Source organism: Perognathus longimembris, chromosome 6 (assembly GCF_023159225.1).
Source record: "Perognathus longimembris pacificus isolate PPM17 chromosome 6, ASM2315922v1, whole genome shotgun sequence".
Taxonomy (NCBI): domain Eukaryota; kingdom Metazoa; phylum Chordata; class Mammalia; order Rodentia; family Heteromyidae; genus Perognathus; species Perognathus longimembris.
The window spans coordinates 44,768,265-44,876,148 of record NC_063166.1 but is presented as its reverse complement, the minus strand read 5'-3'; the positions used below and the strand labels follow the sequence as shown (position 1 = coordinate 44,876,148).

General features: G+C 40.2%; 1 protein-coding gene and 1 long non-coding RNA gene across 3 annotated transcripts; one reads left to right on the top strand and one right to left on the bottom strand.

The window, feature by feature from the left end:
* Positions 1–46,307: 46,307 nt before the first annotated feature.
* Positions 46,308–68,137, top strand: LOC125353159. The gene is made up of 3 exons (XR_007211282.1): positions 46,308–46,318; positions 46,626–46,630; positions 67,537–68,137. It is a non-coding gene; the product is annotated as an uncharacterized LOC125353159 (long non-coding RNA).
* LOC125353158 (programmed cell death 6 interacting protein) lies at positions 50,515–107,638 on the bottom strand. 2 transcript variants are annotated; one of them, XM_048348648.1, is made up of 18 exons: positions 107,283–107,638; positions 94,845–94,899; positions 92,926–92,995; positions 86,664–86,791; positions 83,557–83,710; positions 81,704–81,804; positions 79,266–79,382; positions 77,076–77,298; positions 75,758–75,881; positions 73,909–74,086; positions 66,739–66,850; positions 65,471–65,640; positions 61,752–62,000; positions 59,868–60,002; positions 58,571–58,665; positions 55,651–55,774; positions 54,502–54,689; positions 50,515–53,849 (listed from the first exon to the last, which is right to left on the bottom strand). In XM_048348648.1, exons 1-18 carry the CDS (start codon positions 107,489–107,491, stop codon positions 53,678–53,680), a joined length of 2,604 nt encoding a protein of 867 aa, XP_048204605.1. In that variant the 5' UTR covers positions 107,492–107,638; the 3' UTR covers positions 50,515–53,677. The 2 variants fall into 2 exon arrangements, with proteins under 2 accessions (XP_048204605.1, XP_048204604.1); XM_048348647.1 differs by having other exon boundaries at positions 79,266–79,397; positions 107,283–107,633.
* Between the last annotated feature and the right edge of the window lie 246 nt (positions 107,639–107,884).

The window sequence follows — 107,884 nt, the reverse complement described above, 5'->3', positions numbered from 1 at the left end:
TTAAAGAAATAATTGTGGTGAGACTGGGAGACTTGGTAAATAGTATTCGCCTGAGGAAGAAGCAAGTTTCCTGAGTCCAGCTGAGAAATACAATTAAGATGTAATATTTTGTCAGGCTTTTTCCTCCTCCTTACTGTTTATCAGTGTTAAGAGACAATTTATACTTTGCAGTTATCTGCAATGGTGAGTGTACCTCACAGCAGGCAGGTAAGATTAAACTGCCTGTCACAAGATGCTGGCCCGCTTGTTGCTACCCATACATAGCCAGGGAGATGAGAGTCTCACAACTTGGGGTGGGGAATACTGACAGATACCAAATTGTGATATTGCCTCCTCTTCCCTAACTATTGCCGACAAGCTAGAATTGGGACTACTAGGAAGATTCCGGATTCCTCTTCTACAGAGAAGAGGAGATTCAAGGATGCCCCAATGGCAGTGAGATCCATTAGAAACTTCCCTCCATGCAAGAAACCCTATGACTAAGCTGCAGACCCCAAGATGAGTTCACAGAAACCAAGATGACTTCATAGAACCTTACATGATAAACACATTTAAATGAGGTAAGGCATCTCAGAAGGCTCAAAATTATCCTGTCCTATAATCAGATCTACCTTAGATTTCCCTCCTGATCTAAACAATTTCATCAAATCAAATAACTGGAAATATGTTGAGCCTTGCCTTGTTATATCCAATTCACTTTAAAAAGAGTATACACCCACAAAGACTTATATATAAATATAAAATGCTGTTTTATTCACAATAACCCAAACTAGAAACAACCAAAATGTCCACTAACAGAAGGGATGGACAAAACATAGCACATTTGCATAGGGGAAAATATTCATGGGTAGCACAAGACATGTGCAAAACAAAGATGATTCTCACATAAAGAAGGCCCAGAACAAACTGTCTGATGCCAGTTGAAGAACAAGACCAGGCAAAAACTAGTTTGTGGTGACAAGTCTGAATGGTGCTTATCTCCAAGAGGCCATTGACTAGACATATACTTTCTGTAATCCTATTTAAAGGACCTTTAAACCTAGAAAGATAAACACAAAGCCCACAAATTTAGAGAAGATCTTCACGAGCTATACAACAGACCAGGGGCCTCATATCAAAAATACACCTATAGCTCAAAAAATTAACCCCCCCAATAACAAACCCTCAAAGAAACACCCACCCCATTAATAAATGGGCTAAAGAACTAAAAAGAGACTTCTCTGAAGAGGAAATAAGAAGAGCCAATAGACATATAAAGAAATGTTCAACATTTCTAACCACAAGAGAAATGTAAATCAAAACTACATTGAGATTGCACCTCATCCGGTTAGGATGGCCATTATCAAGAAAGCAAATAATAACAGGTGCTGGCAGGGATGTGGCCAAAAGCAAACACTACTACACTGTTGGTGTGAGTGCAAACTTGTTCAACCACTCTGGAAAGCAGTATGGAGGATCCTCAAAGACTAAACATAGAGCTCCCCTATGATCCTGCAATCCTACTTTTGGACATTTAACCAAATGACCACAAGGCCATACTAAAGCTACCAGCACAACTATGTTCACTGCAGCATTATTTATCATCTCTATGATATGGAACAAACCCAAATGCCCCTCAGTAGATTAATGGATCAAGAAAATATGTTATAACTGGAGAAACAAGAAATGATCGAATCTAAAGTGACTAGGAGAGAGATCACAAAGATTAAAGAAGAGATAAATCTGATTGAAAATAGAAAGACCATTCAACAAATAAATAAGACTAAAAGCTGGGTCTTTGAGAAAATAAATAAAATTGACAGACCCCTTGCAAGAGTTACAAAAAAAAGAAGAGAAGAGACTCATATACGTAAAATCAGGGACTCCACTGGAAAAATTACAAGTACCCACGATATTGAAACAATCATAAAGAGCTATTTCCAGAACCTCTACTCACTAAAAAACAATAATTTTACAGAAATGGATCAATTCTTAGAGAAGTATAAACTGCCCAAACTGAACCAAGAAGAAATAAATCAACTAAATAAACCAATAGCTTACAGTGAGATACAGGGGGTAATCAAGAACCTCCCAACAAAGAAAAGCCCAGGCCCAGATGGATTCACCAACAAATTCTATAAAACCTTTAGTAAGGAGCTAATACCAATACTCCTCAAACTCTTCCGCAAAATAGAAACAGAGGGAGAAATCCCAAACTCATTCTATGAAGCTAATATCATACTCATTCCCAAACCAGGCAAAGACCCAACAAAAAAAGAGAACTACAGACCAATATCACTAATGAACACAGATGCAAAGCTCCTCAATAAAATATTAGCTAACAGGATCCAGAAACTGATCAAGACATTTATACATCATGACCAAGTAGGCTTCATCCCACAGTCACAAGGATGGTTCAACATCCGTAAATCAATCAATGTAATTCACCACATAAACAGAACTAAAATCAAGAATCACATTGTTATCTCAGTCGATGCCCAAAAAGCCTTTGACAAAATACAACATCCATACTTATTAAAAGCTCTGGCAAGAACAGGAATAGATGGAACATTCCTCAAAACAATAAAAGCCATGTACAACAGACCAACTGCTAATATCATATTAAATGGAGAGAAACTTAAATCATTACTCCTAAACTCAGGAACAAGACAAGGATGCCCACTCTCCCCACTTCTTTTCAACATAGTGCTGGAATCCCTAGCCATAGCAATAAGGCAAGAGGAGGACATCAAAGGGATCCACATTGGCAAGGAAGAAATCAAGTTATCCCTATTCGCAGATGACATGATCTTATATCTGAAGGACCCAAAAAACTCAATACCCAAACTTCTACACCTAATAAACCTTTTAGGCAAAGTAGCAGGATACAAAATCAATCCACAAAAGACAGCAGCTTTTCTGTACACCAGCAATGTACAAACAGAAAAGGAAATTATGGAAACAACTCCATTTACAGTAGCCAAAAAAAGAACAAAGTACCTAGGGATCAACTTAACCGAGGACGTGACGGACCTATTTAATGAGAACTATAAAAATCTAATAAGGGAAATCAAAGAAGACACAAGGAGATGGAAAGACCTCCCATGCGCATGGGTAGGCAGAATCAATATAGTGAAAATGGCCATATTGCCCAAATTGTTATACAAATTCAATGCAATCCCTATCAAAATCCCAGTCACATTCTTCACTGAAATAGAGAAAGCAATCCATAAATTCATGTGGAACAGCAAAAGACCTAGAATAGCCAAAGCAATTCTAGGCAAAAAAGCAGTGCAGGAGGTATCCCAATACCAGACTTCAAGCTCTACTACAGGGCCATCATAACAAAAACAGCCTGGTATTGGTATAAAAACAGATCGGAAGACCAATGGATTAGAATTGAAGACCCAGAAATAAAACCACACTAATACAGTCAGCTGATATTTGACAACGAAGCTAAAGACATACAATGGAATAAACATAGCCTCTTCAACTACTGGTGCTGGGAGAACTGGGCAGCCATATGCAGAAAACTCAAAGTAGACCCAAGCCTATCACCATGCACCAAGATCAACTCAAAATGGATCAAGGACCTCAACATCAGACCTGAATCCTTGAAACTACTGAAGGACAAAGTAGGAAAGATGCTAGAATTCATAGGCAGAGGAAGGAACTTCCTGAATATAGTCCCAGGGGCACAACAAATAGGGGAGAGACTAGACAAATGGGACTACTACAAATTAAAAAGTTTCTGCACAGCTAAGGACATAGCCACCAAAATAGAAAGACAGCCAACCATATGGGAAAGGATCTTTACCAGCACAGCAACAGACAAAGGCCTAATATCTTTCATCTACAGAGAACTCAAAAAACTAAGCCCCTCCAAGCCCAATAAACCAATTAGGAAATTGGCAAAGGAGCTAAAGAGAGACTTCACAAGAGAAGAAATAAAAATGGCAAAGAAACATATAAGGAAATGTTCAACATCCCTGGTAGTAAAGGAAATGCAAATAAAAACAACCCTGAGATACCACCTCACTCCAGTTAGAATGGTCTATACTCTGAACTCAGCCAACAACAAATGCTGGAGGGGGTGCGGGGAAAGAGGAACCCTTCTCCATTGTTGGTGGGAGTGCAAATTAGTACAACCACTTTGGAGAACAGTATGGAGGTTCCTCAAAAAGCTCAACATAGACCTACCCTATGACCCAGCCATACCACTCCTAGGCATCTATCCTGAACAGCAGGTCCCAAGATATCAAAAAGACATTTGTACTTCCATGTTTATCGCGGCACAATTCACAAGAGCCAAAATATGGAAACAACCCAGGTGCCCCTCCACAGATGAATGGATTCAAAAATTATGGTACCTATACACAATGGAATACTACATAGCGATTAGAAATGGTGAAATATGGGGCTGGGGATATGGCCTAGTGGCAAGAGTGCCTGCTTCATATACATGAGGCCTAGAACACAGAAAACAAAGGGGCATGATCTCCCTGATATATGACTGTTACGATGGGGTGACGGGGAGACAGTAGAGACCAGGTCTGTGAAACCAAAAACTGCTTGTCAAATGGTATTTCCCACAGGATTGGGGCAGTGACCAACAGTATTTAACTAAAACCAAACAACTACTCAACATATAAAGGTCAAAAATTGACCTCTCAGTGGAATACAATAGCCCAAAAGCTGTGTATGTACGTTCATATAAGACTACTGTCGACATATTGTCTAAAACCAACATTACATTTAAAGTCCTGGCCGAATTTTCTTGGGCTTGGCCACGTGGATACTGTATATGTTCTTGGTACATTGTGTATTGTATATATGTCTACCTGACCTAGGGAAGGGAAAGAAAAACAGGGTGTAAGATATCACAAGAAATGTACACACTTCCCTACTATGTAACTGTACCCTTTTTGCACACACCTTGTCAAAAAATTTGTGTTCAATTAATAAATAAATTAAATAAAAAAGAAGAAAATATGTTATATATACACAATGGAATTCTGTGCTTCCATCAGAAAGAATGTCATCACCAAATTCATAAGGAATTGAAAGACTTAAAAAAAAACCTTATTAAGTGAAGTAAGCCAGACCCAAAGTAACATAGGCTCCATGGATTCCCTCATTTGTAATAATTAGTATGTTGCTAGGATAGCCCTAGCAGAGGATCACAATAGCTCACTAGTTATGCACATATGACCATATGAAATGATGCTAATCAAAATGAACTCCAAAATATGGAAACAAGAGGGGTCTTGTTTTGTTTTTTAATGTACTTTGTGAAGTTATTTATTTTTTCTTTCATTTTCCCCACTTTGGTTTATCCCCTGTTGTCACTGTTTTTTATTTTGGTACCCTGTGTCTTGTATGTCTATCAGATTTGGGGAAGGGAAAGGGAACAACAAAATGGTGAGAAAAAGGACAAAAGGGTGAACCAATACAACAGCGATACTCACAAGGCAGTATGTTGGAAATGAACTTTACAACTTGAAGAGAGGGAAGTTGGGGGGAGATAAAGTGGGAGAACATGAGGGAGGGGGTAACACTGACAAGAAATGTACTCCTTACGTATGTAACTATAACCCCCTCTATACATAACTTTTACAATAAAATTAAATTAAATTTTAAAAAAAGAAGAAAGATATCTCCTGAACTGGTGAAATGGTTCTATACCTGGATCTGGCTGCTGCTCACACAATTGTATATGCTCGTAGAAAGAAACTAAGAGAGTAAGGTAGACAAATAACGAGAGAAAGGGGATAATGCAGTCGTAACATTCAATGCATATCCTATGAAACTAAGAAAATGGAAGGGAGGGACTGATTTGAGAGTGATAAGAGAGAATTACCAAAGAAGTCATATCATCAATTAAAATGCATTATACTTATAAAGTGATTTACTGAATGGAAACTCTTTTCTACAACCACTTAAAGATACAAGTATATAATAATAAAGGAATCAAGATATACACTTAAGATTGGTTCATGTTATTTATTGTATGGAAATTAAACTTCTGTAGATAATTCCTAAAACAGACTTAAGATATCATTTAGCTTGAATTGTATCCTCCTCCCCAATCTACCAGACTCTAGCAATGTGCTGCTTTCAATACTCTGAAGCTATTGGCTTCATCAGATGGTGAACTCCCACTTCATCGTGGGGTACTCAGAGGGCTACTGGATTGATGGATGGATGGATAATGGATGGATGGGTGGACTGATGGAGCCCTTCAAAAGAGAGACCTACAATGCTAAATTTGTTTCCTAGTCATTTTCCTAGGTGCCAACAACACACAGTTGGGAGATGTCAGCCAGGGTTAGGCTATACAGTCAGATGACAGTTCTGCATGCACTATGTGCTAAACCCATACATTAGAACTGTAACAGGGTACCATTCATCTGAGCTACTAAGAAATCATGTCTATCAACAGTAATAAAGGAAAGCACTAACTTGGCTAATCCAAAATTACACAAAATTGACTTGTATTAAGTGTCTTGACAATTGTTACTGGATCCTAGTTGTTTAGATCAAGACTCTCTTACTCACTGAATGACCACAATGAGCAGGAAGAAAACAAAATTAGCCAAGAGGATGGTAAACTGGGGAGAAACCTTTTATAGGCAATTAAAGTCTGAGAATCTGTTTCCAGTCCAAATAAAGTTAATCTTTGGTTCTCTTTTAATTGAGTATAAAGCTTAGACTAGAAACGTGTCTATGTTAGGATCCGTTTTTCTGTCCTTTAACTCACTAGATGCATGGGGCTTTTCCTTTGGGCATGACAGACTGAGAGACAAAGAGACAGAGAGAGACAGTCCGAGGGAGACAGGCAGAGAGAGACTTAGAGAGGTGTCCTCAGACCCCAAGGGAAATCACAAAAGGGGAATAGCAACACTGCCTTGCTTGAAGTGATAGGGTGGGTGGATGCAAACATTTTCACAGCAGCAAAGATTATAGGTGTGAAAATGTGAAAATATTCATAGTCAAATGTGGAAAGTTCTGAAGTGATATAGAGCATTGATTTTTTTTTAAGATAAAAACTGGACCAGATTCATCACTTAAGTCTATGTACTGAATGTGTGATATTTGAGAAACAGCTGGTTGGAGCTTTCAAAATTGAAGATAACATTGTTTTTCTTAAACCAACCAAGCATATAGCCATAATATATTACACAGTCTCCAGAATTATGACCTTGGGCCTTACCTATATTATACAAAACCACTGTATGTAGGTACTGTCCTCAAACAAGCCAAGAGCCTATCACCCACAGGTGCCAAGCAACTGATTCTAGTTAAAGGAACTGCAGGGTGCTCCTAGCTGCCTACATCCTGCCTGCACCTCATCCGCAGAGCCTTTGTCTGGGGACTCCGCGGCTCTAGAGCACAGGAAGTCCTCGTGCACTTGTCCAGGGCAGGCGCTCAGGGACTCACTCTCGCATACATTGAAACGTTACAACAAAACAGGCTTACTTAACTGGTTCACCTAGCAACCTATAATTCTGTGCTTATGTTATAAAATCAGAAATACTTTTTATCTGCAGACACAGTGAACAATCAAGTGATCTAAACAGATAGAAAACATGAGATAGACAAGAGGAAAAAGTCTAGGGGCATTTGCTACAAAACTGAATTCAGGTTTATGCAAAAGCGTGAAGATATTGCTGAGCCTTGGAACAAGACCGCCTCCATCCCACCACAAAAAAAATGATATGTTTGATAGACTCAGAATCTCTCGTTCACATCTCAAAATTCCTTCTCAATAGGGAGTATTTTTCCATTTGCTTGCCCCTATGAATAATGATTTCATTTTCAAAGGGAAGAGAGCACTAGCTACTACAGCACAATACAATAAAACACCTCCGCTTTTAAGAGTTGAAACATCCTAAGCTTTAGTCATCCAGAAAAAGCCCATGAATGCCCAAGATAAATCCAGTGTTAACATCAAGGTAGGAAAGTCTCCTTCAAACTCTCTATGCTCTAACTTCTCACAGAACTTCAGCTGCCTTAGCGATGTGCCTTTCCAGACTAGGTAACAGGAAATGAGCCTGAAGAGGGTCCTGCAAAAGGTGAGGGTGTGAGAGGTGCTGTGTGCAGAGAAGGGTGATGTGGACTGCATGAGAATGTTCAGAAGGAAGACCTTGGGCAGCATACACATGGGATAGAGGGGAGTGGGGAATGTGGATAAAACAGGGTTGAACATGAATTGTGAAGGCTTATTGTTAGTTCATGGAGATTATATAGGATTCTCTTAACTTTGAGTGTACCTCCAATTTTCCACAAAAGATAATTGAGGAATATGTTGATTTTATAGTGTGCTGCTTTAAAAGACAGAAATCACATTGTCCATTTGAATATTATTTCTTTCAAAAACAATCCAGGAGTTGGAGGCATGGCTCAGGCCATAGAGCTCCAGCCAAAGAGCAAAAGCAAGCACCAGATACTGAGTTTTAGTCCTCATTTAAAAGAATCCAACTGAGATATGAAGATATCTTAGAAGATATACTACAAAATATATAAATTTATAAGTTCTTGGGGCTGGGGATCTGGCTCAGAGGAAGAGTGCCTGCCTGGCGAGCACAAGGCCCCAAATTCGGCCCCCAGCTCTGGAAAAAAAAAAAACCTATAAATTTATAAGTTCTTGTCAATTATTTCCTTATGTGGGAGAAAGGGAAGCTCTCAGTCTCTCTCTCTCTCTCTCTCTCTCTCTCTCTCTCTCTCTCTCTCTCTCTCTCTCTCCCTCTCTCTCTCTCCTTTCCACATTAATAACTTCATTAATAACTTCCCTCTCCACATAGACTGACCATCCCTGAACCATGAAATTCAAAGTACTTCCATGACTAAACCTCCTACCAGATGCCGCATGATTGGAAAGACCTTTCTGCCTCCCTAGCTCCTTCAGGTGTCTGGGACGAGAATTGCTTTCTGCTACTGGATGTCTAGGTAGGTGGATGAAGGCCAAACTAGATTCAAATGCTGAGATTCTGAATTAGCATTCATGCATCTCCACCATCCTGCCCCTGCAGCCTGTGAGCTGCATCCCCCCTTCCCATATTGGTCATTAGGGAAGAGTGATGTTTTAGAGCACTGCACTCTTAGACCAAAAACAAGCTGACTGCTGGGGGAGGGGGAAAAGCAAGCAATCAAGTCTGTGTGCAATCCAATCATTCATTCCCAAGCAGAATAATTTACTGTTCACTTATTCACATCAATGATGTCTCAATGGTTTGGGCTCAACAGCTCAAGCTGGGGAAGGAGCCAGACTTGGCATTCTGGAGGTATCCTTTGGAGACAGCTGATTGTTAACACTCAGAGCTTCCAGCCTTCTCTGTATGTTCCTGTCATGGATTATTTGAGAGGGACCTCAGTGATTAATCTTGAGGAAATATCCATCAAGGTGGCTAATATTTATGGACAGTCTCTAACAGCCATAGTGCATGGCACTATTTCATTTGTAACAGTACCCAATTCACAAAATGGCACCAGTCATCCATCTCATTACCCAAACAGAAGCTGGGCACTAGCCCAGAAACTACCCTCTCCCACACCACTACATCCAAGGCAGCCAGTTTAATTCCTAAATATCTCTCAAACACTTTCGTCTACTTTAATTTCCATGAGCTCTGTGAGAAAGTGCAGATGAGGCCTATGAAGGGATGAAACCCCTCTATACTGGAGGAAAGTAGGTGGCACCTGTAGTACCTCTGTGTCACGGCATCTGCTTCAAATCGTCATTCAAATATGGAGGCAGTCAAGCCATCTCAAGGTGGGTGCATGAAATAAAAAATGCATCCCGGGGAGAATGAAAAGGGAGTTAAAGAACTCAGGTAATAAGTTGACATAAGATCTTACGAGTAAAAAGTTGGCTGTTGTATCAACCAACATGTCAACGTGTATCTTCATGTAAAATTAACTTTTTTTTTTTGGTACTCGGGCTTGAACTCAGGGCCTGGGTGTTGCCTCAGAGCTTTTTTGCTAATGTCTAGCACTTGATCACTTGAGCTATAGTTCCACTTCCAGCTTTCTGCTGGCTAGACTATTCTGCCTGGGCTGGCTTCAAACTGTGATCCTCGGATCTCAGCCTTCTGAGTAGCTAGGACTATAGGCCCAAGTCACCAGTGCCTGGCTTTATTCAAACTCATGAGGGACTTAAAGAAATAGCTTGTCAGCATAAGGGGAGGCACAGAAATGGAGGGACAAAGGGTGAACAAATGCAGCAGTGGTGCTCACTGGACACTAAGTTGAAAGTGGAGGTGGGAGGGAAAACTGGGAGAGAGCAAGGGAAAAGATGACATTGTCCAAAAAGGAATGTACTCTTCACCTAACTCCTTTGTATATCAACTTTGTAATAATAGTTGCAGTGTTTAAATTAATAATTTTTAAGTCTTTAGACAATTTTAAAAAGCAAAGAAGAGAGATAGCCTATCAACCTGGCCAAGAGCATTGCCCCCCAGTATGTTTCTACACTGCTCTTAGAAGCCTTTGTCTGGACCATGCCAGCTCCATTGCTCTATAATACCACCATACATGACAACATGACATATATTCCTGCTATCATCTGAACCTTCAAAATGCCCCACCTTTGACCCGTATCTTGAGCATTAGTAGCAACCTAAAGCCTCTAGAAGCCTGTTATGTACTATATGACACTTGGCTTCCTGGCTCAGGGGGTCTGCTGAGAAATCAGAAGGTAAAGCCTGACCCAGAACTTCATGCCACACACAAACAATGAGACAAACCAAATGTCCACCAGGAACTCTTTGAGAAATTTCTCTGAGATTGGCCCATCTATTGGCATATGAAAGCTAGCCTTAGATGCCCCTACAGAAGTTGTCAAGTTGACCACTGCAGTCTCCTCTACAGATCCCACTGCTACCAGTGTCCTTTTGCCAAGGGCAGAATATTTCTGGTTGAAAGCGCAGATAGAAGCTTCATGCTACAGTTGCTCTTTCTCCTTCTGTTTCTTCCAGTGGGCATTCCACTGTCTCTAGACCTCAATCACTGATACAAGAACTTACCCGTCTACCACTGAGAATCCAAAATCCAGAAAGTGAACAATGGGAAGCAGCTACCTGATACCCAGGGTTTGGGTTACTTTGTCTTCTCCAGCTCTGCTTTGTTACAAGCTGTCTCTCTCATGGAACAATACAGGATTTTCATGTCTTTGACATTCAAATCCCAAAGAAGTTGGCCAGGTCAAGCACTGGCTTGCCCTTTTAGGAACCCTGCACCTTTTATTGCTCCCTGAATTCCTCGGTTACTTTGAACATTTGTCCATTGCTATCACATACTTAAAGCTCAAGAATCCTTATGGTACAAGGATCAAGGCCATGTCTCCAGCTCATTTCTTAGCTTTCTTAGCTCATCCTGACCTCCTGAAAAGTCTTGATACATGCCAACATCCTTGCTTCTCACAGACTTTGTGTTTGCTCAGATTATTTGTCTGTTCCTGCCCTCCAGCAACCCAAACATGGGCTGGCTTATGTAATAAGAAACTCTGCAAGTTTGGGAGGGAAAGAAAGGTTCACACAACATCTAACCTGGAACTGGCATGTGATTATAGCTGCCACGTTTCACTAACCATAGTCAGACACAAGACAAACCTAGATCTTAGGGATAGAGAAATAGCATGCCGACCCTGATGGGAAAAGCTTCAATGTCATAAAACAAACAAGTGTGGGAACAAGAAAGGAGAGGAACTAGGACCATTTGTCCATCTACCGTATTGACATAGGATTGATATAAGGAGGCCATAAGAATCTCTCAGGGATGGAATCTGCTGTATTTTCTTTGCATGTCTTCATTTTTAATTAATTTATTTATTTATTGTCAAAGTAATGTACAGAGGGGTTACAGTTTCATATGTAAGGCAGTGAGTACATTCCATATCAAACATGTTACCTCCTCCCTTGTTTTTCTCACACCTTCCCACTCCCCAACTCCCTCCCCACCTCAGTTCCCTCTCCCTCACCCAGAATTGTAGATTTATTTTACAGAATATTGTCTTGTAAGTATTGTTGTTGCATTGGCTCACTATTTACCCTTTGTCTCTCCATTTTGAAGTTCCCCTTCCCTAATTCTAATAAATGTGTATACAATTCCTAGGGTACCCAAATAAGTTACAGTAACATCAGGAGTAAAACCCTGGGGAAGAAATACAAAGAAAATAGCATAATTTCACATGGTATGTTGAAAATAACAACAACAATGATAAGCCATTTATTTCCATACCTTGGGCTCATATCGCTTAGCATCATCTTATGTGTTCATATGGACATAGCTATTAAGCTATTGTAATCTTCTGCTAGGACTATCCTAGACATGTACTAATTATTCCCTATGAGAGAAGCCATAGAGTCTATGTTTCTTTGGGTCTGTTTCACTTCACTTAGTATGATTTTCTTCCCAAATCTTTCCATTTCCTTACGAATGGGGTAATTTCATTCTTTCTGATAGAGGCATAGAATTCCACTGTGTATATGTACCACATTTTCTTGATCCATTGAAGGGAATCTGGGTTGATTCCATAATTTAGTGATGGTAAATTGTGCTGCAATGAACATAGTTGTGCTGGTAGCTTCAGTGTGGTCTTGCTTGTAATCCTTTGGGTAGATGCCCAAAAGCAAGGCTGCTGGATCATAGGGGCTCTCTATGTTTAGCCTTTTGAGAAACCTTCATAAGTTTTCCAGAGTGGTTGATCAAGTTTACGCTTTCACCAGCAATTCAGTAAGGTTCCCCCCTACATCCCCCGCCCCCAGCATCTGCTGTTACTAGTTTTCTTGATAATGGACATTCTTACTGGGGTGGGCATTTCTTTTATGACCAGTGATGTTGACCACTTCTTCACGTGCCTCTTGGCCATTCTCATTTCCTCATCAGAGAAGTCTCTTTTTAGGCCTTTAGCCCTCTTGTTGAGGGGGCTGTTGGTTCTTTGCGGTTTTGTTTTGGAGGAATTTAATTTTTTTAGTTCTATATATATTTTAGATATGAGGCCCTTGTCTGTTGTATGGCTGATGAAGATCTTCTCCCAATCTGTGGGCTTTCTATTTATCTTGAAAGCTATGTCCTTTACCGAGCAGAAGCTCTCTTTGCATGCCTTCTTATTCTTTTGAATTTCAAAGCCATTAGACAATAAGTAAATAAACAACTTAATGTTTAACCCTTTTGTAGAATTATTTTAGTGTCTAGTAAGGGAAAAGATGAAAAGTTTTAGCTAAAGAAATATGGGGTCAAGTACACGCACTACCTGATATATGAAACTGTAACTCCTCGGTACATCACTGACAATAAGGAAATTATTTTTTTAAAAAACAGAAATATGGGGTCAAATACAGCTATATGCAAGTGTACACGAATGTATTCATCAAAGTATGGTACTTGCAGGAACCAATTAAAACAGTGTAATTCCTTAGAAGAACAATCTAATGAAGTAAATACCAAGAAATTGGCACTTGAAAGATGCAGGGGGAGAAGGCCAAGGAGAGGAAGTGTAGATGAATCAAGAGAAGAAGGGGGAAAAAATAGAATCATAATAGTCAATGCATAGCCTATGGAATTTTTTAAATCCAGGGAAGGAGATGGGCTGGGGGTGATGGGGTGGAATGATGAAAGGGGCAATATCAATCAAGATGCACTGTACTTATAAACTGATTTAATGAATGGTAACTCCTTTGTACAACTACTTAAACATAATTAGAAAACAAGTATTTAAAGAACAGAATGGTTTAAGAAAAAGAAATATGGGGCAAAAGGATTTTTAAAGAAAATAAAATTTGAGGCAGCAGTGCATAATGGTTCATGAATGTAACCCCAGGATTTGAAAGGCTGAGGCAAGAGGATCATGAGTTCGAGGCCCATCCAAGGAAGGAAGGAAGGAGGAAGGGAGGGAAGGAGGGAGGGAAGGCAGGAAGGAGGAAGGGAGAGAGAGAAAGAAAAGAGAACAGAAGAGAGAAGAAGAAAAAGAAAGGAGGAAACGGAAGAAGGAAGGAAAGAAGGAAGAATATATGGGTCTTCATAACCCCTGTGCATATTAAGATACACTGTAGTCACATGGAAGCTAGATCCATATGCATCTAACAGTTGTTAGGAAAAGGAATCGTTAGCTTCTTTGTGTTTTAGTTCGTTGTAAAAATTCTCTCTGTCCTTAAAATATGAAGTAACGGAAATGACACCCCAGAGTGTTACTACATACAAGAAGTCCTCAGTCACACCTGTGTTTGAATCCTAGTTATGCCATTCCTCTCTGTAATCTAAGCAACTCATTTTCTCCTATTTAAGTTACAGTTTCTTCTTCTGAAAAAGGCACATAACATTTATCCTGTACAATGTAGATAAGAATTCGAGAAAACATATATACAGAATAAGCATCATGTAGAAAATACAACAAATTTCCTATTTACAAAGTAGAAGCTTTCATTTTCTTTCCACAAATAATTTCCTCTATTACTTTAAAACTAAATCCTTTCAGATCAGATAACTGACCTGTGATCCCACAGGAAGCCCTACTAGTCAACCCTTGAAAAGTCACTAAAACCTCCTTATTGCTTATGATATTCAAAGCCCAGATCCACTTATGGTAAACAATACTAATGCTAACCACTGCCCTTAGAAAGTAAATGAATCTCCTGACCCCTTCAATTCCCCATCAGAAGATACTGGGCATTTCTTACACATATAAGCAAGTTAGGCCTCCAAAAACCCAGAAGCTAGAACCAGCCCCAAAAGAAGTAAGCTTTTTCCAAATAAAGTATGGAATTTAGAGAAATTTAAACTCTAATTCTGAACTTAGATAGCTAATAAGAAAGCCATACGATGCTTTCTGCTCCAGGAGGTGCTTCTATGCACCCAGAAGAAATGAGACAAATCTAGAAGATGCCTTCGGGATTTGGACAGATAACTGGGATGGATCAAGTGGATTATCAAGGCTTTAGTGAGGCTGATTGCATCCTTTCCAGCTTAATCAAAAAGGCACTTCACGGCCAGGGTAGGGTTCCACCCTGACTCCGTGCTTAGAGACAGAAATCTTACAGCTACGGAAACTGGTGGGGGTCCATGCAGTACAGCATCTGCAATGTGGGGCAGCTTCTTGAGGGACTGCTGGGTGCCTTAAGACCAAAGACAAAATCCAGCTCACACTGGCTCATAGATACAGATTTCTTACATAAACACTGTCTGAGAAGCAGAATTTTATGTCTGACAGTGTCAGAGCATTTTGGACTAAGGATTTACAATGACCAAGAAACAATAGAGAATCACAATCCCTTGTATGAGAGCACTGCAGAATCTGAGAGATGATTATTGTTGCAGGAACCAGAAGCTATGTACCACTGTGGAAGGTCCGGCCCTGACATCATGGGAAGAAGGCTAAAGTGCTCTTATAAGCTGGGTGCTGGTGGCTCACACCTAGAATCCTAGCTACTTAGAAAGCTGAGATCGTAGGACTGAAGTTCAAAGCCAGCCTGGGCAGGAAAGTTCATGATACTCTTTTTTTTTTTTTTTTTTGCCGGTCCTGGGCCTTGGACTCAGGGCCTGAGCACCATCCCTGGCTTCTTTTTGCTCAAGGCTAGCACTCTGCCACTTGAGCCACAGCGCCACTTCTGGCCATTTTCTGTATACATGGTGCTGGGGAATCGAACCTAGGGCTTCATGTATGGGAGGCAAGCTCTCTTGCCACTAGGCCATACCCCCAGCCCCCATGATACTCTTATCTCCAATAACCCACCAGAAAATCAGAAGTGGCACCGTGGCTCAAAGTGGTAGAGCGCTAGCTTTGAGTGAAAAAGCTCAGGGACAGCGCCCAGGCCCTGAGTTCAAGCCCCACACCTGATCAAAAAAAAGAAAGAAAAGAAAAGAAAAAAATACTCTTGTAGACTTCTGGTTGTCCTCTCCTCCTAGCTCGAGGCCCTTGACTCTCCCCAGACCTCTCCCTTTCCTCCATCTTGTGTCCCATAGCATCAAAAGCTGATGCTGAGAAATGATCTCATGGATCCTGGGCCAGATAATGAATGTGATAGGCTTCATAGGCCAAATATGATGTACTTAGCTACTTCCACTAAGGTCATAGACAGCATGTGGGTTGATGAGCATAGCTGTGTTTCAATAGAACTTTATTTTTGAACACAGAATTCAAATTTTATAGTTTTCAGATGTCCTCAAATCTTTTTGTTCATGTGTTGTTTAGTTTTGATGCCAGTAGTGGGGCTTGAACTTGAAGCTTTGCACTCTGGCTTGGCTTTTTCACTCAAGGCTGGCACTCTGTTACTTTAGCCACTTTTTGTTGGTTAATTGGAGGTAAGAATCTTGCAGACTTTTCTGCCCAGACTGGCTTCAAACCACCATTCTCATGTCTTAGCCTCCTGACTAGCTAGGATTACAAGTGTGAGCCACTGGTGCCTCACAAACCTTCTGGGTTTTTCTTTTTTCTTTTCCCCTTCAATTATTTTTTTAAAGTGCCACCCATTCTTAGCTTACAAACAGTATAAAACTTAGTTGGCAGGCATAATTTGGGCCTGGAACTATAATTTGCCAAATCCTCACCTCCTCAATGTGCTCCTTGTGAGGAGGAAATGACCAGCTCAGAGTTGAAACAGTTACTTTTCATAGGGTAACTGGCATGTGAAAGCATCTGCAGAGCAGCTTCGTAGCAAACAGCAATGCACTGGGCACTGCGATTTACCAGAAATCCTGAAGTTGATGGCTCAGCTGACAAGTCCTCTGACTGAATGACTGAATGACATGAAGATGTCTGAGCAGGAGGAAGTGGCTACCTTAGAAGGACACAGAGGCTCCCCAGATCAAGGAGCCCCCAGTGGGTCTCTGACAAGCCCTACGGCGAAGCCAGCCACCACACAGCCCTGCCACTGCAGGCACGGTCTTCTGGCTCCAGAATTCCCTGCAGAAGTCCCAACTGGTTTGTTGCTGTAATGCTGCTAGATCACAGGCTTTAACTGCATACTGTGGAAAGAAGGGAGCTTTTTGTTTTGTGCAGCGAGTGCAATGCAGGGGCCCGGGCACTAGCCAAGGGAAATAAGAGAATGCTACTAAAGCTCAAATCACAGAGTTGTGATGGGTTAACATCTGTTCCCAGGCAAATTTTACCGATCATAATTCAGAACTTTACATTTTCTGGGCAACAAGAACTCATTTACATGGAGCATTTGAAAATTCTGTTGTTCTGTCTCCCCAGCCTGTGAAGGGCGCAGAACACAATCTGCACTTGCTTATTTTGTATCTAAGCAACTGTCAGATTCCATATCTACTAATAAGAAAGGGTATAATTATACCCTGATACTTTAATTAGTAGCAGATGCCTGTGTTTGTGAATAAAATGTAAGATTTTTAGAGGCCGGTGAGCTCAATTATATGCAAACTTCAGGTGCCTGATGTTCAGGCCCTGAATTCTTCTTGTTGGTCAGTGTAGACAGAGAGGTCTGGGATACAGCCTTGACCCCAGTGAGGAGGGCTAGAGGCCAATTTGCATGGGATTTTTCACGTCCTTGCATAGCACTAGATCTCATTCATGCACGCATTCTCTAGCAATGTTCTGTTATAGAAGGTTAACGTGCTTCTTTTTAATTCACCATTTCTTTCTGCTCACAAAAACTACTCAAGCAATATACCCTACCAGAGAAGGGAGAAATTGGAGAATGAGAGCGGCCCACCATAAATTGTGGTTGGGTTACAGTTAGGACAGCATCTTCCTAGGGGTGATTTTTGAGTTTATCTATGACAGAAAGTGTATTTCCTCAGGCAAAAAAAAATAATAATAAAAAGGACTGGCTTAGTTTATTTTCTCCTTCCAGAAAACAAGGAAAGTTCCTATAAATAAAAAAAACATAAATAAAATTTCTTCCTCAGGTCTGAAAGCACTGCGTCTTGAATTGAGGCCTTTAGGGAAGGACAAAATGATCAAATATGTCCTTGGAATTCCTAATACTGCTGCCTGCTTACTCATTCTCACCTGGTAAATGCAAGAGCCCCTGAGGCTTAAAATATCTTCAGAATTCAAAAAAAAAAGTGAGATGAAGGAAGGAGAGGGAAGAAGAGAGAAGGGAGGGAGGAAACCTTCTATCATTCTTTCATATCTATATCCACCACTCACAAGTAAGCTGCGGGTCTAGCCCATAAATTAGATGGCTAAGCTAATAATGGATCCATATATGAGAGAAGCTGTCTACGACTCCTCCTATGGCCTTAATCTTCTAATACAGTGCTTGGCCCAGAGTAGCACTCTTGAAAGTTTTCTGAAATAAACCAAATGCACCTCTTAGACTTTCAACCAAAGAAGGACTGGACATGCTCAAAACCCATTGTATAATTTGACAGTCCTATTACTAACAGGATTACAGACTTCTGCTGAGGTTTGCTGTCCAGCCAAGCTTAAATGTTGGCTACTGATTGAGAATAACCTGAAAAAGACCAGACTCTAAACACTGAAATCTCTAAAACAATGAAACCACACCCACCTATCATGATTCTGATTAGTTTAAGATTAACATTCCTGCCAAATAGTAAGGCACTAGTACTGTCTCTTGAATGGCTTTCTGGAAGAAAAATTAATTCTCCAACTTTGGCTCCACTGACCAAATGAAAGATCCTGTTGGGACTAACCACTATAGCAAAAGAGGCCTAGCCCTAGGAAGTGACCTCACAATCTAGGGAATTGCATGAAACCTTCCTTTGGCTTATCTTAGAAGTTGAGTCTCTCCAATGTGGATGCGCGAGGGTTCCACCCCACAAGCCAGTCCTAGAGAGCATAGGAGGATGAAGATGAGGGAGGCATAGGGGCCAAAATAAGCCAGCTGGACACAGGAGGACTGTCAACTGGACACTTGTCCTCTAAGTCTTTCAGAGGTGAAATGGCTACCAGCATGTAATGATGCATCCTGTGAGCCTAATGCATGGTGGGAAAGGATGCTCTCATTCCTGCACACTGCTTTGACTCACCCGTGCTACAGACTGGCTGCTGCCTCCCCAAGCCATGGGGAGCAGAACAAAGTGGACTAGGAACTTTTCCCCCACACACACTTAATTCCCTCTAGCTTCACCATTTCCAGCTGCTGACATTCCTCTCCTGTGGGGAGATTGTGTGTGTTTAACATAGCTAGAGGCAAAAAAAAAAAAAATGAGAGAGAGAGAGAAAGAGAAGCAATTATAACTGCCCAAATCTCTCATTTCACAAAACAGCCTTCCTAGACTTGCTGGTGCAGCCTCAGTGTCTTTACTATCATCCCCACAATCTCCTTTCACACCCCCGCTGTGTTCAGCCATCCCTGCCCCATGCCTCTGCCCCACAACAGGGCCAGAACCTCATGTGCCTTCTGCCAATGCCTGTCCATCCATTGCCATCTAGCGTCTGCAGGGTGTCACATCTGCCTGGCTCTTGGGGAGTTTCCCAGAGCATTTCTTCAAGCGCTGTTTTATTCATTGCTCTGGAAATCAGTACTAGGAGTAGGCTTGGCATTGCCCATCCTTGGGGAAAGTGAGGGGGGTCTGTTTGTGAGGGCACACTGGCACAGGTGGTGCTGATTGCTGTTATGTCAGCCCCAGACCTCTCTCTAAAAGAAGCTCCCTGCTCAGCTAGCTTTCTCGAACTTTTCCTCCAGGAAAAGCCCTCTAGAACAGGACTTCTCAAACATTTCTGTGTGTTCAAATCACAATGAAGTCTTGTTAAAATACAGATTTAGGTGCCCACAGTCTGAGGTACTCAGAGTCTGTGTTTCTACCCATTTCAGATCACAGTGAACAAACAGACCATGTGTCCATTAGCAGCTCGGAATTCAGAAGGCTCAGCTCTGGCCAACACAGGAGCCCCTTTGCCCTGTCCACCAGAAATGCCCATGGCCACTCGCTGGTGGGGTGCATGACAAGCCTACTCTGGCCTGCCTATGTCCTCAAGCTTGGAGTTTAAAAGCTGACTCTGAAATGTACGGTATGACCTTGAAAAAAGACATTGAACCCCTCTCTTCCTCAGTTTCTCTTCTATAAAATGGGGACAACAATGCAACACACTGAGATAAAACAATCAGACATTTGTTAGTCACTGAGTGGCTCATTCTCTAATAGGAAAACACCAAATCCTGGTCACTCTTTGGCTGCTACTTTATAGTCTAAGAGACCACGAATCTTAGGGACAGACTGGGCTTCCAGGAGCCTAAAGAGCAATCTCTTTTGAGAAGAGCAGGAATGTGCAGAGGAGGGGCCCAAGGTCCTACACCTGGGGCCTGTGCTTGTTACACAGATTTTCTGCATCTGAAGGGGATTCTGGAAATCTTTTTCTTTTTTCCTTAAAAGATAGTAAAATGTTGATGCACTAAGTACATTTTATAAACTATCTCCAGAAGAGCTTTGGAGGAAGGATGGCTTTGGGATTTCAGAGGGAAACTGAGAGCTGTCTATGAAAGAGCGGTTGTCAGAACTCCCAGCTGAGGAGTCAGGGGAGGTGGGCCTCACCTCAACGGGTGAGGGGGGCAATCTCCTGAGAGGAGATTTCTTCCCTTCAAAATCCATGGGTTCATTCCTTTGGTTTCCATAGTCCTCACTCGAAAGTCTCCTACACGACACCTTCCCTGACCACCCCACAATGCTTCACAAGCACTTTCCTCTCCTAGTTTTCCTTCTTAACACTTCCTACTTACAAACCATATGTTATTGGTTTGCTTTGATTATTATATCTCTCTTTCCTACTTGAAATAAAAGCCCACAAGGGTAAAGACTATTGAAACTTAACTGCCTGTTATAGTACCCAGTAAATAGTAGAGGCACAATAAATTTGTATGGCTTGAGTGAATGAATAAGTGACCCCAGGTTCATGATTAGGCTTAAACCCTTGTGTCAAATCAGGTTGCCATGAAGAGCTTTCTCTGGACTGTTGGGCTTATGAGAAATTTAAAGAGTGAATATGAATTTCCTAGTTCCAGAATGCACACAGATTTGGAAAACAAATCCCAAATGTGAAGAAAGCTAAATATGATCCAGTATTCTTTGATTTTTCCCCCCAGTCATGGGACTTGAACTCCGGGCCTGGGCACTGTCCCTGAGCTCTTTTACTCAAGGCTAGCACTCTACCATTTTGAGCATAGAATCATTTCTGGTTTTCTGGTGGTTAATTAGATCTTCATATTTCAGCCTCCTGAGTAGCTAGCTAGGACTGCAGACATGAGCAACCAGCACCCCAGCATCCTTTGGTATTTCTAAGACAACATCCTCTAGTCCAATAGACTTCCTGTTTAATAATACAAGTTCCTATTCCCTGGAGAGAGCCCTGCTCTCAGGAAATGGCAGACACTCCCTAATGAGTACCTGAGGGGCTAGTCTCATAGGTGAAACAGGATCACTCATTGGCCCTGGGATCAGAACAAAGAAGAACCCAAGAGTTCTGGAGGATGAGCTCAAGAAGAGTGTTAGAGCATCACAAAGAAAGACATCTAAAGTTAGCACGTAGCACCTAGAGACTTTTATTACCAAGAGAATGAATCAAAGGCCCTTGACCCCAGAGGTCACTCAGGGTCACTTAGTGCAGGACAGTTCATAGAGGAGGCCTGTTTGAGCAGAGACTTTACCTACCCAGCCGAGTGAATACTGCCTAAGGAGATGCTGACGCTCTCTATGGAGATACAATGGAATTTCCAAGACAGGGAAGCCCGACTGCAGCTCACTAAGAATGTCACTAAACTCTCAGACACCTTGCGTTGATCATTCCTCCCTAATGGGTTCTCCTGGCTCCAGAGTGTCTCAATGAAACATCTCAAGAATTTCAACCCATTGGGACAACCAAGTTCTTCTAGGAAGAGGCTCCCCTTTGTCCTTAGCTTTGCTAGTAGAGCAGGCTTGATGCTCCATCCACAGCCTTCCATGCACAAGTGGCACATAAGTAACTCTCTTCTGGCCAAGTTGCTCTGTTGGCCCTGTTGGAAGGCTCCAGATGTGAGCAGATGCATGCTCACCAGAGAGGGGAGGACAGCTGTCTATGCAAATACACAGCCACCAAAATAACTAAGAGGTGAGTCACTGACAAATGCCAACCTTGAGGATGGTGACAATGACATCATTGAAATACTTTCAAATTCGTCTTCTCCTTAAAAATAAAAAACAGAGCTGGAAGGAAAAAAAATGAGGATACAGTATGAGATTGGACCCAGCAGTGAATCTCACTCAGTGCATGTGAGCCCACCTCCTCACTTCCTGGACAAGGGGTCTTTGCAGCCCTGGGGGAGATTCCTGACATTTTCTGAGCCTTTCAAGGAGCCAGCCTTAATGTTAGAATGGATGGAAGAAGCATCCGACAACCATGCTATCACTCTGATTTTGTAGGGGGCTCTCATCTGGTTCTAACATCCCTACCCTCCACCTCATCTCTAGATCATGTTTATTTTAAACCTGTCTGAGAACTCTGGCATCTGAAAAGCAATCTTGCTAAATAACTCAATGTGTGAAGAACAGTGGCTTCATCAGCCCCCAGCCCAGGCTGTTCTATCCTGCATAGAACAATGCAGCTCTAAGAGAAGAATATTCATTGAAAATCTAATAGCTGGGCACCAGCCACTCACATCTGTAATCCTAGCTACTCAGGAGATTGAAATTCGAAAGTTCTAAGCTCAAAGCCAACTGGAGAAGAATAGTCCATGGGACATACCCCTCCCCTCCAAAATAATCAGGAAAACAAAGTAGTACTGGAAGTGTGGTTCATGTGGTAGAGTACCAGACAAGCAAAAAATCTGAACAAGCACTAAGTTCAAACCCCAGGACCAGAAAAAAAAAAATGTTAATGAAATAAAACCTAACAACAGAAATGCTGTGCACCCTACAGCCTACAGCTGCCACCTCTACACAGCCGTCCGGCTTTAGAGATGGGGCCAGCCAGCAAATTAGTGGTGAGTCTAGAGGCCTGGCAGAGCCAAAGGGTCTCTTCTCAAAAATATACAGGTCACAGGGCCACTTGCAGCTACCCTTAACATCCTGCTGATTTTCATTATCTGAAGAGTCAAATAAATGTCAGGCACATCTTTACCCTATATTCCTACAAGAATAGTGCTTTGGGATTTTTTGTTGTTGTTTTGATTTTGTTTTTTATGTCAGTCATGGGGCTTGAACTCAGGGCCAAGGGTCTGTCCTTGAGCTTTTGTGCTCAAGGCTAGTGCTCTACCACTTTGAGCCACCGTTCCATTTCCAGTTTCCTGGCAGTTAACAGGAGATAAAAGTCTCAGATTTTCCTGCCCCAGCTGGCTTTGAATCATGGTCTGCAGATCTCAGCCTCCTAAGTAGCTAGGATTACAGGCTTGAACACCCAGCTGGTGTTTTTAACTTTTGGAAAAATAGATTTGACCATTACAACAGCACCAACATGATGTGGGGTTCCAGCCTGGGTCTGAATTCTTTGATTCAAAGGTTCTGGAGTGTTTGGGGGTGAGGGTAAGTCAATGTATAGCCAAGATGTCTAGGAGGGGCTTTGCGGGAGATGTTCCTTGGTTGTAACAGTAGGAGTCACTCTGCACACCTTACCTTTTACACCTTCCTTACCTTTCCATTACCACACTCCTGCTATGTACAGGCCATTTTTTATTCCTTCTTACCCTGCAAACATCTTGATTCATCCTCTTTCACAAAGGAAACATCATGAAGGTCTTGCCCTCTTTTTACTGAGGAGAGAAAAAAATAATAATATTGTTTCCTGCTTGGAGATCTATCAGGAAAGCCCAGGAGACGGTGTTAAATCTGATAGCAATCAAAATTTTGAACAAAGAAAGGAGCCAGATGGCAGAGCTCAACCCCCTCCTCCTGCCTTTGCCCCCCTAAAATCCCTACCGGCCCTGGGGGAGAAGAAATGGGTGGAATAAGACTCCAAGGCTAAGGCACTCTCGCTGTTCCCAGCCTTCAGAAGGAGTACCAGAGTGGCCTTTCCCATTCCAGAGAGTCCTCTGACCATGCCACTCGTCTTAACCTGCTGACTCCTGGCACCTGGGATGTTCTTCTGGCTCTGCCTCCACAGTGATGTTAGTGATGACAGTGAAGGAACTAAGAACGTGCCTATTCTAAATACACTGCAGATGAGGCTCACAATTGCCAAAGAAGAGCAATTAGCAAGCTAAGGGGGTACATCCTTCCTCTGTCATTTTCCTTAACACAGTAAGGAATAAGTTGAGTTGATCTGGGATTTTCTTTTTTCATTTTAAATCACAAGTAGCTGAAGCCTAAAATGTCACAAACACGAAAATAACATCTCTTTACACTTGCTGGCTGAAAATCACTCTCAGGGGAGAGCTATATGTTCTGTTTCTCTACATTTTTACTTGGCTTGTGTCATTCTTTTCCCTTCCCTGTCCTATTGATTCTATCACTGGTTTCTATCTTTCCTCTCTGTTTTGTCCAGCCGTCTGGTCTTCTGCAGAATGTTTCCCCTCTTGGCTTCCCCATTGCCTCTTCCACAGGATCAGTGTCCCCAGAAGACCCAACTTGGGCTCAGTCTCTGGCCCAGGACTGCCTGTCATGTTATTATTACCCAGGACCAGTCTTCCCAGACTATGGGTCTTCTTTTCTGCTTTCAGACCTGCCTCTGCATTCTCTATACTGATGTTCTTTATGATGCTTGGAGCTAAATAAAGCTCAGGAGGCTGAAAACCCAGGCCCCACCCCAATGCCTCAGTTGTCAAGTAGATGACTGAAGGGGAACATTTGCTGCTTACCCAGGCATTGGAGGAGATGAGGCGGGAGGACAAAGGCTGCTGTGGGACCCCATCAGGTGGCTGGCAGGAAGCACAGCTAAGAGGCCAGAAAGCACTGAACACATGCTCATCTCTTCCTCCTCGTGTCTGGCCATCACTCCCTCTCAGAAAGTTCCTATAAGGCTTTACCAAGTTAGCCCAACATGTCAGTGGGCCCCAGAGTAAGAATGAGGGTCCTGGCCAAGCTGGAAGGCCTGAGCCCTGACCTCTTTGCAATTATGTGACCTTAACCCAATGTTGAGGCTCCCAGAGACTCAATATTCTCCTTCATGGAGTTAGCAAGAAGAAAAATGAACATTTTGAGTAGCAGTGAATTTTATAGACATAAAAGACTTTATTTCTTCTTTGTCCTTGGCTCTGTTCAAAACTTTTTCTCATTACCTCCTGCTCTTCCTCCCAAGGAAATGAAACTCTCAGATAATTTCTCTTAAAGAGTCTCATTGATGCCAGACACTGGTGGCTCACACCTGTAATCCTAGCTACCCAAGAGGCTGAGATCTGAGGATTGTGGTTCGAAGCCAGCCCAGGCAGGAAAGTGCATGAGACTCTTCTCTCCAATTAATCAGAGAAAAAGCTGGAAGTAGTGCTATGGCTCAAGTGGTAGAGTGCTAACCTTGAACAAAAATTGCTTGGGGATAGCATCCAGGCTCAGAATCCAAAGCCCAGGACTGGCCAAAGAAAAGAAATTTTAATTAAAAAAAAAAGGCTCACTGAGACAGTCAGTCCACTCATTAACAAAATATCTCATTATCTTTTTCATGTCAAGACCCTCTACAAGGTACCAGGCATCAAAATCAAGTGGGACAGTGCCTGCTGTCAAGGTCACACGTTATCAAGACAGAAAAACACCAAGTGAAAGGAACTGCAGTGAGTGTTCAGAAACACAGAAGGATGGCTGTCTCCTACAGGCCAGCGACCCTGAGCCCACTTCCTTGACTGACAGAGGCATTGGAGGGTACAAGTCATTTATCCACTCTGGGCCTCACAGGGCCCTACACATGTCCTGTTTCCCAAAATCCTGTTACCCAAAAATAAAGAATAAATAAAACATAAAGAGATCTACACTTGAGGGAGTCTAAATGCCCAGTTGAACTGAAATACCACACACGGAAATTTCCTTTCTCTTCCTCTTTTCTCAGATGGTCATGTGCACGCACACACACACACCACACACACACACACACACACACACACACACACACACACACACACACGAAGCCCCACACCACTCACCCTAAGGGAACCTGGCACATCATTCATAACCAGGCAGCCTTTCATCTAGCCCTGTCTGCCACTCTTTTGGTCATGGATAAAAGATACTCAGGGGTCTTCTGGATACAGCCAGAATCAATTCAACTCATATCCAAGCCTGGCTCAAAGCTGCTGGAGGCAATATGGAGAATATCACCGCTTCGGGAAGCAGTTCAGGACTTTGAGCTATTTATAGACTGTTCAATATGCAGAGCTGTTGCCTTACAATTTCCATTAACCCCTCAGAGATTTGAACCATCAGATTAATTTCCCAGTTATTTGAGGAATGCTGACCTTTATTAACCCCATTAGGCCATTTTCTTTGGAGGTTCAATTCTCTGTATATGAAAAACATTTTCATAGGCCTATTCAATTTACCTTGTACTTCTTAAACTAGAATTTTTTTAAATTCCAAATCATAAGAATCATAAACATTTTAAAGCAAATAAAATTCCCTGTAGGGTAAGAATTGCAATTAGGAGGAATTATCCATGATTCATTTTCGAGAATGCTTTCTTATATGAAATGGTAATATACATAGCCTTGTAAGAATTTCCTCCTCTCTGTGCCTCTCTTCTGCCCTGCGGAAGGGTACCTATCCTCTTCTTGACCCAGGGCTTCATCCTAGCATCACAAGTAGTCCTTGTGCCTCCTCTAAACCAGGGGGTCTTAACCTGTGGTTCTTAGAATCTTGGTGAGAAACTTCCATGACCTGAATTCAAAGAAAGCTTTGTCTGTATTTTCATTACCCCCTTACTGAAATTTAGCTGTTCCTCTATTATGAATACAAGTAACAAACTATAGCAAGACCCATGCCTTTGACCCAAATAAAAATCCCCAAAGATCTCAGAATACACATTTGCCATTTTCTACTACTTTGTGAATACAGTAAATATAGGACTTCTATTTGATAGTGTTATTTAATGAACTAAGAAAGAATTCCATCCATTTGTGCAATCTGCCAGAGTCCCAAGCCCTACTCTGGTCACTGCAGTTCTATGCAATTTGACCCTGGCTTCCTCTCCATTCTCATTTCTGCTACCTGCTCACTCCTTGTCAGCAGTCCAGCCCCAAGGCCTTCTTTCAGCTCCTTGGCACTACCAAGGTTTTCCTGCATCCGATATGACAAATGCACATATGACCCTCTTCTCCATCAGGACTTTAGCTCTGCATCTTTAGGTCAATTTCCTCTTTGGAGGAAATCTTCATTGATGTACCTGGACTACCTCAATGAGGCTGTCAGATCACAGGGTCTTAGGATATGCCATTTTTTTCTTGGTAGTGCTTGGAACAGAACTAAGTTATGATTTGAATGTTAGTTTAATGTCTAGATTGTAGATTTCATGGACTTTGAATTAGTGAACTCATTAACTAATTTATTTAACAAATGTTTACTGAATGCCAGTTATGTGTTGGACATTGTGCTAACATGTTGGGAATATGACAGTGATAAAAATAGATCTAGTTTCTACCCTCAGGGAATTTATAATCATGATGAAGTCCAACATTATGACATGATTATCAGAACTTGTTAGGTTGCAGCAGAGGTAAGATCTGGGGTATCCTCTAATGGGGTAACTTGAAACAGGATCAGTGAAGGCTGCTGAGAGCTGAGATATACAGAATGAATATTATCAGACAAAGGCTGAGAGTGACAGCTATGTGTGGTAAGGTAGTGGTGGGAGGGAGAATATGGGGCACAAAGAGCTGAATGAGGAAGCTGGAGGGAAACATGAGAAGATGCTGGTGTAGCATGCCAATGGAGAGGTGAGCAGTACTGGCGAATATGAGACTGTCTCTGCCAGACGGAAAAGGTTTCAGAGGAGTTAGCAGGAATTGGGCTTTGCATATGATGATTTTGAGATAACTTCAATATTCAAAAGGTACTCTGAGAAGTAGTATGTTCAAGTTGGGAGCTCAGAAAGAAGTCTAAACTGGAGATGCAAGAGGAACTGATAGTCATATGTATGATTCCCTAAAAGGTGGTTCGACCTTCCTTCCTTCCAGCCCCAATGTAGCTCCTGGGTAATGAAATTGCAGCTTTTCCTACTGAAACATAGGATCCACTTTTCCATCCTTTGAATGTAAGTTGACTTTGTCTCTTCTTTAGGCCGAATGATGCAAAGAAAGCTTTACTTTCTCTTGTCCAGGCAAAATCCTGGCACAAGAGAAACCATGTAGAGCAAAGCCCAGTCACCCAAGCTAAGCCCCTCCTCCTCCAGCCAGTTTACATGGGATCCATCAGCTGACCTCAGATTCGCAAGCAAGTCCAGCCAATCCAATGAGTCCTGACCAAGTGCCAATCATAAGCCACAAATGCTTATTGGAGGGCTAGGGGTATGGCTCAGTGGTAAAGTGCCTGCCTGGAAAGTTTGAATTCCTGAGTTCAAAACAGAGTATTGCCAAAATGAAAACAATAAATACTTAGTCACTTAGGCCCTTAAGAAGAGTTTGGGACAGTGGAAAAGCTAACTAATACCATATGTATTTCTTTGAAAACACTCAGTTCAACTCATTTCCTTATTTATTATTTGCTTGTTCTTTTGGAATTTAATCTTTAAGTTCTTAGTATATTCTGGATAGTAATATCTTCCTTTATCTAAAGAATAATTTGTCTCCCATTCTGAAAGTTGTCTCTCATTCTATGAAAAAGAACACTAGAATTTGGATGGAAATTGCATTGAATCTGTAGATTGCTTTCAATTACTATAAGTAATTTCACAATATAAATTCTACTGATCCATAAATATGCCCCCTTCCATTTCTTTCCTCAAAATTTTATAATTTTCTCTTCCATCTCCTGTCCTGGGTATCACATGGTTTTAAGGCTATTGTGTTCCCAAGGGTAGCAAGCATCCAAGACTATTAGTCATTCCTGAATGTGGTGGAGATTAGGGGAGCACACAGAAGGTCTGAAGTGACAGGAGAAGAGGTGAAGGGCCTAGTGGAGTGCCCAGGTCTCAGGGTTTCCCTTTCCATGTGTGGAAGGAGGCTGTAGAAGTCCTGTGATTCTAAGAGTCTGAACTCACGGCCCTCTCAGCACTGTCTGCCAGCAAACACATGCTGCAGTGTGCTTCCCAGAGGTGGGTCACATTGCTCTCATACCCTAACCAGCCAGTAAAAGCTGTGCAAAATCATGGGCCCTCCAAACCTACCTGGCAGCAAATCCACAGCAGGATGCAGTTCCCAGAGTGGATCTCAGTATTTTCACACTCAATCCAGCTGTTTGCCCCATGGTGTGGGGAAAGAGGCTTTGGAAATCACAGGATTCAGGGAACCTGGGCTTGGGATTCATGGTCCTACCTGGCCGCTGACACACAGAGCTAGGAAGCAGGACCTGGAAGCTGATTCCAAGGCCTGCCATGCACTCAGTGTTCCATTTCTACTGTGACCCTCTGGCAATGGCACCTACTCCTCCTCGGGGGCCAGGGCCTCTTCCAGCCACCACACCATTCTCTACCCACACCCCACTGGTTAATTTCTCTGCAGCTCATGTCATTCCATCTCATGGTAGCCTCCTAAGACTGATTGAACTGGGATTGTCTCCTCAAGCCCTTACAGTTTCTAATCCTTTTTTGGTTTTATTTTCCTGGGCTTTTTCACGCAAGGCTAGTACTCTACCACCTTAAGCCACAGAACCACTTCCAGTTTTCAGGTGGTTAATTGAAGATGAGAGTCTCACATACTTTCCTGCCCTGACTTGCTTTGAACCATGATCCTCAGATGTCAGTTTTTGGAGTAGCTAGGATTACAGGTGTAAGCCACCAGCACCTGGCTTAGTATCTAATTAGTAATAGGACCTTCTCTCAAGATGACACCTTGCTGTACCCCTCTGAGACAAAGTGAGACCAACTTCCTTTCTTTGCCCAAGCTAGCCTCCCACACCACAGCTTCCACTATCTCACCAAATCCCCACACTGAGTTTAATGCCTGTGGAAGGTGTGGGATGATCCTGCAGCTCAGATTGCCAGTCTGTTACCAAGGTCATCTGGCTTACCGGTGATTGTCTCTGACTTTCTTCCCTCTTCCCAGGGAGCCAGGACTAAAGCTTGGAGCTGTTTGCTGCTTTTCTCTGCTTCCTCTGTTTCTACATGCTTTTCTTTCCTGTTTCCTGGCTCTCTCTGTCTGTCTCTGTCAGTCTGTCATTCTCTCTCACGCACCCACATGCACACATACTCTTTTCAAAACATAGTCCTGTCAGGCACTGGTGGGTCACACCTGTAATCCTAGCTACTCAGGAGGCTGAGATCTTAGGATGGCAGTTCAAAGCCAGCCCAGGCAAGAAAGTCTGTGAGACTCTTATCTCCAGTTAACCAGAAGTGGAGCTGTGGCTCAAAGTGGTAGAGTGATAGCTTTGAGCAAAAGAATCTCAGGAACAGCTCCCAGGCCCTGAATTCAAGCTCCAAGACTGGAACAAAAAAATAAATAAATAAAAATAAAACAGGTCTTCCCTTTGATACTGATTCTTCTCTTTCACAGAGTCAAGATGGAGGACACCTCTAATCTACCACCTTGGGTAATTTTGATGGTCAACTTAATTGGATTGAGTAATGTCTAAGAGACTAGAAAAGCACACTTCTGTAATTTGTGGGAAGGAATTTCCAGAGACAATTGATATGGCAACTAAGGGTGTGGGAGACCCACTCTGAATTTAATAGGAAAAAGTAGAAGGAAAAGTCAGCCAGTAACTGAAGGATCCACTACTCTGACACTAATATGTCTACTGCTGCTGCTATTGCCCATGCCCAGCAAACTCTTGCTTTCTTCAACCTTGCAATGGATACTCATACCAGCAACTCTCCATGAGGTTTCCAAGTCTTGTCTTCTGGTTCATTCTCAGCCTGAGCAGCCACCAGGTACCGTGACTCTCCAATGTGCAGACAGATACTATTGAACTACCCAACCTCCAACTATATAAGTCAACCCTATAGATTTCCTTTTATAACTATTGTTATGTATCCTGTTGATTCTGCTCCTCATCAATTCACTTGTGGTGCTTCATCTGGAAGGCAACAACTCATACATGTGATTGTCATAAATGTCTTGGCCACTGCTGGGCTCCTGGGCCCAGCAAGGTCTGAATCACTGCTGAGCTCATAAATGTAATTCAGGGCCAACTTAGCAAGAGGACATTCTTGGTTCCTGTTGGGACTCCAACACAGCTGCTCAGACACAGGAATCCCTGAGAAAGGCAAACAGATGCAGGGAATTCGGAAAGGCAATCAGGTGTCCTTATCTTTCCCCCTGGCTCACTCTCCCTCTTCCCTCCATTCTCCCCAGTGTCCCTACCCAGAAAGCAAGAGAGGAGACCTAAAGAAGCAAGGGGAGCTAGCGAGGCTAGAATGCCTTCAGGCTGTTTCTGCTAAATGGCCTGTATTCACAGGTATCCTGAGAATCTAGCCCAATCCTTAATGAGTTGGCAGGAAAAGATTTCTCACCCCAGCTTGCTGCTCCTGCCTGAGGGGAAAAAGAATGCTAAGTGGCATCTCTGTACTCCAAGAGGAAGGAGGGTCATACTGAGCCTGCCATGCTAGCTGGCACCATGCAGGCTGGGCCCTGAGTATGGACCCGGGTGTGCCTACCATCACCTGCTCTCATGGACACTAGCCAAGTCCCCAAGCAGGCCCTGCCCCTAAGCTGAGTGCCTCACAGCCCGGCCCCACCCACAGTTTTGTACAATTTATCCAAAGCTGCCTGTCAGTGTCCTCAGGGCTCTTAGGATGCCTAGCCACCCAGACCCCAAGAGGTAGGTCAGTCCTGATCTCAGCCTCACACACAAGTATGTGAGGGAGAGAGGGGCAGGCTAGGTGGGAGAGGTAAAAAAACATTCTCTGTTGTCTTTGAAAGACAACCCCTCATTTGTTTTGGGTTTTTTAATCTACTAAGTACCTGCTACATGACAAGTCTTCTACAAGGTATTAGGTTCACAATGAAGAACAAAAAAAAAAAAAAAAAAAAAGATCTGGTCCCAGTTTTCTCTTGTAGAATTTCCTAAATTCCTGGTGGACTAGATTTGAATCAAGGAAAAGCTTGATTGTGCTCTGCAATCACTGTTACCAGCTCTAGGTGAAGGAGAGGTCCAGCCTGGGGGTGTGAAGGGCTTCTTGCAGTGATACCTGGCAATGGTGGAGGAGAATGGGGGGGGGGGAGGATAGGATTGGGGACATTTTATAGGATGCAGTATGTGCAAAGGCTCTGTGGTGAGAAAGAGAAAGAGAGAGCAGCACCTAACAAGCTAAGGCTTCAGCTAAGACTTGATAGGTAGAAAATGTTGGAAGGTTCCTGGAGAGCACAAGTGTAGTGTGATGACACCTCTGTGCTCTGGCATGGACCTCTGACACTGTCACACACAGGCTGAGGAATGGGGAGCTTTCAGGAAATGGGCGCAGGGCTCCTACTCTAGGTCTGGTACCATTTCCTGGCACTATGGGAACCACCATATACGCATGCGTACATACTTCCCAAGGTCCCCACCAAGCAGGAGGAACACACCGAATGGACAAATGGCCGGACCAAAGGAGCAAAGCCCTGGGAGTCGGAGCCCTGGGTGGTGAGCCAGGAGATCTAAAACCTCGAGTTCCCTGGCTGAGCCAGGTGCAGCCCTACAAGGTGACATCTTTCCAAGTTTTGTCTCTGCAAGTAGCAATAATATGTACAATCCTTTAAAAAAAAAAAAAAAAGCTGAAGTGGAGCTGTGGTGCAGGTGGTAGAGCTCTAGCCTTGAGCAAAAATGCCCAAGGAGAGCACTCAGGCCCTGAATTCAAGCCCCAGGACCAGCACCAAAAAGAAACAACAACAACAGAAAAAGACTACTTGCCTTCTGGATGAAATACAATGCACACCCATGGTCTGAACTCCTCAATTCATTCTCTTCTATTCTACCCCTGAGCTCCAACCACCCCAAGTACTTACCTCAAAGAAAATCTAGCTTGTTCAACATTTAAAAATCTAGAGACTTCTCTTTGGACCCTTCTCCAGATGTAGAATCTTGCAATTTTCCTTTCATGACCTTCCTTTCACTTTAAAATAAACTTACTCTGTGTACCTTTTAAAAAACAATCTATGGCCATACTTGAAAAAAATCAATTATCTGTTAGTGTAGTTAGTAAAACTACATCCATTCCTGGGGATAGTTTCATTGAGTAGGCTATTTTATAGGCCTTTGTCCCTAGGGGTGGCTCCTTGCCTTCTGTACAAATTGAATAAATGAATACTAGGAGGGACTTGGTTGGCTAGAATGAAAACTGCATTGTCAGCTGGGCATCAGCTATATTATCTTAGTGTTTTATGCCCATCCTTGTTACATGCCAATCCCAGTTTGGGGAGATATGAGGCAGAAGAATCAAAAGTCAGAGGTCAACCTGGACTCTATAGCAATACCTCATTTTAATAACCAACAATGTTAAATACATAAGACATTTACAAAAACCTATGTGAAAATTTGTTCCAAAAAAGAAACCCTATACTAATGGGAAAGTATACCATATTCTTTTTAGTTTGGGTTTGGGGGTTTTCTTGTTGTTGTTCTTTTGTGTCAGTCCTGGGGTACTAGCTCAAGGCTAGCACTCTACCACTTGAGCCACAGCTCCATCTTTGGCTTTTTGGTGGTTTATTGGAGATAGTCTCACAGACTTTCCTGTCTTGGTTGGCTTCAAATCTCAATCCTCAGATCTTACCCTCTTCAGTTGCTAGGATTACAGGTGTGAACCACCAGCACCCAGCCATATTCTTAAACAGAAAAGTCCACCCAATGTAAAAGTAACATAGACTTTCAAGAAACATTGTAAAAAGTAATTTGAGTTGCGTGCTCATGGCTTATGCCTATAATCCTAGCTACTCAGAAGGCTGAGATCTGAGGATCGTGTTTTGAAGCCAGATCAAGTAGACAAATCCCAGAGACTCTTATGTCCAATTAACCATCAAAATGTCAGAATCTATAGCTCAAGTGGTAGAATGCCAGTTGTGATGGGAGAAAGCCAAGCAGGAGTATGAGGCTCTGAGTTCAAGTTCCAGTAATGGAAAAAAGAAAGAAAATAAAGAAAATGAAGAGAAAAGGAGGGAGGGAGGGAGGGAGGGAGGAAGGAAGACAATTTAATATTCAAGAAAGTTACACAACTCTAGGAGATTAGAATTCTAAGCATCAGTTTAGCCAATGAGACCTTGAATTCAAACCCCAGAACCCATAATTTAAGAAAACTACAGAATACTAATACATGTTACAGAGCTACAGTAATGACAATACTCTGGTAAAGATGTAAGAAGGAACAGACAATGAAACACAATTTGAAACCCAGAAAGACACCAATAAACCATGCCCAGATTTTCTCCACAGTTGTGCTAGGACCTTACTCATTGTTACAGTGAAAATCCTTAGCACGGCTGGAATCTTTCTGAATTCACTATGTGGATTACGTTTCAAAAGTGAACCTTTCCATCAGTCCTTAGAAAGCCCTGCCTCCTCCCTCACCACATACACACGCCTTCATACTACAACCACATCAGAAGCCCATTCACACTGTGCAGGATGAAATGCAGAATGAGATTTGCCCCATAGATATATGGGCCAAATTATATATAAATATGGCCCAAATTATTATTATAATACATTCTATATTTGATATTTTATTCCATCAGATGATATATTATATATCATATTACATAGTATATACTATGTAATATATATACTGCATGCTATATTATGTATGGCCCTCAAAACATTTGTATTATATTATATATGGCCAAATAATTCTCTTCTTGTATCCACACCTGTTTCCAATATGACTTTGCAGCTCCTCCCATGCAGAGGTAGATTCTATTCCCTGTCCCTTGGATCTGACGTCCAGACCTACTTGATCACCTGTAATCCTAGCTACTGGGGAAACTGAGATCTGGAGGATTGAATTTCAAAGCCAGACTGGGAAGAAAAGTCTACAAAACTCCATGTCCAGTTGACCAGCAAAAATATAGGCTGGTAGAGCTGAGCAGCAGCAAGCCAAGCAAGAGCTCAAACTAAGTACAAACCTGGTAGCAAGGGGCAAGGAAAGAACACTGAAAGGACCACATGAAGATTTAAGCCCAGAATCCTTGTGCACTGTTTCTTGTTTCCTTTGACCTCTGACCTGCCATCGACTAGCCCAAACTAGCCTACATCCTTCTGGAGGATGGAATACACATGACCAAGTAACACCAAAACTCCAGAAATACCTAGAAATGTATTGCCTAACTGGCCAGACACAGATCTAGACACACCATCCATCCCAGCAAGACCGCAGAATCACCCGCTCACCTGAGTACAAGCTACCGAGACACTAAACTATGGGCCTGATGCATTGGTTTTGTTCTGAGATTTGTTTTTCAAGTCACTGTGTTTCAGAATGTTTTGTAACAGAGCAGACACTAATTGATAAAGCGGATTATTACATTGTTACAGTTCTTCCATATTAGTGAGCACCCCTTCTACCCCCAATTCTCACTGTAATCCAGCACTGGACTGGTGAATACAAATCCAACCTGGACACACTGTGCTTCTATAGCCTAAGCTGATCCATGGCAATGGTGTACCAAAGGTTACATTGTTTTAATCATCTCTGATCAAAGGGAAATGGCTAAGCCAGTATAGCAAATCAAAACGTATGGTTACTGAAATCAACTGTATGGATTGTCAATCCACAAAATCATGCCTACAAAATAATGTTAAATGGAAAATAATAGGTCACTAGCAATTGATACGTGCTCATTATAATAACATTAAATGCCTGTGTGCCTGAAAATTGTAATTATCATACAGAGAGCTGGGTAGGGAGGGGGAAGTTCTCTGCAATTATTTTACTTTAATGCATAATAAAAAGAAAAACAACTATAATGTTTCCAAGGAGAATGTGTTTGAAATGTTTTCTTCTTGGAATTGAGATAGTTCAGAGTAAAGTCTTGATCTTAAGCATAATACATTAAGAAAAAAAATGCGGGAGTGGGGGGGGCAGGGGAAGAAAGCAGGAGAAAACAAGGAAGGGGTAACACAACTCAAAAAGAAATGTACTCACTACCTTACTTATGTAACTGTAACCCCCCTATACATCGCCTTTACAATAAAATAAAATAAAATTGCTTGGTTCCATATAGGCAATGTGACTGACAAATACTTGAGAATATCAGCCAGGGAGAACGGCTTATTTTGGCTTCCAATTTCATAAGTTTCAGTGCACAGTCACTTTGACTCCATTGCTGGAAGCTTCAGTTAAAGTAGAACATCAGAGTGAAGAAGTTTCATAGAGCAGATGTACTCACTTCAGGAAGCAGAGAGGAAGAGATAGGGAGAAAGGAAAAACAGATAAACCTATCAAAGGCATGCCTCCAACAATGCACTTCCTCCAACCAGGCTCTATCTCCTAACCACTAAATCAACTATGAACTCACCAATGGACTAAGCCATTGATTAGTTACAGCCTTTGAGATGCAATAACCATTGAAAAGCTTATCAGCTACTGCTAATAATCATAGTTACTCAGGAGGCTGACAGCAGAAGGATCTGAGTTCAAGGCCAGCTCAGGCAGAAAAACGCTCAAGATCCAACATCAAAAAAGAAAAAGAAAAATAGGTTGGAGGCTTAGTTTCACTGGTAGAGCATTAGTCACTAGCCAATGAGCAAAGCATCAGGCACTGTTTCAGTCCCAATCTCAGACCAAAAAAAAAAAAAAAAAAGGAAGGAGAAAGAGAGAAGGAAAGAAAGAAAAAGAGAGAAAGAGAAAGAAGGAAGTAAAGAGAAGGAAGGAAGGAAGGAAGGAAGGAAGGAAGGAAAGAAGAAGAAAGAAAGAAAGAAAGAAAGAAAGAAAGAAAGAAAGAAAGAAAGAAAGAAAGAAAGAAAGAAAGGAAGGAAGGAAGGAAGGAAGGAAGGAAGGAAGGAACTTTTTTCACAACAGCAAAGCAGGCCAGACGCTGGTGGCTCACACCTGTATTCCTGGCTACTCAAGAGGCTGAGGTCTTAGGATCATAGATCAAAGCCAGCCCAGGTAGAAAAGTCTGTGAAACCCTTATCTCTGATTAACCACTAAAAAAATGGAAGTGGAGCTGTGGCTCAACATGGTAGAATGCTAGCCTTAAGCAAAAGAACTCAGGAACAGCCCACAGGCCCTGAGTTCAAGATCCACAACACACACACACACACACACACACACACACACACACTGAGCAAAAGCAAGCTTGGGTGTGTGGCTCAAGTGATAGAACACTACTCTAGAAAGTGGGAGGCCTTGAGTTCAAACCCAGTACTACACACACACACACACACACACACACACACACACACACACATCAGCTGGCAGCCAAGCCCTCAATACATGAGGATTCCAGACACATTTCAGATTCAAACCTTTGCATGTCTGTTTCATTGTTTATTTTTAAAGGGTTTGCAAATGTAAAAACAGAATAAGCGTGTTCTCCAATTGATCATACTCACTTAAGCAAATACATATTTGTGAATAATTTTACTTAGCTTCTCTGCCTTACCCCAATATGGAAAGAAGCTCTGTGGTTTTTTATTGTTTATGTGTTTGTCAGAACAGCTCCAACATTTTTTTGTGTGTGTGATGCAATGCTAGCAGATGAGTATGGCAGACATTGGCAGTTTCTTCCCCAAATCCTATCTCCCTTCCCTAATTAACAAGACCCTAATCGGTTTTTTTTCTCTCTCTCTCTCTCCCTTTAGAGCTGCTCGGAGAGACGTTATCTTAACTCCTGGGTGCCCTTGACGCTACCAAGGGCACTATGACCATTTCTGCCCAATAAAATAGAAGAGGAAATCTACTACATGAGGCTTTCAGGAAACTGCTTCTGTGAAGTAAGGAGACCCGCTTCTGGCCTGCATTTGGACATTCAGGTATGCAGGCGTGGGAATGGAAGGAAGCAGGCATCTGGGGCCAAATCCGCCCTAAAAGGTGGGGGAGAAAGCCTGCAGGAGCTCCTTCCCAGGGGCTTCCTGCTCCAGAGGAAGACAAACCTCTGGTTCCGCTAACCACCATGGTCCTACTTCTATATAACTCGCAGCTAGCCTAACTAACATACACGGGGAAAATGGGTCTTGAGAGACAGGAAGAAGGTGGCCAGAATGGCCAGAACCTAGGTCCATCTGTGTCAAAATAGAGAAAGAGAGGGGAGGGAGGGAGAGAGGGGAGGGAGGGAGGGAGGGAGGGAGGGAGGGAGGGAGGGAGGGAAAGACAAAAAGGAGAGGGGAGGGGTGGTAAATGGAGATAGAATGGGAGAGGAGAGAGAATGAGGGGAAGGAAGGAAGAAGAAGAGGGAAGGGGAGAGGGAGGGGCAATAGAGAGGGAGAGGAGAAAGGAGGACAGGAAGGAAGGGAGGGAGGGTGGGAAGAAACCACAGAAAGGAAGGAGAGGATGAGATGGATCTAGAGAAGGAAAGTGAGAGGGAGAGGAGGAGAGAAAGAAAGGAAAGAAGGAGGAAAGCGAAGGAAATGAGCAAAGAGAAGGGAGGGAGGGAGGGAGGGAGGGAGGGAGGGAGGGAGGGAGGGAGGGAGGGAGGGAGGGAGGGAGGGAGGGAGGGGATGTGAAGGCTGCACACGGGGCGGGGCAAGGGCAGGCGAGCTCCGGGCGGGCGGGGCTGGGAGGACGCGGGCCGGACGCCTCCCAGTCGCGGGGCTTCTGGTTTCCGCCTCCCGCTCCGTGGCTGACCGGTTGGCGCGGCCGCGGGTCCGCCCGGAAGGGAGGCGCCCGGTGCCCGGTGCCCCCGCGCCCGCAGCGCTCTGGCCGGGACAGAGGCCTGCAACCCCTGGCATATCTGGATGCGGCCTAAGGTTCGGATCTCCACACAACCTCTGCACACCTGAGCCGCGGCATTTGTTCATTCAGCACGCGCGGTGGGTGTTGCAGGACCGCAGCCCTGGGGAGATCACCCCCCCCCCCTCCGCAGCCTGGAGGAGATCTAACCCTTTTCCTCCTCCCCAGCTCACAGACATGGCCTCCAAGTCTTGCCGCCTTCGCCCTGGCGCCTTGTACCCACAGTACCCGCAGCACTCCCTCTCCGGGCGGGGAGCAAGGCCACAGGCTCTCTCCAAAGCAGCGCCTCTCACTAAGGAAAATGGTATTTTTTTTTCCTTAGCTTTACCAAATGTGGAGCACATTTTCCTTTGAAGGATCAAAAAGGACCAACGTTTTGAGGGTCCAAGATGCACTCTGAGGGGTGACCGGGGCAGGGCAAATAGCACTCGGCCCTTGACAAAGCTTCACTGGGAAACTTGAGCCACGGTTCTGGGTCCCCGCTGCCGCGGGCTCCTCCACCCCACCCCAGCCCACCCCAGTACTCACGGGCAGCAAAGAAATGGGATCACAGACAAATGAACCCAGAGAGGAAGCCCAAGCGGGCTCTCTGAAAAGAGAAGAAACAGCTCCAGGTCCACGGTGGAGGGGAGATTGAAATACAACAGAGAGGCCTTTTTGTCCCCTGCCCTCAACAAAAATTAATTCTTCCAGCCGCAGGAGAGATTGTAAACCAGATGTCACCTCCCAATGGTTTAAGGAAACGTGTGGCCTGGAGAATCACCTCAATTTTGTCACCTGTAAAGTGAGAGACTCTTGTACCTGACCCTAACATCAAAGGAATGCTATAAGAAATATTTGTACAATATATTTTAAGTGTCTGCGGTTTCTCAGACAGGAGAGGGGGGAAATGGAAGCTGACTATCAAATAAAGCCTGGGGGATGCCCATCAGAGAACAAAAATCCTCAAACAGCAAGCACACGTTTATCTTACACATTTATCTTGTTACTTCAAATTGCAGCACACTCCACACAATGTCCCTGGCCCCGGAGGCCCCAGAGCCACCTGGGAGAACACCCCAGAGAGCTGCCATCAACTACACACCCCAAAGTTAATCTATGATGGGGGGTCACAGCAAAGATGGCCTCCAGTGAAGAGAGGGCCGGCCTCCCAGCTCACCCCTCATGCGCACTGCTGCCACCATAGCACCAACCCCACCATCATTCTCCTCCTGCACCCCACCAACAACACCCCATAGTCACTCCATCAGCCACACCAAGCCACCTGCCCATGACTCCATCCCATCACAACTGCCAGCAGCCCATATTACCTGTTGGGTTTGGATACAAAGTGTCCGGCAAAGGAGACCCATGGGTAGGATGCTTAGTGCCATCTGCTGGTACTATTTGGGGGGACAGGCTCACTGAAGGAAGGAGCTCACGGTGGGGAGAGGGGGAGTGTCTTTGGAGGCTATATCCTGCATTTTTCACACCAGTCCTTTCCTCTACTCCATGAGATAAACAGGCCCTCCCTGGACACACTGCCACGACCTCCCATGAACAGGACCCTCTGGAACAGGTAGTGGAATAGGAAGTCCTCCTTTAAGTTGTTCTGTCAGAGCTGGGTGCTGGGGCCACCATCTATAATACCAGCTACTCAGGAGGCTGAGATCTGAGGATCGTGTTCAAAGGAAAAACAAATCCAGGAGACTCTCATCTACAATTATGCAAAGGTAAAATGCAGAGGTAAAGTGCCAGCCATGAGTACAAAAGCCAAGCAAGCTGGGCACTGGGGGCTCACACCTGTGATCCTAGCTACTCAGGAGGCTGTGGTCTAAGATTGCAGCTCAAAGCCAGCCTGTGCAAGAAAGCATCCATGAGACAATTGTTCCAGTTAATTAACCACCAGAAAACCACACATGGAGCTTGCACAAAAAATGGCAAAGTGCAAGCCTTGAGAAAGAAAGCTCAGGACAACGTCCAGGCCCTGAGTTCAAGCCCCAAGAATAACAAAAAAAGAAGCCAAGCAAGGCCCTGAGTTCAAGGCCCAAGAATAACAACAACAAAAAAAAAAACAAGCAGGACTGGGAATATGGCCTAGTGACAATAATGCTTGCCTCCTATAAATGAAACCCTCGGTTCAATTCCCCAGCACCACATACATAGAAAATGGCCAGAAGTGACGCTGTGGCTCAAGTGGCAGAGTGCTAGCCTTGAGCAAAAAGAAGTCAGGGGACAGTGCTCAGGCACTGAGTCCAAGGCCCAGGACTGGCCAAAGGAAAAAGAAACAAAAAAACACAAGCAAGGCCCCAAGTTCAAGGCCCAGTACAGGTACACACACACACACACACACACACACACACACACACACACACAATGTTCTGTCAAATATTTGGGTTTTAAGACACAAGTAACTAATACATCACCCCATTAACATCAACAATAATCCACCACCACCTTTCAGCCCATCAATAACAACCACACCATCCCAACAACTACACCCTCCCCCACCATGCATCATTTCAACCCTCAAAGCAACCACATTACACCAGTGAGCATTGTGACCCACCACCATCACCACCCACCCCATTGCCACCTCATCACCCTTGCATACAGGACCCAGTGACAGAGACCACTGGTCTAGACAGACTACGCTCTCTGTCCTCAGAAAATAGTGTCTGACAATAAAGCAACAGTCAATGGCTTTTAATACCAGAAAACTCAGAATACTTCCAGTTTTCCATGTATCAACTCACTTCTAAGCAGATAGTGTTATAAGCCAGGTACCATTTGCTCACACCTGTAATCCTAACTACTCAAGAGGTTAGGATCTAAGGATCAAGGTTCAAAGACATCCCAAGCAGGAAAGTCTGTTAACTCAAATGTATCATCCAAACAACCAGAAGTGGAACTGTGGCTCAAATGGTAAAGCTCCAGCCTTGAGCAAGAAAGCTAAAGGATAGCACCCAGACATTGAGTTGAAGCCTCAGTACTGGGGCGGGGTGGGGCGGAGGAAGAGAGACAGAGAGAGAGAAAGAGAGAGAGAGAGAGAGAGAGAGAGAGAGAGAGAGAGAGAGAGAGAGAGAGAGGAGAAGAAGAAGAAGGAGAAGGAGAAGGAGAAGAAGAAGAGAAGAAATAATATTAATGGGGGGGGAAATCAAAGGAAAGTTCTGTATCTTCATTTTGAAGGCTGGAAATCAAATTGGAGCCCAGAACTGAGTCACTGCCTGAAGTCCCCGCCTGGGACACAGCAGGCTGTTCCTGCTCACAGCCTGGCTCTCCACCAATGTGCGCTGCCACCCCACACGCTCAGCGCGGTGCTCTTTATGAAGGGAGTGTGTTATCACTGGGTTGAGGGTACCAGTGCTCATAAGCAAAGCAGGGCACCACAGCAGCAGCTCACAGTCTTGGCTACAAATGGTTGTCCAGTCCAAATGCATGTAGACAAAGCCGTGTTCCTTCCTCACAACAGCACCCAGGCTCTGCGCCCACTGTGCACCATGTCTGCCACAGTCTCGGGAAGGAATGTAATTAGAAATAACACTATTTCCTTCTTACAATGTGAGGTGAGAGTGTCAAGGAGATCAGTAGCTTGCCTAGTAGACATGCCCAAAGGACACATATCTAACCCAGCAGGTGGCAGGCATCCTCAGGAGCAGTGCAGACCCTCAGGACTGGCTGCTGGTTCTGTCCCAAGTATCTAGGATGAGCCTGGAAACAGCAGCATGAGTGAATTAATTCATTAACTAATTAATGAATTAGTTAATAAAACTACTTCATCTATCATTAAAACTGAGCAGAGGACAGACAGCCAACAATCCTGAATAGTCAGAGAAGTAAGCAGTTTAAGAGACACTTGTTGGTGATGGCTTCAGGGGGGTCTGAACGCAGACTCCGTGCCCAGACAGCTTCCATACTTCCTCCTGCCCCACCTACTTCAGGGAAGCCAGGGGTGCCAGGGTGTGCAGAGCTGGTCCCTGGAACAAACGACACTGACTTGTAAAAGTGGCTGTTGCCTTTTGTGACACTCAAAGACTTCCATTCTGTGCCCTGAACTATATTCAGAGACCTAAGTGCTGCTGAGGCCAAAGGCCAAAGGATCAGTAAAACTGCTCCCATTAAAATGAGCCCTGGGGACCCCCCTCCCCAGAACCAAGCAGGAGGCCTGGCACTTTTATTCAACTATCGAAGCCTCACTCCACCTAGAAAGTTCTGATTGTCCTTCTTCCTAGACCAACTCTGCCTCTGCCCTTTCACACACACACATCCCAGTCTTCTAACAAGCACAGCATTAGTCAAAAACCTTTAACTACATTTCTATCTTCATAAATGGTCGACTTCTACCAGAATAACAAAGCAAGTATTTTTTTTCTGCTCTAACAAGTCTGTCTTCTGGATAGGAGATGAAGAGGGAAGGAAAGAAGGGGAAAAAGAGGAGGAGGAAGGAGAGTAGGAGGAGGAAGGGGAAGTAAAAGAAGAAACAAGGAGGAGAAAGAGGAGAAGGAGGAAGAAGAGGAAGAGGGAGGAGGAGGAGGAGGAGGAGGAGGAGGAGGAGGAGGAGGAGGAGGAGGAGGAGGAGGAGGAGGAGGAGGAGGCAGCACTAACCCTTATCTAGTGTCTGAACTCCTTTTTTCACTTCACACCTTCCTGGATTCGCATGACACAGGTAGTTCAGAACTTTGTAGGGGATCAGCTACAGCGCCTCATCACAGGACCCACAATTACACTGCTAATGGTAAAGGAAACTTGAACCAATTTTAGAAGGAGAGTGACTAAGACCCCCTCCCCTCCCAAAAAAAAAAAAATCCCTCCACCATTTTTTGTAACATAACTTGTAAAATGGTGCCCTCTTGTGGTTAAAGTAGGAACTACCACTCTTTTTCAGAAAGTTTCCAACCTCCAGAAGCTAATAAACTGAATGTGGTTAAGAATCACATGGGGGGGCGGGGGGAGAAGGGGAGGTCATCTTGGCAAAATTGTAATGTCTCTGGATTCTTTCCATATTCTTGTAATAAAATCCATACAACTGTAAGTATATACAATTATGTTTCAATTTATGTGTGTAATCATTAAATAAATCCACCATCATTAACAATTGGACCTAGCTGCTGGTCCAATCACCATAAATGCAGAGCAGTGGGGAGCAAAATGACATTTGATGGCTCAGTAGCAACTGTGTCATGTGACTATCTGGGATTTCTAGAGGAGATGAAGTCACAGGTTCTATTACCACTACAGGTGAATCTGTTGCCATTTATATTTGAAGGAAAATCTAAATTTTGATTACAAATTAAATGTCAGTCTTTTTCCATTGAGCTTTGAATTTGATCCTTTGCAGTTGACAAACCCAGCTAATCTAACTTAATATATGCACTGTGCAGATTTTTCTCATGAGTCAATTTTTTTCACTATGTCAGCAGGAAACTTGCTATTGTTTTCTCCAGCGTTTGTGTGGGAACTGAGTCATCTGCATTAAGAGGCCACCCGAAAGCCTTGAAAGTAGCTAAAGCACAGTGATTGGAGCACAGCTTCTGTCCTGCCTGGGAGGAGCGTGCCCCAAGTGGAAACATTGCCATGAGAAAGAGATCAGCCTGCAATCAGAGGCCAATGAACCCACCTAGCAAAGGGAAAGTCTGCCTCACCCCAGAAGACCCCACAACACCCCACTCAGGGTCATAGGCACAGGAAAAGCCAACCTGGGAGGCCTCTGGCACAGACAGCTGTGTCCCGGGAAAGGTAACAGGAGATCGGGGCAGCCACAGCCAGTGTGATTGTCCCACCAAGCTTAACAACGAAGCATCTCCACCAAAATGCCTCGTCCCCTGGCCACAGCCCATTGTCTACCAAGCAACTGCAGAGCCAGCCCAGTGCATCTGTGTCCTGTCCCTACTGAGCTGCCCATGCCTTCTTGTCATGTTGGCTTCTTCTGACCATGCAAAGGTGGTTGAGGGGGAGTTCATTACCAGCAGAGGTCTCCTGCCTGCAGCCCTCATCTCCAGAAATTCCATCTCCTAGTTTGATAGAAAAGCAAATAAAGGTTAACTAATTTTACCAGGCAACATGAGGACTGCATGAGCTTCTAGCTCCAAAGCCATAGCCCTACTCCCCAGTGGAGAGGACAGGTTTGTAAGGGAAAACCCAGGGGGCTGGGGTCTTTGCATGTTAGGACCTTGGGTCTGCTTATCTCCCAGCTGGCAGGCACCATATTCTAGAAACTGCTTGTCTTGTTTGACCAAGGCTTATTCCTCCTAGCAGTCAGAAGGGCAAAAGGGAGATTGCCTGGTTTTGTTTGCGGGGGGGGGGCATAAAAGTATTAGCCAAGTCAGCTGCTGGCGGCTCATGCTTGCCATCCTAGCTACTCAAGAGGCTGGGATCTAAAGATCAATGTTTGAAGCCAACCCAGACAGAAGAGTCCATGAGACTCTTATCTCTAATTAATCAGCAAAAACACCTGAAGTGAAAGTGTGGCTCAACTGGTACTGCACCAACCTTGAGCAAAAAAGCTAAGTGAAAGTGTGAGGTCCTGAGTTCAAACCCAAGTCCCAGCCAACAAAGGAAGCCATACCTAAAGAGTATTAGTCTAAAATGAGTTCTGGGGAGACAGGGGTTCTGGGCTTCAGTCATGGGTGGGCTGTCTTTTGGAACTCTTTGTTTCTTTGAGATGGGAAAGTAGTTTCCTCTATTTCTTACTGTAAACATGTTATCGGTTCTGTCCTGCATGGATTATAAGGTGGCTGCAGGAGGGAATGGCTGGTGCAAAGGACACTAGGATGTAGAGATTTCGCCTGCCTTCAGGAAATTGGGGGACTCAGATAAGGAGTTAGTGCTCCTCAGCAAAAGCAGCTTTTAAACACCCATTACACCCCTCACCCTAGCAATGCCTGAGTGCTGTCCTTTGTCTGAAACATTTGCCCATCCAGCCACCCGCCCTATACCCCATCACACAGATGTGCACATGGACAAGAATGGGGGTCACTCTAGAAGAAGCCCTGGCAGACACCCCCCCACCCCCAATCTTAGCCCGGCCCTACCCCCAACCCACAGCCATCACCACCAACTGCAAACTCATAGCTGAAACCCTTGAGATGTGTCCTGGCTCTCACTCTAGCCCACTCCCAGTGGCTTCCTCAGGACCACCCCCTCAGAGTGGACATACCTGGCTCATATGGCTGCCCCTCCCAAGCAGGCCACCCCACCAAGGGCAGCTGAGGGTGTCACACCCTGGGATCCATTTGTGTGGAGACATGTCAATCTTCCTTGGCCTGAGCAAGCAAGGCCAGGATAACACCCCCTCCCCCAATCAAGCTTTCTCCTCCAGCGCCCCCTGCTGTCTAGCCTTTGTAATGCAGCGGTTAGGAGAGGGTGGAAGCGGGGAGCCAGCTGACTTGGGTTATCAGCACTTGCTCCAGATGTCCAGACCTGAACTTGGGAAGAGCAAGTGCAGACTCATCTCACAGCCTGCTACCAGCCCTCCCTGGAGCTCCAGAGGCCACACCCTGGGGTGTCACTCAGTGCTACAGGTTCTCAGCCACCAGCCAGGAAACGGCCACCAACAGACTTGCATGCACTTCTGCAGGGTCAAGAGAGAAACTTCAGGTCCTCAAAATAATTGCCGCTTCTGGTATGGCAAAATGGGTTGTATGATTTGAATGTGCCCCTTGAAAGCTCCTGTGCTGGAAGTTCAGTTTCCAAATTCCTGTTCATGACACTTGGAAATGGGGGTTGTGGATGCTAACTGGGATTAAATGAGGTCCCATGAGTGAGGTCCCACTGCTGGCTTTGTATGAGGAAGAGACCTGAGCTAACACGCTCACCTTGCCTTCTCCATGCAGTGCCTTGAACTTCACAGCCCGAGCTAAATAAATGTCTATTCTTTATAAATTACTCAGCCTATGGTATTTAGTTATAGTACTATAAAACAAGCTAACAGTCTTCCTCAGGATTGGACAATCCATTGCAAGGCCTTATGTGACAAGACCAGGCTTCAAGCATCGTAAAAACACTGGTTTTGTGGTGCTAGGGGTGGGCTGCATGCAAAGTAAGTGCTGGACCACTGAGCTACATCCCCAGCTCCCATTACAGACATTCTCAAATGTCCTAATGCAGGCATCTCTCTCCAAATGACAGTACACTGGGCTGGGTATATGGCCTAGTGGTAGAGCCCTTGCCTCGTATACATGAAGCCCTGGGTTCGATTCCTCAGCACCACACATATAGAAAAAGCCGGAAGTGGCGCTGTGGCTCAAGTGGTAGAGTGCTAGCCTTGAGCAAAAAAGAAGCCAGGGACAGTGCTCAGGCCCCGAGTCCAAGCCCCAGGACTGGCAAAAAAAAAAAAAAAATGACAGTACACTTGGTGCTGGAAATGAAGAGCAGGAATCTCCCGAGTGCTGAGGAATACATGATTTACCTCATTCCCACTCTGGCCACCCTCACATAGCTGACTAGTGGGTACAAACATTCAGACTACTCTCAAATGCAAAACGAGGGGAGCAATAGCAGCCCGGGTGCAGATCCACAAGGAAAATGTCTGCCATCCCAAAGGTGGCAGAAACACTGCAGGTAGCTATTAGCTGAAGCCCACCAAACCAGGGACACAAGAAACATTATTACTTGAAGTCATTAGCTTCCCAGTCAGAAGCCCATCCGGCCAGATGAGGAGTCTCTGCAACCTCTGGCTCTCCACACAAATGCCAGCGGTGCCAGATGCCACCTTGGGCTGCTGCCCACCCCCACTGGCCTTCAGATAAAGGCACTTATGTCATATGAAGCATGACAGCCATGCTCTGAGATTTTACCACCTCGGTGACTCCTGGCCCCTGACTCCAGTCCTGCTTCCACCCATGTCCCTCCCAGTAAAATAATCCCAGAAAACACATTCCAAAGTGTTGAGCTAGCAAGAGAGGAAAGCAGAACACTGCCGTCCCCCCTCCCCCGCCGCAAAAGCACTTATGATATTAACCTCCAATCCTAGCTCAATCTCAATGTCTCCCAAAATATAAATTTTGGGTTGTAGTTATATTCCTAGCACCTTGAATGGGAGGGAGTGGTTTAATCTATAATTTTGAATGACTGTGAAGGAAATCCAAAAGGATGGAAGGGCTGTGAGATAGTGGCTCACGCCTATACTCTTAGCTAATCTCAGGAAGCTAAGATCTCAGGACAGGGGTTCAAAGCCAGCCCAGACAGGAAAAGTCCTAGAGGCTCTTATCTTCAATTAAGCAACAAAAAGTTGGAAGTGGAGATGTGACCCAAATCTCTCTCTCTTCCCCCCCCTCTCACACACACACCCCTAACATAATTGAACCACGTGTTAGAACATCTAGGAAGATCTGATGTCCAAAACAAGAGACTCTAGAATCAAGAAGAAAGAGGTGATACCTTTCCTGAGATTAATTTTTCTTTAAAAATATGTATTTGTATTAAAAGTTTATCTGTACTTTGGGGCTCTGCAATGTGAGATATGGAGAATTTAGAAGTTGTCATTCTACGTCTCACTGAAAGAAACATCTCATTTTAATTCACCCTATAATAGAATTGAGGTCACAGGGTAACAGGTGCCCCCACACACCTCCCAAACTGGGAGCAAAAGCCACTAAAGCCAGGATTTGGAAGGAAAGCCAATGCACGGACCAAGCACTGGAAGTTGTGTGAGAACTATCCTGAGAGGTCAAATCTGCAGTTCAATCTAGACGTTCTGCTATATCTGCCATCAAGGGAACCTACTTTACCAGAGCCTGCCAGGAAGGGACTCAACCAACTGCAGCCCCTTCTAGCCAATGAGAGGAAGGGACCCACCCAACTGCAGCCCCATCTAGCCAATAAGAGGAAGGGATCCACCCAACTGCCCTTCTAACCAATGAGAGGAAGGTAAACTGCTGCCCCTTCTAGCCAATGAGAGGAAGGAATCCACCAAACTGCAGCCCCTTCTAGCCAATGGAAAACTTGAGGCTAGGAAGGGGAAGTGGGGGGAAAGTGACAGAAAGAATGACTGATTAAAGATGCATTTTATACATAAATGGACATTACATTGTAACCCCCTTGCACGGCTAAAGATTTAAAAATAATAAAGAAAATATAGGCACATCTGAAAAAAATATGAAAGAGAATAAAAGGCAATGAGAAAAATACTTGCAAAATATATCTACTAAAGGAACTACATCCAAAATACAAAAGGAATCTTTAAAATACAAAATAATCCCACCTTTAAACTGGATAATATTCCTGACCCTCATCAAAGAAAATATAAGATGGAATATAGAAAAATGTTCAACCTCTTTAATGATTTTAAGGAATTTTAAGTTCAAACAGCAATATTACAGTATATACATAGTAACAAAAAAATTTGATGATATAAAATGCCGACAAAATGCGCAAAAACAGGACACAGGGTCTCTCATTCATTGCAGGTGAAGATGAAGGGGATGCCAACACTCCCACTGTTTGGCAGTTTTTTACCAAAAAAAAGTCATCATGTATTCCCCCCACACTCCTAGATTTTCACCCAAATAAGATGAAAACTTGTATCCACACAACCCTGCACTGAAATGGTTGTACATCTATGCAGATCCTCCAGTCCTCACAAAAAGTTAGCAAGACTCATCTCAACAAATATGCTACTTCATGCTTATGTGTTGCTAATTTCCACGACTGGGACCCCAGCTACTCAGGAAGCATAGTTAGAAGGATCATGGTCCAAGGCTGGCCCTAGGCAAAAACTCAAAGACTCTGGAAAATAGAGCAAAAAGAGTTAAGGACACAGCACATGAGTTCAAACTTCAGTACTACCAAAAAGCATATAAAAAGTGTATTTGTAATTGTCAAACACTTCAAACAGCCAAGGTGCCTTCAAAAGATGGACAACCAAACTGTAATGTAGAAATTCACACAATGGAATTACGTAGTGATGAAAAGAAATGCACTATCAACCAAGAAGCTGTACAGGGCGGGGGTGGGGGCTCATGCTTGTAAATTTAGTTATTCTGGAGACAGAGATTGGGATAATAAGGTTCAGGACCAGCACAGGCAGAAAGTTCATGAAAAAGAATGAACCATGTAACTGACAAATTCTAGGATCCTTTGCAGGGAGAAGTATCAATGAGCAGAAGGGCAGACCTGGGATCCCCAGCTCAAAAGAATTGAATTCTGCCCTATTCTCTTATGCTAGAATATACTGAACACCTTGCCCATCAAAACGTAGCCTTGAAAAAAATGGCTCCTGAAAATATGTATCTTGGGGGCTGGGAATGTGGCTTAGTGGTAGAGCACTTGCCTAGCAGGCATGAAGCCTAGGGTTCAATTTCTCATTATCACATAAACAGAAAAGGCCAGAAGTGGTGCTGTGGCTTAAGGAGTAGAGCAGTAGCCTTGAGCACAGAGAGGCTCAGGGACAGTGCCCAGGCCCTGAGTTCAAGCCACAGGACTGTCAAAAAAAAAAAAAAAAAAAAAAAAAAAAAAGGATCTTGAGTGGAAATGTGACTGCAAGTGGTAAGGCACCTGCCTAGTAAGTACAAAATTGAGTTCAAATCCCAGTACCCACCCCACCCCCAAAATAGTAATATATACATACAAAATCTGAGGTAGACCCTTACTACTGAAAAGATGGCCCATCCATAATTTAATCATATAGTTCACACAGCTGCCTAAGAAATTAGTCTTCCTTTTGAAGGATCAGTCATGCATTTAGTCAGAATATATTCTTTCCCAAGCCACCTTTTGTCAAGAAATTACTGAAAAATCTCAAGCTTAAGGTTAAACACTTTGTTTTTTAAAAAAAGAATTCATACTCCAAAAAGTAAGAATCTTTCAACTTTTATTTCTAGGATACATTCATTGGGAATCTTTTTGTTTCTTTACAATTTTCCCCTAAGAGAAATGAATACAATAAAAATATAATCCAACTACCAGCAATGTTTATAAGCAGAAAAGAATCTAAAATCTCTGGTGTGATAATATAGGATTCTTTAAAAAATATAAACTTCATACCAGAAATAAAGCCTGAATATTCTCTTTCTTTAAAAATATAATTTGTCCTTCTTTGCTCTTCCATGTAAATCTTATAATCAACCATTTACCTCTAAAGTCTATGTTTAAACCAGCAATGATAACACTACAGCAGACTGTCCTGCTTTATATCTTGCCTATTCTGTGAATCAAACTACACCTGCAGGCCTTTAAAAAATGAGATGTCACGGGGTTATAGCAAGACTCGTCAAGATATACTAATAAAATTTAAAAAGGAAACCATTAGCAAACTAAAACCTAACTTAACAAATTATATTTTATCCTACTTATGAAATTAGAAAAGGTATACAAAGCACTTCTGCAAACTGTAAAGCTCAAATGGAAAACATTTTGCTTTGTTTTGTTTTCATCTGTTTTGACCAGAAAGGCTGCTGACTGGGACAGTGTTTAGCATACTAGACTGTGAAAAGCATTTCTTTCTGTAACTCTGTACAGTTTGGAGGGTTTATAAATTTCAGAGGATGGAATCTGGATACAGGATCATATATAGACTGTTTTGTAGTAAAATGTGACTTTTTCTCATCTGAGAATAAAGACTGCACAACATGAGAAAAGCTTTCTGTAGACCAACTCTTTGTACAAGACAGAAATCAGGCCATTTGTCTCCAACCAGGAATAAGAAATACAAGTTAGAGGGACTTCCTAAAATTCAAATTCCACTATGCAGAGTTCAATTTTCTGAAGTACAATCCATTTTATAACAGTATTCCAAAGCCTCACATAAATGGTTCCCTTACAAAGAGCAACAACAAAAGCCTATTTATAAACATGGGAACGACATTCCAGAGCCACACAGTGAAACCCTCCTACCTCCAAAAGAACAGCACTAGTCATTAACTTTATGGGTTTTCTGTAGAACACAGGATCTCAACAAAGGACAGAAAAGTTTGGTGACAAAAGCCCAGTTGAAGCTTTCTTGTTTGCTAAATAAGAGAAAGCTTTTTTCCATGTCTCTTTCCAAAATGAGAAAGGCCTATGAAGATAAACCTAGCACCAACCACCTATAGACAGTCAATAGAACAGGAACCTGGGTGACCAAAAGAAAAGTTGCACACTGTAAGGATGTGTGAACAAGAAGATGGGTTTGGGCTGCTACATCAAGGCTTTGCTATAGGTTGACAGAGAGGCATGGGGGAGAGGCTCCTCCCCAGGGGTTTCTCACTCCTGTAGGGTCTGGGAACAAGGGCCAGCTTTGCCTGGGAATGGACTAACTGGCCTTACAATGATCTGATGCACTTAATTCTTTCTTTCAGTGCCCTCTTCCCCAAGAGAATATTCAGGCCAATTTTTTATACTTGCATTAGGAAATATAAACTACCAATTTGGGATATCCCTAATGCTGAATGTTTAATGCCAGTATAAGATACCTCAACTGCCATTTACAGAAAAGTCAAATAAATCAACCCATCTCATACTTCGATGAATCCAAAGTGTTAAAACAGCAATGATACGTATTTTGCCAAGGTTTAACTATTGGACCTTAAACCAATTTCAATATTCATCATTTATATTGAATTAAACATGTCTTTGTTTTCCACATATAACAAAGTAAGATTCTTTAAAATATACATGTTTTTCAACCAGTTTACTCCCTTTTACAATCAGATCTTCACTCTAACATTTAAAATATAAATCTAAATTGTCAATTAAAACAACAGAGGACTAAGAGACAGTATCATTTAAATGAAACAATGCAGAAAAAGTCATCATTAAACTCAGAAAATAAGCACAAACTGATCCATTGGAAATCTGCTCTCAGAAAGGAACCCACATAGAACTGTGACACTGGACAGCTTGTCCCTTTCTCACTTCTCACTCTGTGATGTGTGTTTTTCCTGTAACTAAATATCCTCACCGCAGAGACTAATACTGAGTACAAAACCTGTTCTGCAATTAGTACATGTTCTCAACAATTATTCTGCATGCTCAAAGTAGCCCAATCTCTTGGGAGCCAAAAAAGGGCTAAGATTTATGTCAACACACTGTGCATTAAGTGTTATTGGGTTAAGCCAATAAGACAGAAGAATAGATGAGTACAGGAACCCTTCTCACAACTGTACACAGACAGTGCCAATGACATCAACTTATTTTCATCAGATTATGAAGGAAAAAAGCCTGGAAGATTACCAGAATTTGTATCAATTTCTTGGAAAAGTCAACAATAAAACATGAAAGATGAATAATATTCACTGGAATCTTTGGCAACAATTTTCTTCTGCAATATAAAACTTCTTAAAACAACTGTCAAAATTAATGAGCATATGAAAAATAAATTAAGGTACTATCCTTCTGGTTTTCCTATAAAATGTCCTTAAACCTGTTAACTTGCACTGCCTGTGCATTTAAACATAGTGTGTTTAACGTGTGAACACACAAAATGAGGGACTGATACCAGAAAGAAATTAGACAGTGATGAGAATCAATGACAAACATAACCATGACAACTGTTCTTAAGTAATTTATTTTTAAATTATAAGATTTACAATGTCTTGATTATGCAAAATATCAAAATGAAATTAAATCAAGTCAAGAAATCAAAAGAGAAAAGAAAATGTAGTTTCCTTGAATATCAGTACTGAGACCATCTTCTTAAGTATCTCACGTCCCGACTGCATCATAGGTAGAAAGTATGCTAGCTTCATTCAGAAGGCTTACTGGCAGCTTTAATTTCTCATCAACTTTTATCAACTATAATGTAATTTATTTCAAATCTTATTATACCTAGTATTTATACTGCAACAGTAGCAAAATCTCACATGTGCAATCAAATGTGAAACTGGGGCACAGCTTTTCGCCGCGAACAGAAATTATACACTGTATTCAGTACAGTAAAGTACATTATATTAACCAGCGCATAGAGTTTAGTACACTTTATTGCAGGGTTGGTATTTCTTTCCCTCTGAACTGAACCAGCTGAGCTTCTGAGCAGAAACATTACTGCTGAGGATAGTAGGACTGCTGAGGGGGTTGAGGGAAGGAGTACGAAGGCTGCTGGGGTCCTGGGTACGGAGCCTGGCCTGGGCTCTGCTGGTACACTGGTGGATATGGCATGTTAAACCCGTATGTGTAGACATTATAGCCCATGGGCATGGGCATTTGGCAGTACCTGGTGTGGAGAAGAAGCCAAAAGCATTGGGTTAGTGAATCAAATACTTGAACTATACAACAACTATTCTGATAGCTTTAAAAAGCCATTTTTTCTCTACTTACAATCTAAGTAATAGTATAGAAAAAAGGAAACTTTTCTAGGTACTTGTCAGAGAAAAAGCATTCCGTTTCCTCTCATTAATTAAAATGAAAGAATATCAAACGTGACAAAACTAATACTCTATATTCCTGTTCTGTACGTATGAGTCACTATGTTCACTATATTACATATTCACTGTAATGCATATAAATGAACACTTACAAATCCTGACTTTGCAAGTGTACATATTAAGCAAAATTTAGAGCACATGTTTGTTTTTTCCCAGTCCTGGGGCTTGAACTCAATGCCTGTGCTCTGGTCCTGACCTTCTTAGGCTAGTATTTTATCATTTGAGTGGCAGTGGTACTTCTGGCTTTTTCTGTTTCTGTGGCACTGTGAAATCAAGCCCAGGTTTCTTGCATTCTAGGCAAGCATTCAATATTATTTTAATTTCCAGGTAAGCTGACCTTGTAGCTGACTCATTTGTAAATGCCTTTGTAGAAAAGGGTTAACAACCTTATCTTTAGACACACTAGCCGATGCCCTGGAAGGTGCTAGGTGGCCAACTTACCCGGGATATCCTGGATAGGTAGGGTACGGTGGTCCCTGGGCCTGAGGGGGAGGTGCTGAGCCAGGGGTCTGTGATGGGGCTGGCGCAGCAGTCCCCACCCCTACTGGAGGCGGAGCAGAAGCAGGAGGCGCTCGATTGGCTGGAAGCACAGGAGGGGGCGGCCGGGCTGGTGGCTGAGGCTTAGCAGGCTATAAAGAAAAAAATAGGCACTGACTACAAAACTTTGATGGGTCTCTCAAACTATTAAGACAAATTATGGCATAAGAGAAATCAGCATCCAACCAAATACACTTCTAATTACCATTCTTAAATACTGACTTACTACTCTAAAATGTATCAGAGTAGAAAAATAAGTCTCCAATTTGTGACAGCCACCACTCTTCCTGATGCCTAATATCTATAATTTGCTACTTCCACCAAAGGCTGGACAACTGAAATGGAAAGCAGCATCAAGGTTTATAAGTGACTTTTCTCCACTTAGTTCCTAAACTCCTTTATAAATTAAATCTCCAAATATCTGAAAACTTAAGAAGAAATTATAATAAAGCAATCATGCATCTATATGAAACTCAGTAACTATTAACACTATCATGCCTGTTTCATCTAGCTATATCCACCTATTTATCTACACATTTGCAGATCCACTTGAGAGTTGCAAACCTGACACCAGACTTCAGCACTCAAGTGACGATAAGAATGCTGTTCTATAAAATCACTTAACAGTTACTTTCAGTATCACTAAATACCCACTCCAGATAGTATCCTTTATCACAGAAAAAGCTCTTGTGGCTGTGTTTATGAACTAAACACAAATCACAATCTGTGCATCATCACGTCTGAAGTCTTTCAATTATTTTACTCTAGAACACTTTTTTCTATGTATTTTAGGAAAGACCAACTCAGAAGCTATATATAAAGTCTCATGTTCTAGATTTAGCCAACTACTAGTACCACTTCCTACTTAACTTCCTGCTTAATCACTTTATTTGCTGTAAACAAAGTTATCTAATGGTTTGGTTGGACTCAGCTTAACCATTTTTAGTCAAGAATTCGTGGTAACCACTGGATCCCTCCAAAGGAAACCTGTTCTTCCTTTAGAGCAGCCAATTGTCCCTAATGTCCATCTTCAAATGCAGTGGCAGCACTAACCGGCATGCTTCTTGGAGCTGGTGTTGGAGGAACTGTCCCATGTCCCCCTGCTGGAGAGGACTGATAGGCAGGAGTAGGAATTGAGGGAGCACTGGGTTCTCTGGCAATGCTTTGTTGCAAATCCCTTGTTAAAGACAAGAGTTATAAATACACAGGAGGTGTAGGGGGGGGGGGGAGTACATAAATGCACACATAAAACAGATAACGGCCCCCAGATGATGGTATTTTAGAATATACAACATTTCTATTTTTTTTACATTCTTATGCATAACTAAAACATAAACCATCGTTCTTTGTATAGCTTAACAAAATAAGGTTCTATTTTATTTTATTTCTGAAGATTACAAACAAAGGTAAACATTTTTAGAGATCATAGCTACAACTTGAGTAAGGAACATGTTAAATTAGACAAGCACCCCTAGAAGACTGCTCATTCTTTACAATCACAAGACAAAAAAAGAAACAGGGACTACTCAGAAAGTATCAGAAAACATTTGCCAGGCACCACTGGCTCATGCCTGTAATCCTAGCTACTCGGGGAGGCTGAAGATTGTGGATCACAATTTGAAGCCAGCCCAGGCAGGAAAGTCCAGAAGACTCTGTCTCCAGTGAACCACCAAAAAGACAGATGTGGAATTGTGGCTCAAGTGGTAGAGCAAAACAGCTTGGGGACAGCACTCAGGCCCTGAGTTCAAGCCCCAGTACAAGCATAGGCATGCACACACACATGTATACACACACACACAAATTTAACACAAACCACAGCCATTTGATCACTTAGCTAATACATGAATCACTGTATGACATCAACATTTATGCAAAACAACATGGCCAGACACGTAATCCTAGCACTCAGGAGGTTACAAAAGGAGGACTTCAAGTTGGAGGGCAGCTTGTGCTACGGTGAGACCCTATCTCAAGAAACCAAATAAGTAAATTACTACCCACCCACCAAAAAAAAAACAAAACAGAAAACAACCAACTGTGAGAGTACTTTTCAAGTAGTAGAGTAGGTGCTTAACATGTACAAGGCCTGGGGCTCAATATGAGGGAGGGAGGGAGGGAGGGAGGGAGGGAGGGAGGGAGGGAGGGAGGGAGGGAGAGGGAGGGTATGTGATAAAGCTAACTATACAATGAAATTGATACTCAAAGAAATGTATTACTGAGATATGATATATCTCAATAATATGTCAATTATTATATCTCAGTAATATGTCAGAAGATAACTCAGAAGATAACTTAAGGTAAACTCACAAAAGATAATGTTGTAAAGACCATTCAAACTTAGTATTAAACATTAGGAGAAAATTTTAACTGGAATTATCCCAAAAATCTCATAAGGCACTGTTATATCTAAAGTAGTACTCTAGTAGTACATGGCATTGATTAAGTTCTCACTTACAGTATTGAACAAAGTAAGCACATGTCCCTAAATGCTCATACAGAACCTTTACGCTGATGTAACAATCCCAGTCATTCACAGCACAGCTTCAGTTTTATTTTACCAACTCTGAACACAATTCTTTCATGCCATAAGTAATGCAGAAATAAATAGCTCATATGCCATTTCTAGTAAGTGCTCATACTTCTTTGAATAAACTCCCCAAACAGTCTAATTACACACAAGGAATTTTGCTCCACATAAACTGCACCTTTTTATGCTCTCACACCAACATATCATGTCTATTTCCACAACATGACCAGACTGGCACCAATCTGAAAAGTGTTACTTCAGATTCATTTTAATTTCCCATTTATACTGAAGGAGGCTATTTTACATGTTTGAGTCACTTCTAGTCCCTGCTCTGCAAAATTTATGGTCATATCTTTTTACACTTTTCTTTTTATTAATGTTTAGGAGTTCTTTATATAAGGTGAATTAGCCTGTGGCAAATGCATTAGGTTTAAGTATTGTTTTCTTAGTTGTTATATCTTGTATCTGATTATCATGCAGAGGAGTAATAGTTGTTTTAATTCACTGTGAAATGTTCACTCAGAATTTTAATGCTCTGGTATTCCTTATTAAGTTTTGCTACATTTTCATTTTTCTACCTTCAAAAATACAGTATCTTTGTATCACTACTGGTCAACTTTATACAGATAAATAAGCAAGTGGCCCAACTTTTGCAGTAGGCTCCTTCAGAAAGGGACTTTTTTGCTGGTACTTTCTGAGCTATTCACCCTGTCTTCCCCAAGTGCTGTACATCTCATCTCATCTTATGTAAGGAATCTATTTGCTATTGAGTCTATTCATTGTGCCTCCTGGGATCTGCTACCTGGGGCATTTTATCATCACTACCATGAGCTCCCTGTTCTACATGGTTTCTGCTCCTTTTCAGCCTTCCATTCCCAAACTGTGCAGCTCTTTGCTTGTAACTTTGTACCAATACTCAGAAGAGAAATTGTTCTCCCACACTACCAAGTTCATCCACAATATTTTCTACTTGAGGGCTGGGGATATAGCCTAGTGGCAAGAGTGCCTGCCTCGGATACACGAGGCCCTAGGTTCAATTCCCCAGCACCACATATACAGAAAACGGCCAGAAGCGGCGCTGTGGCTCAAGTGGCAGAGTGCTAGCCTTGAGCGGGAAAAAGCCAGGGACAGTGCTCAGGCCCTGAGTCCAAGCCCCAGGACTGGCCAAAAAAAAAAAAAAAAAAATTTCTACTTGACTTTTTTTGTGTGCTGGTCCTACGCACTGTCCCTCATCTTCTTTATGCTCAAGGAGCTCCACTTCCAGCTTTCTGGTAGTTTATTGAAGTCTCACAAGACTTTCCTACCCAGGCTGGATTTCAAATGCAATGCTCAGATCTCAGCTTCCTGAGTAGGTAGGCTTACAGGTGTGAGCCACCAGCACGTGGGCTCAACATGAATTTTTTTTTAATACTTTCAATTAGAACTTGATACATAAAACAAACCTACTTTAGGAGTTCATCTCTTTCTGTTTTGCGTGCAAACACTATGTCACTGCATTTGTTCTGGAACCGGACCAGGATTTCAGTCAACTCATTGTAAAACTGTAAACAGAGAAATAATCCAAGTAAAAAACATAAACAGTTGTTAACCTGGGGAGTAATAACAGGCTAATAACGATGCCAGTTTAACACTAAAGACCTGAATTCTACATGAGACACAAATTGGACAACTTGTTAAGCAACTTAATACATATAACTTAGGGTTAGTAAAGAAAATCATTTTTACAAAACATTGTCACCAAAAACTAGATGACAGGTTAAAAGTTTCACAATCATGAACATGTTCTCAATTTCTAGAAAAAAGTCAACAATTTAGTAATGACCTTTCACAGAACGGTTAAATATGCACATTCACTACAGAGATATAGACATTGTTCCAATCAACCTTTAAAAACTATCCAACAATTTAGTAAGGGCCCTTAACAAAGGGTTAAGTATGCATGTTCACTACAGAGATGCAGACATTGTTCCGATCCACCTTAAAAGGCTATCCAAAGGCTTTCTGGGGAGTTTCCTCAGCCTGATCTATTTGGACAAGGCATTTATCCAAACTGAAATGACATTGTACTCTCTTCTCTATTCCAAATCCTTCAGTGATTTTACCATCACTTCAGAGGACTGTACTTTATACCAAATGTATCTCATCAAGATTATTCAATGATCATTATAGAATTAAATACCAAAATTGTATATCTGAAAACTTATAAACCACTTGTTCTCTAAAAAGTGTAATAATCAGTAGGAACAAATACAAGTATTTCTCTAAAGTTTTTAAAGGACAGAAAAGGAAAGCACTTAATACATACCTAGTAAGCACTTTGATTCTCAGTGGATCACAAGCCTATCATAAATCACCAGCAAAGAATATAAAAGCCATGTGTCTCCAGCCTCTTTTCAACCAAAGATCAGCCTTGGTTATTCCTAGTCCTTCATAATTCATTCAAATGGGTCCAGTTTCTAATACTTGAAAAGCTGTCATTGGCTTGTGACCTAATTCCCACTACTGGAAATATTTATATTCCTTCTCTGACAGCTGAAATATACAATTCATTCTTAAAATTCTAACAAAATGCAACCGACTTCATTAAGCTTTCTCTTTCTACAACAAACAAGAAGCAAAAGGCATGAAAACTACCAAATTCCAGGCAAAGAATAATTTTAAGCACCTAAAAATAACAATAGTATAGACTTTTTTATTTTCCCATCTATTTGGTTAGCTAGTATTTCTCCTCTGTACTACATACCTTTGTGCCCTCTTTCAAATTAGCTACAAGTTCAACAAAGTTGTCATATGCAGTAGCTAAATTCTTCAAAACTTCTTCTCTTAAATTAGCTTCATTGTTAGATTGTTTCATTTTCGAAAATTCCTGATGTGAAACCTTGTTAAAAGAAAGGTAAATATAATGTGCATTTATTTATGAAATCAGTACAACATCTACGTTTTTTTATTGATCCTTCTCCCAACTATGAAAATCATACAGGGCGCACGCGCGTACACACACATGCACACGTACGCACACACACACACACACACACACACGAAGCATCTGATATTTCTTTTCTTTGTGAAACTGGAATTTGAATTCAAGTCCTCACACTTCCTAGAAAGCACTCCATCACTTGAGTCATATATCAGGCCAAGTAATATTTCTTTGGAGATAGTACAATGCTATAAATTTTTCTTTAAGTTAAAAATACCACAAATTGAGTAATGTCAAAATATAACCAGTAATGATTACAGATTTCTATTACTCAGTAACATTTATAAAATACACCATCAAAATAAACTCTTTTAATGCTAGGCACCAGTAACCAGCCACTCAACAGGCTAAGGCTTGATTGTTTTGTTTTTTTGCCAGTCCTGGGGCTTGAACTCAGGGCCTGAACACTGTCCCTGGCTTCTTTTTGCTCAAGGCTAGCACTCTACCACTTGAGCCACAGCGCGACTTCTGGCTTTTTCTATACATGTGGTGCTAAGGAATCGAACCCAGGGCTTCATGGTTACAAGGTGAGCACTTTACCACTAGGCCATATGCCCAGCGCCAAGAGGCTAAGATTTGAAGATTGCGATTTGAAACCAACCTGGACAGGAAAGTTTGTGACACTTTTATCTCCAATGAACTTCTAAAAAGTCAGAAATAGAGCTGTGGCTCAAGTATACCAGCCTTGAACAAAAAAACCTTGGTGACAGCACCCAGGCCCCAAGTTCAACTCCCAGGATGAGCACCAAAAAAATAAATAAAAATGAATTTTTAAAAAACAACAGAACTCTTTTACTGGGCTGGGAATATGACTTAGTGGTAGAGTGCTTGCCTAGCATGCATGGAGCCCTGAACTTGATTCCTCAGTACCACATATGCGGAAAAGGCCGAAGTGGTGCTGTAGGCCGAAGTGGTGCTGTGGCTCACGTGGTAGAGTACTAGCCTTGAGCAAAAGAAGTTCAGGGACAGTGCCTAGCCCCGGGGCTAGTTTAAAAAAAAAAAAAAAAAAACTCTGTTTAGAATACTTTTTTTATAGAAATATTCAGTACACACCATAATATTCAAACAAATAAAATTGTTACATTTTGCATACTAACTACTAAAAAGGACAAATTTTCCAGTCTTGTTGCCTAAAAACTATTTATGAATATAAATAATAATTTTAAACATCTAAGATTTAGTTTTGCACTATGTTGAGAACCTAACAAAAGTGTATATAGATCAGCCACTGCAGCAATATATGCAGATTCCAACTAATATTGATTTTCCTCATATATGGCCAAAAAGTAAATCTTTTCCTTCTATTTGTTGGTGGTAGTGGTGGTACTGGGGTTTGGGCTCAGGATCTATGCATATGTTATACCAGTTGAGGCACACTCCAGTCCTTACACCTTCTAAAGATTTGGAAAAACTCAAATTTTGAGTTTTTTATATATCAAGTCCTGCTTAGTATATATAAAAGTCAAGCACTGCAACCTAAAACATTTTAGCTCCCAAAGAGTGGCTTTGTGTCAGATTTTAAGTTAAATTTTACAACCTGTGTGTGTCTCATATTTCATGCTGAACCACAGATATCTCCAGTTGCAGGTAGAGCAAACATATCCTTTCTCCAGTTTATTAAACATCTATCAAGCACATACATTTTACCTGAATACTTTTTAGAAGTCCCTCCTGTTTCTTTAGAGATTCTTGGACTTTATTTGTAAGACTGCCATAGATTCGATCCAGTTCAGTAACAGAAAGAGCTTCTTCATTTATCACACCATCTTGAGCCAGCGCTGTCAAAAACTTGCTTGTCATGTCAAAATTCACTGATTTCAGGTCATTCTCAAGACTCTCTCTTTCCTTCTTCACTTCATCAAGATTTGTCAATAAAGACTTTAAGACATTTACAACCTAAGCAAGAAAAAAAGACATCTTAACTAACAAAAAGTCCATTTCAAGAAGGAAATAATATACAAAGGTTAATTCATGGTCAGAAATAAATACCTTCTCAGAGAGACAGTATAAAGTATACATCAAATTTATTTATGTGTAGACACTGTACCTTTTGTTGATTTAGATTATAACAGCAGCAGTACTAAAAGCTACAATTTACTAAACACTTTACTACTGCCAGACACTGTGCTAAACAGTTCATAAATATAATTTAATTTCTTATATCTTCTAGAGTATATATATTTACCATCTCTGTTCCAGACATACAGAAATATGAGTCCCAGAAAAATTAAGTAACACGGTTACAACACAGTAACAGCCAGTAGTAACAGTAGTCAGCCACGCAGTCTCTGGCTTACATTCACAAATCGTTAAATGCTCTTTATATTAATAGTATACAAGTGTCTCTAATGCTGCTTTCAAGGTGCCTCTTTCACACTGATCTCATCAAACTTAGTAAGGCTATAAGGGAGAACTCCAACCTCCTCAGCCCCAATCTGTTTTCACCACATAAGGTTTCAGGAAGAAAGTCAGGGAAAAGACAAAGGATGATGCCCATGAACCACATCTCTAGTTTTCCCTTTCTTTTCACCAATACCAATTCCAACTCCAGTGGACTTCTCCAACTGCAAATTGCTGTGCTGGCCTGTCCTTCCTACCTCAGTGGTTAGCTCCTGGACAGCAACATCCACAAGTAACATTCCCTACCGAAGAAGAAAGACCTGAGGAAGTTAGGTATACTTCCTTTTGGCTTCTGTACACACTCATTTTTCCTAAATGCCTTAGTGTTAAATTAAAAAGAAACACTCAATTCTCAATGGAAGAGGGGGCTTTCGAAAGGGAAGTAGTGCAAAAGCATGTATGTAAATCACTGTATTCTGGGTGAGAAAATGAAAATTATAATATAAAGATACAATATACATTATTTGGAGACATCTATGTAAAATGAGTATTGAAGGGAGGCAATAAGGACAAACTACTAACATACTAAGGACTATGGTAGCTTCTAGGGAGCATATGCCCCCTAGTAGGGAACAGAAGTAAGATCACTCTACATATACCTTTGAATCACAACTGTTTTTAACACATTCAAAAAAAATTATCCAGGTGCCAGTGGCTCATGTCTGTAATCCTAACTGCTTAGAAGGGTGCAGATAGGGAGAATCACAGTATAAGACCATCTCTCAGGGAAGGGGGGAAAAAGGGACCCTTTTTCAATCAATAGCTATACAAATGCTACTTGCTTTTCATCGTAGTTTTGTTGGAAGCATAGATAGATGGATTATAGACCACATATGTGCCAGGCAGGAAGCAAGACCCTTATCTCAAAACTAACCAAGAAAGGGCTAGAGGCAGGGTTCCATGAACGAGTGCCCACCTGGCAAGCATGAAGTTCTGAGTTCAGACCCCAGAATCATAAAAATAAATTAAAATTAAATGCAAAAACAAACTATGAAAATGAAAGATAATTCCATAGGAAAAAAACCTTCTTCAACTCTGATTACACTCCCTTTAGTAGGCACAATGGACTTAGTTACTTTGCAACTATACAGGATAGTTTGCAAATACAAAGCATTTCTCTAAATTTTTTAATGCACAAGAAGAGCACTTAAAAGATATTTGGTAAACACTGGAAAATTCCCCTGTAAATCAGAAATTATACCTATTTTGGCACTACTGTCAAGAATGAAATAATGTAAATAAAGTGGTTAAACTGATTTCTAACAGAGGGTAACAGTTCAATCATACTAGCCATTGCTACCTGGTAGTTGAGTTTCATGGCTTAACTGTACAGAGTAAGCCTGCCTCATAGATTTATTATACATGTTTAAGGAATATGGTCAAAAACAGTAAGTTTGAAAATACAAAAGAAAATTTTAAAAACAAAAAGTTTTAATTCCTGTGTACACTGGTCAGTTTCTTGTTATCATCAGTTATGTTTACATCAGGTGTGTGATCCGCTGTTTCCCTGCCTTTAACTCTAAGTCAGGGATCCGTTATCTCAAAAGCAAGATGTCCAAAAAGCAAAATAAAAGTGAAAGTACTTAATTTAAATGACAATCTGGACACTTTTACAGATCCCTTAACTGTCTTTTTTTTTCCTTTGGTCATAGCCTTATTTCAGATTGCTATTTCCAACTGCTGAAATTACAATTCTTGATTTAAATTCTCACAATATACTTTGTTTCCCTTTAAACTCTATCCTTCTTTAGCTATCTTCGTACATGACTAATTTTGCACACTGAACCACAAAATGGTGATGGTCTATATAACTGATCCATTTGTCAGCTTTTCAAAGCACTTGGTTGAGTGTCTTCTCGTGCTAGATAAACACAAGAACTATTCTGTAGAAAGACAAAGAACAATTCTGTTATCTTTCAAAATCTATTATCTCCGGAAATTCAAGTTTCAAAAAGTTTTCAACAATAACTTGTTTGGGGCTTTCTGGTGTATTCTGACACATCTACCTCTCCTGTCTCAGAGTATTTATCCATTCAGTTCTACATGGAATGTGATCCTCTCATTAGGACTTTTCAAATAAGATTCCCTACTACTGATTTTCTCCTTCCTACCACAGAAATACCATGATGATGCTACCCATTTATTAACTTGTCGATTTTCCCTTGAGAAATAGTCCTAGCAGAATATGGTAGAAGGCGGTATACAATCTTTAAAAAAAGAAATTATAGTCACAAGATTATCTAGCCAGACAGGCACAGGCTGCTCACACCTGTAATCCCAGCTCCTCAGCAGGCTGAGATCTGAGGATCACAGTCAAAGCCAGTCTGGGCAGCAAGTCCATGACACTCACATCTATTAACTACCAGAAAACCAGAAGTGGCACTGTGGCTCAGTGGTACAGCACTAGCCTTGAGCTGAAGAGCTCAGGGATAGCACCTAGGCCCAGAGTTCAAACCCCATGACTGACAAAAAAAAAAAAAAAAAATGATTACCTAGCCAAATCCAGTTTTGCTTTTAACTTCAGAAAAGTTTCTATATTTCCAAGTCTCTCTTTCTAAAACTTGAATAAAATATTGTGAACATATGAAGCATCTAGAATTTAGTACCTCCTCATTAAGGCATTTAAAGAATGAAAGTTTAACATTAATATCAGCAATAATGTCACACCATATATATATAATATTTAAGTATTTTAAACAACCCCCAATCATTTCTGCATACACACATAAATATATATATATATATATATACATACACATACACATATACATGTACTTGCCTGTGTGTATGTGTGTTGCTGGGGATCACATCTACAGGCTTGTGTATACTAAGCAAATGTTCTATTCAGTGTTATACTCACAGCAAACGTGTATTTTTTTAAAAGAGGACAGTAAGACATTGTGTACAATGGCTTGAACACAATTTTCATAAGCAATGACCACTCACACCAAATTTCACCCTCTTACCTCACTGCCCTGCATGGTCTTTGCTGGATTAGCAGAGGGGATGGCGGCATTCAGCTCAGGCTCCGGCTTACACAAAAGTGCAATGGTGTCGCGATGAGACTGGTAACGTTCTTTCACTTGTCCATCTGCTTGTACAGCTTTGTCTAAAACTGTTCTGAAGTTGGTTCCCTCTGGAGAAAAAGGTTTCCAGAGCACAGCATAATTCTAACAGCAATGTTTATGGACCATATGTACTATTAAGTTCTGGGCCTCAACTTCACTCATTTTCCCCTTCTATAGGCCCCAAATTACTAAATAAAAACTCAGCTGTCAATCTGGACATTTTTATTTTTGGAAGAATAAAACCAGAAGCACAGCTACATGTTCAACTTAGTATAATTTGGTGTCAAATAAAAGCGAACAGACAGTAGTCTAATCTTTTTCTACACTCATGAATATCAGAAGCTGTCATTCACTCAAAAAATTGAACACAAATAATTTTAAAAGGTCTTCTCTCAAAAGACAGCTTGACTTTAAAATTCATCAGACATATTTTAGAAAAAAACTTTGTCATGAGGTATATCTTGGGCTGGGGATATGGCCTAGTGGCAAGAGTGCTTGCCTCGCATACATGAAGCCCTGGGTTCAATTCCCCAGCACCACACATACAGAAAATGGCAAGAACTGGCGCTGTGGCTCAAGTGGTAGAGTGTTAGCCTTGAGCAGAGCCCTGAGTCCAAGCCCCAGGACTGGCAAAAAAAAGTGTTGGATGAGGTATATCTTATTTAACTAGAGCTGGACACCAGTGGCTCATGTTTGTAATCCTAGCTACTCAGAAGGCTGAGATCTGAAGATTGTGGTTTGAAATTCGCCAGGGCAAGACATGATTCACAAAAAGAACCAGAAGCAGAGCTGTAGCTCAAGTGGTAGAACACTAGTCCTGAGCAAAAAGAGCTCAAGCCCCACGTTCAAGCCCCAGGACCAGCACCAAAAAAAAAGAAAGAAAGAAAAATAAATTATAAAATCACCTGTATGGCTTCGTATGGCTTCTGTTTTTTTAAATATAAAGAGATAGGCAAAGAAAATAAAGAAAGGTTCCTTTTATTTTTTGCTACTTGCAAAGACGTGGGTCTATTGCTAATTTGTTGTTGCTGTTTTTATATTAAACTAAGGGGAAACAACAAGGTTTTTGTAGTAGTACACAATTCAGCGAAAGTAGTTTACAATTCATTCTAACTTAATCAAGTATGGAATTTATTCTAGTGGAGGTCATTTATATATACTCTTACCTGTTCTTAAAGGCTTATAAAGGTCATTGGATGGTGTCCTTTGCCAGCGTTCCTTAAATTTTGCTCTTAAGTCATTATCAGTTGCTTCTTCTTCATCCAACAATTTTAGTGACTTGAAAAAAGGAGATACCATTTCTATCATAAAAATTTTAGACACTTTAAAAATAATCATACCCCAGAAAAATGGATGGACCTAGAACAGACCACGCTAAGTGAAGTAAGCCAAGCTCAGAGAGACAAACAGTGCATGTTTTCTCTCACATGTGAAAGCTAGATCTAAAATACACTGGTACATGATAAATTATACAGAACTCTAGGAATCTACACACAGTGAGACCAAAGGAGGATACACTTAGGAGAGGAATACAAAGGTACAATGACTACATATCTCTGATGATACAAAATAGCATTTATCAAAAAGAACTCCAGGAAACTGCTTTCATTTTCTTTTCTTTTTGTCTTGTTTGTATGTTTATATGTCTTTGGGAGGGTCAGGAGAAGCACAGAAATGGAGGTACAAAGGTAAACAAATGCAACTCTGGTACTTAGACACTTGAAAATGAACTATACAACTTGTAGGTAGGGATGGGAGTGTAAAACTGACAGAGTATAAGGGAAGGGGTGACACTGTCCAAAAAGAAATGTGCTCTTTACCTGACATAACTGTAACCCCTGTATATATCACCATTATAACAAAATTAAAATAATAGTCATGCCCCAAGTAGGTTGTCTCATGAGAAAAATTTCTACCCTACTGATTAATGAAGAAAATGAGTTTTGTTGCTGTACAAACCTAAGTTATAGGTAATAAAAAGTCATAAAATTGTGGTAAGGTATAGCTCAGTGGATGAGCAATTGCCCAGCATGTGCAAGGTGCTGAGTTTCCTGCTCAATACCATAAAAAACAAGAGTAATAAAATGTAATGTTTACATTACCCACAGTATTTCTCAGTAAAATACTTCTTTAAAGTATCAAAATACTTCAAAGAAATTTTTAAGACTAAAATAAACAGGGACTGGGAATGTGATTTAGTGGTACAGTACTTGCCAAGCATACATGAAGCCCCAGGTTCAATTCCTCAGTACCACAAAACCAAAATAAAATAAACAGAAACCATAAGCAAAACCTTTGAACATAAAGCAAAAAGAACAACCAAATTATGATTGGTAAGTCTTAGGCTTCTATCCCAGTACAACAAATTGAAAATTGTATGTAGCATATAAAAATTCCCTTCTAATGCTCAGCTGAAAAGAAACATAAGAAAGAACTAATCTACCCACAGAAACAAGGGCCAGAGCCAGGGGTGTCTGACAGGCCCTGGTCACTTAGGACAGAGAACAGCATCTTCCTGCCATATACCAGAGAGGAAATTACCTTAGGCTTTGCATGTCTCAAAGAATCTCTATCATATATTACCATATATATCAATATATTATATTATTTTAATAACCCGCTAACAATGATAATGAATACAAAAACAGGCCAAAAAACAAAACAGGCTCACTATACTTTGCCATCAATGAAATTCATCACTGAACTTAATACATGAAAAGGAAACAAAGAACTTAGGCAGAGCCAATACAGGTAGAAGTGAGAACAAAGGCACTCTCTTTCAAACTAGGGAAGTTACAAATCAGTGGCTCTAAATTACTATTTTTATTTGGGAAGGGAGAACATAGTTTGAACTCAGGGCCTCATAGCTGCTAAAAAGCAAGCGCTCTACCACTTCAGCCACAGCTCCAGCTCATTTTTGCCTTATTTTCTAACAGGGTCTCAAATCTTTGCCCAGAGCAGCCTCAGGCAGGCAATCCTATCTATGCCTCCCACACAGAGAAGGAGAAAGAAAGAGATGTTTTGTAGCAGTACCCAGGAAGGAGAGAAGATGGGTTTCACTCAGGGGGCCAGGTATAGTGAACTTCCTCAACACAATACAGACCATCTATAAAAAACCCACAGCTAAAAATCAAGCAATCCTGAACCTCATCCGGAGTACCACAAAATTATATGCCTAATGATGCTATAACCATTTAAGTTTGTATAAGTACTCACAGTGATGTCTGCACAATGACAAAAATCACCTACCAAGTGTTTCTTAGAACATATACCCTCACATTAAAGTGACACATGACTGTGCGCACTAAAAACTAAAAGAAAAAAACATTGCAAGTTTCCCTGTAAGATTACAAAAACAAAAGGATGTCCACTCTCACCACTGTAGTATCACAAATTAGGCCTGAAGAATAAAATACATCCGAATTAGTAGGAGACAGTAAAACTATCTCCAGTTGCATTTGATAAAAACTATATGTGCATAAAATACTAAAGACTGATGCCAAGACTGATGCCAGTGGATCATGCCTGTAACCCTAGCTACTCAGAAAGCTGAGATGTGAGGATTGCAAAGAGGTCTGGGGACATGTCAAGTGGGGCAGTGTCTGTCTATCAAGTATGAGGATCCATATTAAAAGCCCAGTGCCACCCAAAGAACATTTTAATTCTTCTACACCAAAGAACAATAACAAGAGAATGAAAATACCATCCACGGAACAGGAAAAGATGTCTGTAAATCATATAACCTGACAATGTCTAGTATCCAAATTATACAAGAAACCCTTATAATTCATCAACAAAAAGACAGCATCATTTTTTTTTTTAAGGCTGAAGAGTTAAATGTCTATTTAACATAGACAGGACACAAGTGACAAGCAAACCATCCTTATGATTAGCCATTAGGAAAATGTAAATCAAACCCATACCACTTCATATATATGGGTAAGTAAACTATACTTGTTTTTAAAAGAATAATTTCAAGGACTGACTAGGATGTGAATACACTATAGCCCTCACACACTGATTGCAGGAATGTAAAGCAGTGCAGCTACCCAGCAAAACAGTTTGGCAGGTCCTCAAAAAATTAAACTTGGACTTACCACTTGACCCAGCAATTCTGATCTTTCGTATATATCCAACAAAAGTGAACATACATGTTCAAATTAAAACTTTTACAAGCATATACACTAATAGCAGTAGTATTCACTAAAAATCTCAAGTAGTCATCAAGTGAGGAACAAAATATGGTATGCCCATAAGCAGAATACTATTAAGCTACCATGAAATACTGATGCATGTTACAGTATACATGAGGCCTGAAAATATTATGTTAAAAAGAGCCAAACTCAAAAGGTCACATATGACAGGACTCCAGTTATATGAGATGTCCAGAACAGACAAAAACATACAGATTAGTAGTTGCCAGCAGCAGAGGAAAAGGGGGGGAAAGTTACTGCTGATAGGTAGAGGGTTTCTGAAGCTAGAGTATTAATGCTTTACAATACTGTGAAGCTACTAAAGGTCATTCAATTCATTTTAACCAGGTTTATGGTGAATGTCAGGTAATTTTTACCTCAATAAAAGAAAAAGAAAAAGGAAAAGAAAAGGAGGAAGGGGGGAAAGGGAAGGGAAAGAAGGAAGAGCAAAAGGAGAAAGGGACCAAGGAAGGAGCAAAGTGTAAGAAAAATATGAAATATGTAAGATGTTTTTATTTTTTTATTTTTTGTTATCTTTTTTTCAAATTTTTATTATCAAACTGATGTACAGAGAGGTTACAGTTTCATACGTTAGGCATTGGATATATTTCTTGTACTGTTTGTTACCTCGTCACTCATTCCCCCCTCCCGCCTCCCCATTTCCCTTTCCCTCCATGAGGTGTTCAGTTTATAAGATGTTTTTAAACAACTAAATACCTTGGAAAGGAAAAATATAAAAGAAATTCACAAAGACACAGACACACACACACGTACATCATAAACTGAACAGAACAAAAAAGGCATAGCTACAAGCCAACTAACCATCTAGGATCCTCACCTAGTCTCTCTGAAAGAACACAAAGAGAAATGGTTAAACAACAACAACAAACCTACGATAAGTGATATTTACAACTGATTCTGAAGCCCCACCAACAATCTGACAGGAAATCATAAAGAGATAGAACAAAGGAAAAAAACGAGGTAGTTATGGTGATGAACACCTGTAATTCTAACAACTTGGGGGGAACTGAAATAAGGGTAAAAAGTTCATGAGGCCCCATCTCAACAGAAAAAAAAAAAAAGTTCATGCAGTGATATGCTCTCAGTATCCAAATATGGGTGGGAAACATTTGTAAATAGAAAGATCATGGTACAGGACAGCCCGGGGGAAAAGACTATATTAAAAATAGTAGCTAGAGACTGGGAATGTGGCCTAGTGGTAGAGTGCTTGCCTAACATACATGAAGCCCTGGGTTTGATTCCTCAGCACCACATATATAAAAAGAGCCAGAAGTGACACTGTGGCAAATAGAAGCCAGGTACCGTGCTCAGGCCCTCAGTTCAAGCCCCAGGACTGGCAAAAACAAAAAAAAAGTAGCTAGAGCAAAAATGGATTAGAAGCATGGCTCAACTTGTACCTTTTTTGCAAGCACAAACCCCACAACCCCGCCCCCCGCCCAAGTTCAAACCACAGTATTTTGTGTTGGGGTGGGGGGAATTCAGGTGCCAGTGGCTCACATCTAGAATCTTAGCTACTCAGGAGGCTGAAATCTGAGAGTCACAATTCAATGCCATCTAGGGCAGACAAATCCTTAAGACTCTTCTCTCCAATTAATCAGGAAAAACCCAAAACTAGAGGCATGGCACAAGTGGTAGAATACCTACTATGAACAAAAAAGGCAAGTGAGAACATCAGACCCTGAGCTCAAGCCCCAGTATTAACACCAAAACAACAAACAAAAATGAATAACTGGGGGCTAGGAATATGGCCTAGTGGTAAAGTGCTCGTCCTGTATACATGAAGCACTGGGTTCGATTCCTCAGCACCACATATATAGAAAAGGCCAGAAGTGGCGCTGTGGCTCAAGTCACCGAGTGCTAGCCTTGAGCAAAAAGAAGCCAGGGACAGTGCTCAGGTCCTGAGTCCAAGGGCCAGGACTGGCAAAAAAAAAAAAAAGAATAACTGAATAAAAATCCAAGATTTATATAGATCCAAGATTTACAGGGAACAATGACAAATTATTTTTAAAAATTACGGGGGAAAACAAAGGGTGACACTGTCCTAGAAGCACTGTACTCATTATTTGAGTTATGGAATTATAACTCCTTTATACAACTCTTTAATTCAAAATTTTAACTTAAATTTATAAAAATATGAAAGAAAAAAATTACACTGTAATCTTGTAATCCACGCTCGATTCAGGAGGCTAAGCAATATAGAGGATCACCATTCAAAACCAGCCTGGGCAGAAAAGTCTGCAACTATAACTTCAAAGTAACCAGCAAAAAGCTGGGCTAGAGGTATAGCTCAAGCTGAGCAAGCATGTAGCCTCATTTCACACCCTGGTACTAATTTCTGAAAATCAAGACCAAAACAAAAGGTGTGATAGCAACTAGAGAGACAATGCAAAACAAGTACTAGTTTCAGAACTTACGCCTTACTTTAAGGAGACTCACCAAGTATAAAAGGAGAGACTCCAAATACAACCGAAAGAGTAACAGAAAACCTACAAGACTATTACAAATAATATAAAAATGTGCTTCATATTGAGATGAAGATACTAATGTGTAAGGTGAATTATTTTCACATTCATAGTTATAAAAATTCTTCTCATAACTGATGAAATTTCAGTAAGCAAAGTTTTTATCAAAAAGAACTTTATACAAGACCAAACATATGTCTTCCATTCAATATCATCTTAAATCTCAAGGAAATGCCATCATACTTAATGTCTAACTTGGACTAACTTAGTAGGCACATCTATTACTCTACCTTATAGCTGTCTTATGGATTAAATACCTTCATCCTTATTTCCCAGATGAATCGACATGCAGATTTTAAGTCAGGTCTGAGAGTCTGAATTTCTAACAAGCTCAGCAACAGCAAAGATTTACATGATATTACATGATATTAACGATCCCCTTTAGTTTTTCTGGTTATTATGTCTTTACAGGAAAGACAGATGAATGCTGATTGTATAATTAAAGTAGAATCCCTCATAAGCAGCTTTCCCAAGCCAGTAATGCAGTAAGTTCTCACCCTAACTTTTTTCAAGCTGATGTGCATTGAAAGATGAGTAATAACTATCATTTTCATTATCAAGTTATAACAGCTGCATTATCACCATGATAATACAACAGCAATATAGCTATAATTTATGAAGAACATCCTATGAGTACACAGAGCTAGGTATTTCACTGTCTTGGCTTAATCTTTGCAGTAACCCAGGGAGGTAAAAATTATCCATCACATACTTCACAACATCCTAAGTACTTTAAAATTCTTCCTCTTCCTCACAGTACCCAGAAGTGAGGTAAAGCACAATCTCTGAAAGTTGAAACTGATAAATCAAAATATTATGGGTTAAAAGCATTGGTAAGAGAATTAGAGAATATGTGATTCAAACTAGCAAAGGCTCTATAACCAGTGTAAGCATACCCATTAAATACAGAAACTTACCAATTAAGGAGAAGGGCAAATGCACCAGAAAATGAGAATTACACTGGCAAAATAGTTGGCTTTAACCAAAACAACTTTAGTGTGTCATTGAAAAAAATGCCATCTCTTCTAAATAAATGAATGCAACCACCTTATAAAACATCTGATGGTCTAATTTCCTTTGTCTGATTCTACGTTCACACAGATTTTATGTACAAAAGAAATTACTAATTATGGGGCTGGGAATATGGCCTAGTGGCAAGAGTGCTTGCCTCATATACATGAAGCCCTGGGTTCAATTCCCCAGCACCACATATATAGGAAACGGCCAGAAGTGGCGCTGTGGCTCCAGTTGCAGAGTGCTAGCCTTGAGCAAAAAGAAGCCAGGGACAGTGCTCAGGCCCTGAGTCCAAGGCCCAGGACTGGCCAAAAAAAAAAAAAATTACTAATTATGAAGACTTGGAACAGTGTGTCCAATAGTTTTTCATTGTATACTATTATAATACAATGACTCTGTCAATTTCATTTACATGCATTTGTTTTCACTTAATAATGAACTCATTCTCAGCAGAATTTCCTTTAAAACTAAAGATCAAGTCCTAAGTCACAATAAATTCACCCTGGTATTGAATGAAACCCTCAAGTCTCAATTCCTACTGGGCACCAGGTTGGTTTTTACTTGAATAGCATCTTTCAAAACATACCACATCTAGGATTTCTCTATTTCTTTGCAATAGTTCAGGTAATTCTTTGATCAACTGATCAACAGTTTGAATGCCTCCCTGTTCAATGACCGATGTGGACTTGGTCAATATGGACTGAGGTACAGTATCTCCAGACACATCTTCAATCGCTGCTGGAAGGTTGAGGGAGGCTAACACCCTGTAAAAAATAAAATAATGTATCACGAAAAGTCTAAATCACCTTTATATTATACCATATCCACCCAAATCATTATCAATAGAATCTCCACACTATCTATCTCCAATAACATCTCCACACCTCCAAAAAAGATTTGTATATACGAATATAAAAATAAAGAGAAAAGCAGAAAACCAGTGATTGATAAAATTAAAATAATTGAAAAACTAAATTATTAAAGTTCACAGTTCAGAATTAGAAGCCAAAATCTATGGACAGTATGAAAAGATACTTGGTTTATAGTTCAAACATAACATTTTTAGGTCTAATTAAAGTTGAAAGTTCTACCTTTAAAAAAATAGTTTCTATCATACTTGATTCATCATTTTGTCACAAATTGTAATATACAAAATAAGTCATAGAAGTCAGCCCACATAGAAAAAATAACAATAAAATTTAATAAAAATAAGAAAACTCAAAAGAACCAAATAACTAGGCATATGCATCATCAGTGATAAGACACCTACCAAACACATACAAAAATAAGGAAGAGACAAGTGCCAGGGGCCCAGCTTGTAATCCTAGCTACTCAGGAGGTTGAGATCTGACAACTGCAGTTCAAAGCCAGCTAAAGGCAGGAAAGTCCATGAAACTCCTATCTGCCAGAAAACCAGAAGTGACAGATGTGGCTCTCAAAGTGGTAGAGCACTAGCCTTGAGTAAAAAGAACTCAGGGACAGTGCTCAGGCCTGAGTTCAAGCCCCACAACCAACATTAAAAAAAAACAAACCACCTAACTTGTACTGATAAGGGACATATAGAAGATATAGAGGGTGTCTAGTAATCAAGGGAGTAGGGGTTAAAAGCCAACAGGCACTAAGAATTTCTTAGGGTGACAGAAATAGTGCTTAATTTGGTCTAACGGAGAGAGGTAAGGACATTTATCAAAAATTAACTACACAGTACATTTTAAATGGGTGCAATTTACTGTATGAGTTAAATCTAAATTCTTTCAAATCAATTATTATCTCCGTCTCTTTTCCACCAGAAACAAAAACTGGATGAGAATTCCAAATGTACTACCTATGTATCTATTAATTTTAACTTTCACTTTTTCTTTCATACAAGTACTGCCTGAGTTTTCCCATATGAACAGTTGTACCATGTATCTTAAAGAGATCCTTCTACTTCTAATTTCCCTGAAGCAAATCTCTTAAAATATAATCTGTAGCCAGCTGCTGGTAGCTCAGGACTGAAATCCTAGATACTCAGGAGACTGATAGCAGAGGATTACAATTTGAAGCCAGCTGGGCAGAAAAGTCTGTGAGACTCATCTGCAATTAACCATCAAAAAGCTAGAAGCGGAGCCTGTGGCTTAGGTGTTAGAGTGCCAGCCTTGAGCAAAAAAATCTAAAGGAAAACACCTGGCACAGAGTTCAAGCCCTTGTATCAGCACAAGAAAAACAAAAAAGTACAAAATGGTAGTTTCTGTAATTCAACTTCATCCAACTATAATTTTTCTGCTAAGTCTTAATAAACTACCCCCAATATGTGTATGTCTTCCTACAACTGTATCATATATTCCTGATATTTAGCTACAAACTCAGAAAGCTAAAATTATAAAAATGCTAACACAATGTAGCCAAATAATTATTCAACAGGAAATTTTAGGAATTTATGAAACATAACCTACCCATTTGCCAAAGTGGTAGCTTCTCTCATTTGAGCAATTGATCTGTTAACCAAATCAGCTTTCCTCTGATTAAATGCAGCCAAAGACTGCTGCACTGACATTGGGACCATCTTCTCAAACAGATCTGAAATTAGGAAGGAAAGTTGCAATAAATTTTTAGAACAAAAACTCAAGCTGTAAAAGTATTCATATTTTCTTTCAGTATTCACATTGTCTACAAATACTTAAAGGTCAAAACTAAATTATTATTGAAGGCACAATGAGGAAGACAAGTTTCTCATCACCAAATTCATGGATAATGGCAATAATGAAAGCTTTCTTTTCTGTTCTTTATTTATTTCTAAACTAAAGAATATAAAAGACCTTTAATGACTACTCATTTGTTGATTCAGTTTCCAGCTCAACCACTTCCTAGGCTCCATGACCTTGGGGTAATAACTACTCAAGGCATCAGTATCCTCATCAGTAAAATGAGAATATTAACAGTACCATCTCATGGGTTTTGTGAGAAATAAATGAGTTACTCATCATGAAGTGCTTAAAAGAGCTGCTGGCACATGGTAGACATTTTGTTTGCTAAGAAAAATAGTCACTTTCCCTGGTGCCTAAAAATATAATACCTAGAATTTCAGCTAAGGGATACCAAATATTGCATCATTTATTACAATAACAAAGACAGGATATTTACTACAAATAACTCCAGAAGTCTGCCTATTTAAAAATATATGGTTAGGGGCTGGGGATATGGCCTAGTGGCAAGAGTGCTTGCCTCGTATACATGAGGCCCTGGGTTCAATTCCCCAGCACCACATATACAGAAAACATCCAGAAGTGGCGCTGTGGCTCAAGTGGCAGAGTGCTAGCCTTGAGCAAAGAAGAAGCCAGGGACAGTGCTCTGAGTCCAAGCAGGACTGGTCAAAAAAAAAAAAAAAAAAATTCAGAGACAGCGCCTAGGCCGTGAGTTCAAGCCCCACAACTGACAAAAAAAAAAAATATATATATATATATATGGTTATTTTAATGTCAGTGTCTTAAATATAAAAATATATGTTAAAGATGGTTAAGTATCTATCTAAAGTATCAATCATTACCCAGTTTCTAGTTTCTGCCCTTGCTCCATACTTTACATATGCTTTATCATTAACTTTCCACCTTAAAATTTCACTAAATGCTTTTTTATCCTCCCATTTATTTAAAATATGAATGTAAATAATACCCAAATTATACAAAGTAATTGTGATGTTAGCTAAAAAACAAATAGTTATTAAGTATGCTGCAGAAAAGAGTACAATGAAGAACACTAGAAGAACAGACATACCAGTGAACTTCTGGCTGATAGGTACATTGACTGGGGTAGATTTGACTAGTGTGGCTTTGCCAATAGGATCTAAATCTTTAAGGTCTGGAACTCGATCATGATAAATGAAGTCATTATCCTTCTTAGCTGCAACAAGGGCACGGTTGATCTTGTCAGAAAAATCCTTCACATTGACATACTCATCATAGCGAGATGCCACTGTCTTGATTAATTCTGCAGCATGCTAAAAAGAAAAATGTCAAAGGAAAAAAAATCTTAAAGAAATGGCATTTCCAACATTGTAGCTGAAAAGATAGTCTAGAAATTCTCTTATCATAAAATGTTCAAACATTGACAGGTAATGCATAGGTGCACTGCCAGGTAAACTGACAGAATAATGCCAATTTAGCAGGAAGATACAAAACTTAAATTTTGCATTTAATACATTCTGGCTATATAGGCAATTATGGGAAGAAATCAGTAACTCTACCCACACCAAAGTGGACAACTAGCAAACTTAGAGAAGATTTGAACACAGTATGTTTTACCAGTCATCAACTCCACACAGAGATAGAGTCTAAGACATACAGACAATACTATACAAAACAATCAACAGAGATAAAGTAAGCCTAAAACAAGATAACAAGACTACATAAGTTTACTACAAGAAAATTTACTTATGCAATTCTCTATAATAATTTAAATTAGACATCATAATCTTATGTTGAAAAGCCATTTCATTAAATAACTTGGATAAATGTCTCCCACCATGTGTGTTAAAAGGGCTGGGGCTCAGCCCATGGTCTATGGAATATGACCATCCAATTATTTCTCCCAGGCTTACAGGGCACTCTATTTTGAGGTATATAGAAGAACCATATTCCCTGGTCATCTATTTTGTTTAATCACCTGTCTGTTCTGTTTGGCCATCTGTGGGCTGAAAAAAATTTTTAAATATTCCATGCCTACTACAGAAACTGTCCTTTGAGATATGAATTAGTGAGTGCTTGTATTCTTTAACCTTTGACTTACCATTGAAGCTATAAAACTGAAATATGTCCCTACAACTAACAAAGTCTTACTGGTTGAATTTGAAAGTTTCCTTTCTGAGAAAACATCTAAAAATTAGATTAGCCAGGTGCCAATGGCACCTGGCTATAATCCTAGCCATTTAGGAGGCTGAAACCTGAGGATCAAGGTTCAAAGCCAGACTTGGCAGAAATTTCCATGAGACTCTCATCTCCAATTAGGTAGAATGATGAACTTGAGCACAAAAGTTCAGGGACAGTGCCCAGGCCCAGAGTTTTTTAAACCCCAGGAGGAGCACCAAAAAAAATAAAATTACATTAACAATTCAAACGTTTTTCCTGAAAGGTTCATATAAGTTCCTTATTCAAATAGTCTCAGAATTCCTAAACAATGCAAAGAGTAAACTTCAAATTATTTTAATATGCTAACCTTCAAAAAAAAATGTTTCCCACAGTCCTTTTTCAGAAGCACTTTTATACACGAATGTAAATTTTGTAATTACAGTTAACTTATGGAAAAATCATATCCACATAGGAAAATCTGAGTTTTATCAAAAACATCTTTTTCTGGTTTTGTAACTATGGATTGGTTTTCTCGAAAAGACTAAATTTCAACTTCATAAACAACACTTTCAAGGTATGCTCCATTATCTAATCTTTACATGAATTTTCCTAATAATCTTGTTCCCATCTTCTGCTTACCAATACTAAAATCATCAATAATTCACATAAATACTGCCCCTCTTGCACAGTTACTTTAGATATCATAACAAATTTCTGAAGACCCCCATGGCAACACTGGATACAACTGCATAAAACACATATACTGTGGGAGGGGTGTGTGTGTATGAGTGTGTGTGTAAAACTAATGTCCCTCTAGAGCTGTGGATTTTTTTATCCTCCATCTTAGACGGAGGTAGGATGTTAGTATACATCTATTTAGAGCATGATAATTATACTTAGGAGATTTATTTACATTAAAATAAGCATGGACAAATAAGAAATTAAATGTAAAAACTGCTCAAAGTTTTTAGATAAAACATAAAACTTCAAAAATATGCAGTGTGTAAAGGCTACAGATTAAAAAAAAAAACACATAACTTTTCTCTGTTAAATAAATCTGGAAATCTCACTAGGAAAAAAATGGCAAGCCATTTTACCTGTTTATTACTATGAGACTCACCTGCAACCTTGCAATCTCTTCCCCAAATTTCTTCTGCTGTTTTGCCAGGATAGACTGGTGGTACTCAGCATTGGCCTGCATGATGCAGTGCTTTGCCGCCAAGACGGGGAACACCTCCTGGAAATAAAAATACTGACCAGGGAAAGTCCAACCAAACAAACCATAACAGACAACAGGGATGCAGGAAGAAAAAGGAAAAGGAGAGGGAAATTAGAATCACCCATTAATGGTTTAGAGACAGGTTAGTCACTAGGTGTAAATGGAGAAGACAACATGATGTTGTAAGGACTGAACTCTATGAATTCAAGGTTTTTCTTCCAGTTAAAATTAAGGTGTTTTTTTTTAAACTGTTAATTAAGTGAAGTCAATTTACAGTTTTACAATTTTCTAAGTCATGAAGTCAGCATTCTATTTACAAGGAAGAAAGGAGACCATGCATTAGAAGGAAAAGAGAAGTAGAATAGCCAAGCACAGGGCTCTTACAGACTTTCTTATGAGTCCTTACCCAGCCCTTAGAATTACCTAAACCACAATTACTCACATATACTAATGCAACTGCTCTATAGCTGACTGTTTCATCATGTTAAAGAGACAAAAGACAGTAAAGTAAGTTCTCACTTAAATTCATATGCTAAGAGACTTAACGATTATTTTAGCCATTTAAAAAGGATTTAGTACTATATACATACTAACATTTTAGTACCATATTCTCAAAAACATATCATGGACATACAAATACATCACATTAATAACTAATGATAGTGCTATTTTCCCTAATTTTAAAAAAATAATTCTGCTGAAATTATTTTTAAAACATCCAATTACATGAACCAAAATGCTACTATATTGGTAAAGGCTCTTCCAAAATACCTAACCCTATCCTGTCACTTCATTATTTCTAGGAAACATATTTTTTTCAATATCCAAGAAATACACTAGACAATGATTATCTAGACAAAAATGTAGTTAAATCAAAATTGAATTACTCCCTTCAATGTTTCCTTCTCTCTCAGTAAATAATTCCCTACCTTCCTGGGTCACTACTTGCAGATACTCCAGTTTTATGACTAGAATGAAAATCTCTTATCAGCTTTATTAGCAAGGAAAAAATAAGACATCTTAATCTTATATTGCATTCATTGAAATACTCAAGGCAAGTCTGGAGCAACTTGTTAATTAAAGAGGTGTTCATGAATAACAGGAATGTTTAGAGATAGCTTCCAAGCCTTTAAGATTATTGTTCTCTTTATGACAGTAATGAACTAATAGTCTAACTGGATCTATCTGTACACAGTATAGCTGAACACAAGGTCTCTCATATGAAGAAAAGGGAAGAGGAGATCTCAAGTCTCTTTGTTACAGTAATGTTACTAATACTAATACCTAGAGTCCTGGGCAAAATTCAACTAGGCTTTTGGTATTTTCTTTTTCCCTCCAAGAGCTGAGAAAGAACTTGAAGAAGTCAAACTGCTAGGCAAGTACTCTACCAGCATGTACTATAACATTAATCTACACTCTAGCCCTTTATGTATATATTAAATCCCTAGAAATCTTCACATTAATTCCTGTTTGTTTCTAATTCATTCTACTGAATGTACTTACATGATTATTTTACTATATACCCTAAGCTTTCTGGAAGTTCATAATTTCCAAAGATTCCTAAATATTACTTACAAATTCATAAATTCTCTTACAAAAATAATCACAGAATAAATATCATCTCCTACCACACAGGTGAAACTAATTCCTGAGTTCTCTAATTCTGAAGAGAGTAGTTATGATGTACTGCATCTTTAAATTTCTCTTCTGACCATTAAGATTTTACTGCTTAATCTAGTCATCACTTTTTCATTTATAAATGATCACCTCTGAACAGTCTTTTCAATTGTCACTTCAGAAAAGCTCACATTAAAACAGAATACTTCCTGTGATAGGCAGTTTAAGATGGTTGCTTTTCCTTAGCTGTCCATTAGCAGCCCAATTTTCTATCCCTGTTGGCAAAATTTAATTCTAATCAAGGTATCAGATGAATTTGTTAAGTTTTCTTTTCCTTTTTTCTTTATGTCTGTTTTTGCGCCTTAAGACTCATCTTTAAGAAAACAGGACAATAATTAAAAATATGAATAATCAACATGCTCAAGTATTCATGCTTATACCAAATCACCAGCAATTCAGTATGACAATGCCTTGATCAGATAGATGGTCAGTTTTTCTGAAAAAAGTTTAGCTTAGGAAAATAAGTTTAGTACAGAGTATACACAGTGTAAAGATTAAATATAAAAGATGGTTCATGCATCTTCAATTTTTTTTCTACAAATAGGTTCTTTACATCTTTTAAAATTTCATATTTTCTTGTACAAAATTTTCAACTTGATTCTTATATATAAAAATATTTCCACATGCAAAATAACCAACTGTTTATAAAAACAATAACTGACCTTGGGGAGCGTATCTTTATACTGACACTGTTTGAAAGCATCACCAAAGTAATCTGCAGCTTGATTAGCCAATTTAGCTATAATGGCATCTTTCATTTTATCTGGAATAAAATTGACCATTATAGTAAGTAAAATGATACATGACTCAGTATAGGCACTAAAACTAAGATGGTGCATTTACTTTTAAAAATTCTTATTGCTGATTAAGTATTCTAATAAGACTTAAGTTATTCTACAGACAAATCCAAAAACACAAAAAATAGACTCATTGTTACCAGCAGCTGGATTTAAAAGGAGTAAGGAGTAACCATTAACATATGGTTGTCTTCTTGGGGTGGCAATAATGTTCTAAAATAAGATGATAATGGTTGCAAAATTCGGAATACACTAAAATATACTTATAAAATTTAGAATTTTGGTGTATATGAAGTCCACCTTAATAGAAGCTATTGTTTGTTTAGCTAATTGGTCAGCTGAGTTTTCCATTTTGCCTTTTCTGGTATCTGCTTTTAGTTTTGTTTGTTTGGGTTTATTTTTTGATGGTATTATGATTTGACCTCAGGGCCTAACAATTCATAGGCAGGCACTACCACATAAGCTATGCCCCTAGTTCTTTTTGGGTGTCTCAAGTTTTTATTGCCCATGACAGGCTAGGTCACAATCCTCCTATAGTAGTAATGGCAAACAGAGACCACCACAAACAGTTTTGCTTTGGTTTTTTTGTTTTTGTTTTTTTTCAATGATATTCTACAGATTTTATTATCTCCTGCTGTCAACATATGAGGCAGAGGATTAGATTCCATTTCACCATTCAATACTCAAATCTAGAATGTTGAGATAATAATGCATATTCAAATATTCTCCTAATATACCTCCCCCATCACTCTAACACAATTCTTGCTTGTATCCTCAAAAAATGTTTATATATTTGAGAATGAAAAATTGAAAGGAAATAACTGCTAATATACATTATATACATATTTACATGTACAGCCAAAATATACCACCTACCATGGTCATCAAGTTGCTTTGTTTTTTTGAGACAAGGTGCCTCACTAACTTTTTGACTCTAACTATAATCCTGTCTATCTCTGCCTTCTAAGTAGCTGGGATTACTGACTTGAGCCACCACATGCAGATAATCTCTTACTTTAAAAGAAAAACTTATTCTAGTTCTGGATAATGACAGCTCTCTAATCTTCAATTTCTCTGCATTTACATATCTATATTCCATTCCCTCATACTAATTTCTATGCCTTATAAGAAATGTTCTTAATCCCTTATACACCAAGGACTGGATGGTTCCTTCTTGTCATTTAAATCTAGTTTAAATACAATTTGCCTCAAGAAACTCATACTAATGAATCTAATTAGCATGACCACCATTCAGTACTATTCCACAGCCAGACCACCAACCACTACACAAAATCCATTCTTATTTTCCTCAGGGCCATTTCAGTCTCTGAAATGACATTGGCTACTGAATTTCTTCCTTATCATCTATTATCTCCTACTAAAAAGATTGAGGTCTTGTTGCTAATTCTGTTCATCTAGACCTTAGAGCAATGCCTGGCACAGAATAAACACTAAATATATGCTAAGTAATATTTTGAAATATTATCATCACACATTATTATTATTCCATAATTCAGTGTTCAAAACAATATCCATTCCATAAAATTTCAAACATAGCCTACACTTACAAAAAAGGTACTAAAACTTTTTAATAACCCATGTATCAAGTCCAAAAAGTCTTAATAAAAAATATTTTAATCATATTTCAAACACCTGGTTAACTTAAAAGCCTATCACTTCTCTCATAGGCAATAAAGTGGAGGAAAAATTGGAATTACCTCTTGTGGCTTTTAAAAAAAAAACTTCTTGGGCCTGTGCCAGCATAATAAGACTGAGGGTCCCAACAGTGTCTGGAGATATGTCCACAGTAGGTTCTCGATTTAAGGCAGATAAAACCGTCTCTTTAATATGTAAAAAGGCACCACTAGCAAACTAGAGAGGAAGGAAAAAAAAAGCCTTTAAATCTATAGGAATTCAGACTTGATTTTCTATGGTTACACACAAAAATCAAATGTTAACTGAGTGAATAATTGTGACACAAAAATGTTTATCTCACTTTAGACAATATCTTTCAAAACACTAATAAGAAACCTAATAAAGAAGGAAAAACAAAATAAAATGATCACAAAAATTAGTTAGATATACCTCTTCAAATCTGACCTAAGGATAAATGAAGGAAAGAAAATCTTTAAATATTTTTAGTACTCATGCTTTGATCTCAAACATCTATTTCAAATAAGCATGCTGTGCTCTGGGGACTTGCAAACAGTACATACATCTCATCCTCTGACACCTCATCCTTTAAGGAAAAGCGTTACTATCTGTTTCAGTTTGGCCTTCAAGACTCCCTAATAAAAGATGGCCCACTACATTTTTTATCACAAATATACATTTTTATCCCAATTATATTTTGTCTGTATACTAAAATGCCTTTCCTTTTATAAAGCTACTTACACTGAGAAAAAGGAAGAAGTTAGTCTTGAATTTTAAGGCAAGTTAGCTATGTAGGGCATATAGCTAACTGTTCTAAAGTAAGTAATACATTTTATACAATCATAAAATTAGAGAGAATCTGAAAGGATACTGGCCTTGTTTGTAAACAAACCAAACAAGCAAAGAATCAAGGCCCTCCTGTCCACATGAGGAACTGGATATCTAGAGAGGTAAAAGAATACAGTAGCTTCTGGGTGGCTAGCAGCCCAGACCCAGGGTGAGGTCTAAGACCACCAGCTCCTTCCACCCTATCATGTGACCTGCTGTGAATACTCACAGAACAGAGGGTTTCAACAGCACAATATGAACTCTACAATCTTACATGTAAATTAATTGACTTACAGTTAACAGAAAGCTACCTAAAACAGAAAGTTAACAGAAAGCTGAAGAAAATTTTAACAGAAATTTAACAGCTAACAGAAAATTAAATAAAATTTTATTGTGCTTGAGTATTTTAAAGTATTTATCATTTATAGGCTCAAAAAGAAACAGTATGTGCACTTTATGTGTCACTGCCCACCAAAACAATTCAACAAGGCACAATTATGTGCTTTGCTTACCATGTATTTTCTTTTCACTTTCCCAAAATAGTATTCCTCATCTTTTCTCTGAACTTAAAACAATGAGGAAAGTCAAGATACAAGTCACTTTTGAGACAAGAAAATTCCACAGAAAAGCAATGGGAAGACCAACAGAAATACTATGAAACTCAGAGTAAGAACATCAGTAAGTCATCTTGCAGCTGTATAAACTAGTAATTGAGTCCCAGCCCTTGGATCTGTAGTGTATTGACATAATGAGCTGATACTTTTAAAATATGGACCTGTAAGAAGATACGATGGTGTGCTATATTGTGCTTTTAGCCTGATTACTGCGATTAATTAGCATTAATTAGCATAGGATCATTTTGGCCCCAGTTATTTATGTATTAATAGCCTGTGAATATTTCAGTCCTTGTTAGATTGTATTGGTCTAAATATACATTCTGCAGTGAACCTGTAGAGCTGTTCACATGTATAGATGATCAAAATACTGTGCTTGTACACATCTGTTGACATTTTTGTACTTTTTTCTAAGTCCAATATTTCACAATAAAAATTTGTCAAATTAAAAAAAAAGAACATCAGTAACACAAATGAAGTTCTTTATCAGTACTGTCTTCAGTCTCATTACTGAGAGACAGGTTTTACATAAGAATCTAGTAACATGAGCTTACAGACATGGCTTAGGTGGTAGAGTGCCAGCCAATGAATGAAAACATCAGATATGAAGTTCAAATCCCAGTCTCAGACAAAAAAAAAAAACCTAATAACATACATGAAAACACTTTTCAAATTGCAAAGTAACATAAAATACAATATGATCATGTTATTAACAAGTCATTTAATTATTTTTGCAGAAACAAAATAACCTGAGTAAATAATGACATGCCATACTAGTCAATGATTAGTAGCTAAAATATAGATTTAGTCATCTTACAAACTTTTCATCTGACCATATTTAAATACAACTGCTCTACTACAGGTCTGAGTTAAACTTTTATTTTCTTGACAAAAGTTGTTAATTTTATAACACTTGTCAAATTTTAAGTGTATCTCTCTCTAAGAGAACATAAAAATGTACAGCCAGGCTCATGGCTGTAATTCTACTCAGGAGGCTGAGACCTGAAGGCTCTCAGTTCAAAGCCAATCCAGGCAGAAAAATCTGAAAGATTCCATCTCCAATAACCAGAAAAAACTAAGTTGGAGGTGTGGCTCAAGTGGTAGAAACACTGGCTCTAAGCAAGCAAGCAGAGCAACTTAGGAGACCCTGAGTTCAAGCCTAATATTGGTACACTCAAAATAATAATGTACAAATGTTTCAAGTAAAGTCATTTATTTACATTTATCAAAAATGTGAGTGAGGGCTGGGAATATGGCCTAGTGGTAGAGTGCTTGCCTCACATACATGAAGCCCTGGGCTCAATTCCTCAGCATCACATATATAGAAAAAGCCAGAAGTGGCACTGTGGCTCAGGTGTTACAGAGTGCTAGCCTTGAACAAAATTAAGCCAGGAACAGTGCTCAGTCCCTCAGTTCAAGCCCCAGGACTGGCAAAATTTAAAAAAAAAAAAATGCAAGTAAATGTCTTTTCTGATCAATCAATATTTACTGAGCCTCAATTATATGCCAGGTACTGTGCTGTATAATGTATATATAATGCTTAGGAAAAATGATCTGATATAGATAGTTCAAGGAAAAACTCATCTTAAAAGTAAATAATTTTTTTTTAAAAAATACCTGTTGGGTAAAGAAAAGCCTTTATAAATCTAAATGCAAATTATTTTCAATTGAATCCATCAATCACATACTTACCAGTTTTCTACATACCTGGTTACCAGTTTTCTACATACCTGGTAATGCTTAGCAGCAATTTTTAATCCTTCATCGTTATCCAGGTTCTGCTCTGCTGCGATCTGGCTAGCTAAGGCTGCACAATTGAATAACACACAGCTCTTTTCATATCCTAGGCTTGCAAGAGCTGTAAAAAGAATTGAGAAGGAAACATCAAATGTTTTCTGAAGAGAACAAATGTTTCAAAGAGAAATTGTATGACCTCTATCCCACTGGCTGTCACATAAATGTTTCCAAACCTACTCCACATCTATTTCAGGCTGCCCTGACAAGTACTTACTTCCAGAATGGTCCCATCAACAAGAGCTGAACAGTTCTGTAAGTTATCCTTTCTTGCTTTCCCTTTACTTCTACATTTTTATTATAGTCAGATGCAAAATATGAAAATCATTCTTATGCCTTTTTTCACTTTTATCTCAAATTCTAATAAATTCTTTCCATTTTTCCATTTACCTCTCGAAAGTATATCTTCCTCCCACATGTAAACTACTTCCTCTTTACTACAAACCTGAGTTCATGCAAGCACCTCTTCTAGCTGGCCTTTCATGCCTCACTCCCTCATGCCAACAGATTCAGAAGCCTAGCAGGGTAGTGTGGCAAAAATGCAACTCTGGTCAAGGATCTGTAATATATCTCGCATTCATTAGCATAGCTGGTTTTTAAAAAACAAGAAATTAATAAGAGTTGATAAAAATGTCAGGAAACTGAAACTGTTGTACAACAGATTGTTAGTAGGAATGTAAAGTGCCACAGGTGCTATGGGAAGCAATAAGGGAATCCACAAAAGATTATAAACAGAATTACCATATAATCAAGAAAAGAACTACTAAAAGCAGGTCTCAGATTATTTATACATTTGAGTCCAAAGCAATATTATTCACAATAGCCAAAAAGCAAAAGCAAACCAAATGTCTCTCCACCCACTGATGAATAAACAAAATACTGTATATACATAAAATCAAATACTACTCAACCTTAGTAAGAAAAGAAATCATGAGGGGAAAAACTGGGAGAAAACGAGGAAAGAAGTGACAGTGTTCTAAAAGAAATGTACCCATTTCCTGACCTATGTAACTGTAACCCCTCTGTATATTACCTTTACGATAAAAAATAAATTAAAAAAAAAAAGAAAGGAAACCACATGATACAACATGGACATTCTGCTAAGGGAAGTAAACCAGTCATTGAAGGATAAATACTGTATCATTCCACTTATATGAGGTATTTAGTGTAGTTGAATTCATAGAAAAAGGAATTAGATGGTGATTTCCAGGGAAGTGGAGGGTATTGTTATTTAATGAATACAGCATTTCATATTTGCAAGAAAAACAGTTATAGAGACTTGTTTTACAACAATAAATATAGTAACACTACTATACTGTACAGTTAAAAATGGTTAAGTTGGAAGATTTTGTGTTATTGTTTTTACAATAATGTTATCTAGAATAATTAAATTCAGAGACAAGAAGCAAAAGGGTGGTTCCTGAAACTGGCAAAAAAAAAGAATGGGACATTAATGTTCAGCTTTGTAAAAATCAAAGAGTTCTAGAAACAGATACTGATGATGGTTGCACAATAATGTGGATATGCTTAAAAGCACACAACTGTACACTTAAAATGATTGAAAAGGTATTTTGTGCATTTTATCACAATTAAAAGAAAGTTGTAAAGAAAAAGAATCTAATAGCTACCTCTTACTTGGAGAGCTCAATCACAATATTATGATTTTCCATAGCACAGCAGACAAATGGCAACAGGCAAAATAATCAGAAGACTCCTTAAAAACACATTGGGCAAATAATCAAAAAGGACCAGAACAATACAGTTATATATCTAAGCCACCGAGTAGTGCTAGGAATTATAGTCCTTCTTGCTATAGCACCTTGGTAGCCTCCCTTTTAATAACAGCAATTCAATGCCAGCATCCTTACTCTATAGTTCAGTAGGCATATATATTACTCTTACCTACTTTCTTAAGAAAGTATATACTTACTTTCTTTTAACTGTATTTTTTTTGTGTTTTCTTTTTTGGTACTGGGGATTGAACCCAGGACATTGCACTTGCTAGGCAAGCCTTTTGCCACTGAGCTACATCCCAGCCCAAATACTTACTTTCTTAAGTAAAGTATGACAGGAGAAAATAACCTTAAAAAAAAAATCAAGGTAACTGAAAAACTGCCAAAGTAAATAAAGCCAATTCCAGTAAGTCAAAGATAATTACTACCCTTAAAGAGACAAAGATAATGCAACCCCAAGAAAAAGTGTTGTTTCTTTAAGTTAGTTGGTAAATAAGAAAAGCTACTTAAAAATTAAAATTTTAGTTATTAACACTATCTCAAAATTGTTAGAAAGTATTATCTAAATATTCTCCTAGAAAGAATGTAAAGTTAAAGAAATTAAAAATTACACACTAACTCTTTCTACCACCATGTAAAAAAATAATCTACAATAGCTCTCAATTACTTGCAAAGAAAAAGTAAAAAGACAGAGAAGAAGGGACAAGAAAATTATCAAAGAAATGCAAGAAAAATTCCCATGATGTTAAATTCCCAGAGATGTAAATAATCCAACTAAAAGGGTTAGCAATAAATATCACACACACACACACACACACACACACACACACACACACACACACACACACAGAGGCATGGCCCTGGACTTTTAACCAGCACTATAAAAAAGGTAAAGTTAAAAATGAAATATATCCCAAGCAACAGATTAAACTGTATACATGCCAGTCTATTACATTTTTTGTAAATATTATCATCTCAAGCTATCGTCTGTCATTTCTTTCCACAATTTCCTATGTGTATGTGTGAGAGAGACTTTGTAAGAAATTTCTGCTCTTGTAATTAAAATCTTATTTTTTCTTTACCAACTAGTCTTGGTGGTCACATTACCTTTTCTTTTTCACAAAGCTTTTCAAAATTAATAACTTGGTTATAGTCTCTTAATCCAAGCCTATGCTAATCAACAGAATTAGAATAAAATCATTATCATCCAAGATATTACCTCCTAAGAGGAACTACATCTTTTTTTTTTCACATGTACCTTTTTTCACACCACGCTCAAGTTGCTTTAGATGCCCAACTCCAAGAAGACAATGCACACAGGTCCATATGAAGAGTGATTCAGGGATCCCAACTCAGGGGGAATTGTAGAACACAACTACTCTGATCTTTTTGGTTTGGGTTTGTGTTTTTTGGAGGGGCAAGGGTGGTACTTCAGTCTGAATTGGGGCCTCATACTTGCTAGGCAAGTGCTGAACCATGCACTCACCCTTAGTTTGATATGTATTCCAATATTCCATCAGTGTAGCTTTACACATCCACAAATACACACATGCATTATCACTTAGTCTTCTAAAATTGCACAATACTCTAACAAATATGTAACAGACATTATTAAAAGACTTCTGAGAAAGTGGCACTGTGGCTCAAGTGGCATAGTGCTAGCCTTGAACTGAAGAGCTCAAGCACAGTATGCAGGCCCAAGGTTCAAGCCCCATGACTGACCCAAAAAAAAAAAGACATCTGATTTCCAATTTTTGTTACCAAAATACCCAGACAAACCATCTCCTGCTATATTTACACTCTCAGTTTCTTGCTTCCTACCACCTCTTCTAGAAGCCTGGTTCATTAGTCACCTATTTCATTCAAGAATCTCATGTCCTGTCACCTGTTTCTCTTCTCAGCCAAACAATTTGCTTTTTAAATCACAAAAGCATTAATAATACTTTCTTCACTTTGCCTGTCTCTCAGCATAATGCTGGTCCCTTTGAACGGAAACCCATACTGAAAATTCTCTGAAACAAGTAAACCCACTTTGCTATTCACATGTCCTTACTTCCTGTCTACCCTCTCTATTTTATGCAATTTGTCTTTTTCAACACTTCTCTCGCTGTCAAATCCAAAGTCTTCCTCCAACTCTACACTTAAGTTGTCACCATTTTCTTTTATCACATCTGGCACTCTGTGTTCATCTTTCTAGAACCAGAACTGTATCTTTAAAGTTTTCCACAAGTAATTCTAATATGCAGCAAGCACAGGAAATCACAGTCTGCATTACCTTTAAAACTTACCTGATATTCACTTCCACGTCTCTCTATTTTCCTAGTTCCTCCAGGATCTAAAAGTTTTTCTCAAACTTGTTCTCAGAACTCTTCCTATTGTTTCTTCCAAATATTATATTCTCTAGCTCTGGCTTTCTGTTATCTGCCAGAGTTGTTCAATTTATTATCATCTGATGGTTAACTCCTCTCAAATCAACATCTCTTTCTCTTCTGTGCTTTAAGTCTATTATTTCCAAATGCCAGTGATTTTTTTACCCTGAGGTAGCACAGCAGAGTCAAGCTCAACCTGTCTATGGAAAAAAACTAAATAGCGAACAGGTCAATCCAAGTTACAAAGCAAAAAGTCAACCCTTAACTTCTTTTCTTCTGACTAACAGAAGGCCCATCCATTTTACCTCTGAAGTATCTCCTAAGCCCATCATTTCTCCTCTGACCATACATACTCCCTTTGTCTAGGCTCTCTTGTCTAACCTCACTATCTCTTATCGGTTTCACAACTAGTCTGTTCCTTGTCCCTGGAGTTAGGCTTTCTAGATTCATGTATCATTCTCACTAAACCCAAGTCATGATCTTCGAAAGTCACTTAATCTGATCAAGCCAGTTTAGTCATATGGCAACTACAGCCTTTCCTCGTTGAACTAACAGGAAATCCAGTAAGACAATATATGTAAACCTCCTCCACAATGCCTGAATAGAGATAATACTCAATATTAAATATAAATAAGGAGAAGTAATATATATTAAATATAAATAAGGAGTACAATATAGTACTTGCAACTTTTCACAATCTATTTTCCATTATCATCACCCTCAAAATTCCTCAACTCAAAACTGTTTTAAGGCATATATTTATTCTATTAATACGTATATGTAAGGGCTGGGAATGTGGCTTAGTGGTACAGTGGTAGCCTAGCATGCATGAAGCCCTGGGTTTGATTCCTCAGTACCACATAAACAGAAAAAGCCAGAAGTAGGCACTGTGGCTCAGGTGGTAGAGTGCTAGCCTTGAGCAAAAAGGATGCCAGCTCAAGCCTGAGTCCAAGTCCTAGGACTGGCAAAAAATATATATACATATGTATGTATATATAATAGTGCATATTTTCATTTTCTCACCTATATAAAAAGCATATACCTGATACTTGGATTACCTTATATTTGGATACGTAAGTACATCTGCAATATATACCTCTATATAGCTTACACAGTATTTAAATAATACCTCATACAATGTGTATATACTATCCGAAGTATACCTATAAACATAATATATACATGTTATATACACATAATTTTATATAATAATGTATTTCATTTATTATTAATTCCAATCCATAGTAAACGAACACTAAGGATTTTACATATTTTCATTCTTAATACACCCAGTAACTCCATGACTCAATTCACAGATGAAGAAATTAAGGCACAAAAGAAGATGCCTTGCTTGAGCTAGTAGATTAAAAAAAGTCTCCACCTTCTGACCTTTGCTTATGATGCTGTATCTTTAATATCATTTTCCACCTAAAAAAATAAATTTATCCTTCAAGACCAAACTCAATGCTTTCTCTCAACAGAGTTAACTTCTTCCTCAGCTACATTCCCGTAAGTGTGTTTCACAGAATGACTTAGTCATGCCTCACTGAAACAACCAGGACACATTCGAAATGAGCTGTAAAGTGATTTCATCATTATACAAGTATTTAAAGTATACTTAGTTAACTAAGAAGACTACAACATCATTATGAGACTTAAGTTTACAATACCACTAATATACATGTATACTGTCATTGATGAAGCTATCGCTATGTGGTACATGTTACATTACATAGTGCATACTACATTTGGAATGATCAATTCTCTTCCCAACCAGACTGAATACAACTGTCTTATTTTTATAACAAGGACAGTGCCTGGCATAGTGTAGGCTCTCTAAAGGTATTTTGAAATTACATTAGAAATGAAAGCTAAAAAGAAAACAGGTAAGAAAAAATTAGTATTTGCACAGTCATTAGGAGGCCAACTCTTTTGGAGGAATTTTTTTTTTTCTAAACTTCAAGTGGTTGTACAAGGGGGATATAATTTAACATGTCCATTTAAGTGTCCAGTGATAGGAAAGCAACTTTTAAAATCAAAAATAAATGAGAGTGTTTAGGTCAAGTTTCCTATCACTTCTATTTAAAATTACATACCCAATTTTACAGATCCTCCAAAAAGTGAACCTTTATCAAAAGCATCCTTCCAGGTAAAGGTCAAGCAGATCTGGATAGAATGAAAAAAAAATAGAAAATTATTTCAGCTTCTTATATCTCATTAAATATTGTTTCTTTTTGAAGAAAGTCCTTCAACAAGGACAGGACAAAAGCTCAACCTATATAAAATAATATTTTCTGTCACCAAATCCTTTCCCTTCTTTGGGACTATAATTTATTAAGAAATAAAATGCTGGTACCAGGATATCTCAAAATATCATTGCGTTAATAATCATAAGCATTATCTCCATCTTTACAATCACAATAAAGCAAACACATCGAATAAGCAAAGAGAATAAAATAATTACTACAAAGTTTTCTAGGAGATAAAACTGAAAACAAAACTTACTAAAGTAGGAAATGGTCTCTTTGGAAAATAGGGTATTTTATTTCTTGATCTGAATGCTAGTTACACAAACATATTCATTTTGTGACCATGAAAGTTATAAACATGATCTGTTCATTTTCTATAGTATGTTATACATGAATAAAAATTTTACTTAATGAAAAAATTACATTTCTCCCTGCTTCTATTTTAAAACACTATATGTAAAGGTTAAACAGAATTTAGATCCATTTAAATATTTTATTACAAGCCAGTACAAAGACAATTTTTTTCTTCTCTGTATAGGAACCCTGGGGGCTGGGAATATGGCTTAGTGGCAAGAGTGCTTGCCTCGTATACATGAAGCCCTGGGTTCGATTCCCCTGCACCACATATATAGAAAATGGCCAGAAATGGCACTATGGCTCAAGTGACAGAGTACTAACCTTGAGCAAAAAGAAGCCAGGGACAGTGCTTAGGCCCTGAGTTCAAGCCCCAGGACTGGCAAAAAAAAGGGAACCCTGGACCTCACACACGCCAGTCAATTACTCTATCACTTAGCTACATCTCTAGCTAGAAAAAAAATATTTTGAACTCTGAATCAGAAAACTCCCACAAATCTACAAAAAAAAAATCAAGTCTTATAAACCCATTAGTAGCCTTTTGCCTTTCTTTGTTCCGCTATTCCCCAACTTCTCCTTCCACCACTTCCACCACCCATCCACAAACATTTTTTTTCCTTGACTATTTTAAGCAAATCTTAACATGTAATAATCCCACTTCGGGTCAAGAATGATTAAAGTACAGTAGACCCTCAGTATCTAGGAGTATGCAGTTTCTAGGAGACTGCCATGGAAGAAAATACACATGCTCCCAATCCATAGATATCAGCACTGTACTGCACTGCAGATAGTTGGTTCGCTTTTCACATAACATCATCCAATTCTGCTAAAGACATGTCACCTTTCAACCAATCTCAAATTTTCACTTCAACTAATTTATGCCCTTTTTGGCTTGGGAACATTAACTATAACCTTCACCCTGCTTTTAGAGTACCATTTTTTTTTTTGAGCAGGCACATTTTCATAAAATGAAGGGATCATACAACGCCACCCCTCCCCCTGCCATCCCTAACCACAATAGTTCATTTTTTACAAGTTGTGCATTTTATCATTAATTTTAAGGCATTAACCTGAGACTGATACTTGCTCAACTATATAATTTCTTAATTCTGTAGAAGCCAAGGGAAAGACACAGTCAATTACATTCATCAATAAATAAATAGATCCGATTGATATAAAATATAGTCTAATGCTCTACAGGAACCCCAAAAGTGAGTACAGAATTCCATGAGAACTCCAGGACTCTTCACAAGGACAAATTCACACCAGATAAACCTAAGAATTTCTAATTTATATGAAACTCTCTCATAAACCTACAGAAGGAAAAGAGGCATAATTGATTTCAATAAAATGATACTATTAGTGGAAGGAAATGAACAATTTGTTATTACCATACAAAATCAATGACTTACCTGGTTTTCAGAAAATGGGAACTTAGGTTCAATGGAACAAATCTGATCATAATATCTAAAAAGTAGAGTGAAAAGAGCAGTTAGCTAAATATAACATGCATTTTTATGAAAACAACTGGTTCAAGTATAACAAACTATTCATGCTGACTTGGGAGTAGTTCACAAATCCTATTCAATCACATTTGAAAGTCAATGAAATGTAGTCTTTTTATGTGTCAGCCAGGGGTTAGAGTATACGCAATGAAAAGAAATTCACAAAAGACTCTCCCACCAATACAGAAAAAAACATTATCAAAATAAATGAAAGAAAGTATCTGGCTCTAAAGAATGTGTAGTTAAGATACTTTCTCATGGGCTGGGGATATGGCCTAGTGGCAAGAGTGCTTGCCTTGTATACATGAAGCCCTGGGTTCAATTCCCCAGCAGCACCACGTATACAGAAAACGGCCAGAAGTGGCACTGTGGCTCAAGTGGCAGAGTGCTAGCCTTGAGCAAAAAGAAGCCAGGGACAGTGCTCAGGCCGAGTCCAAGGCCCAGGACTGGCAAAAAAAAAAAGATACTTTCTCATTATAATAAATATGTTTATATGCAATGGAAATATTTGTATCTTTGGAAAATTGTTAATTAAAACAGATGAGCAAATTTCCAAGTGTACTTTTTTTTTTTTTTTTGGCCAGTCCTGGGCCTTGGACTCAGGGTCTAAGCACTGTCCCTGGCTTCTTCCCGCTCAAGGCTAGCACTCTGCCACTTGAGCCACAGCGCCGCTTCTGGCCATTTTCTGTATATGTGGTGCTGGGGAATCGAACCTAGGGCCTCGGGTATACCGAGGCAGGCACTCTTGCCACTAGGCTATATCCCCAGCCCCCCAAGTGTACTTTAGGTACACCCACTTTTGTAGGAAGCCATCACTGCCATACAGCTCAACAATGCTCACACAAATCATTTCCAGGTAGAACCATTCAAGGTTTTCTAGTCAATCTGCCTGTCTCCTTTCTCACTCTTTTCAACCTAGTTTCCACACAGCAACTAAAATGATCAATAAACATAAAGCTTTTCCAACCTCTATTACCAGCTTCCTTTTCCCATTTGGAAAAAGGGAAGTGAAGGCTTTCTAACTGTTCTCAAATCTTTCCTCCTTCACTTATTCTGTTCAACCTTTCCTCACTATCATCAAAATTATCTTTCCAATGGTTATTTCAAGAATCAAGTTATCAGGTGGTAAGGGACCAAGCTTTTGGCTGCAAACTGCAAGAATTAAGTAATTAAGTAAATACATTTAAAATAGTGGAAACATTTCTCACTGTCAAAGAAAAGAACTATAGATGTGGAAAGGGACAAGCCTAAACTGATTTGATAAGAGATGGTTTCCATATGAACTCATTTTTTAATACTGTGGAGAGACCAAAATGTGTGTATTTTCCTACTTATATATGCTGGAGGATACAGAAGCAATTGCACCTCACAGTAGCAATAAACTGGAGCCAGCACCCCAAACATGCATACACACAGAATGAGATGACGACAGGGCTGAGAATGAGAAAATTCAAAACAAGACTAAAACATCTCAGAAAATAATGAAGACACATGAAAAACTAAATAGAACTGGTACAGGTAGCTCACACTGTAATCCTAGCTACTCAGGAAGCTGAGATCTGAGAATCGTGGTTCGAAGCCCGTTCAGGCAATAGTCCATGAGATTCTTATCTCCAACAAACTACTCAAAAAAATTAGCGGCTGGGAATCTAGCCTAGTGGCAAGAGTGCTTGCCTCATATACATGAAACCCAGGGTTCGATTCCCCAGCACCACATATATAGAAAACGGCCAAAAGTTGCACTGTGGCTCAAGTGGCAGTGCGCTAGCCTTAAGCAAAAAGAAGCCAGGGACAGTGCTCAGGCCCTGAGTCCAAGGCCCAGGACTGGCAAAAAAAAAAAAAAAAAAAAATTAGCAAGTGACATGGTGGCTCAAGTGGTAGAGTACCCAGAGTTCAAGCCCCAGGACTGGCTAAATAAATAAATACGCAGACAGGTAGAGAGACCAATGGACAGATAGGAACTACCTTAAAGGGACTCTCAATTGTCAAGTACAATACAACTTAAGTAACTCTCACAAGTTATAATTCATTCCAAAACATAAGAACAGTACTCTGAATCCTATTGTACAATACCAAGTAATCATTTCTAAAAGAAATAATGGAATTAGAAAAGAGCACCATTTGATATCCTTCAGGGTAGAATAGTAACTAATTCTAATAAGCTTAGTCAATGGATACTAAAAATGATGAAAATCTATGAGAAATGAGCCTCAAAGCATCTCCATACAAAATACATATTAATAAGAATGACATTCTCATTAGTTATAACATAAAGAAACACAGCAATCCAGGTGCTGTAGTTTGCACCTATATTCCTAGCTTCTTGGACAATGGGAGAATAACAGTTTGAAGCCAGGCCAGGAAAAATGATCATGAGGCCCCTTTTCAACCTACAGCTAGGTGTGGTGGCACACACATGTCATCCCAAGATACATGGGAGGCTGTGACTGGGAGGCATGGTTGCAAAACAGCCCAGACAGGAAAGTCAGTGAGACTCCATCTCAAAAGAAAGAAGCTAGGTATGGTGATATACGCCTAACATCCCAGCTTTGAGGGAGAAACTAAAATATGTTTATGGTCCAAACATACACCTGAGCAGAATAGACCCTATCTCAAAAATAACCAACACGGGGCTGGGGATATGGCCTAGTGGCAAGAGTGCTTGCCTTGTATACATGAGGCCCTGGGTTCAATTCCCCAGCACCACATATACAGAAAATGGCCAGAAGTGGCACTGTGGCTCAAGTGGCAGAGTGCTAGCCTTGAGCAAAAAGAAGCCAGGGACAGTGCTCAGGCCCTGAGTTCAAGGCCCAGGACTGGCAAAAAAAATAAAAATAAAAATAACCAACACAAACAAAAAAGGCTGAGCAGGAAAATGCCTACCTAACTAGTACAATGCCTCAAGTTTAAATCCCAGTACTGTTTTTTAAAAAAAGGGGGGGGGCTGGGGGGAGAAAGGAAGAAAAGAAAAGAAAAGAAAAAAGAACATGGTAAACACCACCAGCATCAAGTTCTAAAAATATTGTCACTAGGACACATACCATCATGCTTTTTCTGATTCACACCACAAAAACAACAGAGCATGAGCTCACTGGTATACCCTGGCATATAAGACAAAACCTTATTGAGAAAGAGGCTACAAAGTAACAAGTAACAAACTCTGTACTCTTCAAAAATATCACAGGCATGCAGCTGGGAATATAGCTGGATAGTAGAGTGCTTGCCTAGCATGTGTGGGAGTGATCCCCAGCAGCACTAAAAGAAAAATCAATGTCAGGGTCATGAAAAATAAAACTGGGGAACAATTTACAGACTGGGGGATACTAAGGGGATATAATTAAATACAATGCATGAGCCCAGATTAGATCCTGAACTTGTATATAACATTATTGGAAAAAATCAGCAAACTTTGAATTTTACAGATTTACACTTTTGTTTTGTGTTTTTGTTGTTGTTTTTACCGGTCCTGGGGCCTGAAATCTGGGCCTGGGCGCTGTCCCCGAGCTTCTTTTGCTCAAGGCTAGCACTCTACCACTTGAGACAAAGCACCATTTCCAGCTTTTTCTGAGTTTATTGGAAATAAGTGACTTACAGACTTTCCTGCCCAGGCTGGTTTCAAACCACCATCCTCAGATCTCAGACCCTGAGGCATGAGCCATCAGGGTCTGGCATGTTTTCTCAACTGTTTTTACTCTAACTCAATTAGAAATACAGAGTTTAAAGTCAAACAGCCGTTAGATTTACTAATGTTCTATTTCTTTTTCTGTTTCTTCTGTTTCTTGTTCTGTTTTTCTTTTCTTTTTTCTTTTTTTTTCTTTTTTGTCAGTTCTGGGGCTTGAACTCAGCGACTAGTGTTCTACCACTTGAGCCACAGCACCATTTCCAAAGCTGATAGATTAAATGGTAATATACCAATTTCTTAATCAGGAGTTGTAAAACAGTTCTATAATGCAGACAGCATCCTTGTACTTAGGAAGTAAACTTCAAAATATAAGTACTGAAAAATCTTTAAGGTATTCCCATAATACCTGAAATCACTGACAAGACCTTTCATTATTTAGCCCTCATCCAATTATCTGGCCCTATCTCAGATATTCTCATGCCCTCCTATTGTAGCAGAGACCTTTATTGCCCTCTAGGTCCAAAAACTGAGTTTGGAATTTATCTTACATTTTCTCACCTTTTTGGTCTGGACTGACATGCCTTCAAAAAACAAAACAAAAAAGGCTTTCTTCAGGCCAGGTGTCAGTGGCTCACACCTGTAACCATAGCTATTCAGGAGGCTGAGATGTGAGGATTAAGGTTCAAAGCCAGTCTGGGCAGAAAAGTCCTTGAGACTCTTATCTCTAATAAATTCAGAAAAGGCCGGAAGTGGTGCTGTGGTTCAAGTGGTAGAATGCTAGCCTTGAGCACAAAATATCAGGGACAGTGCTCAGGCCTTGAGCTCAAGCCCCAGGAATGGCACAAACATTTGTTTTTTATTTATTCATTCAATATATACTAAGAACTTACTATGTTACCAAACATAGTTTAATTGCATAGGAATTTGGTAGCTAACAAGCACCCACAGCTATGTACCTTTTGTGATATTTTTAGAAAGGATGACAAGGGCTGGGATGTAGCTCAGTGGCAAAGCGCTTGCTTAGCAAGTGCAACGTCCTGGGTTCAATCCCCAGTACCAAAAAAGAAAAGTCAAAAAAAAAAAATACAATTAGAAAGGATGACAAACAAAATAGTTAAGTTTTTGAAAAATATACAGTACAGTGTGATAGTGGCTACATGCCATAGAGAATAATGATAGAGGGATTTAAAAAATGCATGAGGTGAGGTAGGAAAGCTTCTACTTTAAATGTGAAGGAAGTGATGAAGACAGCCAAGCAGGTATCTGAAGAAAAGTGCCACAACCCTAGAATGGGAGTATGCCTGAGAATGTACCTGGCACAGCCGCTTTGGCCATATACTGAGAGAAAATAATAGTAATGATACCTTAAATACAACTTCAAGACTTTTAGCTCTTACTATATAGAGGGTAAACAAAAGAGTAACATGATCTAATTTCTGTTTATAGTCACTGTGGCTACTATGCAGAAAACTGATTAGAGGTGTGAAATCTCAGAATTGGGGAAATGAGATGGGAAGTTACTATAACAATTCAATCAAGAGATGATGCTAACACTTCATCATCTCAAAGAATTCCATGAACACAAAATATGGGTCTATTTGTGGGTGTTGTTACTAACCCCAAACAAGGGAGTCAATAAAATGCTGCTTTAAAAAAAAAACAAAACAGCATTCTTCCTGTCTCTGAGAAGTAAAAAGATTCTCTAGTTAGAGAATAAAGAGAAACTTTCAAAGAATGAGCCCATAGGAGAGAACCATCAAGGGCCAAGAGCCTGGGCAACAGAATATCTAAAGGTGTGCCAAGCTGGCTACTGAGCAAGAACTGGCAAACTTTCTCTGAAATGGAGTATTCTAGACTTTGCTGAGAGAAAGGAAAAAAAAAAAAATCAAGGGTACAGAATATAAATGCTCCTATAATGAAACAAAGTCCTTTCCTGCACCTGGTGTTTTGTTTTGTTTTGGAGATAGGCACACCAGGCACACAGCTATCCAAATGTCAACAGGTAGATATTCTCTGAAAGAAAAGTGAGAGTTCAGCTGGGTTTGGTGGCTTACTCAGGCAGGAGGATTGTGGCTCAAAGCCAGCCATGGCAAAAAGTTACCAAGACCTCACCTCGAACTAGGCATAGTAGTTCACATCTGAAATCCTAGCTATGTGAGGCACAAATGCATCATGGTCCAAGCTTGCCTGGGCAAGATCCTATTTGAAAAATAACCTAAATCAAAAAGGACTGGATGCACAGATCTAGTGGTAATGTACTTGTGCATTCAAACCTCAATATCGGGGTGGGGGGGAGGGGGAGAAGTACCTATCTGTTATAAGGGATGCACAGAAAAGGGAGAGTGACCAACATAGCTAATTTCACATTCTATCCCACTGGCACCTGCCATGGTTTAGGTATGAATGCCCCCAGAAAATCCATGTGTTAAAGACTTGGTGGCACTATTGAAAGATGGCTGGATCATGGGGCAGTAACCCAATGATGAGGTCATAGCTGAATGGGCTTTTGGAAGATAGAACCTAGTTGGAAGAAGTGGATCACTGGGGATGTGCCTTTGAAGTGTATATCTTGCTGCTAACCTCGTTTCTCTGTCTCTGCTTCCCCGTCCCCAAGAGGTGAGCACCTGCTGTCATGGGCTCCCTGTGCCATGTTCTGCCTTACCATAAGCCCAAAGGAATGGAGCCAGATGACCATGGTCTAAAGTATCTGAAACTGTGAACCAAAATAAAGCCTCCCTCCTTTAAGACATTTTCCTCTGGTATCTTGCCACAGCCACAAAAAGCCGACTAACACAACACCAGATTGAAGTACAACCTTCCCCAAAGAGCCCAGGCTTTTCACCTGGAACACCTGGCACAGCTGGCTGGAGGCAAGAGCCATTGCCAAGTAAAGTGGCTAGTGTGTAGATAACATGAAAGCAAACCTATAGGTATCAGGGAAGCATGGCCACTGGCCAGGGAGGCAGACACTGGGAACAAAGGGCAGAATGAAGCCCAGGGAACTCCAACGACCATTACACTAACCACTAGAATACCCATAAACTACACTGGACCACCCAGCTCAGTCTCCAAGGGTATTAACACTAACCACGAGAGTACCAGAAGACTACACAGAAACTTGCATTACAGTTGGCCTTATCTTGCTGACCTCTGCTAAAAAGTAAGGAAGGAAGTAGTGAGAAATGGAGTTAAAATGGAGAAGAAAAAAAAAAACAGCTAAACTGAATATACTGAATTTTTGCACCCATTCTCTTTACTCCAAAGATTCTGGTCAACTCAAAAAACTTGAGCAGGACAGGGGGAACAGTGCATTTACATCGTTCATCTGAATGACTAGAAGCTATGAGGTAGAATTTTCAAAGCAAACTGGCTGTCTTAGGACAGGTAATGTAAAGTCAAATGAAAGTACCAGGGAAAGGCAGTCACTTGAAATCAACAATGTCTGATGAGTGGGGCTGGGGATATAGCCTAGTGGCAAGAGCGCTTGCCTCGTATACATGAAGCCCTGGGTTCGATTCCCCAGCACCACATATACAGAAAATGGCCAGAAGTAGCGCTGTGACTCAAGTGGCAGAGTGCTAGCCTTGAGCAAAAAGAACCCAGGGACAGTGCTCAGGCCCTGAGTCCAAGGCCCAGGACTGGCAAAAAAAAAAGACAATGTCTGATGAGTATGGAGCCAATCCCAACAAAACAAGAGAGGCTTTATACCTGAAAGCAGCAATTGATAAATGCAGTTACCACAGGCAAAGTGTTATCTGGTTCTTTCATATAATTCCTAAAGTGTAAGTATCAAAGTTCCCTAGAAAGGGAACTCAAAAGAACTCAGAAATAAGAGAATCTACCATGTTCTTCTCTTTATCATGTATATAGGTATTTTTATAGGGACCCACAGCCTCCACCATATGTTGACAGGCAGAAAGATTGGTTAGTATACTAACTCAAAAAGCTGATCCCAAAAATAGTAATGGACTGTGGGAAATAGTGCTGCAAAAAGTATCCTCCTAGATGGTGTGCGCCAGTCGGTCCAGGGCTTGAACTAGAGACATAGTCATTGTTCCTGAGCTTTTTGGCTCAAAGCTAATGCTCTACCACTTAATCCACAGCTCCACTTCTGGCTTTTTGGGTAGTTAATTGGAAACTAGATTCACAGACTTTCTTGCCTGGACTGGCTTCAAACTGCAATCCTCATATATCAGCATCTTGAGCAACTAGGATTATAGGCATGAGCCACCAGCACCCAGATAGATTTTATTTTTAAAATAAGTGAATTTTTAATCACTTATTCAAAGTTTAAAATCCTAAGCATACCTAAAAAGGTACAATAATGTCATATCTGGAGGACTTGGGATCTCAAGACTGACAACCTGACTTTGATTTCCATTTTTTAACTGTCTGCACATGTGTAAGCTAGTCAATTTCTCTAAAGCCTTTCTCAAGTAAGGCAACACTCCCCTTATGAGTGAGGGAACAAATGATTTGATAAATAAGAAATGCTTAAGATGGTGTCTAGATACATAGTAAACACTTAGCAAATAAGCTACAGATTATTTTGCAACTACATATAAGTGCTTTTCTATATGTGCCTTTCTATTTTAAAAAATTCACTTTAAATGAAATATGTAATATAATAACTTAATTTTTTAAATTTCATGGAGGTTGTGGGTGTAGCTCAGTGTTATTAGCATGATCAAGGTCCTGGGTTTAATACAAAGCACTGCAGGGGGAAAAAAATCTATTGAGGGAGGGAAAAAAAAAAAAAAACACATCTCCTTAAAAAATCCAAGAGTGGACAAATTCCTATCCAAAATCTAGTTTTAAAAATTTGTAAGAGGGGCTGGGGATATAGCCTAGTGGCAAGAGTGCCTGCCTCGGATACACGAGGCCCTAGGTTCGCTTCCCCGGCACCACATATACAGAAAACGGCCAGAAGCGGCGCTGTGGCTCAAGTGGCAGAGTGCTAGCCTTGAGCGGGAAGAAGCCAGGGACAGTGCTCAGGCCCTGAGTCCAAGGCCCAGGACTGGCCAAAAAAAAAAGTTTGTAAGAGGGGCTGGGAATATGGCCTAGTGGCAAGAGTACTTGCCTCATATACATGAAGCCCTGGATTCGACTCCTCAGCACCACATATATAGAAAAGGCCAGAAGTGGCACTGTGGCTCAAGTGGCAGAGTGCTAGCCTTGAGCAAAAAGAAGCCAGGGACAGTGCTCAGGCCCTGAGTTCAAGCTCCAGGACTGGCAAAAAAAAGTTTGTAAGAGAAAATTATAAAAATCAAGAACAACCAATCCACATTAGACACATAATGAAACACACACTTCTATATCCCTTTAGTACCCAAATTTATATTTAGTGCTACGTACTTCAGGCTACCAATTACACAGAAAAATTAGAGAATCAAAAGGCTCAGATCAGTTACAGGCGAGACCAGCCTGAGATTCCTCCGAACCCTGACTTTCATTGACTTTAACCCAAGAAAAATCATTGCTACAGCAAAAGTATGACGGAAAGCAAATAAGTCAGGGAGCTGGGACCTCAATCAAGCTGTGCCAAGAAGTTACCTATAAGGGCTTAAATGTTTGGCATAAACACCAAAGATATTATTATGGTTACACAGAATGATAGCCCTGCCATGCTATTATATATATAACATACAGAAGTGTCAAAAACACGTGCAATTTTAAATTTTATTTATCTATGCAAAAAAATTACTCAGCCAAATTAAAGTCTAACTACAGAGGGATACTCTTTGAGACCAAATGTCAAGTACAATGTGTCTGTCTATTCTCCACACATTCTTCCTGTAGTGTGGTCCTAAGACTCACCATTAGCATTTGATTAACTAACTGTAGCAATGTCCTCAGTACAACAGTATTTCAATATCTCACTCCTAAGTTAACAAATCAGAACATAAGCAAAGGTTATAAAGGTAAAACAGGAATAATTGCTTTCCTGAACTATAAAATATTAGCACTTAGGAAATATTTTGGAAATTGTTAGCCCAGTTCAATCAACTTTACAACTCATAAAATGATGAAACAAATCTGTTTAGAATCTTCACCATATCTGTGTAAAGGATTCTTCAATTAAAGGAAAGTGAGGCAAGCAGAATAGGGTAGGCCTTTATGTTAGCACTCAAAAGGTAGAGGTAGAAGGATCTTAAAATCCTTAGTGTAATGCCAGCTTGCGTCATACAGCAAGAACCTGTGTAAAAACACCAGGACATGCTTGTAATCTCAGCATTTGACAGGCTGGAGCAGGAGGCCTGTGAGTTCAAGACCAGCCTGGCCAAATAATCAGTTACAAGCTACTCTGTGCTACATATCAAAATCCTGTCTCAAAAAAAAAAAAGAAAAATTCACCATACCCAAGGGCTGGGGATGTATGTAGTTCAGGGTTAACTATTATTGTGGCCTAGACTCCAGCACTAGCAAAATAATTTTTCATGCAAATTAAATAAACATTTAGTCCCCCAATAAAAGTATAGTACTTGCCTTAAATATCTCAAATTTGATTCACAGCTATCCAATTTTACAGTACATACACCCAAGAAATGTTTTTTATATACCTCCAATATCACACCTGTAATCCTAGTTACTCAGGAAGCTGAGATCTGAGGATCACAGTTCAAAGCCAACCTCGATAGAAAAGTCCTCATGAGTCTCACCTCCAATTAACCACCATAAAACCAGAAGTGGTGCTGTGGCTCAAGGTGGTAGAGTGCTAGCCTTGAGTGAAAAACATCAGGGACAGCACCCAAACCCCTGAGTCCAAGCCCCACAACCGACCAAGAAAAAATTTAGTAAGCTGTAGTAACTTTATTAGCTTACCCTAATCAGAGAAAAATCTCAGGACTGACTAAATGACTCTGCTAGATTATACAAAATGAATAAAGAAACATAGTTTCAAGGAAACTATCTTTAATAGTTGCACTGTCTAGTCTACAGTTACACTTGGTAAAAGAAAAAAAATGAACAAATAGTTTTAACTTCCCCAGCAGCATTCCATCTAAACCACTATCTTTCCTTGTCTATTATTCTAAACCGATGGACCAACTATCTCCCATAACTCCAAATCCTTCAGTGTTGGAATCCAACCTAATCTATTCAACAAAACTTTTATCATAGGGTTCATTATACCAAAAATAGGTCTTATAAATACTAATTCAAAATCCTCATTGAATGCTACTCATGTCTACATAAAAACAGCCTTCAAGATTTTTTTAATGGCCTAGTATTCCTAGGTTAACATAAAAAGTGCTTACATTAAGTATCAGACTAATGACTCTCACAGTCCAACAATCTAAAACTCTTAAGATTAGCCCAAAGACATCATAAATCTCTGAGCAATATATTCAATATCTCTTCCTTTGGCCAACCAATCCCTCCTCTAATCTTGTTTTGATACAAGAAGGATGGAGAAGTTAAACCAGATGGGTGACCCAGACAAAGGTCATTAATTACCCCCATTTCCCACCAAAAGAAAGTTTATGTAAGCAAACCAAATGAGAAACTTCCATGGGCTTTCAACAGAGCTAAGGACAGCATTAATTTCTTTAAGGGCTGCAAGTGATCATCTCCCTCAACACATGACTAAAGTTCACCTAAGAAAGAAGCTCTGGAGGATGCCCAAAGCTAAGGAAGAAACGAATATCCCTAGATGTTTGGTTATCAAAACACATATCCCTTAGCTTAAGCTAGTTTAAGCTGGGTTTCTATTCCTTGAACCCTAATACAACTTGGGCTTCTCCCGTAAAATAAGAGTGGATTACATATAGCAAATAAGATCATAAAGTGATATCCAAAAAGAAAGGTATCATTAACTATTCAGTTCCATAAAGAGAACTATCATCAAATACAAAGTGAGATCAGATACAAAGTGAGGCCAGTATGCATTTGCTGAAATGACAAATGTATACTATTTGGTGCTCACCAGTTTGTAAGCAAACTGATTTTAGCAACCTACTTTGAACAATCTGTCACTCAAGTTTTGGTACCAGGTCCTGAGGCTTGAACTCAGGCCCTGGGTGCTAGCCCTAAACTTTTATTCTCAAGGCTACGGCTCTATCACTTCAGCCACAGCGCTTCATTTCTGGCTTTTTTCGTTTTATTTTTCTTTTTTTTTCCTCTCTCTCTTTTTCTTGGTAGCTCAGTGGAGACATCAGTCTCACGGACTTTCCTGCCTGGACTGGCTTTGAACTGCAATCCTCAGATCTCAGTCTCCTGAGTAGCTAAGATTTCGCACAAGTTTTAAGTAACCCTGAATTTACAATTCTGCTACAGCTTGTTCTTCAAACGACTAATTTCAAGTGAATTATGCAATTAGTAGTAAACAGACACTGGGTCCAGTGTCCTGATGTCAAGAACACACACTTCCTTCCAACAACTCCTATTAGGAAATTCTAGATTTGGCCCTGGCAAAGTCCTATGACAGTGGCAGAACAACGAGAGGCCAGGAGTCCCCATTTTAAATAAGCTAGTGGAGTATAAGTAATCAGAGAGATGGGTGCGTGGCCGACTTCCTCCCAGGTAAGAAGCTCCGGTGACACCGGGAAAGACTCGGAGAACCGGGCTAGTCTCGCCAGTCTGCTCACGGGGAAAGAATGCAGGCCACACCCACGGCTCCAGCCAAGTCAGGGCGGGGCGGCCGCGCCGGTCGGCTGGGGGGCCCGGAGGCGCCCGCCGCCCCACCACCCCTCGCCCAGGCCCGGCCCGGCCCGGCCCGCGCCCACCTGAGCAGCGTCTCGAGCGCGCCCTCGTGCTTGTCGAGCGGGCGGCCGAGCGCGGCGCGCCGCAGCTTGCTGAGCTCTTCGGCCGCGCGGCAGTACTGGGCCTGCTCCTCCCCGCCGCTCGGGTAGGTCTGCTGGATGAACTTCACCAGAGGCTTGGCCAGGTCCACCTCCGACGTCTTCTTCAGCTGCACCGAAATGAACGTCGCCATGACGAAGCGCCGGCCGGCCGTGCGGGCCGTAAAGACGGCGGAGCAGTGACAGGGCCGAAGCGCTCCGGTTCTCCCCGGGCGGCGGACGAGCGGACCGACGGGCCGACGGACGTGCAAACCGCCTAGCGCTTCGGTCCGGCTACTTCCGGGAGCTGCGGCGCAGGCGCGGTGAGGAGGAGCGTACGTCGCAGGGTCACGTGGAGGTGTCCGGCGACGCCGCTCACCTGCGCGGTGGAATAGGGGCCTCCGCGTCGGCTGCGGTCGGTCGGCCCATGCGCTCTTCCAGAGGTAACTACAGCCCAGCCTGGGGGCTTAGGGCTGGCCCGCCCAAGATCTTGTAGATCCTCTGGTATTGTGACCTAGGGGCGTCATTCAGCTTCCAGGCACAGGCTT

What these genes read in the sequence shown, in the direction of transcription:
- LOC125353158 (XM_048348647.1), bottom strand. Translation starts at nt 107,491, where the DNA reads ATGGCGACGTTCATTTCGGTGCAGCTGAAGAAGACGTCGGAGGTGGAC. An exon ending in TATCAGCCAGAAGTTCACTG is followed by an intron (nt 75,882 to 77,075) that starts GTATGTCTGTTC and finishes TCCTAATTTCAG; the next exon opens with ATCTGTTTGAGAAGATGGTC. An exon ending in ATAGAGAAATCCTAGATGTG is followed by an intron (nt 66,851 to 73,908) that starts GTATGTTTTGAA and finishes CCTTTTTTCAAG; the next exon opens with TCACTAAAATTGTTGGATGA.